Source organism: Rosa chinensis, chromosome 5 (genome assembly GCF_002994745.2).
Source record: "Rosa chinensis cultivar Old Blush chromosome 5, RchiOBHm-V2, whole genome shotgun sequence".
In the NCBI taxonomy this organism is placed as follows: Eukaryota; Viridiplantae; Streptophyta; class Magnoliopsida; order Rosales; family Rosaceae; genus Rosa; species Rosa chinensis.
The window spans coordinates 53,875,814-54,019,992 of record NC_037092.1 but is presented as its reverse complement, the minus strand read 5'-3'; the positions used below and the strand labels follow the sequence as shown (position 1 = coordinate 54,019,992).

The 144,179-nt window shown below is 39.3% G+C and overlaps 6 protein-coding genes, 4 long non-coding RNA genes and 1 other non-coding gene across 12 annotated transcripts; 5 read left to right on the top strand and 6 right to left on the bottom strand.

Annotated features, from left to right (window-relative positions):
* The first annotated feature begins 38,847 nt into the window (after positions 1–38,847).
* On the top strand, positions 38,848–45,262 carry LOC112166615. Its single transcript, XM_024303491.2, has 5 exons — positions 38,848–39,008; positions 40,281–40,595; positions 42,551–42,752; positions 44,305–44,533; positions 44,851–45,262. Exons 1-5 carry the CDS (start codon positions 38,910–38,912, stop codon positions 45,110–45,112), a joined length of 1,107 nt encoding a protein of 368 aa, XP_024159259.1. The 5' UTR covers positions 38,848–38,909; the 3' UTR covers positions 45,113–45,262.
* A 7,547-nt stretch (positions 45,263–52,809) lies between these two features.
* Positions 52,810–54,078, top strand: LOC112204013. Its single transcript, XM_024344901.1, has one exon. The coding sequence runs from the start codon at positions 52,810–52,812 to the stop codon at positions 54,076–54,078; it is 1,269 nt and encodes a 422-aa protein (XP_024200669.1).
* Positions 54,079–57,004: 2,926 nt separating this feature from the next.
* Positions 57,005–62,153, bottom strand: LOC112166471. 2 transcript variants are annotated; one of them, XM_040506921.1, is made up of 6 exons: positions 62,023–62,153; positions 61,265–61,914; positions 60,469–60,530; positions 58,380–60,371; positions 58,167–58,263; positions 57,005–57,908 (listed from the first exon to the last, which is right to left on the bottom strand). In XM_040506921.1, exons 2-6 carry the CDS (start codon positions 61,374–61,376, stop codon positions 57,256–57,258), a joined length of 2,916 nt encoding a protein of 971 aa, XP_040362855.1. In that variant the 5' UTR covers positions 61,377–61,914; positions 62,023–62,153; the 3' UTR covers positions 57,005–57,255. The 2 variants fall into 2 exon arrangements, with proteins under 2 accessions (XP_040362855.1, XP_024159093.1); XM_024303325.2 differs by having other exon boundaries at positions 57,005–57,902.
* On the top strand, positions 62,053–63,169 carry LOC112166472. Its single transcript, XR_002923284.2, has 3 exons — positions 62,053–62,194; positions 62,415–62,719; positions 62,818–63,169. It is a non-coding gene; the product is annotated as an uncharacterized LOC112166472 (long non-coding RNA).
* A 16,305-nt stretch (positions 63,170–79,474) lies between these two features.
* Positions 79,475–79,768, top strand: LOC121053166. The gene is made up of 2 exons (XR_005810944.1): positions 79,475–79,629; positions 79,700–79,768. It is a non-coding gene; the product is annotated as an uncharacterized LOC121053166 (long non-coding RNA).
* A 2,701-nt stretch (positions 79,769–82,469) lies between these two features.
* On the bottom strand, positions 82,470–83,021 carry LOC112204012 (uncharacterized protein Mb2253c-like). The gene has a single exon (XM_024344899.1). It carries the CDS (start codon positions 83,019–83,021, stop codon positions 82,470–82,472), a length of 552 nt encoding a protein of 183 aa, XP_024200667.1.
* Positions 83,022–91,270: 8,249 nt separating this feature from the next.
* LOC121048987 lies at positions 91,271–92,550 on the bottom strand. The gene is made up of 3 exons (XR_005799083.1): positions 92,119–92,550; positions 91,756–91,976; positions 91,271–91,640 (listed from the first exon to the last, which is right to left on the bottom strand). It is a non-coding gene; the product is annotated as an uncharacterized LOC121048987 (long non-coding RNA).
* Positions 92,551–93,751: 1,201 nt separating this feature from the next.
* LOC121049318 lies at positions 93,752–95,542 on the bottom strand. The gene is made up of 3 exons (XR_005799536.1): positions 95,401–95,542; positions 95,007–95,085; positions 93,752–94,037 (listed from the first exon to the last, which is right to left on the bottom strand). It is a non-coding gene; the product is annotated as an uncharacterized LOC121049318 (long non-coding RNA).
* A 10,240-nt stretch (positions 95,543–105,782) lies between these two features.
* On the bottom strand, positions 105,783–111,107 carry LOC112202792 (nuclear transcription factor Y subunit A-1). Its single transcript, XM_024343802.1, has 6 exons — positions 110,950–111,107; positions 109,690–109,979; positions 109,507–109,613; positions 109,296–109,367; positions 107,590–107,754; positions 105,783–106,559 (listed from the first exon to the last, which is right to left on the bottom strand). Exons 2-6 carry the CDS (start codon positions 109,958–109,960, stop codon positions 106,134–106,136), a joined length of 1,041 nt encoding a protein of 346 aa, XP_024199570.1. The 5' UTR covers positions 109,961–109,979; positions 110,950–111,107; the 3' UTR covers positions 105,783–106,133.
* A 12,650-nt stretch (positions 111,108–123,757) lies between these two features.
* On the top strand, positions 123,758–126,436 carry LOC112204011 (cytochrome c oxidase subunit 5b-1, mitochondrial-like). Its single transcript, XM_024344898.1, has 5 exons — positions 123,758–123,814; positions 123,910–123,939; positions 125,470–125,550; positions 126,017–126,083; positions 126,369–126,436. Exons 1-5 carry the CDS (start codon positions 123,758–123,760, stop codon positions 126,434–126,436), a joined length of 303 nt encoding a protein of 100 aa, XP_024200666.1.
* A 13,915-nt stretch (positions 126,437–140,351) lies between these two features.
* On the bottom strand, positions 140,352–140,425 carry TRNAE-CUC. Its single transcript has one exon. It is a non-coding gene; the product is annotated as a tRNA-Glu (tRNA).
* Between the last annotated feature and the right edge of the window lie 3,754 nt (positions 140,426–144,179).

Genomic DNA, 144,179 nt, shown 5'->3' with positions numbered 1-144,179 from the left:
GCCATTGATCGTTGAAACTGACTGCAAGGATTTGGCATTGGCGATTAATGGATCCTCCTTAGATAATTCTGAATTGGGTTTTTTGCTTCATGATTTAAGAGACTTGCTGCACAAAGCTTTGGCAGCTAGAGTGGTTTTTGGTGGACGGACAGCTAATCAGGTGGCTCATATTCTAGCTCAGGAAGCCAAGTTAGACCAGTTTGTGTTAGACTTCTTTACCTCTATTCCTCCAAACGTGGAGGCCCATATAATCTCTAATTGTAATGATTCTCAATCAATGAATTAGTCCTTCATTCCCCTAAAAAAAAAAACATCTAATAGTTTATTTGCAGAAATGTGATTAAAAAGTAGATCTCACAATTATTGATTAGAAAGTCCTCATAAAATCCTCATTTTTTTTTTTGAATATGAAATTGATATAATAATATCAAGCAAGAAAGGGCAATTACATATCCTCCCTCTACCGACATGGGGCAGAAAAAGAGTTTGTGGTAGTAGCACAGTGATACATAGATTAGATCCAATTATTTGATGGTTCCATGCTCATAAAGGGAGCCTATAGACTATTAACAACTACATAATAAATAGGCAGAGTAAACTAGACTCGATGACGCTTACTAAAATCTAGAATCATAGCTCCCTAACAAAGTAGGGAATTATTGTAATCAAAATGACTAAACTAAAATACTAAGGTCCAGGGAAACAACATCCCAGCCCCAAAGAGCAGCCCAAAGAGAAAAAATGCCCAACTATAGGCCTGACCTAAACCCAGGCTCCATCTCTTTCATCCGCTAGACGCCTGTATAGCTCTGGTGTGCCGCCGACCACGCCGCCACAACCCATGATGCCATAGCCTCCCCAACCCGTACCACCTCTACCCAAGCAGACCTGGCCCGGGCTGTTATGAAGTCAGCGCTGCCCCGATGCAGCGCATTTCAGTCCGTCCCACTATCCAAGCCTCACTCCAATCCTGGAAGCAGATGAAGTGTGCCGACCACTATACAAGATGACCATCGTGATCTAACAAACGTCGCCCAGATCCCGCTGAACCACCCTGCCAATACCTCTAGCAAAACACAGTCCTCCCATGAACTCTCTCGAGCAACAGCATCAGTCACCCATCCGGCAGCAGACCGCAAAAGTTGGCGAGGCCAGAAGCCAACCAAGACTTCACGGTGCCCCTGGACAGGACAGATCTCATAAGAACAGAAAAGCTTCGACCTTAGGGTTTCTCCTCCTCAAACATCTTTATAAAATCCTCATTTTAATAGTCCTCATTGCGAGGTAACTTTAAAAAAAAAATATATATATATATATATATATATATATATTAGAAGAGGACATCCGCAGTGCCGCAAAAGTGCGGAAGTTCCATGCTTCTACAGCGAATAGGCTTTGACGACGGCGCAGCTCTTGCCGAACGGAGACCAGATGTCGATCTTGAGCTTCTTCTTACCGGTGGACTCACCGGTTACCAGTTTGCGTCCACCTTGATCGGGTTTGAAGTTTCAAATAAGGTCGCTGCCTATAACCTTCTACCTCGATCTCCTTGGCCTTCATCTTCATGGTGACGCCATCCGGGATACCCATGGTCTCTGTCCTGCAAGAGTCCAGCCTCCGTCGACCCCTAATTGCTGCAGAAGCATGAACATCCACACTTTAGCTGCACTGCGGATGTCTGCTTCAAAACGAACCTATATATATATATATATGGATTAATTTCAGTTTACCCCCCTGAGGTTTGGGGGTGTCATCATTTCACCCCCTGTACTTTCAATTTTGAATTTTTACCCCCTAAACTTTCCAATTTCAATCAACCGTGTCTAATTTCTACTATTCCGTCCAAATTGGACGTTAAGTTTGACTTTTGAGGGCTAAAATGGTCATTTCAACATAAAAAATTTAAAAAAATTTAAAAATTTAAAAAATAATTTATTTATTTATTTCTGTTTTTTTTTTCCTTCTGTTTCTTCATTTTTTTTAAAAATTTTTAATTAATTTATTTATTTTGTCTTCAACCTATACACCACAAGTTTTATAAATTATAAACAAAAAAAATATTCTACGTGGTTGAAAGCCGCTCACTGGTCTATGATATTTGTGATATATCTCTGATAAAGTGAAGAATTTTAGGATATATCCCCAATAAAGTGAAGAAATATTTGTAAAAAATAATTTTACACTTTATCTGTAAATAAATATCTGTATATCCCAAATAAAGTGAAGAAATATCTGTGTAAAATCATTTTTGGTCTACGATATTTGTGATATATCTCCAATAAATTGAAGAATTTTATGATATATCCCCAATAAAGTGAAGAAATATCTGTAAAAAATGATTTTACACTTTATCTATAAATATCTGTATATCCCCAATAAAGTGAAGAAATATCTGTGTAAAAACATTTTTTACGGATATTTATTTACAGATAAAGTGTAAAATTATTTTTTACAGATATTTCTTCACTTTATTGGGGATATATCCTAAATTCTTCACTTTATCGGAGATATGTCACAAATATCGTAGACCAGCGAGCGGCTTTCAACTACCTAGAGTATTTTTTTGTTTTCATAAACCTATTATAACTTGTGGTGTATAGGTTGAAGACAAAATAAAATAAATAAATAATAAATAAATAAAAAAAAGAAGAAACAGAAAAAAAAAAAAAAAAAAAAAAAAAAAAAAAAAGCGAAGAAACCGAAAAAAAAAACTAAAAAACAGAAAAAAATAAAAAATTTATTTTTTTATGTTGAAATGACCATTTTAGCCCTCAAAAGTCAAACTTAACGTCCAATTTGGACGGAATAGTAGAAATTGGACACGGTTGATTGAAATTGGAAAGTTTAGGGGGTAAAAATTCAAAATTGAAAGTACAGGGGGTGAAATGATGACACCCCCAAACCTCAGGGGGGTAAACTGAAATTAATCCTATATATATATATATATATATATATATATATATATATATATATATATAGTGTGTGTGTGTGTGTGTGTGTGTGACACACATACACACATATGGGTAGTGTGGTGTTATTAACACACCTTAAATATCTATTCACACACCCTTCCTATTTTTTATTCTTTAAATTCACATTTATATTGGTAAAATGTCTTGACTAACCTTCTTTTCATTTTCCTTTCCATTCTAATACAAATTCAACTGATCTTCACACCAAAATTCCTCAAATCCAGAAAACGTGCAATATTATATACCCCAAGTTTGTTCTTACAAATAGAGATTAAAAGTATAGAAAGGCACGTAAAAGAATAGAAGAGAAATAGTGGTTGTCCAGTTATGGGCTTAGATTTAGAAAATAATTGATCAAATTTTGTTGAACCAAAAGGATTAGGGTAAAATAAAAAATGAACGAGTGATTGACCAAAACTAAAGATGAACAAGTGCGATAGCATTGCATGTCTTCTGGATTTGGGAGATTTTAGTGTGAGAACAATTGAATTTGTATTAGAGAATGAGAAAGAAAATTGCAAAAGAAGGTTAGCTAAGACATTTTAACAAAATAGATGTGAATTTAAAGAATAAAAAATGAGAAGGGTGTGTGAATAAAGATTTAAGGGCATCTCCAACAATGGAGTCAAAAGCCAAAATGACTAAGACCATCTCTAATGGAGAGGTCAAAAATTTTGAGGTAAGTTTGAAATTTGACAACTACAAGGAATTGTCAATTTTGACAATTTTTCACTCCAACCCATAGGTTAAAATAAATAAAGATTTTAATATTATTATAATGTATTTATTAAAACACAATTGCACTATTTCTTTCTTTCTCTCCATCTTCTTCTCTTCTGTTTCCCTTCGTGTTCTTCTAGCTTTTCTAGGCAATTAGAAAAGCCACCATATTAACAAATTTGAACAGATCCAAGCAACCACAAGTAGCCCAGATTCCAACATCGCAAACACAATCGCAACCTCAACACTGTGATCGACCATGGCGACGCTCAGATGTGATCGGGGCTGCTTGAACCCAATTCTTCAGTTTTTCTTTCTAACTCCAAACTCTAACTCTCTTCCTCTCTTTTTCCCCAAATCTGAATGAAAATTTAATTTTTGGTTTGATATCAATGATATTTGAAGGTTTGGGTATTGTAGGAAGAAATAGAAAGATGAGAAAGATCATGAATGACTTAGGTAGCATGAAATTGAGGAGAACGATAGAGGAGAAGGGGAGAAACAATAAAAAATAAAATGACAGATGACCTGAGTCTGTCAAATTTGAAAGATGAAACCAAGAATTGTCATCCACGATGGATTTGAAGGATGGGTTGAAGAGGAAGAGATCTGCCTTTTGTATCGGTTGGAGCTCCACGGTAGATTTTGACACCACCGTTAGAGATGCTCTAAGGGGCTTTTTTTTTACCATCTCCAATCCAAATCAAAAGGGTGTCAAAATGGCTTTTGAGCCATACCTGGAGTCAAAATGACTAAGGAATGAAGGTAGAAAGACAAAATGGCTTAGGAGAAGAAGGCTGGGCCCCACCTTTCACTATTCAAAATGAGCGGCTCTAATTCACTCCTCATGAATTCGATTTAAAATGGAAGACCAAGATTAATTGATACCAAAAATTAAAAAATAAACATATAATTACTTAATTTCTAATCTGACAATCAGAAAAATGCGATGAATTAAATTCAACGGCTAACAATAGAGTAATGTAGTTTTAAACGAGAAAAACTTGAAAAAAATAAAATAAAAATTTCTAAAAAAAAATTTAAACGACGATATATTATATAAGATTATTATGTATATATATAAATTCATATTATAGTTAAATAATTATCTAAAATAATTAAAATTATGAAATGGCTACGACTTTATACTAAAGGGGGTTAGAGAAATGAATGAATAGTAATGACACTAGAGTGTCAAATTTTCCAAATGACTTTAGTTTTTTACTAAAGGGTTGGAGATGCCCTAAGGTGTGTTAATAACAACATCCTGCATACATATATATATATATATATATATATATATATATGCAGATCCTATCTAGAGAGACGCTTCACTTTGAAATTAAAGTGCGCATTTAGAGTTTATGGTCACTTTTCAGTCATAGATTCACATCTCGACCGTTTAGTTTTTAAGTACTAATGTATAAATTATCTCTGCAAATTTTCAGTCAAGTTGATGATTGTTAAGGCATTGATAACTGCCTTAAAGTTAGTACGGTTCAAGTTGGACAGATTCAGTTCGTCCATTGGTTTAAGCGAGTTAGATACTTTAAAGATCATCAATTTGGCTGAAATTTTGCAGAAATGATCTATACATTAGTACCTAAAAACTTAACCATCGAGATGTGGATATGGGACCAAAAAGTAATCCTAAACTCTAACCTCGCACTTTAATTTCAGAGTGAGGCCTCGCTCTGGATAAATATTATATATATATATATATATATATATATTAAAGGAAAAACACATTATGTGTCTTCGTCAAAGTGCTTGACGGAGAGGGAATCAAGTAATTAGCAATCACCATTAATCAGCAAGGACTAATCAGTAGTTAATGTCATCATTGTAATTGATATTTCCGTTGTAATTCTCTTCCTATATAAAGGGGCTATGGAATGAAATGTGTAGACCAATTCCAATTGTCATTTTACTTTTATACGTTATCAGCACGCTCAGAGCAAATAGCCAAAGAAAAAAAAAATCAAAACCCTATAAGGAAAAAAAAACTTTTTCTTGTTTTGTGCCGCCACAATCTCAAAAAAAAAAAAAATTCTCTTCTTCCCCGGCCTCACCTCACCGGCCAAGACCGGCCCCATCCCCGCACAGCCACGCCTAGCCCACCCGCCTCCACCCATCGCTGCTGCCTCCCACTTGCAGATCCGAGACTTGCAGCAGAACCGATCCCAACCCAGCATCGATCCCTGCAACCCAACACCGATCGCAGTGCTACCCCCGCATCCACCTGCTGCTGCACCAAGCACCGACACACAACATCCCATCCCCGCGAGCCACCATCCTCCAGCCCAGCTCCTTTGCCCAGACCGGCCTCGTCCCTTTGCCAAGACTGTCGTCGAAGGACTCCTACCTGCAGCACCAGATTTCGGCAATCCGACCGGCCTTCGCGTTTCGAACAGTCCAGTGATGCTGGAAACTCCCTGTTCCTTCAGAGGAGCCCAGCTTGTCTGCCTCACCGATCGGCCTCGTCCCTCGTCCCAGATCAGCCACCCATCTGCAAAAGGAAGAAGAGCAAGAAAAAAAAAAACAAAAGAGAAGGAAAAAAAAAGAGGTGTTACCCAGTCCAAAGAAAAGGACCCGGCCCAAAAAAAAAAGTGACCTGGGTCCAAGTAAAGACCTGGCCCAGAATAAAAAAAAAATTAAAAAAGAGGAAAAAAAAGGCCCTACAGCCCAAAAAAAAAAAAACCAGGCCAAGAAAAAGAAAGGGCAAAAAAGGCCGCGTGGCCTATTGCCAAAAAGAAAGAGGAAGCGGCCCAATTTTTCTCAAGCCCAAAAAACATCGCTACGCACGCCTGAATCAACACGCACGTGTGCTATAATTGTTTTATTTTCTCGACAACAAGTATGTTCTCTTTTATTTATTTTATTTCATACTATGATATATTTAATTATTTATAATTAGAAATTTTTTTTTTTTGAGCATGCTATTTTATTGCTTGTTATATATGTGACATATATTCGTGGAATTTAAAGCATGTGATTTTCATTTATGTTTACTATATTTTATTGTTTATGTTTTTATCATGAAATTTTGAGTATGTTTTATTTTATTTACGCTTACATAATTATTTCTAAGCATGTCTTTATCTTATGCTATTGTTTATATTTTATTTTATTTTATTTTTACACATGATACATGTAGCATACATTTTGTTGTATATTTGTTCAATTTGAGCATGCCATGCAATTTCTTTTTATACATGCTATGTTTTATTCTTTATTACGTGCTATGATTATTCCTTATTAAGAATGCTATACCAAAATTCGGTTTTGCCATGATAATGAAAATTCATGCGCATTATAAATACATAGGTACCGTGATAAAGTATTTTCACATAGCATCGAAAAAATGTGACCATTATGAATCTTGGTCTTGAAATCTAATTCATAATTCTGGAAAATAATTCACGTGGATGTCTTTATGACTGCGTAATTTATTTCTTCTCTCTTGTTATTTATGTAGATGGTTGATCCAACTTGGCCTGAATTTGACATTTTGGACTCAGACGGACTTGAGTACCACCGTTGGGTTTCCGATGTAGAAACTGCCTTTGTGGCAAAAGACTACACTGCCACCATTACCAACCCAAAAAATGATGAACTATCTAATAAGGTGAAACCAAATGCCTTAATGTTTTTGAGGCGACAAATTGATCCTAGCCTACGCTGGGAGTACCTTCAATTGAAGACACCCAAAGAACTGTGGGATGCCCGTAAGGGATGTTTTGGGAACATTCATAACACCTTGCTCCAAGAACTAACCGTTCAGTGGAATGAAATCCGCTTGCTTGACTATAAAAGGGTCAATGACTTCAACAAGGATATGTTGCGCCTCAAGGCACGTCTAAATTTCTGTGGAAAGGAACTCACAAAAGATGATATGATCTAGAAGACTATTTCTACTTTTCCTACTTCAACAATTATACTAGCAAACCAGTATAGGCTGGAGTATGACAACAAAAGAATCACAACATTCAATAAGCTGATCAACCTACTGCAAGTGGCTGAAAGGCATAATGAGGTTCTTTTGAACAACAATGTCAGGCCTGTTGGGACAAAGAAAATTCCCAAGGCTAATTATGGTAATGTGAAAGGTAGAAAGAACTCCAATGCAAAGGGGGTTGGACGTGCTGATCCCTACCCTCGTGGCAACAATGCACCACGTGGTAAGGGACGTAGGGGTCGTGATATGAGCCGTGGAGGCCCTCCCAATGTATGGCGCCGAGATGGTGGTGCTGGCCCTAGTGGTCATGGCAACAAGGTGCAAAGGGCACCTAAGAACCCTTCAATCAAACAGGATAGAGTTGGCAATGAACCATGCTATAGGTGTGGAGTCATTGGGCATTGGTACAAGAACTGCCAAGCAAATAACATAGTTGCAGCCACTTACAAGAGGTATAGGGAGTCTAAAGAACAAGAGGCTCACTATATGGAAGAAGAAGGTCATGACCCAGATATCAACCTCACTATTGCAGACTTCACTGGCAACAAGGAACTTGCTCCGTTAATGGATGCATCAGACTTTGACTAATCTGCTTTATTTATTTTCCAAAGACAGATATGAAGGCATAATGCCTCACTTTTAATTAGACTATTGTTTGGTCTTAAAGTTTATTTCAATAATGGTTTGATGAATTAGAACAAGACCTTGATTTGATTATCGTTGGCTTATTAATCAATTTCGAATTTTATTCTGAAGCACTGAATTTATTCAAATTTATTTACTACACATATTTACATGGTTCGAAATAGCACTATAAAGATGTAAAGCAATACATCTAGAGAAAAATTATTAGAATGAAAAGATTATCATTCTACTAAAATAGAATACTCTAAAGAATATGAGACATATTTAAAGTCAAAAACGCTCTGTATGCACCAAGAGCTAATCGAACCTTGTTAAGTTTCAAAGATATTCGTGCCAATGGTTATCATGTAAAAATACACTGTGAGAATGGAACTGAATACCTTTATATTACCTCTAATAAATGTGAAAGGAAACGCATTTTAGAAGAACTTATGAGTCAATCTAGTGGACTGTACCTCATTACGATTTGGATCATTGAATCCTATACTGTCACCAACAATGAAATGTAGGATAATGACTCATACAGGCTTTGGCATGACTGCCTAAGGCATCCCAGTCATGACATGATGATTTGTATTTTAAAGAACTCATATGGACATCCCTTCTTTTGAGTGAAAAATAACATGGGAGAAAAATCCGCCACACTGCAAGGTGTCGCTCCTAGTACTGCTCAAATGCAGTCATTGCTTTCTGAAGTACCAGCAACACTACCTCCCATTATGCCTCATTGACTAATTCAAAGGCACATCACTTGTTTTGCAAAGCCTGCTCTTTAGCAAAAACAGGATCGAGACCTTCCTATGCTACAGACACAAAACAAAACATTCCATTCTTACAAAGGATACAAGGAGATATCTGTGGACCTATCCATCTAGAATGCGGACCATTCAAGTACTTTATGGTTCTGGTGGATGCTTCGACACGCTGGTCACATTTCGTTTTATTGTCCATGAGAAATGCTGCATTTGCAAAACTCCTAGCACAGATTATACGGGCTCACCACCCTGATCACCCTATCAAGTCTATAAGGCTTGATAACGCTGGAGAGTTTACATAAAAAACATTTGATGATTATTGCATGTCTATCGGGATCGATGTAGAGCATCTTGTACCCCATGTGCATACACAAAATGGTCTCGCAGAAGCCACCATCAAAAAGATACAGATGATGGCTAGGGCATTGGTTATGCGTACCAACCTGCCTATATCTGCTTGGGGTTATGCAATATTGCACGCAGCTTTACTTATTTGTTTCAGACCCACTGCTAGCCAACCATTTTCTGCGTACCAGTTGGTAACTGGATATGAGCCTGACATTTCACACTTACGCATATTTGGTTGCACAGTATATGTGCCTATTGCGCCCCCACAGCGCACCAAAATGGGTTCTCAGAGACGATTAAGTATTTATGTTGGATACGAATCCCCAACAATTATCCGCTACTTAGAACCCTTGACAGGCGATCTCTTTACCGCTAGATTTGCGGATTGTCACTTTGATGAGACAGTATTCCCGTCATTAGGGGGAGATAGGAAAAAGGATTTTCCAATGGAACGACAGGAATTGTCATGGTTTGTCCCCACTCTGTCACATTTTGATCCCCACACTTCACAATGTGAAAGTGAAGTGAAAAGGATAATCGATCTTCAGAACGTAGCAGATTCGATGCCTGATGCGTTTACTGATATCGCAAAAGTGACGAGATCACATATAGCAGCTGCAAATGTGCCTGCAAGGTTAGAAGTCCCCAACAAGGGGCACGGTGCTGCAGATAGAGGCACTACAACCACACTTAGTGGAGGTGTGGTTGAGGCCGTGGCTCCCCAAAGGAAGAGGGGGAGGCCACTTGGTTAGAATGACACTCACCCAAGGAAGAAGAGGGTGAGTAAGGCACAAACCGATCCATTAATCATCAATGTAGAGAATCCCTCTCATGAGATTGTCTCTGATTACAGTTATGTCTATGAATCAATACTGGAGGATGCTTCGATGTTTGAAATGATTCCAGAGAACAAAGAAATCTCAATGGATTATGAGAGTGAGTATGAGTTGATAGAAAGATCTTCCATACACATTGATGATGAATTTGCATACACTGTTGCTCAAGAAATCATAGAGCACGATGATATCGAACCATGCTCTGTTGCAGAATGTCAACAAAGAGAAGATCGGCCTAAACGGAAAGAAGCAATCCAGGCAGAATTAGATTCTCTGACAAAGAGATAGGTATTTGGTCAGGTAGTGCTAACCCCACCAAGTGTAAAGCCTATAGGATATAAATGAGTTTTTGTCAAAAAGCGTAATGAGAAGAATGAAGTCCTCAGGTACAAGGCTCGCCTTGTGGCGCAAGGTTTCTCACAACGCCCTGGAATTGATTACGAGAAGACATACTCTCCCGTAATGGACGTTATAACGTTCCGCTACTTAGTTAGCTTAGTAGTTTCCGAAGGACTGGAAATGCAACTCATGGATGTGGTTACTGCATATCTCTATGGAGATCTAGATTCAGAGATATAATGAAAGTGCTTGATGGCCTTACATTACCCAGGTCAAGTGACTCTAAACCACGGAGTGCGTTTGCAATTAGGTTGAAACACTCACTTTACAAATTGAAACAATCCGGGCGGATGTGGTATACCCGTCTAAGTGACTACTTGATTGGGAAGAGATAAAAGAACGATGAATTATGCCCTTGCGTATTCATAAAGAAAACAAGTTCCGGATTTGCTGTAGCGGTATATGTCGATGATATGAACATAATAGGTACTCTTGATGAAATAAGAGAAACCGCGAGCTATTTGAAATCCGAATTTGAAATAAAGGATCTTGGGAAAACTCGATTCTGTCTAGGCCTTGAACTAGAACACTGAGTTTGTGGAATATTAATCCACCAGTCTGCGTATGTCCAAAAGTCAGGCAATTTTACATGGACAAAGCGCATCTTGCTAGCACTCCCATGATCGGTCGAAGCTTGGATGCAAAGAAAGATTCATTTCATCCAAAGGAAGATGACGAAGAGGTGTTGGGAGCTGAAATTCCCTATCTAAGTACAATAGGCGCATTATTGTACTTAGCCCAATGTACTCGACCTGACATTGCATTCTCAGTGAACTTGTTAGCTAGATGTAGCTCAGCGCCAACACAGCGTCACTGGAATGGTATCAAGAACAATTTCCAATACCTAAAAGGAACCATTGACTTGGGACTGTTCTTTCCCTACAGAGAGACAAGAGGGACCGCAAATGGAACTGCAATCCCTAAAGGAAATGTTGATGGCAAAACTGCCACTCACTACACTAAAACGCCAAATGACGTTTTGGTCGGTTTTGCTGATGTTGGATACATCTCTGACCCACATAAAGATCGTTCCCAACCTGGTTATGTATTTACCAATGGGAACACGGCGATATCTTGGAGATCAACCAAGACCCTTGTGGCTACCTCATCGAACCACTCAGAGATCATTGCTCTGCATTTATGAAAATAATGCAGCTTGCATCTATGAAGATAATGCAGCTTGCATCGAACAGATGAAGCTAGGACATATCAAGGGTGATAATACAAAACACATATCCCAAAGTTTTTCTAAAATCAGCAACAACAGGCCCTCCTCAAGATTCAAGTGAATCAAGTAAGGTCTGAGGAGAATGTGGCAGATTTGTTCACCAAATCATTGCCTAAGGCCATATTTGAGAAACATGTGAAAAGCATAGTGTTTCTGTTATAGAATACGGAACGGGAACTAAGTATGAGATGCAAGGTAGAGCGGACGACACAAGCATGTATAGTGGTTCACCTTGCTCTTGAGGTAAGGCTACGTCCACTTAGATATTTTACTATGAGTGAGGTCAAGTGACCTTTGTAGTGATACAAGTTGGGGATCCTGGATCCCTCTCTAAGAAGGGAGGACTTCCCTTTATAGCTAAAGGAAGCCCCACTCTATTCTATATTTCCAATGTGGGATACAACATACATATTGCTTCTCTTGAAGCCTCTTGGAGAGAATGGGAGAGTGGCCTCCCTACGAAGTATTGGCCGACCTCCACCATAACGAGGTAGCTCGGGTGTCAGACTACCAGATGCATGTCGTAGGCGGGACTAGCCATGTCGCGGGGCCCACCTAAGAGGTAGTTTCTTATGCTTGGCGGTATGTGATATATGTGGTATGTACAAGTCCCCGAGTAAGAGGCGCTTCTTGGTTGGGGAGTTTAAATGTGATGCCGCCAAGTATGAGTGATGACCTCGTTGAACGCCATACCCATACTAGTCCCTTAACTCCGTAAGTAAGAAGGGACTCTACGGGTATGTTGGTGCCCCGGGGCCTTCATCAAGCTAGTACCTGCAAAGAAGATGAGAGTGCACAAAAACATATTGATTGCGCTAGGGCAATCGAAGTGACATTTTAGTGAAATGCATCAAGGTGCATGAACGTGTATGAGATGCATGATGCAAAGATGTGTGATGAACACGATAAGACATAAAATATGTAAATGTTGTATGCACGTGATGCACATGTGTTAGGATTGGAAGTGTTATTACTCGCCGAGTCCCCCAAGTCACGTAGTTAGTAAAACGGGAATTCGGACTTAGATATCGTTCGACGATGTCGGTGAGGCTAAGAATGGAGCTCCGGTATCGAAGTTACGTGTCATATTAGCGAGATTATGGCAAGACCATGATAGTCCCCCGAGTATGAGCGTGTAAAAATTGCGCTCGCTTGAATTGAGCGAGCAGTAGGTTGTGTGAGTTTTGTCCTAAGGTTTTATTAATGGGATGAAAAAGAAATTTAATTGTTGCGATCAACAATAGGTGAAAAATTTCAATATTTCCATTAATAGACCATAGCACTAAAAGTATGAGCGTGAAGCCCGATGATAGTCCCAGTCGGGTACTATCTCCACTTGTGATAAGTGGTATGAATAAGTCCCCCAAGTGTACAGAATGCTCGGGAGGTGAGATGACTCAAAAGCAAGGGACTGGACCTTGGCTTACCCCGCCTTCGGTACCAAGTGGGGTTTTCTGAGGGCTTGAGCCTATGGTACCCAATGGGGTAGAATGAGGATTTGGGTCCCTGATACTCGGAAGAGTAAATGAGGACTTGAGCCTCTGATACCCGGAAGGGTAGATTAAGGACTTGGGGTACCTCGCCCGGGGTAAGGATTTGGATGCAAGGGACTGGACCTTGGCTTTTGTAAGGGAGCTATACCCTTTAGTGATCCTGTTGGGATACATCACTCGAGTAGAGGATTTATGAGGGCCTGTAGGCCTCATGTGCTCGGTGGGGTAGATAGGCTTGAGCCTTAGCACCTTGTGGAGTAGATAGGCTTCGAGCCTCGTGTACCCGGTGGAGTGAATGAGGGTTTGAACCTCGTGACCCGGTGGGGTCATGTGAGGGCATGAGCCTTCTTAACCCAATGGGGTTGAATGAGGGCTGGTAGGCCCCCTTTACCCGGTGCCATGGCCCCAGGTAGAATGATGTAACCTCGTTGGGGTAACCGATGGCTTTGGCGTCCGGTACTCGGTGGCGTGGCCCCAGGTAGAATGAGGACTTGTGCCTCTTAACCCCGTTGGGGTATCTCGCCGATTGGAGAGGATTTATGTAAGGATATGACCTTAGCTTACCCCTTGGGAGTACCGCGCTCGGAGCGAGGATTTCAAGTGCTGCACATTGTTTAGTGTTACATGCACACATGTAGTAAGTTTAATTGACGGGCAATTAAATAAAGCATGACATAAGTATGTAGGCATAACGAATATGCTAGTTAAATTATCCAATGTCGTAGGCATGCTTAGATTTATAGAAATCATTTTTTTTTTTTTGAAGCATGTAAATTAGGACATGAGTTTTAATTGAAAAAGAGTAAATGAGAACTTATCTGGAGCCGTTCACAAGTGGCAAAGATATTGTAGAAAGATTGGAGTTACTGATATATAAGACATGTCGCCTAGCGAGTACAGATAGTACGTTTGCTTGAGCTGTCTCATAGAAGAAGTTGTCCGATTGGGTGAGTATACCTCTGAAAAATACATAAGCAAGTGAGTAGTAGCTTTGTCAAAATAATTGACTATTTTAGATATGAGATGCTCATATAGCTTTTGCTACCGTGTTTGAATAATTATTGTGTGCACCAATCAAAAGCATGGAAGCATAAGTGGTATTATCAGCATATAATGTACATTGGTGGCCATGACTTTGTGGTATGACGAGTTTATATGAGCAATTTTAATTATCAAAGAGCAATAGAGCAAACTCATAAATATCAATGTATGTGTAGGCATTAGAGCCTATATGGATGATTTTACGGGATAGGCATTGTGACTGCCCCATCATGAATTGTCCATTTTTGATGGAAAACTTGGGCGTATATTTAATTGTCATCAGTACCGCATGCATGGTAAGATGCAGCCAAAGATTAATATAGTAGAAATAATTGTGAGTATGTATGACAAGGCTGTAGCATTAAATATGATGCAGAAATAAACTTTGGCCCCAAAAGAATATCATATGCTCATGCTTGTACGTGTGAGTAAGCAAGGTATGCATGTGTCAATTAAATATTAATCAATGGAGTCGTGCTTGTGTGTCGAAATTGTGTTGAGTATGTCAGAACACAATTTACTCTTCATCACATCAAGTACAGCTTAGCACGATGCAGTTTTTTGAGTTTCCCACTTTCCCATAGCAGGAGCAAATCAGTGGAGGTTCTGGACCTCATATATATGTATATATATATATATATATATATAATTTGTAAAATTAGAATTATAGACCACCTTGCTACCTAATATGATGTGTGTGAAGATGGAGTGGGTACAGATAAGATTTAAGAGAAGGCCGAAGCAGCCAAATTAGATGGGCCCGAGCATGGCTGTGTGTCACGAGCCGCACTTAGGAGTAGTGCTACCGTGACACTTTGTAAGGGAGATGTCGAGAGGGACGAACCTTGAGGCGAGGAGATGCCGAGAGGGGCGAACCTTGAGGTCAGGAAATGCCGAGAGGGGCGAGCCTTGGGACAAGGAGAAGCCAAGAGGGTCGAGCCTTGGAAGCCCAAGGGCGAGCTTGAAGCTAAAGTGAGGACGAGTGGCATTGTCGTAATTAAGTGGAAGTTCGGGTTCGAGGTACTTCGGCTTGGAATTTGGGAAAACTCAAAACACGAGAAATGTCCGGGACGTCGAAACGAGTTCAACGCACTTGACGGCATGTCATTTGGATTTTCTGTGAATTAGTTATGGACAATTAGTCTCCTCGGCTATTTTGATGTTTCCTCCTGCCAAGTTCATGTAAGCAAGATATGCTGTATAGGGGGAGACATGGTGTCAAGCTCTCCACCACCCCCGGTGCTGGCCTTCATGGGGCACTAAGTGAGCTTCTCCCGGGCACCTGTGGGGGCCTAGGGGACCGGGCATGTGTCGTCAGAAAGGGGCGGCATGTGTTTCCACGAGTCAGGAAGTCTCGTGGATGGTATTGGCCGAAAGGCCGATATTGCGGGTCGACGTCGGGGACGAGGTTCGGATGAGGGCGATCCTTATGCCATCAGTGTTAGACAAACATGTGGGCTTACGGAAGATATGTCGGGACCTCGTGGTGCTCATTGGCCACGGAGCAAGCGACATGGGCATGTGTTAGGATTCGACCTTGCCCAAAGCAAAGTGATGCCAGCAAGCACGGGAAGGGCGACCTCGTGCTAGACTGAAGGAAGCTTAAGAGGGGCATCAATGATGAGATGCTCACTCAAGCGTCGTGCCAACAAGCAAGACGGTATGCCTTCTTGAGGATTGGCCTGCGGGCTAGGATATGCCGTGGAGCCATGTCAGTCATCAAGAAGAGAACATGGTAGCCTTGTTAGATGGGAAAGGCCACAAGGCCTCGATGGCTTGTCTGGTTGGTACTGAAGGCTTGAGTAGACGGGCAAGTGTTACCCATGAGCCGAGTGGGCTGTCTAGGTGATGTCCATGAGGCGAAGTATGAAGGCATGTGTTGCCCAATAGCCAAGTGGGTTGTACAAGAGATGCTCATGAGGCAAGATACAACGACAGGTGGTGTCCGCGAGCCGAGTGAGTTGCACAAGTGGCGCTCATGAGGTGCAGGATGAAAACAAGTGTTGCCTATGAGTTCAAAGGGTTGCGCCAGTGATGCACTAGACGAAGTATGCGGGCACGTGCTGTCAAGCAAGGTGCGTAGGTGACGCGCACAAGGTTAAAGTACGCAGGCATGGGTTGTCCATGAGCTGAAGATCGAGTAGGGCGCATAAGTGATGCCCATGAGGTGAAAAATGCAAGACATGTGTTGTCTTGGAGCTGTGTGGGTGGTGCGAGGGATGCCCACGAAGTGATGAAGGTGTGCAAGCTACTAACGAGGGACTAATGGAAGAAATGTGAATGCCAACTTAGTCTCGGTACACGGTCATGATACTTGCTATCGGCGTGCGGGATGCACGTGGGCCAGTAATGGGCTGACGTAAGCTGAGATGACATGAAAGCCTATCGGTTGGGCGAGTGTCTTGGAAGACAACCATGACACAAGGAAGTGATCGATTAGTCACAAGATGTGAGACTCGTGTGGGAGTAGCTTTCGTTGGTAAACCTCAACAAGTAAGAGGACGATGTCAAAAGGGTCAAGTTGACAAGAGAAGCACACAGAAAGAAAAAGAAAAATGGAGTATCAAGGAAGTAAGGAAGTAGGCTGGCCTCAGTTCAAGAGGAACCTTGGCGCCTCACGGGCTAATTCCGCTGCGTATAAAGTCGGCCCGTGACAGTGTGCAAGTCTCGGCAGATATATATTTATATATATATATATATATATATATATATATATATATATATATAAGTGGTGCTTATGTTCAACAAGGTAAGAGTAGGAAACACGTATCTTTTGAAGTGGCTATTTGCGGTATCGAGACATGCACCCTTGCCCACCTTTTCAGATTGATCACTTGAGACACCGCTGATTTATTCGAGGTTGGCGGGTTGTTTTTTCATCAGAGATGTGATTCTGCTGTCGGATTTTCCTTTTTCCAGTTCCTGTGTTTTCTGCTCTCTTTGTTTCCATGTTGTTTGGTGTCTTGGTCTTTTGCTTTAATTAGCTCTGACCGTGTGAGCCGTGTTGTTGGGGCCTGTCCTTTAGGCTGTGTTATTTCTTAGGCCTTGCGCCTCTTAATCGATGTTTCATTTGACCAAAAAAAAAGACATGCACAGATTGCTCAGTACTTCAGTAGGTCCATATGAGACATAGATGGAACAAGTGGGGTGTCTTGTTGAAGACACCTTGCATGCATGTGTTATAAAGTTGTAGGGCACCTCTGCATGCAAGGAGCCGTAGTTTAAAGACCAGACTTGCTGTAAGGGATTTGCAGGTACCCGGAGAGGACGAGACCAGTTGGCAGCAACTGAGGCAACCATATACGCTGATTTCATGAAGAGTTGTAGGTGCCCGGAGAGGACGAGACCAGGGAAATCTAGCAGTTGCTGCGGTGGGGTGTACAGAGAAGATCGATGGGTGTACAGGAATGATGTTCCCGGGACTTTAGCCAAAGAGGTCCCGGACGGTGATGATCCCGGTAGGGAAGAAGTCAAAGTACTCGAAGTATTGGAAAGGTGGCCCATACAGGTCGGGGTCGTATTCGAAACTGATCTGCAAACTGCTCGTTCAGTGTAGGATTGGCCTGCGAACGGATCTCCTACCGGAGTAGGATGAGCATCGGGCCTCCGTGCTGCTGGATTGGCCCACCTACGGGATTTAGGATGGTGCTCGTGAGGCATGGGTGATGCGTCACCGGCAGGTGCTGCTGTGATGGGCCTCTGATAGTTGTCACGTTAAGGGTGAGTCACCGAGGTGGGTTGGGTGTCCAGAGCAGATCCATGCCTTTTTTTTTTTTTTTTGAATCCCGGGGGAGTGTGATACATTCCCGGAGAGTAAGAGTTAGAGAGGGTCAGCAGGTTCTGGAAGCAAGTTCCGGGTTGGGTTACCGAGGGGTGAAGGCTACTGGGTTCCGGGTTTGTCACCGAGATATGATGAAGAGATTACCGGTGAGGTCACCAAGATGAGCTTCCGTGGAGCGAAGTTGCTGCTGTGGGAGCTGTCGGTGAAGATGATCTGGGATTCCTGGGTGCCCAGAGAAGTTCGTTTCTTTTTTGTGACGGTACTTGGCAGAATTGAATTTTGGCCTTGACCCTGGAAGGCCCAGTGAGTACCAGAGAGTGCTGAATTGTTGGGTTCTCAGAGATCATCCTGCTTTGTTTTTTTGTTTTTTGTTTTTTTTTTTTTGCACGGGAGGTTCTGGGTACCGAGATGGGTTAGGGATCAGGGCTGATTGAGCATGATCCTGGTGAGGCCCCGGGATGTGTCACCCAATGTTTTAAAACGCTGAGGCGTACCCGAGGCGTTTTCGGGAGAGCCTCACCAAGGCGTAAGCCTTACGATATAAAAGGTTTATACATATATTTATATATATAGCACACTAATAACAGAGAAAATACTTATTCATTATCATTAAAAATACTTATTCATTATCATTAATGAAAGGTTTGTGATGATTAATTGGTTATTATTGATTGAGAATGGTGTATATAATTATATGATTAGTTATATTTATGAGATATATAGTTGTATACGAGTAGAAGATAAAAACTAGAATATATAGCTGTATAAGATAAAGATGAAAACTAAAACTTTTAAACTGTGGATTCAATTTGAAGAATAGTCCTTATCATCAGAAGATAAAGATAAGGACTTTGGTTTAACAGAACTCATAATAATTCATAATAAACCAGGATTCATTTTGTGAAGGAGAGACCTATGCTCCATCTTGCTTCTTGCTGCTTCTCATTATGTTCCCATCCCTGTACGTTAGTTTCAAGACCCGAGCTTTCCTCTCCCATCTGTTCATCACCACAGTATATACTCCAAGTCGTGAACCCCACCAGAAGTTGTTTTCTTAGAACAACTCAAGACCATGAGTTTTGAAGTCATGGAACAGAAGTTTGACAAAGAGAAGCTTGACAAACAGAAGTATAATAGCAGCTATGGGCCATTTTCATGAAACATCAGAGTTTAAGGTAACAGTTCTTGGGAATTCTAACAAAGAGAAGCTATAAATCACAGTTGATTACTTGGAGATCCCTAAACAATATTCACAACAAAAGCATTTCGCATCTGGTCTAGACTCGGTTGAGAAATTAGGAGAATTTGAAGATACAACAAGTCTATGAGAAATTGAAAAAAAAAAGTTTTCTAGGCGTTCGCTTTTCACGCCTTCCGCCACTCCTTTTGCGCCTTCTACGCCTTGAGCACGCTTTTGGCGCCTCGTCGCCTCAGCAGCGAAACACACTCATTTTAATGGACGCCTCACGCCTTTCACGCCTCAAGGCTTGCCTGAGGCGCGCCTTTTAAAACATTGGTGTCACCTATTCTTTAGTTGTCGGGTAGATCACCGGGATGCTGGAAGCTGCCGGTTGTTATGAGTCAAGTCTTGATCAGCCTTGAAGGAATAGTTAAAACGCACCGCATGCTTGAGGTTGGGTTGCTCGTCAGCATGGGACGCACGTGGCCATCATTAATTAGGCAGACTTATATTTTATTACAGCACTTTGTTTAATTAATTGAACTTGTATTAGGGTCTTTTCTGATTTGCTTGTCGGGGGAGACGTGGCTCCATCATAGCCGTTTAGTATAGTATGGGTGCGTTGGGGGGGGCTTTTTAGCTCCCCTGCTTATAAGCAACGTAAAGAGAAGTGTTTGGTAAATCAGCTTCACGCCTGCTTCTTCTAGAAGCCATGGCTTTTAAGCTGGAAAAACAGAAGTCAGGGCACCCTTGCTTTTAGAAGCGGCTGCTGCTTCTCTACTATAGCGCGAGATACTGTAGATTAATGAAACTTTCATAATACCAGCGAATGCCCTCTCTTCCTTAAAGAACTCAATCCATTTTTCTACTTGCGTCAAAGCTATGGCCTTCTCCTATATGCGAAATCTGGCTCAATCCATTTTTCTGCTTGCGAAAGCTATGGCCTTCTCCTACTGAGAGCTTGTATCAACTTTTCAATCTAAACCCAGTGAGCTCTTTTCTTGTTCCTCAACTTTATGTGTTGCTGGGTCATCATTTTCTTGATTATAGTATCAATGTTCATTTCTGTATAGAATTTCATACTTAGGTTCCTTCTCAGGTTTCTCTGTATTGGGGTTTTTGCTTCTTCTGCTTTACTGTATCTTTTACTTTTCTAAGTTGGTGTTTCAATGAAATGGGTACTCAATTATGATTAAATTAGTAGCCATAAAAAACAAAAATGGATTAAAGCAGCTTCAAAACTATGGTAGAGTTAACTGCAATCCAGGTGTATGATTACTTTGAATGAAGAAATGTTTGGGTGTATGGGGCTTATTGTTATGCACTACTGCATGCTTGTAATATGAATTCTCTGATTACTTGGAATGTTTTTGTGGACAATTGGAATATTATGATTTTCAAATTCTATGGTAATATCAATTGGTCCAGGATCTCTTGGAGTATAGTTATTACATGAGAGATTTTAGGGTAGGGCTGGCCTGGAGAACCGTAAAACCGAAGGAACCGCACCGAACCGCACCGAAAAACCCGGTTCGGTTCGGTTTTGAAGCATATGTATTTACAGTTTTTACGGTTCGGTTCCAGATGAAGTATGTTCGGTTCGATTCCGGTTCTTATTTTTGAAACTCCCTTGGAACCGAAATACAGATGTCAGTGTATAAGTGGATATTAGGGCTGAGCTTATTTCTGTAAAATAGACCCCTTCCCATGTGATCAGACGCCAAACCCGATCAGAATAACTCCTATCCATTCGATCAAAACCCTAAAAATATCGCGTTAGTCTTCCGACTCTTCTCCAGTTCTCTCTAACGCAGAAACGCTCACTCTCTGTGCCTCCATTCTCCAACCCCAATTCTTATGATCAAAACCCAGACGAGCAAGACGATCGCCCTCAAAGTTTGGAACCCAGAAACATCGCATCCTTCGATTTGTGTTGGGCTGTTAGCCATCTATGATTTGGTTGATGCAGCCCCATCTTCGACCTCCATCAATGTAAGCTTTATGCGGTTTGGTTAGCCATCTGCGATTTGGTTGCTTAATTTCAACTGATTGATTGCAAAATTCAGTTTTGGAGATCCAACATATTTCTTTCGGTACTGTAATGCAATATATTGATCTATTGCGGTTTGGTTAGCCATCTGCTGAAATATATTGATCTATTGCACCTTGTAATCTATTGTGTCCTCAAATCCTTTGTCTTTTTTGGTGTTTTTCAGAAATGGACCGATGTGAAATTGACCTCTCCTCAGCTCTCTAGAGAAAGCATCTACAAATTGTCACTCAAAGATTTAACTCTTGAAAACGTTTCTTCAGGGTAAATTCTTTGCTGTTAAATTTTTGATCTTGATTAAAGGGTAATCATTGGTTTTTGAACTATTTTATGGGTGTTCTGTTTTTGCTTTCCTATTAATTGAGTGAGTGCAAGTAATGATGTTGCTAAATGAGTCATTAAGGTGTTGTTGCTTACCGTTTTGAGTGGTTTCGAGTTTCAGTGACTCGAGGAACCCTTTTGTGGAGCAAGCAGTGCAGTACTGTGTGGCTGCTGCTCGAGCAACACTTGACAAAGACAAGAAGGATTCGTTAGAGAAATTACTATTGCAAGGAAACGCAACACCCTGTAACAAAATAAAGGTAGTCGATCTGCAGATTATATAACCTTTTCTTCCTTTTATCTGTCCAGTTCTCCTTTCATGTTAGCATGGCTAGGTTAACTTGCATTGATATATCTTCAAATTAATGTAAAGCAACTTTGGGGTTAATTGGTCTGAGAATGTGCATTACAGATGGATGACATAGAGACACATCATTGGAAAATATAAAACGTCAAAAGGAGGGAAGAATAGGTTATATATGAACGCATTAGTTCCATTTGACTTCAGTTTTTCATTACTTGTCTTCCTTTTTATTTCATAAAGTAAATATGAGAAATGCCAATTTTAACAACAGGTAAGCATATACAAGTAATTATTTCTTTAACTGAAAAATTTAACTTCTTCCTTGCCATTTTTCTTAGGATCCTGCATATTATCTGCTTAAAGAAGATGATTCCCCTTGCATCTTTGGGTCTATTGAGAAGCAGAGATGGTCATATGCATGTGCAAAGCAATTGATCGAGAGGCTGATATATGGTTAGTCATCCCTTTGTTTTCTTTTACCTCTATTTCTAATTTTCTATGAGGTCTCTGTTATATAGGGTTGTTATAGAAGAACCTAATCTTTTTTTTTTAGATTCTGTGCAGCCAAAACTCTGAGACACTTGACTTTCATTCTTCCGCCATGGCTTCAACAAGGAGAAGCCTGTACCTAGAGCAGTAAACCCATGTGTTTTTTAAAGGTAGTTTTCTGATTTTCTCTCTATTGAAGTCAGCTGGTTGTGTTTCATCACTGCTTTCTTCCTAAATGCTCTGATTTTGTTCAGTGCATCTCAAATTTGCAATATCATTCTATTCTTCTTTATGTACTATATTGCTGTAGTGCAAATTTACATTTTATTTACCACAATAGAATTTGATATTCATTTTGTGTGGGATTGATTGGACTGTGTGGGAATGATGGTTTGAGAATTAGGAACTAGCCATTTTTGTATTTATTATGCATTTGAGGTGAACTGGTAAATGGGTTTTCTTTTGCTGTGTCTGTTTTGCTCAGTTTTGTTGTTTGTTAACTGTTAATGAAAAAAAGATATTGCATCTGTTTTGAGGCCAGGAAATATTGCTTAACAAAATTGCTTGGTGTCTTCATTTCAGGCCAGAAAGTATTGAGGTTGTACAGACGCTTGCAGCTTGCTGCCTTTGAGATCTACTTCCATGTTTGAAACATCTGCTAGGCTAGTATTGAATCTGCATATTTGTTATTTTGTATTGAATCTGCATATTTGTTATTTTGTATTGAATCTGCATATATTTTTTTTTGTATGGAAGGCTGGTATTGAATCTGCATATTTGTTATTTTGTATTGAATCTGCATATATTTTTTTTTGTATGGAAGGCTGGTATTGAATCTGCATATTTGTTATTTTGTATTGAATCTGCATATTTTTTTTTTTGTATGGAAGGCTGGTATTGAATCTGCATATTTGTTATTTTGTATGCAGATTTGGTATTGAATCTATTGATGGCTGGAAGCCTTACTGCATTGATGAAGAGGAACTGAGGAAGCCATGCTGGAAATGTTTGATTGTTTGCAGTAATGCACTTTGATGAAATATTGATCATTCATGAACTAATTCAATTTTAGTTGGTTTGTTTCAGTTTGAGACTTTGAAAGTTTGAATTGCTCAGTTTCAGACTTTGAAAGTTTGAATTGCTGCAGTTTCAATATTTTGTGTGTTTGATGGTTTAATGCTTACATCAGTTTCATGCTTTGAGAGTTTGGGAGTTTGCTGGAAATTTCTAATTTGTTATGTTGATGTTGATTGTTGAATATGTAGATTGTAGATAATGTTGAGTTTTATGAGTGAATGGTATTTACAATATTGAATCATTGAATGTATGTATGGAAATCAGGAAAACTAGAAGCTGGAGACTAGAAAAGGCTGAAAAACAGTTTGTCCATATGGAAAAACTGAGGAACTAATAGTGGAACCGAACTGATCTTGGAACTGAAAAACCGAAAAATCGAGTGTGAAACCGAACTGAGGTTGGAACCGAAAAACCGAGGAACCGACCCGAGAATGGTCGGTTCGGTTCTATATCGGTTCTTGATTCAAAAATCAACATACCAGAACCGATTATCTCTTCTCGGTTCCGGTTCCGGGTTCTGGATTTAAAACCGTAGAACCGACTCAGGCCAGCCCTATTTTAGGGTGATTTGGAAGAGTATCAGAAACTTTTGTAGGGGAAACTACCTTTCTAGTTTCAAGTAAGAAGGTATAATTCAAGCCACGTTTAGCTCAGTGGGATTTCTTTTTGTCATCCAAATATGATGCCATATGGTGATGCTAAGCGAGTTATACGATCTTTGGTTCAAATTTGGAAACATGTGATTAGGATAGCAAGTTCAGGTTTTAAACTGGAGGTTTGGTAGCTTCATTGTGCTATAGCAGGTGGTCAATTGATTTATTGATATGGAGTTATGATGTGTGGCAGGCTGGTAGCTCAATTATGCTTTACGGTTGACAATTGATATGTTTATGAGTTACAATTGACAATTGATTTATTGCTTGCTGCTGAAAATATACTCTCTTGAAAGTCTATAATTAATTTTTTTGGTGAAGTGAATATCTAATACACCCTTCACCAGCTAGACACTATTGCTAGACTCTTTTTCATCTGCTCATGCCTTCAAAGAACTGCTGATGCTTCTTAGCTGCATTAGTGTTGATTTATGTCAAACAAGAGAGCTTCATTGGTAGACGTTTTTTGCGAATCCCCAGATTTTGAGTAGCATTGTTAGTGGGTGCGGAGGTCTTAGTAGCCTCACCCTCAATTGCCTACACCTAAACGACTCATCATTGGCGGTTTTTCTGGGCAAGCATCTCCAAGAACTGAACGTGCTGTGCTACTCCTTGATGTCGTATCATGTCCTTGCTTCCATTGGAGAGATTTGCCCCAATCTCAGGTGCTCTGATTTTTTTCCTTTGTTTTTCATAACCAAAGATTGATACTTTGGGTTTTTGTGTAATGGGGGTTTGTACTTTTTCAGGGTGCTTGTGCTAGAATTGTAGACCAGGAATCACCTGAAGCTTTTAAGATCAACCTGGACAGAATGCTTAATGGTTGTTTATGCTTGGAGGTATCGAAGAGAGGCTCAAATTATAATTCTGATTCTGTGTTTTAGGGTCTAATTATTATGAATAATGTTGTTGATTAAGATTTCATGTCCATTAATTTGATGGAAAATCTTGGTTTGGTCTTGGTTAAGAACTTGTACCCTCCTCCTTAAGCAAGGTTTTTCTTCCATGCTCAAACCTTGAGGCTGTGAGCAGACAAATGGAATTTGGAATTATGGATAGACTGGAGGAAGCATTTGATTCTGCCATCAAAAGATACAAACCGAGAGTGATCCGAGCTCTTCAAAATTAGGAGAATACTTTGTGTATAAAAATCAATTCAGTTGATTGGGTTGGATTCCTCAATTTAATTAAAGTCATCATAGTCAAATTGATTGAAAGATTTTCTTCCCATTGTAATTTACAAGTTCAGTTGATTATATTGAATAGTTTTACCTTCTAGAAATCTATATTATGCTAACATATTAAAACTGTCTAATATTAATCATATGGTTACCACAATCTATAAGAATGGATAGTTAAAGAATAATTTACATGGACATAATGAAAAATAAACTCATCATAAAAAGAGCACTAGATCATTTGTGTGAATTAGGTAAAGAAATAATCAAGCCGTTGGAGAATGAATTTAATAGTGTTGCACCGGAGATAATGAGGGATAACATATATATGCCTCACATGGTTACCATGATTTATAACAATTGAAAGTTAACAAAAATTAATAAGGACATAATAAAGATTAAAATTTAAAAATAATAAGAAAAGCATTTGAACAACATTATATTACCAAACAATTAAGGCAAAATAATCTCTCATGTCTAATTTGGTCATTTCACAAACAAAAAGCACAAGCCAGTTTGAGTTTACCAAACACTTTGTCACTGCTTTTGCCACTGACAACACTTATAAAAAGCCAGTTTACCAAACACTCAGCTGCTTTACTTTTCAGCCACTTATTCTCAGAAATAAGCAGAAGCCAGCTTTTCTGAAAAGCACAGCCATACCAAACATTGCCTATATATGGCTGTACTAGGGTTCTGCGCAACCACTTTTGAAGAAATATAATTTTCCTTTGCTTGTTTCTGTTTTCCTTTCCTCTCTGCACTTGATATCAGGGTAGATCCCTATCAACAGGTATCAGAGCTCTCAATCTTGGGGAGCAATGGTTAAACACAAGGGGGTGGGAGGAGCTCTTCCTCAAGCCTCGGGAGAGCTCACCAGTGTTGAGTTTGATCTCCAGGTACACAAGGATGAGACTACGGCCAGGATTCATGAACTCCAGTCTACTCTAAATGTGTACCAAGAATCCTTCAACTCATTCCGGACTGAGATGATGAATGAGCTCAGATCTATGAAGGACACTTCAGCTGCAGCTGTAGCTCAACTTGACTCCTTTTTACTGAAATTTGGATCTATACCCCCTACGATTGGCTCACCAGACTTGGCGTCTTCCACAAGGCCCAACACAACAACCACTGGAATTCCCACTGCTGGTAGCGTCTCTCAACCTCATACTTCATCCTTAAACCCACCAAACAATGAGGTAGCTCTAGTTAATTCGAGCGAAATTGCTACTGGAAATGTTAATGCGTATGTGGAATTTGGACCCAATAATGTGTTGGTTACAAATGCTTCTTGAGCCTTGGTGCCTAACCCCATTAACATTGACAGTCGTAACAAGGAGGATGTGAGCTTAAATCGTTCACAAGTGCAAAGTGAGCAACTTCAAACTTGTTACTATCAGCATTCCAATTTTGTCGCAACCTTTCAATCATTTCACTGGTCCATCTGGACCTTATGCTATTCCTAGCAGCCAGCATCTTAATTCCTACCGCGGCCCCATGGGAAGCAACTCTGATCCCTTCACTATGACCTACTCGGGCCCCTTTTCCTACACACCCATGAGTTTTGTGGATATGCCTGAACACCTACCGCCAACTATGACAAGCTACTGTTACTCACAGTCATTTATGCCCCACTCCATGGCAACAACTTACCCTACCTTTGCCACCACTACAACCCCTATGCCACAAAATTACATCCCAAATTCCCTATTAGGGTCCAACTTTCATCAGCAACAGTCTTGTGGATATCAACATCAACTATTTCAACCACCCAATCACCATCACTTTGACCCGAGCTTACCAACTATGAAACAAATGAAGTTGGAGCTTAATGTTTTTAGTGGAGAGGACCCTGTGGAGTGGTTGATAAGGCAGAACAGTACTTTGAATTTTATCAAGTACCAGAAGATAGAAAATTAACCCTTGCCACTATGCACTTAACTGAGAAAGCCTCTGATAGATGGTTTATGTTTAAACATGAGTTCCCAAACACTTGGCTGGGCTTGGCTGATTTACTCAGGAGAGAATTGAGTGGCCATAATGTCGTTGATTACCAAGCCACACTAGCCAGAATGTCACAGGTTGGGAGTGTGGAACAGTATATTGAGCAGTTCACTAAGTTGTCCAGGAGAGCTCTAGGATTCTCTCAACAACTTTTGCTTTCTTGTTTCTTGGGGGGCCTTAAAGATAACATCAGAGTAGATGTGAAGGTTCAGAAGCCTAGGACTCTATATGAAGCATGTGAGATGGCCAAAATATTCGAAGAGAGAGAGTTGAACCTCAGGCATAGCTCTAAGGGAAATTTTGTGACAGGACCCGCCCCCAATTTCACTTTGAAATCAGAGGTGGCCCTGTGGGGCCCACCTTAGGGATAACTCTATCAAAAATTCGGCAGAATCACCTCTAAAAATCTAAAATGGACTACCCAAAACCCTGTAAAACACACAAAAACACTTCAAGCAAACCAACCTTATACTCCTGGAGCCACCCTGCTCCCCATTACCAACAACTCTACTTTCACATAACACAAAACACAAAACTCAACAATACTAATCCCAAAGGTTATCAGAGCAATACTACTATACACAGGGATATAAAAAGAAGAGTAAAGGATCAAGGGATCCTACACTGCGGAAGTAGTGACAACTATGCCTCACATGTCATGTACGCCCAACCTCCACTAATTCGCCTGCAAACTGGGCATTAGAAACCGAAAGGCCCAGGGGAAAGTAGACGAAAAACGTTAGCGTGAGTGGACAAAAAGAAACAATTTAAAAGAAAAAGGATTTCATACTTTCCCCACATTTATTTCATTAAAAACCGATGCATGCAACAATTAGAAAAACACATTTAGCTTTAAATCCAAGAATTTCAAAACGATAAATCGACTAGCCTCGCTAGTCACCACATTCGAAAACTATATCGTAAAACCGAAATCTCGTTTCTCAAGAAGATAAGACCAGCCCCGCTGGCTACAGTGAAAATTGGACTAGCCCCGCTAGTCAAGCAACGATAAAATATGGGGAAGAAGTTTCACCATACGAAAGAAGGGAGCCTCCCAGGCTCGGGTCGGAGTGTCCCACACTCTGGAGCATCCCATGCTCTGCTCTTACTCACCCACGAACACATAGTAAGCAGGGAGGAGTACTAATAGGCTAGCTAGCAATAAATATGACGACCCAGGTATGGTGGGTTAAAATCATACGAAAATCGAAAATTAGTAAGGCTTCCCCATAAGTCCCGCGAATAAAACAAAAACACGGGTACGATTCCCAACCGTACCCGAAAATTCTCGTAGAAAGTCACATAAATCGACAGCGTGTCCCACACGCTAAAAGAATAATTAGATCATCATCAAGGCATTCCCAATGCCAAAACCGAAAGTCGATAGATAAATAAGAAATAACTTCATCGAAATCCCATTTCGAAAACCTTTCCAGAAATCTCAAAACATCGAATAGAAATGTAATTAATTCCGGAAATCACCTCGGAAAAATAATTCGTCGAAATTCAACATCAATTATAAATTCGAATCCGAGCATAACAAATTAATATCCGAAATTCACAACCGGTATAAATCATAAATACTTCATGAAAATCAATATTGAAAGCAAATTCACGAGATAAATCGAAATCAAATTCCAAAATCAATTCATATGCTCGGAAAGTAATATGTTAATTAAATAAAGCATTAATTCAAGAAAATAAACGCATGCATCATTATTTAAAACAAAAGTCCACTCACAGTACTATTGGGCGACCACGCAAACGAGTTCCTTCATTTAACCGTAGCTCGCGGCATTGCCCTGTACACAATTATATTTCCGTAAATGGCAATCCGATAAAATAATTACGAACCTAAATGAAACCTGAAAATCCCTATCTCCATTACTTCTCAAATTCAACCCAAATCTCTCCCACAACACCAATTCCTCAATTAACATATTCCACAACGAAAACGAGGGATATCCGACGGCCGGATTTCCAACAATTCAATCACAAACTTCAAACTTCGAAAATTCACAAATAATTCCAAACTCCTCCAAAATTCACCAAACTTCACATACAAGCACTACAACATTTATACAATTTATTGGGCTAAAAACTGGAATTAAAACACTGCCCTACACACCTCCACGCGCCACCAACAGTGGTAGCGCGTGGGCCCTACGCGTCGGCGGCCACCACCTCCGATGGCCACCAAATTTTGGCAGCACCACCTACACAACAGACCCAACATTTTTCACAACTACAACAAGTTCCAATTTTACCTTGAAGGGCTCCAATTTGGCCGGTGAAATTTTTCCAGAAAAACCAAGAACCCTAGAAATTGCAAATCGTTAATTCGACCTCCACACTGCAAATTGAAATGAAAGACCTTAGGGGAAATGATCATTGACAAAAACCGAACCTTCGACGCCGGTTTGGTGGCCGGAGACGGCCGGAAATAGATGAAAACTCCAAACTGCTACAGTAACCTTCACAGCTCAAAATCGAGTTCTTCCGGCCAAATCGCTGCAAAACACCACCACAGACGTGACCAGGGTGAAGAGGCGAGCCAGCTGATGTCCGGATTCCATCGTGGGGTGGCCGGAGGAGGAAGAAATTGGAGGAAGAAGCAATCGGCCAAAGAGGAGAAAGGATCGGGGGAGAGGAGAGAGAAAGCCCGGTAGGTTTCCAAAAATGAAAACTTACCACAGTAACTTGGCTATTTATAGAAACTTACCACATGAACAGTAACTTTATTATTTCGCTTATAACTTTCGCATACAAACTCCGATTTTTACGTACCACATATCCACGCGCTCGGTTTAATGTCCTCTACAACTTCCATGAAGAACATTTTCTCAAATTTTGACCCGAACAAAAAGTCAACTTTTAGGGTCACTAAAAGTGCTAAAATGACAATAAAAATGAAAGTAAATGTCGTTTACCGTCCTAATGATTAGTAAATCAGTAAATTCTGGTTCGGGACGTTACATTTTGTTAACAGAAACAGCCATATTGTTCAACCTAGACCTGCCACTGTAACAAATGCAGGTGGCTATTACAGAGGAGCACCACCCACCAATCTTGCTAGGATATAAGCTGCTCAACCAGTGGGGGTTCATAACCAGGGTGGTGGGAACTAGAGGCTAACTCAAGCTGAGTACCAGGAAAGAAGAGCACGAAATCAGTGCTTCTTTTGTGATGAGATTTTCCGGCCTGGCCACAATTGTAGAAGGGGCCAAGCTATGATAATTGAGGTCATGCAGGAAGAAAGAGAGATGCCAGGCCCGGATCTAAATGCTGAGGTGGGAAAGGTACAACACCATGAGGAAGAAGTTAAAAATTAGGAAGTGGAATTGCAGGTTATGGGGGATGGAAGTCACACATCAACTATGCAACTTAAGGGGGAGGTTTATAACAGAAAGGAACATGTGTTGATCGATTCGGGAGCTTCCCACAACTTCATTCATCCTGCACTTATTAAGCAGTCTAAGGCCAAGATTCAATCTATCCACCCCATCAGAGTTCGGCTTGCTAGTGGGGCAATTATGCACTCTTGGGGACAGGTTACACTTGAGCTATGTCTACAACAATTTCATTTTTCTGCTAATTTCTATATATTACCTATTTCAGGGTGTGAAATCGTTCATGGGGCTACTTGGTTGAGGACTTTAGGAGACATAACATGGAATTTTGAGATCATGAGGATGAGGTTTCACTACAAGAAAAAGGAATATGTATTGCAAGGTGAAACTAAAACTCAAGCTGTCGTGGTAGGTTGCAAGGTAATGTCTAGGTTACTCAAGAAGGAGAGGGAAGCTATACTAGTCCAACTCAACACTGCGATAAATCCCCTGACCAAGGAAACAACTCACCCTAATATTTTGAAGCTGATCCACAAGTATTCTGCTTTGTTCGAGACTCCTAGTTCTCTACCACCAGCAAGGCCACAAGATCACAAGATTGAGCTAGTACCTAACACAGCAGCCATAAATGTTCGAACCTACAGGTATCCCCACTTTCAAAAGGCAGAAATTGAAAAAATTGTGCAAGAATTGTTGGATGCAGGAATCATCAGACCAAGTGTAAGTCCATTTTCATCACCTGTATTGTTGGTTAAAAAGAAAGATGGAACTTGGAGGATGTGTGTGGATTATAGGTCACTCCATGCAGCTACGATGAAAGACAAATACCCTATAATGGTTGTGGATGAATTGATCGATGAAGTACATGGGGCCATTGTGTTTACCAAACTGGATTTACGATCCAGCTATCATTAAATTAGAATGGCCGAGCAAGATATTAGCAAAACGGCATTTCGAACTCATTCGGGTCATTATGAATTCCTAGTGATGCCTTTTGGGTTGACAAATGCGCCGTCCACCTTTCAATCAGTAATGAATGAAGTGTTACGGGATTACCTGAGGAGATTTGTGTTAGTCTTCTTTGATGATATCTTAATCTACAGCCCTACCCTTGAGACACATCTTCAACACTTGGAGCTAGTCTTCCAACGACTACTACAACACTCACTTACTGTGAAAGAGAGCAAATGCAGCTTTGGCACTTCAAAGGTGGAGTACCTCGGGCATGTCATTAGTGCGGCAGGAGTAGCTGTGGATCCTCCAAGATTGAGTGTAGGATTAAATTCTGCTTATTACCTTGTACTTTCAAGGGTTCATCAGTTCAGTCCCTATACTTCTAATTTAATCAGAAAAGTCCTTACACTCTCCAATTTCATCAAAACGATCCAATCTATCAATTTTCGCTCTTAAAATTCTCACGTGGGACCTTCTCACAGGGAATATTTCCAAACTACCCATCGCTAGGCAACCCGCCGATGTGTCAGTGTTGTGAATGCAGATGGGTAGTTTGGAAATTTTACCCGAAAATTGACGGAGTGGTGACTGATTGGATCGATTTGATGAAATTGGTGATTGTAAGGACTTTTCTGATTAAATTAGAAGTGCAGGGACTGAACTGATAAACCCTTGAAAGTACAGGGTAGTAAGCAGAATTTAGTCCTTGAGTGTATTAGGAAATGGCCAAAACCAAAGAATCTTAAGCAATTAAGGGGATTCCTAGGGTTAGCCGGATATTACAGAAAGTATGTGAGGGGGTTTGGAATTATCGCTAAGCCTCTAACCAACATGCTTAAGAAGGAGGGATTTCATTGGACCACGGAAGCTTTGAAGGCATTTGAGACTCTAAAGGAAGCTCTAATATCCACTCCAGTTTTGGCCATTCCAGACTTCTCCAAGGAGTTTGTAATTGAGTGTGATACGTCTGATTTAGGTTTAGGTGTAGTATTATCTCAGGAATGGCATCCTATTGCTTACATGAGCAAGGCATTGACTCAAAGACACCTAGCCCTCTCGGTCTATGACAAAGAAATGTTGGTTGTTGTCTCAGCAGTGCAGCATTGACGGCCTCACCTACTAGGGCATCACTTCAAGATATATACAAATCACAAGACCATCGAGCATTTCTTGAACCAAAGAATCACCACCCTAGCTCAACAGAAATGGCTACTGAAGTTAATGGGATACGACTACTCCATACAATATAAGGCTGGGAAGAGTAAAGCTGCTCCTGATGCCTTATCTCGCACCGTAGATCTTGCAGCGATTAGTGGAGCTTCACAGCCAATTCACAAGTATGTTTTAGAAATACAACAAGCCTGCAAGCAAGACCCCGAGGCTTCTCAAATCATGCAATCCCTGCAACTGGACCCCCATAGTAAGAAGCACTACTCACTCGTCAACTCCCAACTTTTTTACAAATGAAGAGTTTATGTCCCTACTACTAACAATTGGAGACAGAAAGTCATGGTGGAGTTTCATGAAGGCTTACTTGGAGGTCATGCAGGGAGGACAAGGACCTACAAACGCATACACAGAAACTTTGCATGGTCTGGTATGCAAAAAGATGTCAAAATCTTTGTGGCTAACTGTGACATTTGTCAACGGAATCACTATGAAACAATCCTGCCTCCCGGATTGCTACAACCACACACTATTTCTGAGAAAGCTTGGAGTGTAATATCAATGGATTTCATTGAAGGGCTGCCAAAGTCCGAAGGGAAATCAGTGATATGGGTTGTGATTGACAAACTCACCAAGTATGCTCACTTTGTTCCATTGTCTCATCCATATACAGCCGTGTATGTTGCCAAGGCTTTCATCAATGAAATATTCAAGCTACATGGGTTGCCTGAGGATATTATCTCAGATAGGGACCCTATATTTCTCAGCCTATTTTGGGAATCCTTTTTCAAATTGCAGGGCACTAAACTCAATCGATCTACAGCTTACCACCCTCAAACAGATGGACAAACTGAAAATTAAATCAAACATTGGAGCAGTACCTACGATGTGTTGTGGGAGATAAACCTCACACTTGGATGCAAGCCTTGCCGTGGGCTGAATGGTGGTATAACACTGCATACCACTCAGCCTTGAGGATGACTCCATTCCAAGCACTATATGGCTATGCACCACCTCCCATAATTCCCTACCTACCAGGCTCCACAGCAGTAGCTTCAGTGGATGAACAATTGAAGAATAGAGATGAGCTACTAGCAGTGATCAAAAGAAACTTGCAGAGGGCACAGTCCAGAATGAAAGGGCTGTATGATAAGAAATACACAGAACGAGAGTTTCAAGTGGGAGATTGGGTCTATTTGAAGCTACAATCCTATAAACAGCATTCTATGCCTGCAAGTGTGCTTCACAAGCTCTCTGCCAAGTTCTATGGACCATTCCAAGTGGTTGAGAAAGTTAGTCAAGTAGCCTACAAGTTACAACTGCCCCCCACTGCCAAAATACATAACGTGTTTCATGTGTCACTATTGAAGAAAAAAGTTGGTGACCATGTGGAAGTGGAAACCCAGCTACCTAACATGAGTGATACATCAACTTCGAGGTGGGCACCTGAATCAGTTTTGCAGACCAGAATGGTAAAGAGACATGGTGCAGCTGCTACACAGTGGCTTATACAGTGGTTCGGTACTTCTCTGGCATAGGCAACGTGGGAATTTGCTCAAGAAATCATGCAAAGGTACCCTCAGTTTAAGTTCTAATTGAAAAACTTGAGGACAAGTTTGATGTGATGGGGGGAGCACTGTTACGAGTCAAGTCTTGATCAGCCTTGAAGGAATAGTTAAAACGCACCGCATGCTTGAGGTTGGGTTGCTCGTCAGCATGGGACGCACGTGGCTATCATTAATTAGGCAGACTTATATTTTATTACAGCACTTCGTTTAATTAATTGAACTTGTATTAGGGTCTTTTCTGATTTGCTTGTCGGGGGAGACGTGGCTCCATCATAGCCGTTTAGTATAGTATATATGGCTGTACTAGGGTTCTGCGCAACCACTTTTGAAGAAATATAATTTTCCTTTGCTTGTTTCTGTTTTCCTTTCCTCTCTGCACTTGATACCAGGGTAGATCCCTATCAACGTTGTTGTCAGATCATACGGGACCAAGTGATCGCTAGGCCACTACAAGCGAGCTTGGGGCGGGGCTGTGTGGAAGCTTGTCCTGATCGCTTATGATGGGTGGTACCGGATGAAGTCACTGGGAAGAGCTGAGATGATTAACGTGTTAATGCAGCGGGACCAAACTCCTGGTGGTATCCAAAAGAGATCCTAGTAGCTTATCTCCTCCCTTCAAGCCTGGATGAGTGTATATGTTCCCGGAGAGTAGAGTTGGTGAAGGACTAGCAGGTGTCAGAACTTGTGGGTTCGCTAGTTGGTACTGATGATGGCTGTCATGGCAGAGTACCGATGGAGGTAGGGGGTACAGGTTGGAAGCATGCTTTGGGTATGCAGAGCTAAGAACTTCTTAAGCGTTGGTGAGCCACCAAGATGTCGGGCTGAGATGAGTACCGGCCGGGATGAGCCTCCACTGGCCCAAAGCCGGACTTGGAGTGGTGACCTGAGGTCAGCGGTACTGAGCAAGTGTCCAAAGCAAATTTCCCCCCCTTTTTTTTGAACCCGGACGAGTTTCTCTGAGCCTCCTGACGACTTGATCTCCTAGTCGATACCCGGATAGAGATTGTTGGGTGGGCTGAGATGCGGAGATTGCCGGATAGTAGCTGCTCATGTGCTAGAGAGACAAAGTGACCTCGATCTCGGTGAGATTACCGGGTGCCCAAATCGATTTGTTGCTGTGAAGCTCCAGATTTTGAGGAAAGATCACAGGGATATCACATTGATGCCGAGTTGTGAGCAAGTGATAGTGACTGGTGGTAATCACCTGGAGGTGAGGATACCATGGGAGAGGCTTAGTCCCTAGATCAATTTTTGAAGTACCGGGCGGGTTGTGCAATGGTACCTGTAGGTGATTTTTGTTAAAAGATCCAAGGTAAATGCCACCGAGACTAGCGTTGCCAAGAAGCTACTGACTCATGAGGGTCCCGAAGAGGAGTGGAGCTTGGGAGTGGGGTTGAGTGTACGGGGATGCGCGTACCCGCTGATTCATGTACCTGCTAGCTCATGAAAGTACCGGATGACTCATAGTACCCGATGACTCATGAAAGTCCCGGATGACTCAAGTACCCGGAAGCTTATAGCACCCGTTGGCTCAAAGGCTTGGGTGAGGTTGAGGGTGGGTGTCCTGCATGTACCCATGTACCCGGAAGCTTATGTACCCGTACATGACCCTTACTGAAGGTCAGAGGTTCACACCTAAACCTAGGGGCCCTCTTCTAGAGCCAATGTTTCTGTTATAGAATACGGAACGGGAACTAAGTATGAGATGCAAGGTAGAGAGGACGACACAAGCATGTATAATGGTTCACCTTGCTCTTGAGGCAAGGCTACGTCCACTTAGATATTTTACTATGAGTGAGGTCAAGTGACCTTTGTAGTGATACAAGTTGGGGATCCTGGATCCCTCTCTAAGAAGGGGAGGACTTCCCTTTATAGCTAAAGGAAGCCCCACTCTATTCTATATTTCCAATGTGGGATACAACATACATATTGCTTCTCTTGAAGCCTCTTGAAGAGAATGGGAGGGTGGCCTCCCTACGAAGTATCGGCCGCCCTCCACCATAACGAGGTAGGTCGGGTGTCGGACTACCGGATGCATGTCGTAGGCGGGACTAACCATGTCGCGGGGCCCACCTACGAGGTCGTTGCTTATGCTTGGCGGTATGTGATATAGGTGATATGTACACATAAGAATGTGAAGACTTTCCAAGCTCCCTTGATTAATGTAAGGATCAGGGGGAGGTGTAGACATTAGGGGGAGTCTAACACACACATGTCATCCTCAAATGTAAAAGGTGCGTTGTGCTCTTTTCCTTTGACCAAGGTGTATTTTTTGTCCCACAGGGTTTTTATTGACGAAGAGGGAATCAAGTAATTAGCAATCACCATCAATCAGCATGGATCAAGGAACAATCAGTAGTTAATGTCATCATTGTAATTGAAATTTCTGTTGTAATTGTCTCCCTATATAAAGGGGTTATGAAATGAAATGAGTAGACCAATTCCAATTGTCATTTTACTTTTACAATACACACACACACACACACACACGGCCCTTCTAGTGAGGGATCCCTTTTTTTGGTCTTTTATAGAGATAGGGCATTAGACTAACTTTTCGATCACATTTTGACATCTCAACCGTTTAGTTTTTAGGTTTTAATGTATAGATCATTTCTGAAAATTATCAAACAAATTGTATGTCGTTGAGACATTCAAAACTGCTATTTAAAATTATAAGTATCAACAGTTTAGGTTTGACAAATTTGGTTCATTCATTATTTTGGGGGGGTGAAATTTGCACACCCCTCTTTACATTTGGCACACCCTTTCTAATTTTTAAATATTTTCTGATCTCCTCTTGTATTTGTTTCCCATATTACCCTTTTTCTCCAACCAACTCAAAGCTACATCTCATCCTCTCAATCAGAGAGAGAAGAGACCAGTTGTAGAGCAAAAGCTTCTGCAGCAATCAAAGAGGGGGCCAAAGCATTCGAAGCACAGTGACACAGATTGATCGCCAAGCACAGTGAACTCCGACGACGGCTGAAACAATCAAAACACCCATCCATCAAAACTAAAAACCAATTATACCAGTGTGTAGAGTACAATGAGTAGAAGAAGGTTTATACCTCGAACAGTCCAGAAGATCGCTGGAAAACTTGCCTGCGTCGAAGACAGCGACCGAGCCAAAGCAACCTCAAAACCAAAATCAGTCAAAATCGATCGAATTGAAAAGCTAAGTAGACTAACGTGAGAGCATGATGAGGGGATCGATTTTCATACCACATGCAAATCATCAGTGGCAGGAATTCAATGATGACCGCCGGAGCTCCAAAAACTTCGCGTCGTCGATTCTTCCTCCACAGTCAACGATTGAACGAACTACCACAAGAAGTGTGACGGTGACGTCGAGACGAAGAGAACGGCACCAGTGCGCAGTCGTGGGGTGGCCAGACGCCGGAGTTGCCTGAACTTGCCCAGAAACCGTCAGAGGATCATGAACTTCGGGCCTTCAATTCTCTTTCTACAGCCAATGCCTGGATGATCCAAGACCACCAAGAGGTCGACGATGAAGAGATGCTTTGATTGATGGTGGTGTGCCGTCGTGTTGTGGCCGGACGGCGAAGATGGAATCGGGTCGCCGGTAGGAGCATGAGAGAGAGAGAGAGAGACTGAAGAAAAATTTTGGAGAAAAAGGGTAATATGGGAAATAAATATAAGAGGAGATTAGAAAATATTAAAAAATTATGAAGGGTGCGCAGAATGTAAAGAGGGGTGTGCAAATTTCACCCATTGTTTTAATATAGTTTGATACCTTAACGATAACTGATTTGGTTGAAAATTTGCAGAAATGATCTACACATTAGGACCTAAAAACTGAACAGTTGAGATGCCAAGATGTGATCGAAAAGTTTGTCTAATACCCTATCCCTAGAAAAGACAAAAAAAAAAAATCCCTTAGTGGGAGGGCTATATATATATATACATATCCTATCCAGAGTGAGGCCACCCTATGAAATTAACGTATGATGTTGGAGTTTAGGGTCACTTTTCGGTCTCATATCCACATCTCGACCGTTCAGTTTTTAGATACTAATATATAGATCATCTCTACATAGTTTCAATCAAATTGATATTCTTTAATGTATCTAACTCACTTAAATCATTGGACGAATTGAATCTGTCCACTACCTAGCTTTAAGACAGTTATCAATGCCTTAATGACTATCAATTTGGCTGAAATTTTGCAGAGATGATTTATACATTGGTACTTAAAAACTGAACGATCGAGATGTGGATATGAGACCGAAAAGTGTCCATAAACTCGAACCTCACACGTTAATTTCAGAGTGATTATTATTATTAGGTAAATGTAAATGTAAATGTAATCATTATTAGGTAAATGTAAATGTAAAAGTGATTTTTTGGTCGTGTATTCATTCCTTTTGATTCAGAGAAAGTCGCAGAGAAACAAAAATCCGAGAGAAGCAACGAAATGAAGAAAACTGGAGGTGCAGAAAAGAAACGGGTCCGAAGGTCCTCTGCAGCTCTTCAGAACGGCGGCCGGGATTCCAACTCCGACACCCCTCCTAGGGTTTTGTCTCTCATCCCTGATCTATTATTTCCCAATTCAAATTTTGTTTCTCTATCCATGTATCTCTGCATTGTATGATTTCTACTGCCCTCCAATTCCCAATCTTCTGTTGGGTAATTTTTTTTGATTATTTGGGAAATCTATCGTCCTTGGTGTTGGGTTCTTCAATTTACTGCAGGTTGTGAGGTTTTGCATGTAAAGTTTCTCACTTTTTGGCTGTGAAAGCTGGACTGCGATCCCCCCTTTCTGTTTTATTGCCCACAAACATGGGCAACCTATTTTAGCAAAAAAAAATTGTGTACCCAGAAGAGGGGGACAGAATGGTGTGTATATAACCCTCTGCAAGATGCATCAGATTCCTCCCTTACGTGTTAGAACTAATATCGAACAATGACCGATTGTAAGAATTAGTGTTGGCAGTTAAAAAAGGACAGATGGGAGTACTCCTAACAGCTGTTTTTGATTGATCAATCCCCATACCTGTACTATAAAATGTAGCAATATTTAGAGGACAGCAATCTGTATTTAATATCTGCTTTTTCTATCAAGCATGAAAAAGACTCTAGGTTATGAAGCCTTATCATTAGAGAGCATAGCAATCAGAAGATTCAATCTTTTAACAATTTGACTACTTATATTTCACTGACACAGTAAAGTACTATATATTGTAATAAAAGTGATTTCCTTTTAATCGAATAGCAAACTTATGTTTCTATTGGATTTCTTTGGCCAAGCATGCAAACTAGTTTACAGTGTCGTTGGAAACCATCTAGAGTGCAAATAACGTGTAATATAAATGTCGGATGATACGTGACTATAATGCTAAATGATGCTGTTATGAACCTTGATTATTATATGTTTATTTCTCTTTGATTTTTCTTGGATGACTCTAGATGGCATGCAAAACTGAGTTTCTAAGTTGAAAAGAAGTTGAAACATAGCTCAGATGATCAGATCTCTAGGTATTTTGCATTGCAGAATAGGAGCGTTACCTACATAGTCAGACTGCAATTGCATTTTAGTTTTGTTATTGTGGATGAGTGTCTATGCTTCATGATGCTTCCTCTCTGATGCTCGATTATCTCAACTTTAGGCAATTAGTGGTGGCCAAGCTTCTGTTTTCGTTTGATTTTTTTTTTCCAGGTTTGATGCAATGTCTGTGTGCAATGATGTTGATTTTAGTTGGAAAGCTGTGTTCTGCAAACTGGTTTTCATTTTCAGAGCCTGCTTATATTTTCTTTGTTTTCTGATTGCCACATGATTTTCTTTCAGAAACAAGCAGCCAAGCAGGATGAGTTCCAGTTGTTTGCAGAGAAGGTGAGAGACCACAAGGATTTGGTGTCTAGGTGGGCTGTTCTACAGGAGACACGGGTAGAATATTTCAGAGGGAAGGATTTTGTAAGCTTTTTGAGAAATCATCCAGAGCTCAAAGACATTCTAGAATCAGATAGGAATTTAGAAGCTGAAGATATTGCCAATATCTTACTGAGAAAAAATCTTCTAGTGCGGTGCGATCGTGTTGTGAAAACTGTTCGTCCTGGGAAGAAGAAATTGTCTACATGGCCTGCACATTTGGAGATCTTTTCAGTAAGTCAACCTTATAATTGCTAATAAACAAATAACTTTGTGGCCTTGGAATTAGAAGCTTAAGCTTCTTGTTTCTCGCTTCATTTTAGTTGTAACCTCCTACTATTATATTCTTCATTCTGGAATTCTACAGTTATCATGACAGTGGTAATATGAACCCATGTATAATATACTATTAGATTGATACGGCTTTCTTTTTGCAACCAGTTAAGGTGACCAGTTGGGGTTTTTCCATTTCAGTATATCTACATTGTCTATCAACTCATACTTATTTAGTCCATGTTTACAACATGAACATTTACTTTGTAATTGTGTTCATGCTGTGATATTCAATTACCTCTCTTGTTTGCTGTGACACTCTTAAAGTTCATTGTAATGTGGTCATGCTGTGATATTCAACTACCTCTTGGTTGCTGCGATACTCTTAAAGGTCATGTTTACAACAGGCACATTTACTTTGTAATTCTGCTCATCCTGTGATATTCAATTACCTCTTTTTTGGTGCAATATAAAGTTAATGGGGGATGCAAGAGTCTTCTTCTTCAAAAAAAAAAAGAAAAGAGAGAGGGTGGAGGGGATGTGAGAGAATGGGTGACTTCCAAAGTGCTGTTAAAGTAGCTGCTGTCTATGGCAAGATATATCTGAAGGGAATTTTTGCTTCATTTTGCTGTTTTAGGGTGGGTAATGGGGAGAAGGTGAGGTATTGGGAAGAGTGTTGGGTGGGAATCATTTTGAGTGACAGCTTTTTGTCCTCGTTGTTATCAATCATCCCAGTAATTTTTATTGCAACATTCGCTACCACTCCTCTCTTATCATTTGAGTTGGGGTTTTGGGTTTCAGAGAAATTAAGTGACCTGGAGGTGGAGGAGTTTACATGATCAATGTTATAAACCATCTAAATTGTTCCCTACAGATCAGACAGAAAAATTGTGTTGGTATTCTTTTAAATCTTGTATAGGCATTTAGGACAACTGATTTCTTTCTTTGTTAACTCCTGCAATTTGGAAAGCCAAAATACCTTCTGATACATGGATGCATGGTTGGATAATTGCTGATGGGAGGGTTAATGGCAGGGTCAACACTGTAACCATGGTTTAAAGAGGCAACTTCCTATCCCGCTCATTGATGAATGACATGCAGGAATAATGCTTAGAGAATGGACCATTGGTAAATGATGTGCAGGAATAATGCTTAAAGAATGGACCATTTGTTGCTTCACTGCCCGTTTATCATCTCTATGGTTGCGGCTGGTTAAAGAGGCAAATTCTGTGAGCCCTGCCACGCTGAGTGCGTGTTGTGTGAGAAGCCTAAATTTTTTGGAGTAAAGAAGAGGGGGTATGGCTTCTGGGGGATGTGCCTGGAGAGGAACAGCAGGCCTCTGATAATGTGAAGGAGCGGGGATGTATCATCTTTAGGAGCGAATTCTTTTCTGAGTTTCTTAATGGGTTTCTACATAGGATTTATTGTTTTTCTGTATTGGTGCTGCATTAGTCTAGATTTTAGTTGTGGTTTTCTTAGCGTTTTGTTGTTTTTGTTTTGGTACTGAGTTGTGTTTTATTTGGTTTTGTTTAGTTTTCTTTTTGTTTGTCACTTGCCTTCTATCCCTTCTCCCTGTTGTTGTAATCTTTCCTTTTCAATGAAAGTCATGTTCCTTAGAGAAGAAAGACTTTGTTTTGCCGTTTTTACTTTCTCCTTGGATCGATATATTTGATTATTGTGTTCTTATGCTGTATCTATAATTTCTTTTATGAACCTGAAAAGTGTGTACTTTTTATGCATTTGTGAAATTAAATTTTTTTGTCCTTTTGTAAAACTTTGGAACTATGAACGGATGAAACCACTTGGTGTGCCATCCAAAGTTTAGTACTATATTGATCCTGCATTTGTGTGGCTAGTAGCTCTTGTTCATGTATTTTTATGCACCATGCATATTAATTCTTTGACTGCTTTTGCAGGAGCAAGGATTTTCTGAGAATGACGCCTTCTTTGCATGGACTTTTGTTAAACGGCGGCCTCTCTGGCAGACGCTTCTTTCATTTTTCTGGCCTGTTGTGACATTGGCAATTTGCTTGTTTCCTGTATACCCCCATCGGTGCAAGCTACTAATACTCTACTCGTGTCTCGGGGTCCTGCTGCTTTTCCTTTCTCTACTTGTTTGTAAGTACCAAACAACTGGTTAAATACTCTTATTTGTTCAAACATCTTCTTCATGAACCTCAAAACCTTTGCCACATCTTATTGTTTTATCATCATCTGGTGATTAGATTAAAAAGTAGGTTCTTTCATATTCATCCCCATTGAAAAAGTTGCACTTATCTATTACGCTTGGTGAAGTGTTGTGTTTAGCAACCATACTGCACATTATGATCTGAGACATCGATTGCATTAGAATTATTGATTTGAGGTTGCTTTACTTATCTGCGAAAGCCAGGCGGTATTAGAGTTAGTGGCATGTTTGTAACATGGCTTTGCATTTAATAAAATACCTAGGTGTCGGTAGGTTCAATACTTTCTTGGCTAATATTATTCAGTCACTGTATTCAGTTCCTCATTTTAAAAATGACTATGCTATCATTTTGTTGTTGCCTTTAAGTCGCTATTGCCTTTAAGGGAGTCAGTCTTAGGTCAGTCTTAGGTATTACCAAGGCTGGACATAACTTTCTGGTACCTTTCTTAGGTTTCTATTTTTGAAGTTAGTAGATTGGCCTAGAAATGTGTTGTAGCTAACTAGGGATATAGAAGGTATTGCCACTTTTTTTTTGGGTTAATTAGCAATATTGGGGGAGTGGGATTGGAAAGTGGGATAGGTGAATGCTCTTAGCCTCTAGAGCTCCAAGCCTGCATTTGAAGGCATTTTTATTTTAATGACATTGTTAGCAACTTAGCTACTTCCTTTTTAAGGTCTCATGTTAGGTAATTTAAGGGCCCACCTATAAGCCCAAGTCCATCAGAGTGCATTAAGAGCAGGGTTGAAACTGATAAGACATGCCACCTCTGCTTGCACGTTTTGTTGTCTCTTTCACTATTGTTTAGGTGTTACCTGTTGATTAGGATGAAGTTATGTGAGACTTCTTTTAGATGATGGGATAGGAACTAGTGTGGTCGTTTAATCTACAACAAGCACGCTTACATAGTAGTTCGCTTGTGACATCTTTACTCCCATCTCAAGAATCATGCATCTTACAACATGTTCTGTACTAGCTATCGAACTTGGAAAAGAATATCAAGATTTGAACCTTGTGATTTGTAAAAAAAAAAAAGGAAAAACAAAAAAACAAAAAAAAAAGGAGACAAATATATACCTATAAGAGTGCAGTCATTGCCATTGGAATTTTGTTCCATGATTTAACCATGCTGTCATTGATAGTGAATAATCCATACCTCAATTCTAGTTTGGTTTTATTGTTAGGTTTCTTCGTCATCCTTAGCTATAGTGAGATTGAAAATTCCTCCGACTCTTTCAATTATTCATTATTTGTGCACCAGAAATTTTTGTAATTTCTGATATGTAAGTTGACTGGCTTCTTCTTGGCTGTTTCTCTGATCTTGAAATTCTCTATTTTGTTCTGTCAAGAGTCCAGATTTACTTATATAAATGATTGTTCTTGTAGTGATCTTTTCTTTGTCATATTCAACATAAAACATTTAATTTCTATTTAAACAATATTTTGCTTGTATGGAGTAATCAAGATTTCTTCTGAATTTCCAGTGAGGGGTGCAATGTTTGGTGCTCTATACATTGTTTTGGGGAAGCGAGTTTGGTTTTTCCCAAACATTCTCGCCGAGGAAGCCACTTTGAGGGAACTGTTCCGTTTCTGCCCCCAGAAAGATGAGGAGGAGCGACCAAAGTGGACAACAAGGATCTTCTATGCGGTACTTGCAGTGCTGGTCATATTGCTGATGAGGCACCATGCCCCTGATGAAGCTGCCAGAGCCAGGTCAGTTTTACACCTACTTGTAAACTCTGATTGGTAGTGTCAGGCCAATCTTGTTTCATTGCTGTTCAATGATGTTGAATACCATGTCACAATATTGGGCTTCAAGCGAGCAAGTGGCAAAAAAAAAAAAAAAAAAGTCGAGATTTAGAAAACAGCTAATAATTTGAAAGCCTTTACCCTTTATATCATCTAGTCTTTTTCTAGGGTTCTTATTGGAAATCCCACTTCCCTTTTGGTTGCGACACTCTACTCTACTGGATGACTCGCATTTTGGTATTGCCAAACATACTAATTTGTGAGTGTGTTATTCTTTGCAGGTATCAGAAACGTGTATCAAATATAATCGATGATGTTCTTGAGTGGGATCCAAGATTGGCCCTCTCTGGGATGATGGAGAAGCAATCTTTGTTTAATGAGACAGAGCCAAGTAATGCTACTGATGAAGAGGTGACACCACCGGCGGATGGGGTGGGTGCAAAAACTATCATAGAGCAGGACGAGGAAGATGTTAGTGAAATCCTAGACGTTAGTGATGAAAAGCTAGACAACAGTGATGAACAAACACATGATCATATATGATTATAAAGTATGCAATACCTAAAGAACACATTGCACCTCTTTACCCTTTTGCCTTTAAATTGGAGTGTAAAACAATATGTAACAGACAATAAAGCAGTTAGTTATAAAGTGTGGTCTTTTTGTTGGATTCATAAATATCCGTTACAAACATATTTTGAAATTTTTTTATTAGTTGACTCTTTCTTTCTAGATCACTACTTGAGTAAATGATCAACAGTATTATGCAGTACAAGAAAAATACACCAACCTTAGCGGATGTTTTGAGAGATCAAGGGAATATAACATCTTGGTTTTTGAAACTGTCACATTTTTCAGTTGTATGCAGTTTTTGCAGGGTGTTCAGATATCACAGGAACTTGTGCAATTCCTGTCTACTCTATATGCAGACAGCCTCCTCACCAGTTTCGACTTTTGGTAGAAACTTGATTAACATGACAGAAAGCATTTTGTTAACTGACAGCTCGTAGGCCGTAAAGCCTGGGTGGATTAGGCTGCATTCTTAAACACGAAGGTGGCTATAGCAAGGTGGAAGTTGATGCTGAATAATCAAGGTTTGTCATTTCCTTCGTCTGATGACATGCGAGGGTGGACTCTGATTTCATTTTCTTAGTGAAAATGGTCCTAGTGTGGTAGTTGCTTGTGGTGCAAAGCTAAAGATTTTTCTTTGATCAGCTGTGTATGATAAGTTCCTCACACATGTTCAGAGAAGTAAAAGACATTTCTACTGGAAAGGGTATGCCTGATACTTTGGATCAATTCTTCCGTGGTTGCCATGCGCTGGAAATCTGGAATGATATCGATAGATGTCTGATATCACTCACTTATTTTCTCTAAGCTATAAATCATGGCTGACCGTTTCAAAAAAAATAAATAAATCATGGCTGATGCCCAATCTCAAGTCTTTTGATCAAACTCTCAAAGGACTACCTTTAGATGGCCTGTAAACATTTTCACACCCATCTTGGCCGAAGTGCTCTTTTTCTTCTTTTCTTATTATTATTTTTCTTTTTCCTAAGAAACTGAGTTACACAGTCAAACTGAATATTAAGCTAGTATCCCACGGAATTTCTGTTGGCGTGAGTCATACTTACCTTATTTATGTAGATATTCTGTAATATTCCGTGATATGTAATATTATGTAATATCTGTAGTATTATTAGGTTTACTACTTACCTTAGGAGTAATACTTGTCTTATCAGAATTTGTATATAATTCCTTCTTGTAAGGTGAATGAGATATCTAAGTTATTCAGCCAAAATTATCTCTTGTTTTTCGTTATATTTGACTTGGTATCAAAGCAGAGATCCAATCCTGGACTCTAACTCATTGTTCTTTGATCCTTGACTCTTGTTCTTTGTGCTTGGATTTGTTCCTTGTCCTTTGATCCTTTCATCACCGTTGCCTTCTTATATTTCCAAGTACTTTGTTGTTTTTCCTTCCGCTGCATATTCACCATGGTGAAAGCTCCTTCTTCTATGCGTCCCTCTCCTCAAGGTTCTTCCCCCTTGTTCTCCTCAAGTCTGACTTGTAACTACTGCAAGAATGCAGGCCATATCAAAGCAAATTGTTACAGGTTGGTTGGTTTTCCAGCAGGCTACTTTGATAGGCCCCGACCTCAGGACAACAAACCCAAGGGAAAGGCTGCAGTGACAAAACCAGATCACACCAACTTTGCTGGTAAGGATACCGCATCCGTAAGTTGCGGTGGTAATGGTAAGATTGGAGTTGCTTTAAAAATTTCTGGCTTTACTGGTGGCAATACTTGGATAATTGATTCTGGAGCATCTGACCATATGACCTATGATCGTAGTTTCTTTCTTTTTCTCAAGCCACCCTCTATTTCCTCTGTTGTCAATGCCAATGGTGATTCTTTTCCTGTTTTAGGAATAGGGTCTGTTCGTCTCACCCCTTCTTTGACACTACATGATGTTCTTTATGTCCCTGATCTCTCTCATCATCTTATATCTGTGCCTCAGCTTAATACTCAATCTCGGTGTTCTGTAACATTTTTTCCGTTGTATGTGATTTTTCAGGACCTCCTCACCAGGGAAATAATCGGCAGGGGTTATCTGAGGGGTCGACTATTTCATCTGGATTGCATGTTCGTCGGAATGACGCCGGAGAAGGCAGTCCAAGCAGCTTTGATTTCGACTGGGGTTACTAATCAAGTTGAAGAATTATGGCTATGGCATCGGAGATTGGGACATCCTTCCTTTAGTGTCATGAAGAAATCTATGCCATCCTTGTTTCTGGGCATTGATGAGTCTAAGTTGCATTGTGAGTCATGTATCTTAGCTAAAAGTCATCGTACTAGTTATCCTTTGAGTACTACTAGGAGTTCTTCTCCTTTTGAGCTTATTCATTCTGATGTCTGGGGACCTTTCCATGAGTCAACCTTGTCTGGAAAACATTGGTTTGTTTTGTGTATTGATGATTATACCCGTCTTACTTGGGTCGCTTTATTGAAACACAAATATGAAGTCTTCTCTGCTTTCCAAGAATTTTTTGCTCTTGTTCAAAATCAATTTGGAGCCAATATTAGAGTCTTTCGTTCTGATAATGGGGGGGAGTTTGTCAATTCTCAGTTTCACCAATTCTTTCATTCTCATGGGATTATTCATCAAACTACTTGCCCTCAGACCCCTGAACAAAATGGGGTGTCAGAAAGAAAGAATCGTCATGTTCTTGACATAGCCCGGTCTCTTCTATTTAGTGCTCATATGCCTAAGTATCTTTGGGGAGATGCAATTCTCACTGCTTGTCATCTCATTAATAGGCTACCTTCCTCTGTTCTCAATGGTCAAACCCCCTATGCTGCCCTTTCAAATCATGTGTCTGTCCCTTCGTTTTCTAATCTCCCTGCTCGTGTCTTTGGGTGTGTTGTGTTCGTCCATGTTCCTAAGAATCAAAGGTCCAAACTCGATGCCAGGGCATTAAAATGTGTTTTTTGTGGGCTATGGTGTTAATCAGAAGGGCTACAAGTGTTTCCATCCCCCTACACAGAAAGTTTTTGTTACCATGGATGTCACCTTTTATGAGGATGCATGTTACTTTTCTCCCATCAATCCTTCACTTCAGGGGGAGAAACACACTTTTTTGGAAGAGAAGTCTTGTGGGATTGAAATTCAGCCCATTGAAGCCAACGTCACCCTGCCGAAACGGAAAAGTCAATTGCCGAACAGAGCATTGCGAGTTCTGAAACAGAAACGGCAATTGCTGAATCGTCTACCCTTCGCCATACAACTGCCGAACAGAGCATTGCGAGTTCCGAAACGGAAACGGCGATTGCTGAATCGTCTACCCTTCGCCATACAACTGCCGAACAGAGCATTGCGAGTTTCGAAACGGAAACGGCGATTGCTGAATCGTCTACCCTTCGCCATGCAACTGCCGAACAGAGCATTGCGAGTTTCGAAATGGAAACGGCGATTGCTGAATCGTCTACCCTTCGCCATGCAACTGCCGAACAGAGCATTGCGAGTTCCGAAACAGAAACGGCGATTGCTGAATCGTCTACCCTTCGCCATGCAACTGCTGAACAGAGCATTGCGAGTTCCGAAATAGAAAAGACAATTGCCGAATCATCTACCCTCCGAGAAGGCCAAGCTCCTCCACCCCTCTTAGATACAGATAACCCTTGTCAACCAATCCCTGAGGAGCGTCCCAATCTTGAGGTTAGTGGTGTTTCTTCAAACTCTGATATTGGTGATAGTGTGCATGTTTTTCCTCCTAAGTCCACCCGTGGTAAACCACCTTGTCAATATGAACCAAGTTTAGATGTTAAGTCTAAGTATGCCATAGCTAACTTTGTATCCACCCACCGGTTATCCAAATCCCATGCTTCTTTTGTGAATCAAATATCCTCTGTATGTGTTCCCAGTAAAGTGCAGGATGCTCTCAAGGATCCCAAATGGTCTCAAGCAATGAATGAAGAGATGGAGGCATTGGAGAAGAATAATACTTGGAAGTTGGTGCCACCTCCACAAGGAAAGAGAGTTGTTGGATGTAGATGGGTGTACACTATCAAACATAATGCAGATGGTTCAGTGAACAGGTATAAAGCAAGACTTGTTGCAAAGGGATATACTCAAACATATGGCGTGGATTATGAGGAGACCTTTGCTTCAGTAGCAAAGATTAATACTGTTCGAGTGTTGATGTCTCTAGCAGCTAATCTAGATTGGCCCTTGCAACAGTTTGATGTGAAGAATGCCTTTTTACATGGAGAGCTATCTGAAGAAGTCTATATGGATCTACCACCAGGATATGAGGCAAGCACAGGAGGTAGATTTGTGTGTAAGTTAAATAAGTCCTTGTATGGACTCAAACAATCACCACGAGCTTGGTTTGGAAGATTCTCTCAAGCTATGCGTCGTTTTGGGTACAAGCAGAGCAACTCTGACCATACATTGTTTCTGAAACGCTGTGAAGGTAAATTAACTGCCTTGATTATTTATGTTGATGATATGATAATTACTGGTGATAATTCAGAGGAGGTTGAAAGATTAAAAGATCTGCTTGCATCAGAGTTTGAGATGAAAGATCTTGGTTCTCTTAAATATTTTTTGGGGATTGAGGTCGCCAGGGGGAGTTCGGGAATTTTCTTGTGCCAGAGAAAATATGTGCTTGATTTGTTGACAGAGACAGGAATGCTAGGGTGTAGACCTGCTGATACTCCTATTGAGCAGAATCATAAACTGGCTGAGTACCCTAATCAAACTCTTACAGAGAAGGCTCGCTATCAGAGGTTAGTTGGTAGATTAATCTATCTCTCACATACTCGGCCAGACATTGCATATGCAGTCAGTGTTGTGAGTCAATTCATGCATAATCCAAGTGAAACTCATATGGAAGCTGTGATCCGTATTCTGAGGTATTTAATGTCTGCACCTGGAAAAGGCTTGATGTTTTCAAAGCATAGTCATCTGGATATTAGTGGTTATACAGATGCAGACTGGGCAGGTTGTGTTACGGATAGAAAATCCACTTCTGGTTACTTCACTTTTGTAGGTGGTAATCTTGTTACTTGGAGAAGTAAGAAACAAAAGGTTGTGGCCAGGTCAAGTGCTAAAGCAGAGTATAGAGGTATGGCTCATGGAGTTTGTGAATTATTTTGTTTGAGAAATTTACTTCGTGATTTGGGATTTAAACCCAAACGAGCCATGAATTTGTATTGTGATAACAAGGCAGCGGTGGATATTGCTCACAACCCAGTTCAACATGACAGAACTAAGCATGTTGAGGTTGACAGACATTTCATTAAAGAGAAGCTCGATGCTAAGCTTATCTCTTTTCCTTTTGTCCACTCAGAAGAACAGTTAGCTGATGTTCTCACAAAAGCAGTATCGAGTAAGGCATTTCATGACTCACTTGACAAGTTGGGCATTCGTGATCTGTATGCGCCAACTTGAGGGGGAGTGTTGGCGTGAGTCATACTTACCTTATTTATGTAGATATTCTGTAATATTCCGTGATATGTAATATTATGTAATATCTGTAGTATTATTAGGTTTACTACTTACCTTAGGAGTAGTACTTGTCTTATCAGAATTTGTATATAATTCCTTCTTGTAAGGTGAATGAGATATCTAAGTTATTCAGCCAAAATTATCTCTTGTTTTTCGTTATATTTGACTATTTCAACTTTCAAACAATAAGATTTATATGATAAACAATGGGATACAGAAGTAAAGTTTCCACACAATTACATCTTGTTTAAAGAAAGGAACAGTAGGCCAAAAGAAGCTTCGGTCATTGGCAGATGCATCACCTGCCAGGAGATGTGCTGCTTTGTTAGCCTCCCTCGGCCTCTTAGCATAAACAAACCAAGAGTTGGGCAGATTTTCCAAATCTGCACTCGTCATCGTAGAGTCTACCAAGTGCAGACAAATTCTGCCCTCTTTCCTGACAAAGCTGCTGCTTTAAAATCAAACAATCGGTCTCAAAAATGACCGGATGAAGAAGATGAGTAATAACATTGTCTACTGCCACTCTGCAGGCCATCAACTCTGCATGTTCTGCAGAATGAACATAAGAGAATACCTTCCCCACTGCACCCAAACATACTCCAGTTTCATCACGTACCACCACTCCCACTGCTGCCTTGCCAGTTCCACCATTAAAGGCCCCATTGAAATTATTCTTCAACCAACCTTTTGGAGGAGCTTTCCATTTGAAAACTCTTCCCATACTCTGCACCCTTTGGACCTTAGAGCACTACTAGAAATATGGCTACTGGCCACCCCCCTTTTGGATACACTTTATTAGCCGTGTCATTTGATATAACAAATGACACCCTTTTGTATTTGTGGTATTATTTGTTTTATGAGTACTGATAACTGTGACAAATCAAAAAAACATAATCAACAAAATGCTTTATAAAAAATACAAATTTGGATAAACACAAACATCCGTATTCATTGCTAAATAAAAGGCTAAATTAATGTATTATTATTTAATATTCAGATAAACATCTTATATACATACGGTTAAGGGTGTGAAGTAATGCTAGAAAACCACTCTTTTACATTTAATTTATTCAAATTTACAAATTAATCATCTCTTGTTTGCAACAGTATTGGAAATACGCCAAAATATATTATTTTTGACATTTTTTCTATTCATTAGAGCTTTTCCTATTAATAATTAATTTATCCAAATTTACAAGTTAATCAATATTCCTTGTTTGCAGCAGTATTGGTAATACGCCAACAGTTATATTTTTGACTTTTTTCTATTTAAAATTTTATTAGAGCTTTTCCTATTATTAATTTAATACACATACTTGGAAATTAACTACGCATATATATAGGTACTCAATGCACTACCATTTTTTGCACACTAGTATCCGTATTCATAGTTCATTAGCCATGGATTTATGTAAGACAATAAATTCACATTTATATATGTTCCATAAAAAAAAAAAAAAAAAAAAAGGTGTTTAATTCTAATTAACCACGGGAAACCGTAGTGGATGTTGATTAACACATAAAACAGTATCCAATATGATTTCTATTTACGTATGAAAAGGATTTCAATATCCAATGTATTAAGGAGTTCTTTTATCATTCTTCTATTTGCAGAACTAATATTTAAGCAAATAAAAAGAAGTATTTTCATGACTATTCAGAATACAATTGAGTTGAAAAGAAGAACTCCCATCAGCAGGTATTTTTTTCTAGTACTAATCGTCTTCAAGTTTTTACTATTCTATATATATATATATATATATATATATATATATATATATACGACCGCGTTCTGAAGAGGACGTCCGCACTTTCGTTAAAGTGCGGACGGCGCTGCTGCAGCTCGGCTCGGGGTGCGACGGAGCGGCGGAGCTTGCCGGACGGACACCACAGGTCAGACGGACGGGTCTGCAGTCGGTGGAGTCGCCGGCGACGTGGTTGCAGCCTTGCCCAGAAACCTGCAGTTGCAGGTGAGCTCGCTGCCCAGAAACCTGCAACTCCGACCTCCTCCGACCTCGAACGCTGCCCAGAACCGTCCGCCAAGCCTCCGGCCTCCGTCCGCCAAGCCCCGAGCCGCCGGCCAAGCCTGGAACGCCGCCGCTGCGTTGCCGTCCGCACTTTAGCCAAGTGCGGACGTCCGCTTCAGAACCCGCCCGTATATATATATATATATATATATATATATATATATATATATCCCCTGACACTTAATTTTTTTTGTTGAACAGTATGGACAAGGAATGGATATTTTCAGATAAAAACAGTGAGGAATACAATACTGGGTTGCGTGCATTCATCAATCATGCCTTACAACATGCTTCTTTTAAGGGTCAAATCAAGTGTCCGTGTAGTAAATGTCATAATACCTATTACAAATCTCCAGCAGTTATTGAGGAGCAGCATCTCTTTATGGATGGCATGGATCCGAAATATGTTAACAATCCTTGGACCGAGCACGGTGAACGTTTACCAGTTGCAGTTGATCCTAATTTGCCAGGATCTTCTGAACCTCAACCAGATTTTAATCCATCAGGACCATCATCATCTCAGCCAAATTTTGATGTGCAAGATATGTTGCATGATATATTTGGCGTGTATGAAGAAGAAGATAATTGGGAAGCACCAGGACCTACTGAAGGTCCATCCATGCCCCATGGCCCTAGCCCAGATGTAGAAAGATTCTACCGACTTATAGATGATGCTGATACTGAATTATACCCGGGTGCAGGGAAGAAGATGTTTGATTTCTTGATAAAGTTGTATCAGTTAAAAGCATTGCATAGTTGGAGTGATGTGTCGTTCACAAAGTTGCTTGAATTGTTAAAAGCCTATTTGCCTCCAGGGGAAACTCTTCCTGCTACGTTTTATTTGACAAAAAAATTTATTAAAGATCTCGGGCTGACATACCAAAAGATCGATGCATGTCCTAATGATTGTATGTTATATCGAAAAGATCATGCTTCAGACACAGTTTGTCATGTATGTGGAACTAGTCGGTACAAAAAGGACACATCTACTGACGCGACATCCAATAAGAAGACAGCTGCTAAGATTCTGCGTTACTTTCCATTAGGGCCAAGACTTCAAAGGCTGTACATGTCTCGCCACACCTCAGAATTTATGGTTTGGCATTCCGAAAAGAGACCACGAGATGGGGTTCTGCGCCATCCAGCTGATTCTCTTGCTTGGGCAGAATTAGACAAAATTGATTATGATTTTGGCTCAGAGGGTCGAAATGTTCGTTTGGGTCTAGCCAGTGATGGATTCAACCCTTTTGGTATGATGAGCTTGTCCCATAGTACCTGGCCTGTTATAGTTACTGTTTACAATCTCCCTCCTTGGTTATGCATGAAAAGACCGTACATGATGTTATCTCTGCTTATACCAGGCCCTAAAAGTCCTGGAGTTGACATAGATGTGTACCTGCAACCGTTGGTAGACGAATTGAAAGAGTTATGGACAGAAGGAATTCCTACATATGACGCATATAAGAAATAGATTTTTCAGATGAGAGCTGCATTATTGTGGACTATAAATGATTTTCCTGCATATGCCATGTTGTCTGGATATAGCACAAAGGGGTCAAAAGCTTGCCCGACTTGTGGTGAGGAGACTGATTATTTGAGGTTGCATCATGGAAAGAAAGAAATCTACATGGGGCATCGAAAGTGGCTTCCAAATGACCATATTTTTCGTACATGGCGCAGTAACTTCAATGGATCAACTGAATATCGTAGACCACCCAAACCAATGACGGGGTTAGATTGCTTGGAGGCAACTAATACATTGACGTTCCAACTTGGAAAGGGAAAGGAAAAAGGGTCCACTCGTAAAAGAAAACGAGTTCAAAATAATGATAACACAGAGTACACAGGGCCGTGGAGGAAGCAAAGTGTTTTCTTTCAGCTGCCTTATTGGAAGAACTTATTACTGCGTCATAATATAGATGTCATGCATGTTGAGAAGAATGTTACAGATAGTGTCATTGGGACTTTATTAGGAATTGATGGGAAAAACAAAGACAGCTTCAAAGGAAGTGCAACTCTTGCGAGAGCGATTAGAAGCACAAACCAAAGAGGCACAAGAGAGGGAAGCACGTCTGATGGATGAATTACAAAGGAAAATGGCTGAACAAACAAAAAAAATGGAAGAAATGTTTGAAGTAAGGTGTGTAGGCATGGCGGTCCAAAAAATGGGAGAGTTGTTTAAACAATGTGGAATATCGGTGGATACACAAGAAGATATGGAGCAAACAATGTCTCAATTTGCTCAGAACATTTCTCAAAGGCCGTCAAATGTGATTTTTTCCCCAAATGATGATGTTTACCGCCCCACATTGCCATTTGAATGTTCTGATTTGCAGACGGATTGAAGACTTTGCTTGAAGATGGTGGTCGCTCGTTCAACTCTATCGAAATTAGTTTGATATTACAATAAAGATTTTCATTTTAGTATTTCCATTTTCTAGTCATTTGAGATTTCGGACTAATTTTAATTCTTGTCTTTTGTTGGTTTAAAGTTTAAACTTTGTAGATTTTATTATAAATATATATTTTTTAGAATATTAATGGTTATGCCTCATTGTTATTATTATTTTTTAATTCCATGAAAATTAGAATTATTTGGATATAATTTATTTATATTAAAATTACTGATTTTCAAAATATTTTTTTTAAATATAAAATTTAAACGATACCGATGTCGTAGTGTACCCATTGTTTAATACACATGGATAATTATCCGTAATTATGGATAAATTAATATTATACAAAAAATATAATATTAAATAAAATATAACGTATTTTGTATACGTATAAAAGTATTTATGTATTTTGGTAAATATGAAAATAGAAAATAAAAGAAAATGAGGAGAGAGAAAGAAAATAAAAATTAATGCAGTAAAAAAGAAAAGAAAAATGGGAGATACTGAAGTCTTAAGCGTGGCTTTTGGTTAGTGGAACCTGCGATAGAGAATACCCTTTTTCATTCCGTGGCTGCACCGTACCTAATGAGTTTTAGATACCCTTATTTGTATCATTTGAAGCAAAAGATACAGAAAAAAATCTGTATTCTATGAGCCTTTTGCTAGTAGTGGAGTTATGGAAAATATAATTGCTAAGCCTTGTTGAGTTAATATAGAGTCAAATGCTCACCTATTATGTAATTTAAAAAATATCAAGTACAAATAGGAAAGTACAACTTTTAACATCATAAACTGCCACACATCCATGTCTGCTCTTTCAAACACTGGGATCCATTCAATTTGAACCATTTCTCCCGCTTCGGGAATACCAGTTGAATTCTCTACATAAGTAATATGATGGGGATTTGCCATCCCTATTTGTTGTAGTGCGACAAACGGAACAACGGGTGGACACGGCTAATGACCGGCGGAGGCATACATCGTGAAATATGTGTTGACAGTTATATAGTATAGCACACTGGTCGTCTTCCTTGTACTCCTCCAAGCAAATAGCACACTCGGGGGCCGTTCGATGTTTAAAAGTCATGTACTCTTGTGGCCTCATGTCACTCGAAGTCGTGTAGTCTCGAGGCCAAAATCCTAATAACACAGGCAAATCCAAACCTCCATATAGTTATCCTGTGACTCGCAAAATAAACCTATATTTATTGCAAAATCACTGAATAAGCTGATTTACATATAAAACAGAAAAGAACATTCCAGAAGACAGTAAATGTGTAATCTGACAGTTCTCAGAGTTCATTCTATAATTGGCTCCTTTGAAATAACACAAGTAGGACAACTTGCAATGGACAAGATTTATGTCAAATATCATTCCACTACCCCAAAAAGAAATCCTCAGGTAACTCGACTTTCAGCAGAACCTACTCTCTCTCTCAATTTAGGCATAAGCTATTTTGTTATAGATTTGACTAACATTATAAAGCATCTAAAAACATTTTTACAAGAGCAACTTCTAGGCCATTATTTTATTTTCAGGCCTGGCAGATTACTGGTCTGGTTTGTATTTCATGATTTATCGATCATAACCATTATCAACTTTCCGATAAAGTACGAGTTTGGTAGCTAACTAAATCTCTGTATAGCCATAATTAAGTAATTATTTTGGACTAATTGATATATTATTCAGTAATTATTTCTGATCACGACCATTGTCAACTTTCCTATCAAGTAAGAATTTGGTCACTAGCTAAATTTCTATTGTGAGTGTCTGATCACTAATGCCTCTTCTGGAAGCATAGTTCATAAAAAAGGACAAAGAAGAAGAAGCATAATTTGGCATTTCTGGTGCATCTGATCCATCCACAGAGTGCCTTTCTTTAACATTGAGAACAAAATGGGCTAATGAATTTGGTCACTAGAGCTATTGTGAGTGTCTGATCACTAATGCCTCTTCTGGAAGCATAGTTCATAAAAAAGGAAAAAGAAGAAGAAGTATAATTTGTGCTCTAACCAACTGAGCTACGAGAGCCTTTGATTTTAAGTTGTCAAAGTAGTGGTACATTACAAAATCCCAGTGTACATGAACCCAAAAGCAGAGTTACAAAATCAATGTATATGAACCAGAATTCCAGCAAACTGAGGATTTTGAAATCCTTACTGCTATTGACAATTACAAAATCAATGTATCCGTTCCAAAACCAAATACACCAAATGCATTGCTGCTGCTCATTTTGCAGTAATGGAAATTCTCACATATGAAAGAGGTCTCTGGTAAGCTCATCAACAAGTCCACTGAGCACACCCCTCTCCAAATCCCTAACAACTTCATCCACTTCAACAAACCCAAACATGGTCACATCCCAACCCAAATCCCACATACAATTCAGCTCAGGCTCCCTGTTATTCACGTCGAATTCAAGCATTCTAGGCACATACTCTTCAACCCCACATTCCAGTTTTCCATTCTTCCCATACAGTTTCAGCTTATCAATGTCTTTACTCAACTGCTTAACCAGCTCATCCAGAGACTGGACCTGAGTGAAGCTTATGGATACCTTCACAAACTTGGGATGCACAGCGAGCTCTTGCCTTTTACCTTTTCTTTTCATTATCTCGTAGCTGCAGTCTAATGTGAGCTTAATGTCTTCGGGATGAGTGATGTACTTGTACTCATGATCGTAGTCGCTACTACTAGCGTGGAGAATTCCGAAAGGGATTTCGAGTCTGAAAAGTGCCTCTGCTGTGTTGAGGAACAGTTGGCTCTGGATCACTATCTGCTTGAGAAGGATTTCAGTTTCTGTAAGTGGCTCTTGTTTTCTCCATTTGAAAGGCTTCTGTTGCTCCAATTGCAATGTGGATGAAATATCCAAGGTGTCTTCATGGGTTGATTGGGTTCCTGCAACTTTAATTATTAACTTACTGAACCATTTGTTGCCACTTGCATTGATTTATAGGTTCGTATGTAGAAATGTAGTAACTTTTTTGATGAACTGCATGGATTGACACTTGGGGTTTTGAAATAGATATAGAAAAATCTGTAATCTCTCTATGGAGGTATAACTGTTCTTGAAAAAAAAATTGGTTTTTTTGAAAGGGAAAAAGAAATTGTTTTTGTTTATGTGAGATGGGGAATTCAGTTGAAAGCAGAGGTTCTACTTACCATTAAGTGCATTTGGTGATGTAATGCACTCATCAGCTCCAAAGATTGGTACTTGATCATGTTGATCGTTAGGTACTACTGAGATTGAATTTTGACGCTGCATAACAATCAACAAAATTTTGAGGTAGTTCCCACCAAGGTTGAATTGATGAACAGAATCTTGCTCAACTCTAATAGTTAGAACCTTTCGGGTTTTATGGAAGATGAACTTACACTGTCATGTGGGACTAGAGTTTTTGGTTCTCGGAGGCTTCGGAATTCGTCTTCATTGTGACCATAGAAAGTAGGAGCCTCAGCTTCTTTCTGTAGGTTCTGTACCAAATGTAGTGGTCGAGTGCTTTCTGTTGATTTGTTGGACTTGACTATGCGTGGCTCTGCTTGTTTCAACCTACTGGCTCTACCCTTTTCTGCTCCACTGTGGCCACTGACTTTATCATGGGTTCTATGTGTCACTTGGTCCAAAATAGATTGTTTTGGTGGCCTTGTCAACTTATTCAGCGTTCCATTTCTTCTGGTCACTACTTCATCCACTCTTCGAGGAATTTCACTTTTATTCACTCTTCTAGTTTTTGCCTTCTGTAAGGGTGCTACATGATGAACAGCTTTTTCCTTCCTAGCTGGTGGAATGCCTAAATTTTCTTGATCTGAGTCCTTTTGAGGAAAATCATTCATATGCATGTTCAATTCAGCTGCACTTTTTCTTCTCACTAGATTCTCGTGGTAAGTGCCATTTGGAACTCCTCTGGGTTGCACGGCATTAACAACTTCTACCATACTGTTTCTATTTACCCTGGCTTGGCTTGTGTGAGGCTGCTTTGCTGCCTTGTTGGATGTACTCTTGGATACCATCTCAGTATCTTGTTGTTTTCTTACCTGCAACTTTTGTTCCCCATACCTCATAGTATCCTGCTTTCTTTCTCTTTCGTGATTATCCTTACTGCTGTTCTGTCTGAATTGGGCACTTTGCTGCTTATCTGTTTTCATGGTGGTTGTCTTTCCTGATCTTGTCACAGGTTTTATTCCCATCAAGTCTTTTGAGGATTGTTTTCCATCATGAATAACCATCTCAAGGCCAACATTGTTGTTGGCAGGCAGGACCTTTTCTGCTTGCAGAAGAAAAGCAGTGTTTTTCTGCATCAAGGGATTCTTATTGCCTTCTACCACTTTCTGTCTACTTGTGGATACCAGATTCTCACCATCTTTGGTCTTAACACCAGCAATCTTACTGCTTTCCTGCATTGTATGCCCTATTGCAGCTCCCCTTTCTCTTGGTTTCTTGGGGATGTTGTCTTTCTGTCTGGTACTGGATTTTGCGTTTTCATTTTTGGGAAGCTCATCCAGGCCCATCAGCTTTGCAATAACATTTGGAATCCTATCTTTTTCTGGTTTAGACACTTTCTGGTCTGACTGTTTTGATGGATTTTTGACATCAGGGATATAGCTGACTGAATGCCTGCGAGAAACTGAGGTTGCTGTCTCTCTGCCTTGCTTCTCATCCGTACTACCTCCTGTGGGGTAAGTCAGAGCTGCCATCTTAGGCTTGAGGACCATCCTTCCTACTTCTTGGATTTTACGAGCATGTCTTGTTGATTTGTCAAAGGAAAACCTTGGCAGAGCCAGTTGCTTTTGTTCTTCTATTTGGTCTTCACCATCTTCATCTTCGTCTAGCAATGTGATTCGACTTTTCCTCTGGGAGGTGTTCATATGTTCTGAAGCTTCCTGCAGGTTCACAAGCATTCTCAAGGACTCTTCCAAATCCATGGCCCCTTTAAACAGTTCCTTCCCGATCTCTATTGAAAACTTATCAACATTAACACCATTGGAGCAAGCTCTAAGGATCTGGTTTAGTTTCTGTGCCCCTCTGGATATTTCTTCTATATGGAAATTTGAAAGGTTAGGGAACTGACTACTTGAACCCCAGTACATGTTGACATTTCCCTTTCTTTCCATATTTTTGAAGTCCATGGATCCCCTACCAATTTGATTCAGAAACCCCATCACTGAACTTTTGCTTGATGAACTTGTTCTGGTGAGTTTTGTGGCTCCATTCTCAAGTGCAAAAGCCAAGGCCATGGAAAGATCTACTATTTGTCCTGAGTTCCCACCTCTCCCATAAGCAACCATCTGGTTTGAAGCTTCTTGACGAATAGGTGTTCTACTACTTCCAGTTGACCTGCTCTGGGGGTTCCCAGTTCTGGAACTAGTCTACAAGAGTGGAAAAAACATTTTGAGACAAAATTAATTTCATTCCATCTGCTTTAATAATAATCAGATTGCAGCAATTTCAGGTATGATCACTTACTATTCCATGGGTTTTTGTATCCCTTGATCCTCTATAAGTTTGCTTGGAATAAGCATATGCATCTGTATGAAGACATCATAGAGTGCGATAGGAATCAATTTAGGTATATATATATTCTCTAGCTATAAATCATACATAACCGTTTGACCTCCGCATATGTCAGTTCAAGTGTACTGTTTTGCGCCTTCATCGGTCCTAAAGTGGAAATATATCTCATTTGATCAAAACAAAACAGAACATTTTTTGTCTATCCATATTTAGTTTGTGAGTAAAACAGGAGAAGCAATGGTCTACCACTATGTTCTGTCTAATCAGTTTAGATCAAACTTACCATCTGACACCCATTTTCCTAATCGTCTTGAAGAAATTTCATTTTTCAAGTATGAAAGTTAAACAAATAATATGAGGGTCTTAGTTAGTGTAGTTTTAAATTTAATTTGCTGCAGGGACAAATAACAACAAATATGTCATAGTTTTCAGAACAACAATACAATTTCTACAAGTGAAGGTACTTTTGCAGTGCTTTCACATGCAGTTGAATAAAAGGACAAAGAACTAGATTCTTTTCTTAAATATTGTGTTTGTTCTTTCAAGTGATCCTTATACACTTCTTGCTGCTTTTTTAACTATTGCTTGCACTCAGTGCACAAGAATCATAGTTCTCATTTGATTTCAGTCTTTAGGTGCAGCCCTAATTCACGCTCTTTGAATTGGTAATGGGGAAATTCTAAACGCTCATATCTTCTTCATTTCATAATGACCAGGACAAGTTTCAGGAGGTTAAATATATACTTACCTATAGCCATTGTGTTTGAACGGTTTGAGCTCTGCGCTGGTGCAGCCATTCGTTCCTTCCTAACCCGAAGATCATCCAGCAGCTTTTGCGCAAAATCTGATCTCTTCGCCATGTTGTGTGTGCAGCAGTGCAGGCCTGCAGCTGCAACTCTGTTTCAGTATTGTCTCAACAATACTTGAGCAACAAATTTGTACATTGTGTTTTTAGTAATAAATTCTTTTGCATATAGGGAGAGAGATGAGAGGTAATGCTCTATTACTTGAAATTGTGGTTGAGGTGATTCTTTCAAAGTTGGTTGAGGTGGGAAGTCCATTCCAAAACTAAAGTAAACAGTGTTGGAAGATACTTTTATCATATCATAGAAAGATTGAAGTGAACGTTTAGTTCTCATTCTCTCTATGTTTGTGATCGTGTGCCTGACTTACATTTCAATCTAAGCAAGGGCAGGGTTTTCAAAGTGCTTCTCTTCTAAGCTTGTCTATGCGCAACTTTTGCTTAGTTTTCAATGAGTCTCGAAATGTTGCACGGCTACGCCAAATTGCCTTCGTATCCCGTACCGATACGGGATACGGGTGCGATACGCCTCGGATAAGTCCGGATACGCGTATCCAACGCATCCAGGTTTTGATACGCCACGGATACGGTCGTTTCTGTATTGGATACGTAAATTAGTAAATAAATAGGATACGCGAGGTTAGATCGGGCATTTTCCCCAAAAAAAAAAAAAAAAAAGGAAACAAAACAGATCGAATCGAGACCTAATTGAGCTGCACATCTTCAGTCTTCGCGTTTTCTTCTCTTCTGCTGTTCGCGGCTTCTCTCCAGATGCAATAAAAGCTGAAGCTACTTCTTCGTATCACGTCTTCTTCTACTACAGACTTCTCCGGTTCTCTCAAAGGAAACCAGCTGGAGCTTCTTCTTTCGCTTCGGGTATGTTCTCTTCTTCAGTTCTTCTTGATTGAATTATGGCTTGTGATGGTTTGTGGGTTTATGGGTCTGTGCATCTGATGGTTTGTGGGTTTATGGGTCTGTGCATCTGATGGTTTATGGGTCTGTGAATTGTGATGGTTTGTGGGTCGTTGTGAAGTTCTGATGGTTTATGAATTTGTAGGTTCTCTTATTAAACTGATAATGCTTTATGAATTTGCAGGACCATGAGTGGAGATAGAACACCTCCTATTAGTTCAAGTGCTGGGTCTGTTAATGCTGAAACTAATAGTGGAGCCGCTGATGCTGAAAATATAGTGCACATATGTTTTTTTTCTTCTTAATTTATATATAGATGCACATATATATTTATATATTTATTAAAATATATTTTAATTGACGTATCATTCCCGTACCCGTATCTTATTACATTTAAGATTTGCAGTATCCACGTATCGCACCGTATTGTATAGAATACTCGTAGCCGTATCGGTGCAACTTCACTCTCATCATCTGTCAATGTAATCGGTAGGTAAACTGCTAGTTTATTGACTTTATTCTATTTGGAACGGCATCCTGATTTTCATATTGATCTATACTAAGTTTTGCCGCATTGGACTTGTCAGCCTGCAATTGCTCTGTTATTGAGATATATTACGGAAGTATGTGCTACAATTGCACTGGTGCAAGTGACCCTTATAGTTGGTTTTGAGCAAACATTTTGGGGAAGGTTCAGGGCGAGAAAATCTTTTCTATATCTTCTGAAGTCGTTTCAGTCTGCAATGTGGTCTCTGGGGGAGATTGCTTAGAGTTTTTGAGTTCTCAATGTAAATGGTAATAAGTTGTAGCTGTACTCATGTGTACTCATGTGGCTTGTCACTTTATCCATCTGAAGGTTTTCTCATGCTTCATATAAGGTGCTTGCAGTATCAGAATAATAATCACCAAGTAATTAGAGTACTATTTAGTTAGTTTGAATGACTTGTCCCATTTCGCTACCATTTTCCTTTTGTATATATGCAGCTTGTTCCTCCTCTTCTTGTTCCACCACTGGGTCCTTGCGATGACCTTTTCCTTTTTCAAACATTAAAATGGGTTTTTGTTTCCATTTCCTGTAAAATTGCAACTGCCTTCGAATTTGAAAGAGTATATATTGCTAGTAAATACTTAATCAAACACATTAAAAATTAAAGATGTGACATTTTGCATCCACTCATTTATAGAGAACAATTTAGTATGAACTTGATATGTACCAGGTTTGAACAAAAAGTTATCAAACAATTAGTAAATACTAAATAGAGATAGATCAAATTCATCTCTTGAAATTTTTACAATAGTTAAGGCAGGCTGCTCAACTGCTTATTAATTTGAAGATGAATAAACAGCTTCTTAGAGAGACCAAGTACTCTTCTTTTTATTAGTGTTCGACAGATCAATTTCATTCTCATAATCCAACATTGGAAAATTTGCAAAAGTTGATGTTCCCCACTACTTGAGTGCTGCCAACTCGTATGCTTTTGCTGTGGATTCTTCTACGTAATAAGCCCCTGCATATACATTTTGTGTTAGATGATTCAAGATATGTTTATCTGACAATTAAGTGGTTTTGAGCAGTCAACGAATGGGATATATGTGATATCGGCCTGAATAAGACTCGACCGTGACATTGCTAAAAAGGTTTAAGATATTCCTCAATTTCATATTATTTGGTAGTCGAAATCAGCGAAAGGAAATGTACACAGATTTGGGACATACAAATAGTTTGTAGACTGTTAATCTCCCATCTAGAGGAAGAAAAATTACTAATTTTTTGAATTTTTGCATCTGCAGTTCACCAAACTGTTGTAGGAGAATGGAATTGTGTTTATTATTGATAATAAGAGCCCTTTAAATAGGGAGTTACAAGGTACCCAAAAGGTAATAGAATCTGATTACAATTGAATACCTAGAACACATTCTTATTACAACTCTAAACCCTAGTTTGTAGAGGCACACATTATGTCGATATCCTTCAACACTCCCCCTGTGCCGCTCAAACTTGGTGATGACGCTTTGATTGTTGCCTCGTTAAAAACCTTGCCAGGTAACAAAAACCCTGTGGGACAAAAATAACCCTAGTCGAAGGACAAAAAGAGCACAACAGGTCCTTCACTTTTCGAGATCGAACATGTAGACATCATGCCTCCCCCTGATGTCAATATCTCCCCCTGATTGCTACAATCATGGGAGTTCGGATAACTTTCTCAATCCGATGCTCTTCACATGTTTCTCGAAGGTGGATTTTGGTAACGACTTAGTAAATAAGTCCGCTACATTATCCTCTGATCAGATTTGGTTCACTTCAATATTTAGAAATGCTTGTTGTCATTTTGATGGAGGGGAGGAGGAGCACGGAAGGTGGCATTTTGCCTTGTGGGGTCCGATCCCACACTTCTGTCATCTCTTTTCTCTGCAGGGATAGAACAAGCCCATATCAATTGTATCTCTCAAATATCGAAAGATTGCCTTTATACCAATCTAATGGCGTTGCGTTGGCGCGGGGCTATGTCTAGCCAACAAGTTCATAATAATTGAGGTGTCCGGTCTTGTATTGTGCTAAGTACAATAATGCGCCTATTGTACATAAGTAAGCACTTCCGCTATTAACACGTCTTCGTCATCATCCCTGGGACGAAACGGATCCCTTTTAGGGTCAAGACTACGGATGACCCTGGGAGTGCATCTTTGACTTTATCAAAATGCAAAGCATTTATTGACACGGTATACAAGTTCTAAATCTAGACAATACCGTGTTCTCCCAAGGTCCTTCATCTCAAACTCGGATTTCAGGTGTTCAGCGGTTTCCCTTAACTCTCAAGGGTTCCAATTATGTTTATCAACATGAACCGCGACAATTGCAAATCCAGAACTTGTCATGAAAACGCAGGTGCATAGTTCATCATATCCCTTCCCAATCAAGTAGTCATTTTAGTGAGCATTTCAACCTCGTTGCAAATACGCTCCGTGGTCTAGAGCCACTTGACTTGGGTAAATGAAGCCCACAAGAACCTTCATTATATTCCGTATCTAGATCCCCATAGAGATACGTAGTGACCACATCTGTAAGCTGCATGTTCAGTTATTTGAAAACTACCAAACTGACAAGGTAGTGGAGTACAATGACATCCATTACGAGAGAATATGTCTTCTCGTAGTCGATTCCAGGGCGTTGTGAGAAACCTTGCGCCATAAGGCGAGATTACCATCTCTTTTTCTCATCACGCTATCTAACGAAGACCTATTAATGTCAATAGGTTTTATGTTAGGAGGTGTTGGCATCTCAGGCCCGAAATCCTTCCTCTTCGTTAGTGAATCCAATTCAACCTGGATCGCATCTTTCCATTTAGGCCAATTTTCTCTATGTTGGCATTCTTCAACGGAGTAAGGTTCGATGTCATTGGTCTCAACAATTCCACGTCCTCATGTACACTAGTGTAGTTCGTAGAGATCTCTATATTCTTAGGAATTGGTTCTAACATTGAGGCGTCCCCTAACGATGTCTCTTAGACATAACCACAATCCAAAATATTCTCATGAGACGGATTTTGAGTATCAATGATCAATGGATCAAGTTGTGCCAAACTCGCTCTCTTCTTAGGGCGAGAATCCATCGAACCTATGAGTCTCCTACTCTCTCTAGCGGAACCCATGGCCTATGACTCCATTATGCCATCTTTGTGGCGTCACCATACCATCATCCATGGTGTGTTGCCGTACCCATCTTCTCTGGGTGGCACCATGTCCTCTTGTGGGGATATCAATCCTTGCAGGCATGTTTGCAGCAGGTATATGTGATCTCGTCACTTTTGGGGGATCAAGATGAGACATAGTGGGGACAGACCACGACAATTCCTATCGTTCCTGTTGAACATTGACGTTCAATAGGAACGACGAGAAGACTGTCTCCCCCTAACGACCGGAAGACTATCTCATCAAAGTGACAATTCGCAAATCCAGCGAAATAGAGATCGCCTGTCAAGGGTTCTACATGGTGGACTTAGAGTTGGACACTCATGTCCAATAAATATATATATGCATTCGTTGCAATGACTCATGTTGATGCGCTGTGGCGGCGCAATTGGCACATGAACCGCACACTCAAATATGCATAAGTACGAGATATTAGACTCGAACCAGTCACTAGTTGTAACGCAAATAAAGGTTGAGTGGCTGCTATGAGTCGTAGACGAATTAGTATAGCTGCATGCGATATTGCATAACCCAAACGGAAAAATTGGTGCGCATTACCAATGTCTGGGCTACCATCGTAGTCATTTAACGGTGGCTTTTCCGTGAGACCAATTGGGTGTGTACATGGGAATATGATACTTGATATCAATACCCAATGATATGCAATAGTCATCAAAAATTTTCGATGTAAACTCTCTAGCATTATCAAGTCAAATTGACTGAATGAGATGATCTGGATAGTGAACCCGTAGCCATATGTTATGTGCTAGGAGTGTAGTATAAGCAGCATTATGAGTGGATAATGGCACAACACGTGATCAGTGTGTTTGCGTATCAACCAACACCATAAAACATCTATACGGTCCGCAAGTTGGTTGATCAAATCCACATAATTCCCTTAGATTCTTTGTAAGAATGGAATTATTTCCTCAATCTCCTTTGCATAGGATGGTCTCAATCCTAAATAACAGGCTTTACAGAACAAAACATGGGCCTTATAATCAACCAATGAAGGTTTTGGTTAAGCCACAATGTCACAATGGACTTCAGAAGTAGGGAGAGGAGATGAATAAGGGTTTATGGCATCAATGCCATATATTTTCCGCAGGGGGTAGGCGGCGCCTGCCATGTGTGGCCGGTCTTTGCACAATCATGGCGCCATGAGGCGCATGTGCAGCTCCTCGAACCAATTCTTGGTTCTTACTTCTCTTCGTTCTGAAAATGGATGTTTGTGTAAAGTCTTTAATACACGGATCATCATGCCAAAGCCTATATGTGTCAGAATCCCATAAGTCGTCTCTCATGACATGGTTGGATTCAATAACTCAAATAGTGGTTGCATACAACCCACTAGAGCGACACATAAGTTTCTCTAATACTCGTTTATGTTCGTAGTCATTAGAGGTGATGCAAAGGAACTCTGTCCATTCTCATAATGTGTTTCCACTTGAAAACCATTGGCTCTTATATAATAAAGTCCGAATTAAGGTATGTCCAAGACATTAAGTAAAAGAATTGACACTTTATTAATAGCCAATGATTACATCAAAGTTTCCAAAATCTAATCCAAAATAAAATCAAACTAAGACACATTGTAGTCACTCTATCCGTTTGGTAACTCCAATCAAATATGACCAGGAAAGTAGAGAGAGATGTTGGTGGAGCAAGGCTCTCTTAAGTATCAATAATCTCAATAACTTTCCTAGACATCACATTTTATTGGGTCCGCCACATAAGAAAGAGTTAATACAATTGTCATTTATTGACCAAGGCATATTGCCATTACAAAAGTTCTTGGAAAAAATAAAAGGACTAATCTAATCAAAGTCTGTTGCATCCTTGTGCACTTTATCTTCAGCTTTGAAGTCCTCTATGGTGAGATTGACATCTCCACCGTCTTCTTCTTCTTCTGCAAGGTACACTTCTTGCTCTCTCAGGTCCCTGTATGCCCTGTATCTTTCAGCTAGTTCCTCGCTTGCCTTGCATTGCTTGAACCAATGCTCAATTGATCCACATCGATGACACACATCATTGTGGTTGCCTCCCTTTAATTGAGGTGCACGTTGTGCAAGTTGCGGGCGTTCCCTAGGAGGGTTGGTGCCACCATTACGGCTAGGGATACCACGACCCCCTCTCCCACGTGTGGCATTACCACCACGTGTATCCACACCAAACTTGCTATTTCCTTCCTGGTTAGGGCAGTTATATGGGCCCATACGTCCCTCATATCCCCCATTTTTAGGGTACCGCTCCTTGCGTCCTCCTTTGGGTGCATTATAATTCGCCTCATGAACGCTCTGAGTTCCAATGGGCCTTGAATTATAATTCCTCACGAGTATGTTATCATGTTTCTCAGCTACAGATATAACATTGATAAGCTGATGAAACCTCGTGATCCGTCCAGCATTGACTTCAGTACGGTATTGCTTTGATACCACAATGGCTGAAATGAGGAAGGTGGAGAGAGTTTTCTCAATTAGCTCTTGCTTTGTGACAGGTTGTCCACAAAACCTGAACATGGACTGTATGCGAAGAGCTTCTGAATTATATTCAGCAACAGACTTGAAATCAGCAAAGCGCAGATTGTTCCATTGAACCTTCAAGTCAGGGAGGAGGGAATCTTGGACATTGCCAAATCACTCTTGCACTACCCATAGCTCTCTTGCATTCTTGATCGACATATACTCCAATCTGAGTGCCTTGTCCATATGGCGTCGCATCAAGATAACTGCTTGAGCATGCTTTGTAGGTGTTTGCACAAACACAAGATCCGGGTTAGGTGCCTGGATTATGGGTAATATTCCCTTTGAAGTGAGATGGTTCTCAACATCGGTTACCCAACTGTGGTAATCCGAGCCTGTTGAGTCAACATGGGAAAGTCGAGTCTAGGTTCATTCGACATCCTGAAAATAAGAAGAGAAGATATATTAGTTTCGGAGTTAAACTTCCACGAAAACTAAAACAATAAGATTTCCGAGCTATGCTACCAAGAAATCAATTTCCAAGAATCTCTTTTGGATTAGACCAAACAATAATATTTTAATATGGTCACAATTTAATGCTTACGGACGCTCTTAGTCCAAGCATTGTGAACACTCTTAGTTCACACGAATGCTCTTAGTTCGTTTAATTATGGACACTCTTAATCCATACAAACACTTTTAGTTCGTTAAGCGTGAATCCCCACAATTTCGCTTTGTTAAATATTCAAAACCATTTGACAACATATATTCCAATAATCTGCAGAAAATAAAGGGAATTTAAATACAAGAAAGTAGCAACCTTAATTATAAAAACTTACGTGATTGTTCTTGGCTTGAAGACACGCGCGTGTTGGAGCAGGCGTGTTTTTTCCTGGGTCGTCTGTTCTTTGGGCTTTCCTCTCTTTTTTTCTTTTCTTTCTCTGTTTTTCTGGGCCGGCCGGGTCCCTTCTTTTTTTTCTTTTTTTTTTTCTCTTGGGCTGGGTCCCTTATCTTTTTTTCTTCTTTCTTTTCCTTCGCATCTTCTTCTTCTTTCTTTCCTCTGTTCTTCCTCCTCCTAATCTGCAGGTGGCGAGGCAGAAACTGCAAGGCAGGCAGCAGCTTCGCGGGGGGGACACTGGGCTGCGTGCTGGAGCGCAGAGCTGTAGGTGGGCTGGTGCGCAGGGCTGCAGGAGCGGTGTGCAGCGCGGGCTGGTGCGGAGGTGGCTGGACGCTGCAGGGCAGTGTATTGTGGCAGGGGCGTGCTGGGCTGAGGGCTGGTGTGCAGCGCGGGCTGTAGGGAGGTGGCTGGAGGCTGCAGGATGCCGTGGGGATTGCAGGAAGCGTGCAGGGGCGTGCTGGCCGAGCTAGGGTTTAGGGAGGAGAGGACTTGCGGCAGATTTTGTGAGAGATAGTTTTAGGTTTTTTTTTTCTTTTTTCTTTTGGGCTAGGGTTAGAATACGTGCTGATAACGTGTTGTAGGAGAATGGAATTGTGTTTATTATTGATAATATGAGCCCTTTAAATAGGGAGTTACAAGGTACCCAAAAGGTAATAGAATCTGATTACAATTGAATACCTAGAACACATTCCTATTACAACTCTAAACCCTAGTTTGTAGAGGCACACATTATGTCGATATCCTTCAACACAAAAAAATTTCTTACAGCATCATCAAATGCATATTTCATGCTTTCCATATGACAAATTCGTAAGACTTGATTCAAAGACACATTTCTACCTTTCAGAAAAAGAATGTGATGGATGGTCAATTACATTATAGTGTCGTAATTGAAAGGTATAAATCATATTTCGTTTACTGTCATCTTAGCAACAGTTACTTTTGTTCATAAAAAGACTGGAAGCTAAATAGTACCACAGCATCTTAAATTCTCAAGGTCTTTGAAAGACCAATCACATATAAACTTGTACCTCACATATCACATCACATAAACAGATCGCAGAAACAACATTAGGAATTAGAAATCCAACCTGTTTTGGCTGAGATTCTGCTACTGTTTGGACCTGAATTTAGCAACTTCTATCTTAAGCTATTTGGAGAGTCGGCCGAACAAACGATAGGTCATTCGTTCGAATCGAACGTGTCGTTTGGCCAAGGTAACAGTTTGCGAATCATATAACTGAGATGAGTGCGTCGTTCGGCCGCTTGGCCGAAATTTGATACTTTGGTTAGAAAATGGGCCACTCCGCCAAGCTATTAGACGTTCCAAATGAGAAATGGGTGAATGTACAAACAGGCCTAGAAGAGGACTAGGAGAGCTCGGCCAAACCCAAGCGATAAGTTTGGCCGAGAAGTCATTCAAGGAAGGAATCCTCAAAAGGAAAAAGTTCGAATCAATTATGGATTTCGATTGTGAAGATTTCATATATCAGCCAGGCCAGAATTTTATGAGACAAATCAATCCTAGAAGGAAGGAGAATCCTACTTTATTTCCACGTCTTGGAGGACAAGCTAGTTAGGGTTTCTGACTTGTATATATAGCACATTGTAACTCATTGTAAAAGGTCCTGCACCACACAAACAAATCAATATACAACTTTTACTTTCAAACTTTTCTCTTGCTATCTCATAGGTACTTTACCTTCGATTCAACTTTCATAACTTGTTTTCATTTCTAGTTTTCTTTTTTCTATTTCGATTCAGTACTTTACATTCAAGCACCTTACTTTCTTGTTTCATTTACTTTATATGCACTTTATTTTTCGCACTTAGGAGTAGTTCATAACGTAGAATTATCATCCATTGATCTCTTTCGGCCAGTCGGAATTGGATCGATGTGATTTGCTATTCACACACATATCATCTCACAAAGTTTTGACAATCGAATCCACTTCACCTTTGTCTTTACCGTGATTTGCGAGTACCTTCACCCGGTAGACCTCTCGCTTGTCACCCGAACCTTTGAGTTTACCCAAGAAGTGAATGTGATAGAAGATCCCGGTCAGGATTGACGCCTAACCAAAGTCCTTGCAACAGAGGCATCCGAACTCAACGGCTGAGAGGGTTCCTTCCTCAGTCAACAATGATTTGATAAGAAGTCAGATACAAGCGCAAATCAGATCTGAACCTCACTCAGCCATTCGGCCGTGAGTTGGCACGCCCGCACAATTTCAGAAGGACGATTCAATCGCAAGTCCCTCGGCCCTCATTTCGGCCAAGAAGATTTTGAGGCAAACATCTTTTGGCACGCCCGGTGGGATACTAATGTATTAGGTGTTTTCACAAATGAGTTTCTTCGAGCTGAATCTAAACGGCTCAAGTTCAATATATGGTGTTAATGGGAGATACAGCTATGCTGCGTACAAAGTTTTCTTGACTTCAATAGCCACGCCGCATGGAATTTACAAACATCCAAAACACAACCCCAATATGGTTGCAGTTTTGACAAGGAGGTTGATTTTTCTCTAGATGGTAAGCCCAAATTTGATCTCGACATTGAGCCTATTGATGATATATATGAAGAAGACGAGCCAATTCATGGCTTTGTTCTACTCAGAGGGCTAAAACACCATCAAGAGGTTGATTATTTAAGTGAGGAGGTTGTACACTTTGACATGGTTGTCAATAATAAAGCCAACTTCGAAAAATCACAATCGGCTAAATTTGAAGTAGAAGCCGAAGTTGGTAATTCAAGTACATATGCAGAGCTTGAAAATTCGGCCTACATAATAGCCAGAGAACAAGAACCTACTACATGGGGTTTAAGTTTAATGCTTCACAGCCTCCAGAGGCTTGAACCAAAGGCCGAAAACAAAGAAGTTTCCAAATTTGCGATAAAGCATCGTTGGCCGCCTCCATAACAGCCATAATTTTTTTTCTTCTTTAGAATCTGCAAAAAAAAAAAAAAGGAAAAAAAAAAGAAGACGACACAGGAAAGAGGCAAGAAAGTGTGCTTGGAAAGAATGCTTGTGTTTTAACCCATAATATTCGTTATCGGCTTCATTTTGGCTGAGTGCCTAATTGTTTAAGGAGCTTCATTAAAGTTGCTAAGTATTTACTGGTGGTCATGAGATGTAAGTTTGGGTGGATTATGTGGTCTAGTAATTAAAGGGCCATTTAATTTAAATGACCAGAAAAGATGCATTTTCAGATTCTAATTATACCAATTTCCTCACCATATCATCAGTGAAGGTTTAAGCCATGAAGACCAAATTTATATTTTTGGTTAGAAGCTTTAAATGGGCTGGGACTTATATAGATGCTACAAACGATGCTCTTTCTATCATAATTCATTATGCATGACATCGGTTGAGAAGATTTTCAAGTTTAATTTGCATACATTTCCTTAACCACTCGGCGACTTTTGCCGAGGCTCAAGGAAATGGGGGGAGCTATGTTTGTACCCAATTTTGGTAAATCGGCCCATAAAATATTTGGCCGATAGATGAGGAAAATATGGTGCTTTTACAGATTATATCTCAATAAATTTCATATTTATGAGATTTTATTAGATATTAACTTTTGGAGAAGAAATGAGAAGGGAAGGAAATAAAGGCGATAATTATTCTTTGGAATAATTAATGCCGAGACTTTATTGAGTTTGAAGGCGTTAGAGAGAATATTGCATGTTTAAGAACAAATCAATATAATGGCGCTGCAACAAGAATGCAATTATGGTGCGATTAAGAAATTTATTACGCCTAATTGTATTTTCTTTCCTAAATGTTATGTTTGTAATAGTATAAATAGGAGGCATTTAGCTCATTGTAAGAGGTCCCCGACCAACACAACTCAAAATCAATACATCAAATTCTCTACAATATCAATCTTTTCATTCTTTCTCTAGCCTACTTTAATTTTTATCGCTTTCTTTACCTTCCGCACTTTATGTTTACTGCAATTTACTCTTCAGTCTCTTTAAATTTCATGCAATTTAATTAATTCGCATTTAGATTCTTGCTCTTTCACTTTTCGCACTTTACTTTCTGCAACCTATATCAAAAAATAAAAAAGAGAAGCAGCATCGGTGAAGACGCCGAAAGTCCTTGCAACAAAGGCAAGAGAACCCAATGGCTGAGACGGTTCCTTCCTCGGCCCACAGTCACTTGAAAGAAGTCAGATCAAGCGCAAATCTTATCAAAACCTCGCTTGGCCAATTGGCCGCGAGTTGGCACGCCTGCGTATCAAGAAGGACAATTGGACTTCAAATCCCTCAGCTACTAATTTGAGCCGAGACGATTTTGAGGCAAACATCTTTTGGAAAGATGTTTGCCTCAAAATCATTCGGCAGAAATGAGGGCCGTGGGACTTGCGGTTGAATCGTCCTTCTGAAATTGCACAGCGTGCCAACTCGCGGCCGAATGGCTGAGCGAGGTTCATATCTGATTTGCGCTTGTATCTGACTTCTTATCAAATGATTGTTGACCGAGGAAGGAACCCTCTCGGCCGTTGAGTTCTAATGCCTCTGTTGCAAGGACTTCAGTTAGGCATCAATCCTGATCGGGATCTTCTATCACATTCACTTCTTGGGTAAACTCAAAGGTTCGGGTGACAAGCGAGAGGTATACCGGGTGAAGGTACTCGCAAATCACGGTAAAGACAAAGGTGAAGTGGATTCGATTGTCAAAATTTTGTGAGATGATATGTGTGTGAATAGCAAATCACATCGATCCAATCCCGACTGGCCGAAAGAGATCAATGGATGATAATTCTACGTTATGAACTACTCCTAAGTGCGAAAAGTAAAGTGCATATAAAGTAAATGAAACAAGAAAGTAAGGTGCTTGAATGTAAAGTACTGAATCGAAATAGAAAAAAGAAAACTAGAAATGAAAACAAGTTATGAAAGTTGAATAGAAGGTAAAGTACCTATGAGATAGCAAGAGAAAAGTTTGAGAGTAAAACTTGTATATTGATTTGTTTGTGTGGTGCAGGACCTTTTACAATGAGTTACAATGTGCTATATATACAAGTCAGAAACCCTAACTAGCTTGTCCTCCAAGACGTGGAAATAAAGTAGGATTATCCTTCCTTCTAGGATTGATTTGTCTCATAAAATCCTGGCCTGGCTGATATATGAAATCTTCACAATCGAAATCCATAATTGATTCGAACTTTTTCCTTTTGAGGATTCCTTCCTTGAATGATTTCTCGGCTGAACTTATCGCTTGGGTTTGGCCGAGCTCTCTTAGTCCTCTTCTAGGCCTGTTTGTACATTCACCCATTTCTCATTTGGAACGTCTAATAGCTTGGCGGAGTGGCCCATTTTCTAACCAAAGGATCAAATTTCGTCCAGGCGGCCAAACAACGCATTCATCTCAGTTATATGATTCACAAACTGTTACCTTGGCCAAACGACACGTTCGACAAACGAATGACCTGTCGTTTGTTCGGCCGACTCTCCAAATAGCTTAAGATAGAAGTTGCTACATTCTGGTCCAAACATTGCCCCCCCCCCCCCCCCCCCCCCCAGTCTCATGAGTCTCGCCTCTTAAACCGAGTGTTATGAGACTGAATAAGGCCGAAAACGCGGCCAACTTGTGCTACTTTTGTTAAAGGCCATCTGGCAAGGCAAGAAAATCCAAACTTTTCAACCGAGTTATGCCAAGCTAGTAAACTTAACCAAACCACCCGTAACTAAAGGACTCGGCCGAGACATCTGGATTTGAAATTTGAGCTGAGATGTCCAAATGGCAATTTCGGCCGAGACACCCAAGTTGCAAATTCGGCCGAAACACCCCAATTGCAAATAAGGCCGAGACCACCATCCTTGGCCAACGTATCTAAACTTCAAAACTTAGTTGAATTGACTAAGTCTTGTTTCGGTGGAGTGTCAGAGTCCTTACAATTGTAGTTAATATATATATATATATATATGTATATGTATGCACACACACACACACATATATATATAAATATAAACATTTTATCATCCCCAGATTATATATTATTCTATTATATACTATATACATATGTATTATATATATATATATATATATATATATATACAGATCCTATCCAGAGCGAGGCATCGCTTTGAAATTTCAGAGCGAGGTTAGGGTTTAGGGTCACTTTTCGGTCGCATATCCACATCTCAACCGTTCAGTTTCTAGGTACTAATGTATAGATCATCTCTGCAAAATTTCAGCCAAATTGATGGTCGTTAAGGCATTGATAACTACCTTAAAGCTAGTACGGTTCAGGTTGGACAGATTCAGTTCGTCCATTGGTTTAAGCGAGTTAGATACCTTAAAGACCATTAATTTCGTTGAAATTTTGCAGAGATGATCTATACATTAGTACCTAAAAACTAAACGGTTGAGATGTGGATATGCGACCGAAAATTGACCCTAAATCCTAACCTCGCTCTGAAATTTCAAAGCGATGCCTCACTCTGGATAAGATCTGTATATATATATATATATATATATATATATATATATATATATATATATGGGGCATGATTGGATAACATAGGCCAGCCGTCCCAGAATAACTTCACTCCTTTCGAGCATACTTCTATCTTTCAAGTTCAGATCTTTCTAAGCACCCTTAAAATTCAAAATTCCCTCACCACACAGAGCAGACAAACAATTCATGTCTCGACTGAAGGATCCATGAACCTGATCTAGGCAATCCAATAAGCCCAGACGAGTTTTCTTCTTGCGGTCCGTCTATTTTATGAACGAACTGTACGCTGGTGGTCTTGGTAGTGGTTCATGGTCTGGTTTCAGGCATGCTACAAGGTGGGTTACGGTCGGGGCAGGGCTCCGGTTTAGCTTCAAATTATTCACAATTCCCCCTTCTCCTGAGGTAAGCGGCTTTTATCACTTCTTGATTTTGCGAATATGCTCACTGGGGACTTGAATTTACGGCAACAAGCTCTTTGCTCCTTTCCCATTTTTCTGCATATTTTCTTACTTTTGAACATCATGTTTACCTGCTATCTAAATTTAAAGATTTGAAGAGTCCAACCTTTAACCAGTGTTGATAGCTACATGTGAACTTCTCCAAATTAAGAATGATGTGTAATACTTGCAATGAATTGTGCTTCTGCTTGCATTTGATGAGTAATTAGCCCTGAGATTCACATATCTTGTCTTGGAATTTTAAACCCCAGATTATGGTTCATTTTGCTGGCGACTTCAAAACTTAGAATACTTTCTATCGTGCTCTTACAGAGGACTGATTGCTGTGTTGCCATATCACTGAAGGTGCAGCCTTTAATTGAATTTACCAATTACCACTTGCCATTGTTGCATTGCTTATGTCCTTTTTGTTGACAATAAACAACGGGTACCCACCAGATTAGCGTTTACTGATGATAGGAAGAGAAGCGTAAATCCTTGAATCCCAACTCAAATTGACTGGCCAATGGTCTTGTGTCCAAAAGAGTAAACTCAATTTGAATTTTGAACAAACTGCAGATTTTGGTCTCTGTGTCAACATAGAGCGAAATTTGTCATGCACTGATTGTGATGATTTTTTTTTTTTTTTTTAGAACAGGTCCGGGGAAGTCTTTTGGTCACAAAACGAAGTGTCCTATGGCTGATGATGCTTCAGAACATGAGGCCGGGTCAGAGGGTAGTGATGCAATAAAAATAAAATCGGCCGAATTTGCAACCAAGTTTATGAAGGCTTTTGATGCTTCCAAAGACACACTTCAGAGACCCGTGGTTTGTCGGTTGACGAAAAATAAAGAGCCGCAAGGAGAATGTATACTAGGGCCGCATTACGGTGCGGGCATGCCATCGGCCGTCAAAGAGGTTCTAGAAAGTTCGTTAGTTGATACATCTTGTCTCACACACGGAGCTAGTTGGTCCACATGGAGTATTGAATTGAAGCTTCCTCAAATTTGGCCTAAACTGACGCCTGAGTGGACGAAATGGGTGCCAAGGATGGAGCATTTCTTTGGCCAAGATTGGAAAAAATATGGAATATATGATAGCATAAAGATGACTGAACAAGAGATTCAAATGGACCGGCCTCTTCTTGCAGCTAGTTTATGCTTCTGGTCATCTGCCACCAACACCATCAACCTGCCTCTTGGCCCAATGACCCCTACCTTGTTAGACATGGCTGCAATATTTGGGTTTCGGCCAAATGGTGTAGCGGTTTGTACCACTGCCAAATTTCTGACTTCCTTCCACACTAGCTTGAAGCCCCAAGCGGTCAAAAATGACAAGAAGGCTACAGATGAGGCAGATGCTAAGGCAAAACAATTACTCAACTATAGCACCTTCTATGCCACACATGCAGTTGATGAAGAGGTGACAGAAAATAGGAGACAACCCCCCAAGCAACATGAGCATGCAGCTTTCCTCCTCTACTGGCTTTGTAAGTTTGTATTTTGCGCCAAATCCAATAAGTGCACTTTAGAGTTTGCTGGTATTGCAGAAGCACTAAGTGCGGGTATGCCCCTAGCTCTTGGACCATTTGTTCTAGCTCGCCTCTATCGTACTCTGCGCAATGTGGTGGTTGATAATATGAATTTGGACATTGGAGGACCATTATGGATGTTCCAGGTGTGGGTACAAATCTATTTCCATTAGCTTTGGCCACCATGCCCTCCATTTGCCCCTACCATGACGCTTGGTCGTCAGATTATCCCCCTTGGCATTCATTCACATTCGGCCGCGGAATGCTTTGGTTTCTTCTCTTCAAAGAAAGGCATGTCCAAGGATGAGTTTGCCATATGTTACAGCCGAGATCACCCTTCTTGTCTTGCGATTGACATATCAACACTATGGGAGAAGAAATTAGACTTGGATGTGATTCTATCTTGGGGAAGTATTCTGATTCCTCAGGACTTGAACTACGGCCTCAAAGGTACAGTGGGTCGGTATGGTGTTGAGGTTTATCTTCCCAATTTCGTTGCACGTCAGCTTGGCTTCATACAGAGTTGTCTGGCCTTATTCTTGATGTCAAGAAACCACTTCTCGTCATGGAGAGATGGGTTCACATGAACTTCTCAGTGTTCGGCTGTTGGTAACTACTATGAGGAGCAATTTGGCAAGTTTGAGAGGTCCGGCCTAAAGCCTCGTTGTCTTGATCATAGAGCCACCCCATACTTCCAAGCTTGGTGGTCGACTTTTATCATGAAAAATCTTGGAAAGGACTTGGCTGGGACCCAACGTGCTGCATTACAAGGACTTCCGAACTTGCTAGGCCCCAAGGAAGGTAAGTTATTTTGGCTTATTGTTCTATCTTGAACCAACTTTTCCTTATATTGATCTCTTACCTCTTTGATCCAGGTAATGGTAAGAAGAAAGCATCTGATGGCAAGTCAAAATCAACCAAAGGATCCTCTAAACAAGGTAATCTTCAAACCAATCTTTCCGATTTCTGTTTACATATTTTCCTTCTAATGTGTTGCAACTCTTCAGGACAAACATCGAAGAAACATGGCTCAACATTGGGGTATACTCGAAACGCCAAGAAAACAAAGAAATCATCCTATGTGGTGGAGAATTCGGTCACAAACCCGACGGACACTATGGTTAGCGAGGACATATTTTTTGAGGCTAATATGGATGATGGCCACGATGCTTTGGCTGAAAACCAAAATACGTCTGAAATTGAGGATATGGCCGAAACTGGTGACGCCTCGATTATAAGCGCGGACTCGGCTGATAGCGAAGGTTTTTCGGAAGAAGCTCAATCAGAAAGCGGCGATCAAGAGGTAAGTTCCTAATCTAGAGTTGTGTGCTTCTCTCTCAACTTGGTTATACGATTCGTGCTTTGGCTAAGAACCTTCCCTTTATTTTGATAAAGAGATGGCCGCATTTATCACTCTTTGCCCCCACTTGAAAACTCCATGATTGAGATTGACATGGACGTAAGCCTCCCCTACTCCTTTCTTGGATTTCATTTCTTGCTTGTCTGAGATTATTGACTTCTTTCATTTCACAGGACTTGGGTGAGAACCAACTTCACAACACATCGAGCATCGGCCAACAGCTTGCCATATCAAACAACTTTTCCAAGGATGTTGAAGACACCGATGCACGTGGTTGAGAAACACTACTTATCCATCAGACATTGGTTTAGGTAAAATATTTCATCCCGCCTTGGTGTTTAATTTTCCAAAATCATATACGAAACAACTTGAAACGTTGTTATCTGTGTAGGTGGGAGAATCTCGAAGCAGTACAACCCTAGAATTGGCTGTTCTCAACCAAACTGAACCACATCCCCCTATGTTCGGAACACTTACCTCTCCTCCTAATGACGGGATGTGTCAAAGTGAGCAAGCTATCATTTGCGCTCCATCTTCGGCCGAGCTTGTGGTGAGTGCCCTGGTAACTTCAAGTCTGGTTTGCCTTTAACTAAATTAATTCAGTTCCAATTTTTTCTTAGGATCATACAGCGGGTGATCTTGGTTTGGACCTACTTTAATTCCTAAATACTCTAGACAACACCACGAGTCCCGAAGAGGAAAAACTTAAAACAGCTGAAACCAAAAAGGCACTTGAGACGGTCAGACAGTTTTTGGGTTGTGATGTGAGAATAGTGACCGAGGCTAGTTTTCTCTCTTTCAAAGAGGCGGTTGAAGTACTTATTTTAGCCAAACATTTCTGTCAGGTAGAGGCTTATGAAGTTCATGCTCATTTGGCTATTGTAAATTTTAGTCTCTCTCCTTGTCTAGAAGCCCAAAAAGAGTTTGAAGCCGGTGAGAAGCTGAAAAGTGAGTACGATGGCATTCGCCAATCCACCGATCTTGGCCAACTCCAGAAGTTGAAGACTTCTTTGGACGAGAGAAGGCAAAAAGTGCTTGATTTGAGGAAGCAGCTGGCCAAAGCTGAAAAGCAAGTCAAAGTCACTTCGGCCGCCATCCGAACCATTGTTCCCTAATAAGATCTCACCAAGTATAGCTTGATTCTGTCATTGGTCAAGTCGTATAACAAGAAGAGGGGCATCTTGAAGCGAAAGGTCGACCAAGGTATGCAAGACTTAGAAGATGTTAAAGAAGCTCTTCGGTCACTCTTGCCCACTGATTAGTTACTCTATGATGTGATATTCATCTCGGCTTATATTTTGTACATGGCCTAGGCTCGTAACTCAGCCAGTTGACACGTTTTTTGTAGAGTTTGGCAGACCTTCTTTGTATGACTCAAACGCTAATTTTGTGTATGTGACCATTGATCACCCGGCCGCTATTTTGTCAATTGACTCGGCCTCTTTTGACTTCATATATTTCGGCCACCTAAGTCTTTTTGCTTGTCATGCACTTTAATTTTGAGCTCGACCAAATCAACATCTTGAACTCAGCTGAAACTCTTGTTCACTTTGGCCGAGATTAGCCTCACTTCGGCCAAGATTACCTCAGTCGTCTCAGCCAACATTACTTGACTTCGGCCAACACAATTATGGTTGGTTCGGCCGATACCTCAACATTTTAACTTTGGCTAACGAAAAACTCAACATTTTAGTCAACCAAATCAACAACTCGAGCTTGGCTGAAACTCTTGTTCACTTCAGCAGAGATTACCTTGCTTCGGCTGAGATTACCTCAGTCGTCTCGGCCAACACTTCTTGTTTAACTCGGCCAAAATAATTACTTGACTTCAGCCAACACAATTATGGTTGGTTCGGCCGATACCTCTTATTTAGCTTTGGCCAACGAAAGTAAAGGTAAATTTCAACAAATATGAGTAAAGGGATGTAAAAAGACACTAAAATGTTGTTCATATAAAAACATCAAAATAACAAAGGCGGCCAATTTTACAAACCCAAATACTCGGCCGATGTTCTATAGATAGTACATTACGATTCTTGCTCCCTTATCTCCCATGTCGTGGGGTAATATTTCTTAAGAAATTGCCTGTTGATAGGCATTGCATGCAGCTCTCCATCTTGATCCCTAAGTTTATATGCACATTTTCCTAGCACTTGATCGATGATAAACGGGCCTTCCCACCTTGGCGACCATTTTCCGAAACGTCTATCATTAGTTCTGATAGGCAAAACGGCTTTCCAAACTAAATCTTCCTCGACAAATGATTTAGATTTAACTCGCTTGTTGTATGCACGAGCCACAACCTTTTTCTGTGCTTCCATTCGGTTGTAAGCGTCCATTCACTCTTGGTCAAGTTCTTCAAGTTCCTGAATCACTGCCTGAGTGTAGTCGTCAGCCACCATTTCATTTTGAGCAGCGAATCTAAGTGATTTCAGTTTCACTTCGACAGGTAACATAGCATTGTGGCCATACGTTAGTGCAAAAGGCGTTGTTCCTGTGGCTGTACGTTTGGACGCCCGAAAAGCCCACAATGTCTCGGATAGCAGATTGTGCCAATCTCTAGGATTCTCTTGAACCATCTTCTTGAGTATATTTATAATGCCTTTATTACTGGCTTCGGCCTGACCATTTGCTTGGGCATAGTAAGGTGTCGAGTGAGTTAACTTGATATCCAGACTATCTGTGAGTTCATGCATTGCCTCGGCTATGAAAACCGAACCCCTTTCGGGTATCCTAAACCTGTGTACAATGTTTTCCTCCACAAACTTGATCACTGTCTGACTTGAAATAGTAATGTATGGTTTGGCCTCTACCCATTTAGTGAAATAATCAGTGGCAACCAAAATCCATACGTGTTGTTTTGATGATGGTGGTCTAATACTCCCTATAATGTCCATGGCCCAACCTCGAAATGGCCATGGCTTAACAATTGGATGGAGGACGTCGGCCGGAACCCTTTGCAGTTTGCACAGGTGCATGAATTTGACATTTCTTGCAGCTCTTTGCGAATTCAATGCAATCCTTTAGAATTGTTGGCCAGTAGAAGCCATGTCTTCGAATTAACCACCTCATTTTGATTCCGGCCTGGTGTGCACCACATATCCCCTCATGGACATCTCTCATGACTTCCAAAGTCTCTTGCCCCCCTATACAAAGGAGTAGATCATCGGAGCTTTTGCGGTATACTGCTTCTTTGTATATAACGAAATGTCCAGCCAAGTACCGAGTCTTCCGATCATGATTACCTTGAGGATTTTTGTGGAACTTGATAATGGGGAGTCTCCAATCATCTGGCTTGACGTCGATAACAAAAACATCATCTGAGACTCATCTCTCTTCTAAAGCTGGGAGGGTACGTTTGGCAATCTTGATCACTCGGGAGTCGTCTCCTTAGGGGATCCATAACCCCGAGGCTAATTGGGCCATCTCATTGGCCTCCATGTTCTGTCCCCTTGGGAGGTGGGTGAAAGAGATCCGGTCGAACGTGTTGGTGAGCTGGTCGGCTAAAGCGTGATAGGGTAAAAGTTCCCAGCTTGTGCATTTGAACTCCTTATTCATTTGGTTAATGACCAGTTGAGAATCCCCGAACACCAGAACTCGCCGTGCTCCCAACTCTTGGAGAACCTCCAAACCAACAATAAGAGCCTCATATTCTGCCTGATTGTTTGTGCATGTAAAGTCTAATTGGAAGGCGAACTGGAACTTTTGTCCTTCAGGCGTTTCAACGACAACACCAGCTCCGGCTGAAAATTCAGTACTAGACCCATCAAAATACATGGTCCAGTGGTTATTGGTCATGGAAGCCAAATATATATTCCCAATATCAACCTCCTCGGCTTCTTCAAACTCATTCGAAGGGTGATGAGCAAGAAAATCGGCCAATGCTTGGCCCTTGACTGACTTTTGAGACACATATTGAAACTTGAACTCAGACAACGCCATGGTCCATTTTCCAATTCGGCCTCGTATGATGGGCTAAGTTAGCATGTATTTAACTAAATCGGTTTTGGATATGACTTGGACGAACGAGGGTAACATGTAGTGTCGAAGCCTGATTGCTGAAAAGAACAATGCAAGACAAAGCCTCTCAATAGGTGTATACCGAGTTTCCACATCAGTGAGGATCCGGCTCAAGTAATGCACAGCACATCCTTGCCATTGTCGTTGTCTTGCACCAATAGGCTTCCTATTGAGTTATCTGATGCCGATATGTATAACTTCAAAGGCCTCCCACGTACTGGGGGTACCAAGATGGGTGGGTTTGATAAGTATCGTTTGAGTTGGTCGAATGTTGCCTGGTGCTCTGTTCTCCAAACAAACTCATCTTCGGCCTTGGTTCTCAAAAGTGAAGAGAATGGTTGAATCTTGCCGGCCGAGTTAGAGATGAAGCGCCTGAGAAAATGTACTTTTCTCAGGAATGATTGTAGTTCCTTCTTCGTGCTAGGAGCAAGTGCATCCATAATTGCCTTGGCTTTATTTTTGTCAATTTCAATTCCCTTTTTATGAACTACGAAACCAAGGAACATACCAGTTGATACTCCAAAAAGCCAAAAAGACATTTGTCAGGATTCATTTTTAGTTTGTGAGCTCGCATCCGTACGAACGTCTGCCGAAGGTCGGCCAAATGATTTTGCACCTTGGCTGACTTTACCACAATGTCATCAATGTATACTTCAACTGTGTGGCCAATTAGGTCATGAAAGATCATATTCATGGCCCTTTGATAGGTTGCTCCGGCGTTTTTGAGTCCAAATGGCATAACGAGTCACTCAAATGTTCCTATTGTGCCTGGACATCTGAACGCCGTTTTGTGAACATCCTCCTCAGCTGTAAAAATTTGGTTGTATCCAGCGTGCCCGTCCATGAAAGAAAGAATTTCATGTTTGGCTACACCATCCACGAGCAAGTCGGCCACGGGTATTGGGTACTCATCCTTGGGTGTGGCCAAGTTTAGATTTTGAAAATCAACACATATGCGCATCTTGCCATTCTTTTTTCTTACTGGCACAATATTAGATAACCATTCAACATACCTGGCCGTTCGAATAAAACCGGCCTTTAATAAATGTTCCATTTCTTCTTTAATTTCAGGCAAAACCTCGGCGGCACATCGCCGAGGAGGTTGCTTGGAAGGCTTACAATTGGATTGTATAGGCAACCTATGTTCTACTATATTTCTATCTGAACCTGGCATTTCATGGTAACTCCATGCAAAACAATCTTGAAACTCAGTCAGCAAAGCCTTCAAATCTTCCTTCATCTTGGGTGGCAGGAGTTTGCTGATCCGGACTATCTGAGGTTCCTTGGTGGTCCCTAAATTCAGGTCTTCTAGTAGGTCTTGAGTTTCACTAAAGTCTTCTTCCAACTCGGCTGGTGCAGGGCCTATGTCTTCTAGCTTCAGTTCATCCTCTGGTGCTCCTTCTGTGATAAATTCTAACAAATTCATGGCCGAATCATTCTGAAGAGAGTTTTCGGCCCAATGAGCCAACAGTTTCCTCATTGTTGATTCAATTGTGGCCGATAGTGTCTCATTCTCTTGGCCACTATCCATGGATTATGGGATCAAACAGGTCAGCCAATGCTGGCCGCTCCAAGTCCTCGTGGACTTTCTCGGCACCTAGGGCCAGTGCTCTTCGCATTGTTATCCTGGTAATTCGGCCAGTACCATCTGCCCTCTGAATTTTTGAGCACCCAATTTCTTCCTTGTAGTATCGGGAGTCAATTACATTGGCCGAAGCTTTCAATGGTTGAGAATCAGCTTCCACTACTTCCACAGTGTCCCCATTCCAGAATACCAAAACTTGATGCATGGATGAAAGGATGCACATACTCTGATGTATCCAATCTCTTCCTATAATAGCATTATAGCAAGGCTTGGAATCTATGACGAAGAAACCGGTCATCATGCTCTTGTTACCTACCGTGACTTCCAAAGGTAGAATTCCCTTGGTTTGCATCTTACCACCGGAGAAATCTCGGATGGCGATCTCGGAGGACAAAATATCTTTGTCAGTCTTTTTCAACTTCTCGGCAACCGAAAGAGGAATAACATTTACGGATGCTCCACCATCTACCAATACTCTTGATATTGGATATCCCTCAAAATGAGCCGTGATATACAATGGCTTGATGTGCTTGGACATAGCTGGTGTTGGCTTTGGAAAGTAGGCTTTGGCCAAGTCTTGGACTGGAGTTGGGCATTCACTTTCTTCTCGGACATCTCCCTCCATCCCGTCCGACTGTCCCGGCTGAACCTGAAACTCAAGCCGGAGCACATACACCATATCAATGGCGGTATCTTCTTTATCTTCAGTTCGAGCCGATCGTACGACCTCGACCTCATTTCCATTCCACAAAACAAGAAATTGATGTACTGAAGATGGGATACAAGTATTTTGGTGGATCCAATCACGACCCAGTATGGCGGTGCATGAGTTGTCGGTGGGGATGACAAAGAAACAAGTTGTTGAGTTTTTCTTTCCTACAGTTACCGTTAACAGCAATGCTCCTCTGACTTCAGCTTCTTCCTCTGTATAGTCGTAAATAGAAATATCAGTTGGAACAAAGCCATACCTGGCAGGGTGGAGTTGACGTATAATAGAGCAAGGAAGGATGTTGACAGCTGATCCTCCATCCACTAAAACCCTTGAAAATCGGTATCCACTTATATAAGCATCTATGAGGATGGGATCTTTGACTTGGGTCATGGACTCGCTCGGCCGAGAAAAATATACTCCGGTCGAATCCCTCTCTTTCTGCACCAGGCCGAAATAATTCTTAATTGTTGACCGTACGCTAATCATATTCACCATAAAGTCACTGATGCCCTGAGATGTTGGGACAGTAGCTTCGTTGGCCTCCCTGGCCGAAGGTTGTACACTTGTCTCATTCAAAGTGTTCATGGTGGTATCAACCTGTGGATTAGAGCTTAGGACATCAGGAACCTGATTAGCATCATCGTAGTCAACCTATTCCTCATAATCCCCTATGTCATCATAATCCCCCATATCCTCATCCAATAGGCCTTCATTGTCCTCCAATATGCCCTTATCACTCTGGCCATCCAAGTCATCCAAATGTTGGTCTTGCTTATCATTTGTATCAATGTCTTCTAACCATTTGGCCAAGTCTTGGTTTGCTTGAGCTTGCTGACAATTTTCTTCTTCTCGGACATGGTGGTCGAAACGTTTCATCAGCTCTCTTTCCTGAGTAGTCATCCGGTACATCTCGACCGCAGATTGGATCTTATGGAACCTCTTCAAATACTTCAGATCTCTATCTGAGATTGGAATTTCCTCATTACCAACTTTAAGCTCTATGCCTTCTTAGACAGCCTGGTAAGCAACCTTTAAACCAAGGCTAGAATCCAAGTCCAACAAAAGGGTTGCTGACTTTGGGCATTCAGCGATCATGTGTAACGTATCCATCTCCTTGTTTGTTGGTCCGTACAATGCAAGAGCAGAACTCTTTTAGTGATACTCCTTCATTCTCCTAAGTTCCTTAACTGAAAAAGGCGGGTTCAAGTCCTTGTACAGTTTTACGAAAGGCTCTTCATCACCATTTGACTCAGAAATTTCTTCTTCCTCTTCACCCGATGCCGGTGTACCTGATGAAGACTTGGGTGAACTTGGGGCGTGAAGAATGTCCCATCTTTCTCTATCCATCTTCTCCATGCGTTCCTCAAATATGAATGCAAGTCTTTGTTCCTCAATTGTTAGGCCGAACAATTCTTCGGCCGAGTGCACACTAAAGTATTCTCTCAAATACTGTAAGTCGTCTTTCAAAATGGGAAGAGAATTATAATCAACCTTTATTTCCTGATCTTCCAAATAAGCTTGATACCTGACTCTCACTCCGCTTCTCACATTAGGCGCCCAGAGTTCTTCGCATCTATTGCAATCCCTACGCACTAAGTTAAAAAGCTTGTTTTCCTCCTTAGTCAAACCATACCAATCGATGGCTGAATGCAAAAGATGATAGTTTCGCATAGTTATGAGTCCTTCGGCCGTAAAGGGTGGATTCCGACTCCTATCCACTACAACCAATGGTTTTGGGCGAAGGGCCTCTTTGAAGTGAACCTTCAATACCCCTTTTCTGCTTGAGTCGATTTGCATGTCTTCAGTATCCCGAGTGGATTTATCCATAGGAGGATCAGTGCTCTTTTTCACGTATGTTCTAAACCTTCTCAGTGCCGTTTCATATCTAGACCTTTTAACGGGTCGCGGAGGTGAAGTTCTGGTTGTCTCGCTCAGTCGGGCTTTCTTAGCCTCGGCTACTTGCCTTTGCTGTCTTCTCAATTGTGTTTTCGTCATGGGGGCAATTGGCTTGTCCCTTGAAACAGGGTCGTACCAACGGTTATCAGAAACCAAAGGAGGCTTGAAAGTCCTTAGTGGCCGGGGGTTTCCATCACGGTCATAGCTATCACGGCTACAACCCTAGTCTCTATGTCCCTCTCGTTTCGGCCGTAATATTCTTCATCATAAAATAGCCGATCAAAGTTTAGGCGCCGCCTAACTGGCTCCCTTTCTGAGAATCTTCCGTCCGGTTTATCAAGACGATGAAACACACCCTTCGAACTTCCCTTTGGACTGTGCGGACCATACTTGTCCGATGCATCTAGGGTCAATGGTCGCTTTGTGGTAACCTGAGACCTGAATCTCTGTTTGTCAGCCTCGGCCTTACCTACTTCGGCCGAGATAATTCCGTTGCCCCGAGGTTCTACTCTGGAATGCACCTTTTCAGGCGTATTCCCTATTTTGGTTCCTGTTGGTGCACTCTCGGCTTTCTGAGCCGAATTAGAAGTTTTAAAACCCCTGTTACCAACCTGCTCTGGCCTCTGGAGTTTTAAAACCCCTTTCAAGCATGACTTTTTCCTGGCACCGAGTGCATAAAATAGCTACTTTTGGTGGCTCAAGCTTGATACTCCCAATAGTAAGTCCTTCGGCCGTTGGCTGGACCGATGATTGGAGCTTACCAGTAATCTTGCTATCATCTACCATTTTTCTTGGAGCATCCCTATCCTTGGGGACTTTGACATACACCATGTTCACTTGAGCTTCAGGAAATGGGTTGGTGTCAACCTTCATTGCTGGCTTACTTTCAGGGAACTTGAGAGTTCCTGCGTCAATGAGATCCTGTATCATATCACGAAAAATAACACAATTGTTAGTTGCATGCTTCCATGAATTATGATACTTGCAAAAAGTCTTCCCCTTGATTTCTTCGGCCTTGGGGAGTATATGGCCGAAAGAAAGTTGAATCATCTTCTCGGCCAAGAGTTGATCAAAGATCAAATCGGCCTTACCTATATTGAAAGTGTAAGTGCGTGCATTAGTTTTTGTTGTGCTTGTGCTTTGGGCTGGTGGTGGTTTGGTTTGTTTTGGGTCAACCCGTTCCAAAGCTTTGCACACACGGGGTTGCTTAATCACCATTTCGGCCAAATCCACTTCAATCGAGTCCTCGTTTAAATCCACTCCAAACTTGTCGACCGCATTAACGGCCTGATTCTTGTAATACGTACCCTTTGATGCTGCCCCCTTTTGAGCTTCTTCCCTCAAGATGGCATCATACCGATCGATTCTTGTCTCGAGGTCGAATAGATCATTGAAGGTAACACCCTCAAAATGTTCTCTGAATTTGAAGCTCAAACCAGCTACAGCCATATCTACGAACTCTGATTCAGGCAATCTTACTCAGCATCATGCTCTAGCTAGTTTGAAGTGGCTTAAGTATTCTTGTGCAGTCTCATGACTCATCTGCGACGTCTTGGCCAGGTCAGCCAACCTAATCTCTTGTTGCGCTCGATAATATTGGTCATGAAAAGCTCGTTCCATTTCCCTCCAATTATTCCTGAGTTGGGCGGGAGATTGATGAACCAAGTGAAGGTTGGTCCCATGAGGGAGTGGACGAATAGGCTTAGCTTGTTGTCGTCAGAGCTAGCCTCTCCGCACTGGGCTGTGAATCGGCCAATGTGTTCTACAGTGGATTGATATGCATCTCCAGAGAACAATGTGAATGAGGGAATGTGATATCCTGCTGGGTATGGGATGGTATCAATATATGCAGGATACAGTTTAGCATAACTTGGTCTCTCCACCCGTCTTGGTAAGACTCCCATAAGATCTTCAACTAAATTTTGAAACTCATTGAGCCGAACCGGTCAGTCTTGACCTCCTCCTTGATGATTGTTCTGCTGATGGTTTTGAGCCACATTATTGTTTACTTGGTTCAGCTGAGGGATGAATCCTTGGCTGAATTCCATTTCAGGTGGCATGCCATAAAGCGGATACGGCATCCTTGGTTGTTGTTGCAAACCTTGGCTGCTGTTGCAATCCTTGGCTGCTGTTGCATATTCATCTGGTTTGGAGCAGCTATGTTGACTTGGTTGGGTTGGATTTGAGCTTGCATGTTATGTTGATGTCCCACGATTTTGTGCGCTCCATTATTCCCGTTAGCCAACAATTGTTGGTAGATGAGGATCAGGGTGTTATTGAGATTTCCCATTTGGGTACTAGTGTTATTGTTGATGCTTGCTGCCAAGTCTCGACCCAAACCATCTACTGAGAGCCTCAACTCATGGACAGTCCTCCTAGACTTGTCAATCATCATTCGAGCTATCTGCTCGGCCGAATGGTTGAAATTTGGATAAATCCCCCATTGGTTTTGTCTAGACTGTGATAAGTTTTGATGCGAAAGAACCATTTGTCCGGAAGACATTCCAAATGGTGTCACAGACGTAGATTCGGTCTGAATGCTTGGTACGATCATGGCCATACTTGGCATTCCCATGGTTGAGGTATTGGTAGCCCCTAGGACGGCCTGGGTTGCGGCCGTAGTTCCATGAACAGTCGTGACCATAGACGTGACCGGGGTTGAGGTACGTGGTGGTGTCACACTACCTAACGTCCCTGATCCACTACTCATAGCTGAAGTTGTTCTTATATACTTTCGCTTCGGACACTCGGCCGAGGTATGGCTGACTTCATTGCACTTAAGACAAATATTTCTCCGGTATACTGAGTATGGATTAGAGTGCATCCAAAAATGACGCCTTAGTGTTTTGTGTGGGCGTGCCAAAAGATGTTTGCCTCAAAATCGTCTCGGCTCAAATTAGTAGCTGAGGGATTTGAAGTCCAATTGTCCTTCTTGATACGTAGGCGTGCCAACTCGCGGCCAATTGGCCAAGCGAGGTTTTGATAAGATTTGCGCTTGAACTAACTTCTTTAAAGTGACTGTGGGCCGAGGAAGGAACCATCTCAGCCGCTGGGTTCTCTTGCCTTTGTTGCAAGGACTTTCAGCGTCTTCACCGATGCTGCTTCTCTTTTTATTTTTTGATATAGGTTACAGAAAGTAAAGTGCGAAAAGTGAAAGAGCAAGAATCTAAATGCGAATTAATTAAATTGCATGAAATTTAAAGAGATTGAAGAGTAAATGCAGTAAAGATAAAGTGTGGAAGGTAAAGAAAGCGATAAAAATTAAAGTAGGCTAGAGAAAGAATGAAAAGATTGATATTGTAGAGAATTTGATGTGTTGATTTTGAGTTGTGTTGCTCATTGTAAGAGGCATTTACCTCTTACAATGAGCTAAATGCCTCCTATTTATACTATTACAAACATAACATTTAAGAAAGAAAATACAATTAGGCGTAATAAATTTCTTAATCGCACCATAATTGCATTCTTCTTTCTTGAACATGTAATATTCTCTCTAACGCCTTCAAACTCAATAAAGTCTCGGCATTAATTATTCCAAAGAATAATTATCGCCGTTATTTCATTCCCTTCTCATTCTTCTCCAAAAGTCAATATCTAATAAAATCTCATAAATATGAAATTTATTGAGATATAATCTGTAAAAGCACCATATTTTCCTCATCTATTGGCCAAATATTTTATGGGCCGATTTACCAAAATTGGGTACAAACAGCTGCAAAACTCTTCTCATCCCAAAAAATAAAAAAATGAAAACCCCTTCAATGACCTATCCAAATCAATAAAATCTCAATCTCAATCAAAACCAATTCCCTACTTTATATCCCAATAATCCTAAACCAAAGAATCCAATTCTTCACCTAACATAATTTCTCAAAATCAATTCCAGATCCCACTCAAATCCAACTCCAAAACTCCAGAACGAAGAACCATGCAGGAATGAAAAGAAACAAAAATCAAAAGGAAGAAAATAAAACAATAGATTTTCCAACTTATACATATACTTCTTGATAGCTAACCAATCAATTATTCTCACATCGAAAATCATACAATTGACAGGATTCAATGTGAAAATCGTACCTTGAAATTTCAATCAGATCATATCTAATTGCTGAAGGCTCTCCCTCTTCATCTTCTTTTCCTTCCTCTCTGCATCTTTGTTCGTCCCGTCAGCAAAACCCAGATCAAAACCTCCTCAATATCTCTGTCTCCTCTCGTTTCCTCTTTCCCTTCTTCCCTCTTCTGCAGTATTGAGAGTTCAGATATGAGAGAGAGTACTTCAGTAGCTGCCACATGAAGCGGACAATTGGAGGGACAATTCCGACCAAGCTATTCTTTGTGTCTGCAACTACTGTTGAAATGTTGTAAATGAATTCAGTTAATTTACAACTTCCTAGAAAAACAATGTATACTATAGTAATCAAAATGCTTCCATATAAAACAAACATGAACAATTTGAGTTTTACCTCCCAGTATGCATTACATTTTGCTTTATGGGTTTTTAGGTTTTAAATGGAAACCGGTGGCCTAGGCTCCGCATAGAGACCCAGCGCTGCCTCACCTTCTGCATAACCATCTGCTGTATTGCTTTTGTAATGTCGAAGATTAATAAAATCACAGACCTCATCTATAGGAGATGGAAGAGAAAGCACTTGGTTTTCGAACATGGCTTATCAGGTATAGATATCTCCATATCAGAATGAATTGGGGCCGCAAGTGAACCAAGTAAAGGAAATCAATAAATTTGCCACATAAGAATTACAATCATATCAGTCAATTACATTCCAAACTACAGATATCATCATTTCTCTGATCGCATATATACTCACCATAGTGGCTGCAGATCATCTTTCTTTAACTATATTTGCAGCATCAGATATTGATACAGCACACTAAGTGGGGGGAACAGATTGTGATCTTTGTTTTTCAAATCGTTGAAGAAGCTACTCAAGAGGGAGAACGAAGCGGTAGAGAGAGCAAGGAGAAAGGGGAAAATTGAGGCTGAACCTGATAATGGGTTTATATATCTAGGTGGAATGTAAACCTGAGATCTAAAGATTCCTTCTTTTAAGATTTGGTATATATCGAAGAGGGCTATTTGTGTTCCAAAGCTTGAAACCTTTAATGAACCTTTAATCCAAAAGGAAGCCACTTTCCATTACCAAGTTACCAACATTCAAACCCACATCAGGGCAGATATAATAAGTACCAAAATTAAGGAAAACAATCATCAACACCCAACTTAGACCTCCAATTGAAAACATCAAACTGGCTCAAAGACATCAAAGAATTTAGCTTTAAGAAATTAAACGAAAGAAATGATGCTCAACTTCTAACAAAAAAGAAATTGTATCATAACAAAAAAGCAATTCAAAAAAGTATGTAACTTTACCAGCAAAAGATTCTATAACAAAATTCTTCTCTAACTTCTTCCAAGCATTACTAAGTTTAACACCTGAAATGTAATCAAATGTGTTGGTCATTGAATTTCTATTTAAATTATAATAGGAATATTCAGAACCTTGCATTAGAGGTTTAAATGATTATTGAATTTCCAAGCATTCCTCTTCACCCATCCACAAACACAGCAGATAAAAATATTCAAAACTCCAAAACAAAAGCAGCACTTGGTCAATTCCCAATTGAATTGGGCATTTTATTTGTTCATATGATGGTCCATAACTCCATATTCCAGCTAAAGATGTCAATTCAAACATTAAATAACAAAGATATCTATTACACATATGAATTACTAAATATCAATCGCAAAATTAAAAGACAGAAAGAGACACGCTTAATAAAGTGGGCACTAATCAATTTAGAACAACGACATATGAAATATAAGAATACTTTCACCCAAAAAAAAAAAAAAAACCAAAAACAAAACAGAAGCAGTGAGAACATATAAACATGACACATATCAACCAACCAAATTCAATACCTTTCAATTGATAGAGTTCTGTCAACAAAGAAACTCTGGTCTGCAAATTGACTGCAACACGAATGTCGACCTATTTGCAAAGTTTGGAAACAGTTAGTTTGGAACCATGGTGATGCCGATTAAGCCCGAAATAAAGCAGAAGTAGACATGAAATAGAAAACTGAGACATAAGAATAATGCAAAACATGATTAGCATATTGCTATTCAATGTGAAGTCTTCAACAAGTCCATATTAAAGGACTTGTTAAACATTTATAAAATCTATACCATCAATACAAACCCTATTTCGAAAACCAAAAACAGACTGAGCTGGAGTACAAAATCAAAATTCAGCTCTAGTAAAGATAAACAAACATGGGTTGCTTCCCCTGAATGAAAATTTTCACAAAACATGGGTATTCATTACCAAAAGCTTAAATCTTCTCCTCCCTTTCCTCTTTTTTTCCCTTTACAAAAAAAAGAAGAAAGAATTTAGAAACTGTATTTATATTACAGATTGGAAATGTAGCAACGAACAAACATATAAGCCAATGAATAAAACAAACATTGCAAAGAGAAAGATAAATCAAACCAAGTCCAAAGTCAAAAGATTGAGAAGTAATTAAAGGAAAATGTAGTAACCATCAACCGTCACAGCCCCATAGATAGAAAAATTAACTGCTGGAAAATTTTACATGCCGTGAACAGTGAATTTGATTCAATATCTGCAGAATCTGGAATCTTCACCTCAGTCTTCCTAATACCACCATAATATACTTCAGGCTAGAAAAACAATTTTTCTTGACAATTCGATTTCCTACAGCAGACCTGCACAAATAGACAAATAAGAACAGCATCATCAAGACCATAAAGAGATGTTATAACAATTATCATTTGTTTATTGGCTCCAATCAAGATTGTTGAAATAAACATTGTGTTCTTAGGTAAGGACTACTGAAAACATATTCCTACACTTATTTCTACATTATGGGAGTTTTGTGTAGAAGTGGAATTGTTGAGTTAGAAAGCTGATATTTTAAATAACAAAATGCCCAAAATTTTGATGGTTCCAACTTCTAAATCAAAAAATACCACTTTTAGCTTCCCACTCTCAAAATAATATTGATTCTTCGGCTGAATGTCAAATAAGAAATCAGCGAAGTTTATGAACAAATTGAAAGATCTTCAAATGTTAAGTTCTAGACCAACATACAGCAAGGAACAACTTTCTAGAGTTAAAAAGACCTTAAGCATTTTTAGGGATTAATAATGATTATCAAAAGCTACTTAAGGTCTGATTGTATACCATTAGCTAATTCTAACATGACCAAATCAAAACCTTCATGTAGAGTACTGGTTTTGGTAAGAGCACAACAAGCCAACAATGTCAATAACATAGCAACAGTTCTCTTATCAACCTTAAACTCAAAAATATGAGAAAGATCAACATGACAAACAGATACTAAAGACCCTTTTGGCATTTGTATAAGAATTCAACTCTGATAGACTAATGCATCAAACAAATATTAAACCACTTGCACAACCCAATAACGCAGCCCTCGATCTTCCAACCAAAAAAAAGCCATTCCAAAACCGACTACCCCAACAGCCAATAATCAAATTCTTCTTTCTCTTCTCACATCAAAACTAAGATCAATATCATATATTTACTTTTATCCAAATAAGCCTAACTTTCAGTCCAACCAGATCATCAACGATAAAACAACAAAATACAAAATTAGTAATCAATCATTCAAACACCAGATTAAGAAGCAAGAAGAACTCAGCGACGATTACCTTTTATGGGTAGATGAATGATAACGCCCATCTCCTTTCCTCTACTCTTTACTCTTTCGCTCCCCTTTTCACCCTTCCTCTGCAAACACATACAAATACAGTTAAAAGTTAAAATATAGTTTGTTTTTCATTTTAGTAGCAACAATTAAAATTGGAAAAGACCTCTATCTTCATATCTGGAATTAATACATAAATCGGTCGTTTTTCAGTTCAAAAACACATAGAGTTCTTCCCTAGAGATCCCCAAGAAACAAAAGCTCAAAGCTACTAAAAGGCAAGCTACAAACACATTACTATACTCTCTGGAGAGTGAAATGTTTTGTATTGTAACAGATGCTCCTTATTCTCAAATGCTAGAACTTTACTTGCAAAAAACAAAAAAACTCAAACTTACCAGTCAGATTCTTCCTCACCTTCAATGATATTAATCACATTCCCTTTTTTTTTTCAGAGAAGAATTGGGAAAGACAGCAATCAACTTTGGTTGGAAAATTTTTCGAGATAGGAGACACATAGAGTAATTAAAATTGAGAAAAATGATGAAGATAAAGGAATCACTGGGTGTGAAGTAAAAGATTCATCACAGAATTTTATCCAAAGATGTCAACTTTATAAGAATTCTAGAAGAGTTGAACACTATCTGGAGGCTTCTCATTGAAACTAAATGCCATAATTTGTGGTGAAGAAAATAGTTAAAGCAAAGTTTAAAACAAATCAATTTTAGGCTTCTCCAAAAGTGTGAAACTGTCTTTGGAAAACTAAATATTAAAAAACTTGGAAAGCATATTACTTTTTCATTCAGCTTGTTTGGAGCTTTCTTGGTTTGTCACTATCAAGTAGTCATAATTTTGAATTGAGACACAGCATTGAATTGTCATAAATAGAGATTAGAAATTGAGAATTAGACCCTTTACAGAGGAAAAGCTCATTCTTTGAGAGAAAAATTCAATGCCAGCAAATAGTAATCACTCTCCAATCCATGAGAATTACAGGAGTTCTACATAAATAAAGCAAATGAGATGGATGATAGAGGTTGATTTAATTTGGAAATTCCTAATAAGTTGAACCTTTCACATTCAAAAAGTTGTATTTATGCATACTCATTATCAGTTATTTCTACCTTCCTTTCAACAAATTTTAAATTTGCCTTCATCCTAAAACCATATCTTTTCTTTTGAAGAGACCATTGTAAAAAGATGCAGAGAAATGAATTCATGGGAAACACAGATATGCGGACCATATAGCGCTTATTAAAGAGAACAAACAATTTAACAGAATGAGTATTTCTCAATCAATTTAAGATACAGAAAAGCTGATAGCACACCTCTGATGGCTCTCTGCATTTTGCTACTCCAACAACTTGTCACCCTTTGCTGCATTACACAAAATAACAAATTAGAACACTGAAAGCAAATTATTCCCATGAATATTTAACCAGCAACCTCAAACTCGTAAACATTAAGTGTTTTTCAAATCATAGACCTGGGAAAGATCATGTCATGTTTTCAGCATCCCAAAGATGCGTATTATGGCATTCAAGTCTTGAACCTTCAAACTTCCACCTAATCTGAGACTGTAAAATTAATTTGAGTTAGTCATATCTCTATATTCAGTTTCCAGACACAATTATGTTCTCCTCCCAAGTTTTCTTACACATAAAAACCAATAAACAAAACAAAAAGTCCACCTTTACTTCATTTTCAGTAATCAAATTTCAAATGAACCCAACCCAATATATAGTTCATTTTCATGCTTAATACCAGTTGTGCAGTGTGTGAATATATAGTTCCAAATGATACCAAATCCTATCAACATGCAATGTATATTCGTTCTCTTTGTCCCATTTTGGCCCTTGAAATTAGGCATGCTATCATGTGATCGGGTTTTTCAACCAAAAGCAAGTAAAATTACCTCATTCTCATTGCCTTAGACTGAAGTACAAACCGATCCTGGATAAATTGAGACCAGAAAGTTGAGAATCTTAGAGAATCGCAGCAATTGAGAAAATACAGTGAGTGTTATACTCCTAGTTCCCGGTTTCCATTGATAGATGTCATCTGATACAGGATTCATAAGATTGATATAAGTTGAAATCAAATGTAAATTAATACATAGGAAAATACTCCTCAGCTCCATTGTCTACTTCAGCCTATTGTGCACAATTAAACAATAACTAACATAAATAGACTTCAAAAATTAGACCAGTTAGAAATATTTGGCTTTTTGTCAATGCCTGCCACTTTTCAAGTTTCTTAGACAAATCTTTGATTATTTTTATACCATTGCTGTATGTCTTTCCCTCAGTATCTTTTTCTAAGTCCTTACTAATGCAAGAAAAAGTGAATAGCAATCTTTACTGCTGCTGTTGTTATGAATGTTGACAGTTTGTTACTGAAGCGAGTAGACACTGAACCCGAAACAAACACCAAAATTTACACGAAAATAAAGTTTAGATTCAGCTTAAAAAATAATAATGTTCATAAATATCAAAAAAATATTTCAAAACAAAAGGAAACACACTTTTTCAACGGTTTCACAACCATTTCCGCTCTCCCGACAAAATGCAATTTAGAACAATGACGTAGGCCAAAAAAAAAAATGATTTCTTTTATAATTTGTAACGCCATATCCATGTAAGGGACAGACAATACCATAGCATGAACTCAGGCGCATAATCCAAAAAAAAAGGAAAAAAAAAAAGGGGGGGGGGGGGGGGGGAAACTAAACCATCAAATAACAACATATATTTCACACAAACGACAGAACAGGATAAAAAAAAATGAAATAAGTAACAGACACAATCTAGAGATTAAAAACAACATTACAAAAACATAAAAGAGGAAAGAGAAAATGTCACCTAATAAAGAAATGCCAAAAGTGAGACTCAACTTCTATCAATAGTCCACACCTATAACAGCAGTAAATTAAAAACTTTATATATAGGTAGACAAACCTAATCAAAATCAAATGGAGAAAAATACCGAACAAAGCCATTTAAAAAGGGCACTACCTTCATTTCAAGGACTAATCAATTGCCTATTTCTATACGTTGGTTCAATCAATCAACAAACTTGCTGATAGTTTTCCTTAAGTTTGCTAAATTCAAATCCTCTCAGCACAACAGGAGCATTATTAAGCTCGGAAAGTAAAATAGATATTAATATCATGAAATGACTAACAATAGTTTAAAAATCCAATATATAAATTATTCACTTTGCAGCAGAAATTGAAAAACTTTACCCAATAACAGACATGAAGTCAAACCCGACGGTTATCGGCGAGATCTTCCCCTCTCTTCGATTCTTCTTTTCCTTCTTTTCTCTTCTTTTGCTTCTTTTCTTTTCTTTTGCCTTTTTTTTTATCTTGATCTGAGTGGCTGAATTCCAAACTCAACAACGACCCCTATCCAACTCAGACCAAGGACAGAAACGACTTTTCCACCTTCTTGATATTCTCCTTGAACAGTGAGGATAGAAATGCCTTTTCCAGCTCTTAGGAACAGTGTAACAGTAACATTCACGCTTTATATATAGAATAAAATAATGACCAACTCTCATTTCCATCAACACATTCTGGAAAGACAAAGTAGATTGCTGAAATTTGCACACCCCTTTTTATATTCTACACACCATTTGCCTTTTTTTAATATTTCTTATCAATTCACAATATTTTTCTTCCGAAACTACCCTTCTCTCTCTCTCTCTCTCTCTCTCTCTCTCTCTCTCTCTCTCTCTCTCTCTCTCTCTCTCTCTCTCTCTCTCTCTCTCTCTCTCTCTCTCTCTCTCTCTCTCTCTCTCCACAAAACCCCATTTGTGCAATCAAAGATGGGTCAAGTACTCCGCAACCAGAAATGGGTCACCAAAGCCCGACTCCGGTGCCACGTAAACACCACTCACTAGACTCGAGTTCATCAGACAGCGCCACCGCAATCAGCAGAGCGAAGAAGAGACGCTACCTAGTAGACTACGGCGCCAACGATGATTGGGTCGAGTGCTCCGGCAAGTACTGCCGGTCATGCAGTGCCTGCATGATCGCAGATTGCGTGGCGCTGTGATGCTGCCCTTGCGCTCTGGTCAACCTGTTGACTCTGGCCTTCGTGAAACTATCGTGGATGGTTGGGAGGAAGTGCTTGGGGTTAGGCAAGAACAAGAAGAAGGAAAACCAGAGCCAGGGGCAGAATCGGAAATCCAAAAAAAGTGTTGGAGCAAGAAGAAGCAGGTTAGTAGTAGTCATCGGCATCAACGTTGTGCGGTAGAGGAGGAATTGTCAGCGCAGATATCGTGCTACGTGTATGGTGTTGATGATCAGGAGGAGGAAGAAGAGGAGGATTGTGGGTTGCGGATTAGTGCCTTCACCATTCTTTTTTATGATGAAAATTCAAGTACAAAGCTTGAAGTGTAGGTTGCCCAAGTGGAAACTGGGAGGGAGGGAGGGAGGGGGAGGGAGGGAGTCTGAGATTTGGATCAAGGGAGAGAGAGAGAGAGAGAGAGTGTGTGTGTGTGTGTGTGTGTGTGTGTTTTAGATGTAGGCTGTGTAAGGGTGATTTGGTAAAAGCAGCACAATGGGTGTGTAGAATGTAAAAAGGGTGTGCAAATTTTAGCCCCCTTTTAATACTTGGAAACTTCATTTTCGTCGTGAAAGTTACTCAAAAGAAAAAAAAATCAACCGGTTTTATATCTTAGAGCAAGTTCACCCGTTGGGTCACCAGGTCACCTACTATTCACTGCTTTTTAGTGTTTATTTCCACTCTCTTGGTCACCGGCACAATTTCCAATAAGACCTGGGTCACCAGGTCAGCTTGCAGGTCACCAGGGTGACCTAGAAAGTGACACATGGCGACCCAGGGCACGAAATACATTGTGCTCGTGACCCAGAAAGTGAAAATACACATAAAAAGCAGTGAATAGCGTTTGGCTCCAAAACCAGTCTGGTTGCAAACAGTCTCTTTTGAGCGTGCGCAGGCGTGCCGGCATAGTGGGGTGCAGTCGTTGGGGAGTCCTTTGACCTGACTTCTTGATCAAACGATGTCGACGAGAAGAGCACCAACCTCGTCACAAAGCTCTTTTCTCTACCTTTCGGAAAAGGACTTCTTGCCTTACGGATAAGGGCTTATGATGTGATCTCTTGCGTCACCGAGTTGATACTTAGTGTTGTAAACTAAGCAGAACAATCACTGGGAAGTTGGAGAAAGCACAGGTTTGCTAAAGCGTGACTTTAGCTTCGCTGGGTTGCAAGGGCATTATCCTTGCTTCGCTGGTTTTCAACTGGGTTGAAGGTAGGTTTGCTCCGAAGAGGCTTTGATAATCTGAGAGATTAGTTGATTGAAAAGTTGTGTATTGTTTTTGTTCTTCTGTTTAGCCTCTATATATAGGCTGCTCGTAGATTCTCCTTTCTAATAGGAATACAATACTATATTTTAGGCCACAGTTATTGGCCTTGAATCAAATCAAAACTCTTAATAGTTTTGATAACTATCGTAGGACTTCTGTGACGTAGCTAGAATATATTGGAGAATAACTTCTAGATATGCACGGATTGCATTTATATTCTTTGTTAAATGCAATTAAAGGTAATTGCGACTTACTCAAACTGCTCCACTTCCATGAAACCTTAATTGCATGGAACCTTGATTGTTTGCATATCATTGGCAGCGAAGGATGTCAACCATGCAAAGGAGTATGTCCATCTATGTGATGTGTATTATTAATTGACATGTTTAATTGCGTGGGCAACCATGATTCCTTCCTCACTTGGTCCACCGTAGGACTTAATTGCAATCTTGATAATTAACCGGTATAGCCCATGTCATTGAGCCATGCAGATTCAAATTTGCTCACCATCAATATTTTTGTGGTGATGCCACCACTCAATATAAAACTGTCATGTGTTATAAAACATAATTATAGTTAATCATGATGTTTTATTTAAAAAATATAATTTAAGTATTTAATTAATTTTAAATGACGTGGTAAGTTTTAATAGGATAGTGATATCACCACAAAATAAAAGTGGTGAGCAAATTTAAATCTAAGCCATGCATGCAATATCCTCTCATATTGTACAAACTTGATAACCAAGCAAACCACCGTATCAAATCTCTTGACATTCACAAGTAAATCAATAAGATCAAGATTTGCCTTAAGATTACTTGGTCTTCAAGTAGGTTTTACTTAGCCTCTAAACAATATATTATGAACTTATCACAAATAAATAGCTTGGGCCACCAATATTGGCCCGGTTCTCTTCGAGTCCTCTTTGTCCGGAAAAAATATTAATTTTGAGTTCAAACAAATAGTAGGTGACTTGGTGACCCACGGGTAAACTTGCTCTTACTATAATACACAAGAAAACCAATGTGAATATATTGGCACGGTGCAACATAGTATTTGGCCAGAAAAAGTATATAAAACCTAATTTGTTCTAAAATTTAATTAAAAAGGAAAAAAAAAAAAAAAAAAAAAAAAAAAAAAAAGGAGAGATCTCCAAAAGATTGTTCAATGTCCTACTCACAATCCGCCACGTAGGTTGGGCAAAACCAAGATTGCATTACTGAGCAAGTTCGCCCGTAGTCAAGAAATATCAAGGTCAAAAAGTCAAGAATTCGACCAGTCAAGATACTGTTCACTGCCACTGGACATGGGTTTCCACCTGTTTTTTTTCTTGACCAGTCAAGACTGTTCATTTTAACTGTTCATCGATTTTCTCTGTTTATTTGTACTGTTCATTTTTAAATCTTTTTTTTTTCTTTTAAAATTAAAATATATTTGATGATAATAATGGAGATTTATGGATAATTAATGTTATAATTATGCAATTTGGCTAATGTCTATGTTTTTTATGTCAGTGTGATTTTAATTTGGTTTGTATTATGTTTATTATGTGCTATGATTTTGAATATAAGGTGTGTGCTTTAATAAGAGGAATTTGCAAATACAACTTGCTTATTTCATTAAATTGTCGCTTACATAAATGAAAAACTAGGAATAAGTACAATACAATTACACAACATGCCTAATCACCTAATTATTCAAATCATGATCCTCATCCTCTCTAGGAATCCAATTTGTGTTTGAAGGTTCATCATTAGGGTTAGGGTTGGCGGAATCACCCGTAGAGAAAGGCGAAAATTGTGGTTGTGTAGGATATCCCCTGGAGTAAGGTGGTTGCGGATAGTATCCACCAAGGTAAGGGGGTTGTGGGAATCCACCGGTGAAGGGAGATTGTGGGAATCCATCGGGGCAAGGTGATTATGGGACCGGGGTAAGGTGGTTGTGGGTATGCACCGGGGTAAGAAGGTTGTGGGTATGCACCACCAAAATTTGGTTGTGGAAATGCACCACAAAAATTGGGTTGCGGATAGTATCCACCCATAGAAGGTGGCGTCTGCTCGCCAAGTTCTTCTTTCTCCGCTATCTTCTTTTGCTTTCTTGACCAATAACGCTTTTTATTTGGCATCATTTGACTTGTATCAATCTCCATAATACGCTCTTCCCTCTTTTTATTTCGCTCTTCCCTCTCTTTAATTCGCTTTTCCCTCTCTTGTAATAGGAGTTGCTCTTTTCGCATTTCGATTTGCAAGAGGATACATGCTCGTTGATTTTCCTCTTGGAGACTTCGAGCGAATTCCTTATCGAGTTTTTTCTTGCCCGCGGTTGCCTCTATTTGGTTGTTCGCTATACTCTCGAGTGTGCTTGATAAAGGACTTTGATCTTTCGCTGCCTTCTTTCCTTTCTGAATTGCTTCTTTTGCAGCCTTCCTTCCTTGAGGCCTCACATTAGGATCTGCAGTTTCACCTGCAATTACCTCATCAACATCCATGTCCAAGTTGATGGGGGAATTTTCAGCAATTAGTTGTGTGTGCATATGTTGACTTCCTACATTTGATGTTCCTCTAGATATATGGCTAGGGATGTCTTTAAATTGTGCAAAGCCCTCCACAACAGCGTAACTATCAAAACTCTGAAACAAGTGTCTTTTAGTCCTCCCTTTTTTCTTCATCCCGTTATGCCACAATTTATGTGCTTCATCTTGCTACGTAATTAAAAAAATTAATAAAAAATACAATTAGTACAAATATAAACGCTATTATGAAGGGCCATCTATTGTAAAGGTCATAATTTTAATAAGAAAGTATCTCACCGTTTTACAATAAAAATCAATAAGTACAAATGTAAACATCATTGTAATTACATCATTATTTATCAACTAATTATTTTAATTATAAAGAAAAACAATTACTACAATTAAAACGATATTATAATTACTACATTATTTATTAAGACATATTTTACTATAATGTATGAACAAATTAAATGATTTATCAAAAAATATAAAGGTCATAATTTTAATGAGAATGTATCTCACCGTTTTACAATAAAAATCAATAAGTACAAATATAAACATCGCTATAATTACATCATTATTTATCAACTAATTATCTTAATTGTAAATAATTACTACATTATTTATCATGTAATATTTTACTATAATGTATAAACAAATTAAATGATTTATCAACAAATACATACCTCATCAACGGCATTCGAACCACTCTTGTACAAATTTTTCGCTTGCCTTAATGCACAATGCCACTCAAAGAGTTCAACCTTCAAAATTTTCCACCTTCCCTACAAAGATTGGGTTGATCGGCTCTTGGGCCAATTTGCGTCAAAGTGTCACTTCATGCGCAACCATAAGTCGTTTTTTTTTTTTTTGATTTGTGCCCATAGCCGGACATTGGTTTACAGCTTTCCAAGACTTGCACAATTGAACATCTTCCTCATTCGTCCATCTCATTTTCTCTTCGGTATTATCATCTTCACTTTGATCTCCCACGTGTCCGGCCACTGGACGTGTGATTCCCCTTTGTTCAGCCATATTGGATAATGAAAAATTTGGATGATGAGAGTTATATGAAGAGGAGGAAAGTGTAACTATGAAATCTAACTTTTTGGGTGTGAGATATTAGAAAAAATTGTAGGTATTTATAGAGAAATTTTTGTATGATTTTTACAATTTTTTTTCTTCCCGTTTCTTACCGTTAACTATATTAGACTCATATTAATTCCCTAGCCGTCAGATCTGCACCACACTATTCAATCCACGGTCCAGATGTGTTGACCGTTAGGTTCAAATTCCCAAACCAGCCACGCGCGCCCACAATGAGGCTTTAATTGTCGCTACGCGACAAACACGGCTACAGCACACCATCAACTTTTCGGCGCTAGAAGACGAGAATCTCGCCAGCACGCGCGCCTGCAGAACGTCCGTGATCCCACTGAAGCCTGATGACGTCAGCCACGATAGCTTAGGGCTGAGCTGGCAGCCGGCCTTGCTTGGGCAAGAAAAATGTCATGGGCTTGCCCATTTTTTTGACTTGGGCAGGGAAAGGCAAACCTTGCCCAGCTATATTTGGGCCGGTGGATGCTGCTTTTTCTCCATGCCTGGTCAGAACGTAAGTAATCCCACCTGGCAGCCGGTCAAGAGAGGACCGCTGGACTTTCTCTACTGATTCTCTCGGAGACTCCGACACACACAACACACGAGCTAGCTCGAGGAGACAAACATACTTACCCCGCGGTTTCCATTTAGACGTGATGCTTTTCACATAAACATGTGGAGGTCTCTCAGGCCGCCTGTCGTTTCTTAAAACAAGAACAGGCGGTGGTGCTAGCAATGCCGCCAGCAAAGCATAGTCTCTCTCTCTCTCTCCGCCATGGTTGTAGCCTCACCCATAGACTACTTTTCGAGCTCGGGAAAAATGGAACACCCACTGTTTTTTGACTAGGAAGGAATGGGATGCATTTATTATATTTAGTAGAGACAAACAGAGGCTTCCATTTTCCGGGGGCCCATGCCATCACGACACAGTGTGGAAATGCTCACAAGTCAAGAGTCAAGCTTGTTCATTTATTTGTGTTGTCCAATGTAATGTCATTTCTTTCTTGGAATTCAGGGTTAGTTGAATCACGCTTACCTTCCGCTAGTTTTATGGAGGCGACGTGATTTGCGTGATTGATCTTTCTTTTATCTATTGTGTCTTTTTTTTTCCTGCAACTCTGGAGTTGGTGGATCGATCTGATGAGAGTCGATCTACTCTTGGTTTGTGCAGTGGTGGTGAATCTACGATATGTATATAAATTTTGAAAAATATATCGCTTTGGTCTCTCAACTTTCACGTGATTGACACTTACATCCTTACCACTTTAGTCCTTAATAGCTAATGATATATAATGCTACTTTTAGTAATAAAGTTACTCCTCTAGGCCATCTAATATTTTAACAATATGCTTGGGAGATTCACACCTAATGAGATAGGTGATAAAGGAATATGAAACGACCATATGAATTATTAGCTAACAACAATCATGGGAAATATACGGCGCAATTGCCGCATATACCATGATGAACAGAAGATCGATTTACATTGCAACATCTCCGAAGTGATGCAATATTCTAAAAAGAAGCCAAATGGTTAAAAACATGATCCATTGTCCACTTGGTCCCTATTCTTCTTATTTAGCTAGTTTGATGGTGCATTTATGATTTATTTAAGTCTAGTAACAGAAATGGATTAAAAATCAGTCTTCCTCATGGTACAATTTTTTGATTTAGGCAGCTGCAGTTGTCAATATCATGTCATCAGTGCAACTTGGAATCCAATGATTTTCAAAAGTTACGAGAGAATACGAGGGGCAGCAAATTTACCAAGGCATAGATTCCGCTTTTCAGATCACTAGTAGCTACCTCACCTTTTCAATACCAGTAAGCCACAGATGAACAAGGAACATTGAAAATTCAATTTCAGACCTTCGTCCTATCAGAAAATAATTGTGGCAAACATAATACACAAGATGGTTTGACCATTAGCCTGAGATACTATTACTTTAGACTTTTCGTCTTTGGTATGTACTTGAATTACTGAAAACTAATCTGTACACTAGGCAAAAATGGGAAGGACGTAGTGAAGCATCATACAACTTCACAGAACCATCTCTTCTTTCATTTTTATCCACGCCACAAGAAAAAAGCCAAGAATGAATTGCCTTGTGTGACAAGATAACCAGGGGCATCACCCCACTCTGGCAGGGGTCAAATCCTCGATCCCAGCATCCACCTCCCAGGGTTTCACTGGATGGCAAGACGCCTCTGTGAACCCTGATTTGAAGACATACTTCCCCGTTCCTGGCCTGTACAGTCTCCTTCGTCCCCTCTTTTTCCCGAGTACGAACGATACAATGAAGCCTGCAAGCCACCATGAGTCTGGTAGCAGCCACTACCATTTACATAATTGTTAGTGGCATATGCATCATGTACGGGTCGACTAGCTTCCAGTTGACTAGTGGAAGAATTCCATGTTTCTGCAGAATCTGAGGGTAAGGGTTCTGAGCCTGATGAACTGGCAGACTGTGATGAATGGGCTGGACCAGAACTTGATGCCTTTTCTTGGCCAGTGGTCTTTGAAGTATCACCAATTGTTTTCCTTGCAAAACGTCCTCCAGTACCTCTTGCCCTTCTCATAGCATGTTGATGTCGTGATTCATGAAGATATGGCTGTAGAAAGTAAGACTTCACATATCAACAAAACCAGCAAGTTTACCTTATCAACAAATACACTCGCTCATATTTCACACCCGTATTAACACCAACAAGTTTACCTTATCAACAAATACACTCGCTCATATTTCACACCCGTATTAACACCAACAGATTGCCCAATAATAAAATAACCATACCAGTATACACAGTAGAGTCTCAATCTTTTATATCAATTTCAAGGTGAGTGACTGCATAACATATTTATATACACACGTATAGACACTACAGATGAGTAATAACACACCCAAATCCAAACCTCCATATAGTTATCCTGTGACTCGCAAAATAAACCTATATTTATTGCAAAATCACTGAATAAGCTGATTTACATATAAAACAGAAAAGAACATTCCATAAGATAAATGTCTAATCTGACATTTCTCAGAGTTCATTCTATAATTGGCTCTTTTGAAATAACACAAGTAGGACAACTGGCAATGGACAAGACTTATGTCAAATATCATTCCACTACCCCAAAAAGAAATCCTCAGGTAACTCAACTTTCAGCAGAACCTACTCTCTCTCAATTTAGGCATAAGATATTTTGTTATAGATTTGACCAACATTCTACAGCATCTAAAAACATTTTTACAAGAGCAACTTCTAGGCCATTATTTTAATTTCAGGCCTGGCAGATTACTGGTCTGGTTTGTATTTCATGATTTCTCTTCATGCTGCGCTGACCTAGGGCTGATGATGGATAAAAAATTGGTGCCAAGTCAGTGAATTGAATAGAAAAGTGAGGGTTTTACCAGGTTTGGATTTAGTCTTGTTTGAAAATGATTAGGAAGGAAAAAAAAGGACTGAAACGCAGGGTTTTAGCATAAATTTAAATTACCTCATTGAGAAAGAAACTACAAATTTTGTTTACCTAATTAGAACAGTCATGTAGCAGTTTATTTTAAGGTCTCATAACATATGTCAAAACTTGTGTTAGTGGAATTCATGACAGAGAACAGGTATGTCAGTGCAATCACATTTTTACCTTTCTGACTTTAATTAGCTTCTTTTCAAGTTCTGCTTTTGCACGTGCCTGTCTTCGCCGTAGAATCCCTTGGTATTGTTTTGCATTGACATATACAGGCTCCTGTGCCATCTCAAGAGGCAAAGGCATTCTAGCATGTGGCACTCCAACAAAAGGAGGATAACCCTGAGCAATTGAGATAGCATTAGATATTAAGAGATTTAGAATGTGCAGCTTTCAAATCCACCCTGTTAAACTCATAGCAAAACTAATTACTAATTACTGTTATTATCACTCACCACCAAAATGCTGTGGGACAGCACAAGGGAAAAACATTGCCTAAGGCAGCAATAGACCTTATATGGTAAAACTTTTCGTACTTAAAAGAGGAACAGAAAATGAAAAAGGGAAACAAAAAAATTAGGTTGTAGAAAATAACGGGGACACAACATAAAACAGGAAAAGTAGCAACTACAAACATGTTGCATTATTATCAAATATAATCATTATATTTCAACTCTGCCATCATTATCATTAATGAGATGTAACAACTACAAATATGTAAATATGTTGCATTATTAGCAAATATAATGGAATTTCAACTCTGAGAAGTAATGAGAAGACATCTAGGAAGAAAAACTGTGGCCACTAACTCACATACCATCTGGACTTCCTGGATTAATAGTTACCTCTTATAGGGTAGAAGTGTGTGGAAAAACAACGAAATCCTACAGAGCTGTCAATGCAGATTTCCCCTTTTCTCCTTTTAAATATTAAAATTATGCAAGTATAAATACAAAGAGTGATCCTCCTGCAAGATAATCAAATCCTTTACAGCAATATTGCTGACTAGACAATTTTACTCCAAAAAAAAGAACAATACTTGCTACCCTACAATTAATCTATAATACCATTTCGCCATTGACATTCCAACCAAAAGAACATTCCCACAAATTCCTAACTGTCTCACTTAATATGGGATATTCCAAAGGGTGGAGAACTCTTCGTATGCAGAGAATGCACAAAGACCAAAACAAAAAGACTTCGAATTATATTACAATAATAAAGCTACAAACTTATCATTGATGGGCACCAAACACATATACAAAAAAAATAAAGAAAAAAAAATGATAAAATTGAAAAATAAGAGAAAGAAAAGTATTTGAGATAAATGGATCTAAAACATGTAAAGAAAAAATTCTGAGGGAAAGCATCTGTGTACTGAATGCTCAGTTTTTTTCTTTTTGGTTGTATGCAGAAATTACAATCACTCCATACATACAGGCTCTCTATTGGGTATACATCATTAGATGAGCAAACCACAACTTGGCCTTCATCTATCATGGTTCTAAATAAACCTTTTCTCTCATCTACCCATTCAGAAAGTATCCTTCCAAAAAAAACAATGACAGAATTTCTATTAACCTCAGTTCGAAATCCAGATAAAGCTCTATTGTCATCCTACCCATTCCCTACCATAAGTCAACTGTGTGATACAGCAATGCAACTAATTCAACTCCTACCAATAAGCAACATTGGATCTTTCTGTTCCATTACATGCTGAAAAGACTGATATACATATATACAATACAAATTGTTATGTGTGTGGGCGTGGGCGTGCGTGTGTCTACCATTTTCAAAAACTGGTTCATTAATTGTAGATAACATATAATCTCAAATTGCAAATAAGATGCTACCATAGATAAGGATAGCATTTATTCACATACCAAAGGCTGATGTCCATAAGCCGCCATCATTCCTGCATAATATGGATCCTGGTAAGGATTTGAGGCACAAGCCTGAAAAAGAATTGCAGGAACATTAGAAATGCAGGAATATGTTCTCAACTTTTAAACACTACACTATCATGCCATATTCATGAGCCATCAGTACACTAGCTAGGAGGCAAATCAGTGTTAATAAATATAGGAGACTTACAATAGAGTGACCAATCAGTTCAAGCTGTGGTGGCTGAGCAACGTCTTCATCATGCACTGTAGGAACAGTGGACGAAACAAGCTGCAAATCCTGGTTTTTATTTCCAACTGGAATTGAAAACAAGATTGTCGTAACTGAATCCTTCAAAAAGCAAGGTGAATTAACAATCGATGAAAGTGCTACCTGACTGAGGAGATGTCATTTGTGACTTTTTGGTGGCATTATCATCATCCTCATTTGATCCATCATCAGAAACAGATTTGTCATCACTGGATTCTGAACGACTCTTTGGGCGTTCAAAAGAAGATGAATTGGATGCATTTATCCCTGCCACGGCTGGGGAGGTGGGGTTATACCCAACAGTACGCCACCAAGGTTCTGAAGAAACAGTGGATGGTGGAATGGTATGACGATCAGCAGGTATTCGGTTTTCAGTATCAGACTTTGGCTGCATGCCTCAAATATCCGAAGTTCTATACACAAGAAACAGTATTCCAAAGTCAGTAATCACAAATAGGAGAAAGATAAAATTGCTTAATTCTATTTACAAGTACATACGAAACGGTAGTCCAAGTCAGTAATTAAAAATAGGAGAAACTACATATGCAACATAAAGACATTCAGCCATAGACAAAACCATAAAGGGTAACCGGAAACCTAAAATACCATAAACTGGAGAAACTTTTGTGCTTGATTATTCAGTTATAAATAGTCTTATTCTGCCCAGGAAAAGGCAACCCTACAAACTAGCCAAAAGAAAAAGCTTATCATACAGGTTTCCAATAAAAGAAGACAACTCAACAATCAACAAGAATATGATCCCAGAATGTAGCAAAACCCTGTATTTAACTTTGTTTTCACTTCAAGATGCCAAAAACTTAAATAAACTAAGATAAAAAAAAGAAGCTGTACAAAGCTGAACTGGGCACGAAATTCTCCTTGATAGCGTCCCCACTACTTCAAACAAAACAGATCAAATTTTAATAGATCCCTGAAAATGCTATATCCCATTTAGGTTAATAATTTAAGCTAAACCAATCGCATTAAGTTAAACCAAGATATACCCTTTAACACCATCCTCTCCAAATATGGTTAATTTCCCAGTAGTGATCAATTATAGAATTCAAGATCAAAGAATCACAATATCTACCATAGAGCTCAATTAGGTGAAGGGTTCTCAAAGCTAAACGAAATTCAACCCATGAACCAAAACAAGCACAAAGAACAATCTTTAATTCCACAACGCCCAAACATACCCTTATTCACAACATGCAACAACCAATTAGGCTGGATAGAACCAAATCAAAATCCCAGAAAGAACAAAAAAAAAAAAAAAATCCCCAATTCTCGAAAACCCTAAAAATTAACCAACCAAAATAAATCGAATTTTATAATCCCAAAATTAAATTTTAAAAATTCGAGGATGGGGGGAGAGGGACTTACTTGCCGGGAGAGAGAGAAGCCAATTAAACCCTAGATTTTGGGCGTCACGGAATCTCACAATCTCTCTGCAATTCCATACAATCTCACTGTGTAGGTAACTGTACTGGAAGACCTCTCCTCCTCCTTCTCCTCCTCAAACTCCTATATAAATTCCATATCCAAAGGTTACGATTTCGTCACCCACCGCGGGGCCCACGCTAATTGTTCTGGAGAATTTGTTATTCGACACGTGGGCGGCCGTGAACCGGGAACCGGTTGGACCGGGCTGTGGATTCGTTCGGGGGGGGACAGGTGGAACTTGTGAGAGCAGGTTCCCGGTTTTAAAGTGACAGAAGAGAAGAGGTAGGGGTCCCACATGGGTGCGAAAATAAAAGGTATTAGTATATTATTAGAGCGCACCTGACACGCACACTTGATGGGCAAAGTCCCGGGAAACGCGTGGCCTGATAGTGGGGCCCCAGGTTGCAGGTGCAGTGCAGCAACAATAGCCACGTGTCCATATAAAATTGACGCTTTCTCAAGGAGTATAAAATAAGGGGGGAGTGCAATTACTGTATTTATAGAATCTACTCTTGAGATGATTCGCTTGATTATTCCTACTCCGATGTCGATTTCATATGCACTTCTACAAGGCCTTCTCAAATTTGCGCACTTCACTATTAATCAAGCTATTCTTGAAGCTTTCGCCACTAAAACCATAGTACACATCATCCATTTCGTACTCAAGCAAGGGATACAACGGTCCAAGCAGTCGCATTGAGGCCTGGTGGGTCGCTGGCATTGAGGCTTAGAGGTATTGAGCCGCCGCAACAGGACAAACACAGACTCCTTGCAGCAAGTGGGTTGGAAATTGACCCAATTGGCGGAAACCATTGACGTCGAGTTCGAGTTTCGCGGTTTTGTTGCAAATAGTTTAGTTGTCCCACTACCCACCCTTTCAAGCCTTCGCTACGCGAGAGTATCTATCCTATTCGACCTTACTTCTCCAAAGCACTTCAACTATAAACAATCCCCATAAAGCAAGAAGTTGATGATGAGAGAAATCGAAAATTTGTTGAGAGGCAAATCGAAAATTTGAGACCAAGGGAGCCAGGGATAGAGGGATTGCCAAAGAAGTTGATGATGAGAGAAAACTTTCCTTGATCATAATTCACAAATCGGGAAAAAAATCTTTCGGTCATTTTCATACAACAAATTTGAGAACTTTCATATCTTGGTATTCTGAAGTTAAAGAAGCTAATGAGCCAACGAGGAGAAACGAGATTGAGAGGATGAGATGCAGCTTTTTTAAGTTTGTTGGAGAAGAAGGGTAATATAGGAAACAAATATCAGAGGACATCAGAAAATATTAAAAAATTAGGAAGGCAGTGTAGAATGTAAATTGGCGAGTGCAAATTTCACCCTCCTAAAATAAACCAGGTAGGTGTTTGTCAAATAGTGAGGACTAAAGCCAATAAACAATGAAACTTGTAAGAGCAAGTTCACCCGTTGGATTACCAGGTCAGGGTCACTAGGTCAGGAAACTATTCACTGACACGTTACATATGTTTCTACCAGTTTAGGTCAGGGTCACCAGTCACCTACTCTTTATTGAATATTTTAGTAATTTTTTTTTTAGTGTAAATGAGAAATGTATGATGTGAATAAATAGTTTTGGTGAACATTTTGGAAATGCAACCAATAATATTTTTTTGGGTAGACAAATTATATCTCCATTGACACTTTCTTTTTTTTTTACACATTCCACCGACACTTTTATCACATGTACACCACTGACAATTTATTTGAAAAGAGTGAAAAACCCACCGACAAGTTTGGATGAACCAGATCAGTTGCATACTATTCAATCTAACAGTTATTGTGAATGTAATTTTATCTAAATTTTTGGATAAGATTATGACGAATGAAATTAATGATGACATGTGTCCTTATCAAGTTATCATATTTGTTTGAAAAATATCAGTAAATAAACCAATCTTTGCACTCCATACACACATAATCCGACCTTAACATACCTTCACCTTTTTCTTATCTCTAGCATTACACATTTCCTCAATTTCCCTTATTTCAATGAATAAGTTCTGGGGAAAAATGCGACCGTCTAGGGATGAAGATGATGAAGAGATGATGGCCACCAGCGCTATTGTGATCGCAACAGTTGCAGAAGAATCTACAAATCAAACTCGAAGGCGTGGTTCTCATTCGGGTCGTGCACCAAAATGAAGAGAGACTTAGAGAAGAAAGGGGCAAAATTTGATGGCCGACTACTTTGTCGAACGACCAGTGTTCAAAGATTGGGAGTTCTGAACACGTTAATGGATGAGCCTCAATGTCTTCAAGCGTATATCTACTGACCTTTGCTAGTATGATCGTTACTTTGTTCAAAAGTCAGATGCTATCGGGAAAGTCGGACTACTTCCAGAGCAAAATATGACATCTTCCTTGCGAATGCTTGCTTATAGTGTTGGGGCAAAACAATGTGCTGGGTATTGTCGGATGGTGAATCCACCTCCATCGCAGCCCTTAGCAATTTATACAAGGAATTGCTAATCTGTACTCAGCAGAATATCTCTGCGCTCCTAATACGGTCGACCTCAGACGACTTCTTGCCAAAGCTGAGATGAGAGGTTTTCTGGGAATGATTGAGAGCATCGACTATATACATTGACAATTGAAGAATTGTCCTTCTGGTTGGGCTGGAGAATATAGTGGTAGAAAACATATCCCCACTATCATTCTAAAAGCAGTCGCATCGTACGACACCTGGATTTAGCAAGCATTCTTTGGAATGCCCAAGGCATGCAACGACCTCAACGTCCTAGCAAAGTCCCCATTGTATGACGAGCTTACCGCCGGTAGAATACCTCAGATCCAATTACAAGTAAATAATGTTACGCCCCGTCTTTGATTTATCCTTGATCTATGTCGAAGTGAATTTCTTTATGTTTTACCGTCCTCAGTTTCAGTTTTTATCTTTTAGGGGAGGGGTGCTAGAAGTTGACTTTTTATGGGTTAACAATTTGAGAAAATTTCCTTCATGAAAGTTGTAGAGGACGTTAAACCGAGCCTGTGTATATGTGGTACGTAAAAATTGGAGTTCGTATGTGAAAGTTATAGCTTAAAATGTGGAAGTTACTGTTTATGATAATAAAAATATATATATGGAAAGTTACCACTGTAGGTTTCCATTTTCGGAAACCCACGGTAACTCTCCTTCTCCTCTTCCCCGACCCTTCCTCCCTTTCGGCCCGATTTTTCTCCCTTCGATTTCTTCCCTCTCCGGCCGACCCACGACAAAATCCGGCCATCCCCAAGCTCGTCTCCTCCCCCTTGACGCATCTGTGGTGGTATTTTGGGGAGATTTGGCCGGAGGAGCTCGATTTCGAGCTGGGAAGGTTACTGTAGCAACTTGTGGTTTTTGCCGATTTCCGACGATTCCGGCCATCTCCGGTCACCAAACCGGCATCGAAAGTCGGGTTTTTGCTGGAGATCATTTCGCCCCTAGCCTCGAGCCAAGATTTGCTGTGTAGAGGCCGAATCGACAACCTAGGGTTCTTGAATTTCTGGGTTATCTTCACCGGCCGGATTCGACTGTTTAAAGGTAAAATTGGAACTTGTTGTAGTTGAGAAAGAGGTTGGGTCTGTTGAGTAGGTGGTGCTGCCAAAATTTGGTGGCCATTGGTGGTGGTTGCTGGTGGCGCATGGGCCCCACGCGCGGCCACTGTGGGTGGTGCGTGGTGGCGCGTAGAGCTGAGTATTAATTACTGTTTTGGCTCCAAAAATCCTATAATTATTGTAGAATTTGATACATGAAGTTTGGTGGAAATTGGAGGAATTATGAATTGAGTATAAATGGTTAATTATCGATTTACGTGAATTCGATCGCCGAATTTCTTTCGAATTCACTTTAGAACTTATACATCGATGAATGAATAATGTTGGAGTATTATGGATGGATTCGATGTGAATTAAGGAGTTGGATTTTGAAGGGGGACGTTATGAATTTCAATTTCTAATTATCGTAAAGTTAATTTCCGTCCTGTAAATATATTTATGAGTGCTATTCGTACAGGACGAGAGGAGCCTCCATACGAGGAAAGTCACGAGCGACGTCAGGATTGACCGCATACTGTGAGTGGACTTTTATTTTCAAAGAATGATGCATGCATTTATTTAATTGCTTCCGAATGATAAATTGCTTATCGTATTACGTTTTTGAATTTATGATTAATTTCGGATATTATTTTTGCTATGCGCGGATTCAGAATTTATACTCTACTTTATTTTCAAAATATCCGCCAAAGTGAAATATTGGTTTATTATGGATTTTCTCACTTACTTATTCTGAGATTGAGAGAAATCTTGGCGTGCGGGGTCACGTCTTTGCACACTTGGATTCTTATCTCGTGAGAAATGTGGGGAAGCTATACGGATTTATTGGTTTTCGACGATTTTCTTCCTCACCATACGCGGGTCATGTGATTAGGTCTCCTCCTCACTTACTTTGTGTTTGTGAGTGGCAGTTGAGGTAGCTTTTCTCCTCCTCACGTGGGTGGCAGTCGAGGTAATGTTCTCCTCCTCGCACAATCTATGTGTGAGTGGAAGTAGAGGTTATTAGTTCTCCTCCTCACACAGTCTATGTGTGAGTGGCAGTCGAGGGTAGGTTGAGCCTAAGGGGCTCCTTTACCTGTATGGTGACATTCCTTCCCCATATCCTTTTATTTGTTACTTGACTAGCGGAGCTAGTCCGATTCTTTTAGCCAGCAGGGACTGGTATGTTTTCACGAGATTCTGAGTTTTAAAGATATGCGTTTTTCTTTTAAACGTTGCATGCATCAAAGTTTTACGAATTTAAATTCGTGGGAAAGTAATACAACTTCTTTTCTTTTAAATTATGTATTTAGTCATTTATTTTGTCCACTCACTCTAACGCGTTTTTCAATTACTTTCCCTTGGGCCCTTCGGTTTCAATTGCCCAGTTCTCAGAGTTGCTGCTTGGCGTACTAGGAGCGAGCCATATTGACCGCACCAGTTTCCCGCTATCTCACATTGTAGGTTACCTGTTTAACCTACTGAACTTTATATTAATTTCAGTGTTAGTTTGCTCTGATTACTATGGGATTTGTGACCCGGACTTGTAATGAGTTGTATTTGAGGTCTACGACCTAACTTTTGTGAATTGTTGTATTTTAAGTGATGAAGCTTTGCTGGACTTGGGCTTTTGAATTATTATTTCCATCGTTAAGTTTGAGTTGGTTGGATTATGGGAGCAGGGTGGCTCCAGAAGTACATGGTTGGGTTATTAGAAGTGAAATTTGTTTTCCATAGGTTTTGGGTTGCCCAGTTTTAAGGGAGGTTATGCCGAAATTTTTGGTAAACCTTCTTTAAAGGTGGGTCCCGCAGGGCCACTCCGGATTCCAGGGATCCTACACTGCGGAAGTAGTGACAACTATGCCTCAAATGCCATGTACGCCCGACCTCCACTAATTCGCCTGCAAGCTGGGCATTTGAAACCGAAGGGCTCAGGGGAAAGTAATGTAAAACACGTTAGAGTGAGTGGACAAAAATAAATAAATAAGATAATTCAAACGAACGAAAAAGCTTTAATACTTTCCCACATTTATTCCTTTAAAAACTTGATGCATGCAACGTGGATAAAACATATTTCTCGCAACACGAAAATTCGTGAAAACATTCCAGCCCCGCTGGTCAAAAGAAATCGAGCTAGCCCCGCTAGCTGAAGGTATCAATCGAATGTGGGGAAGAAGTTCTCACCATACAAATAAGGGAGCCTCCCAGGCTCGGGTCGGAGTGTCCCACACTCTGGAGCATCCCATGCTCTGCTCTACTCACCCATGAACACATAGTAAGCAGGAAGGAGTATTAATAGGCTAGCTAGCAATAAAAATGACGACCCAGGTATGGTGGTTTAAAACCACACGAAAACTCGAAAATCAGTAAGGCTTCCCCAACATCTCACGAGAAAGTACATAATCCAACGACGTGACCCCGCACCCCAAAATATTCTTGAAATCATAAACCATTAGGCAAGAAATAATCGATAAATATAATTCCATCGAAAATCCCATTTTCGAAAAATATTCCAGAAATCTCAATATCGACGAACAAAAATGTATTATAAATTTCCGAAAATCACCTCGGAAAATAATCTGTCGAAAATCACTTAAATCATGATTTCAAATCAAAGTCATATATTGGAGATACTTATCGAAGGCTCAAAATCCATTTCCGAATCATAATTGAACATAATTCATAATTAATCTCCGAAAATTAAATCATAAATCCAAGCCAAAATATTATGCTCGATAATAAAATGATAAATAAATTATTATTTCAGGAAAAATAAATGCATGCATCATTCTTTAAAAATAAAAGTCCACTCACAGTACTATTGGGCGACCACGCAAACGAATTCCTTCATTTAACCGTAGCTCGCGACATTGTCCTGTACACAATTATATTTCCGTAAACGGCAATCCGATAAAATAAATACTGTGAACAGTAACTTTTACATTTTCTCTTATAACTTTCGCATACGAACTCTGATTTTTACGTACCACATATGCACGCGCTCGGTTTAATGTCCTCTACAACTTTCATGAAGAACATTTTCTCAAATTTTGACCCGAACGAAAAGTCAACTTTTTAGGGCCACTAAAAGTATCGAAACAAAGTAAAAAGTGAAAGTAATTGTCGTTTACCGTCCAAATGACTAGTAAACCGATAAATTTAGGTTCGGGATGTAACATTAATCCCGACACAACAAAGTACAATATAAAACAATGTTGTTACCCTTTCCGGAAACATGCCTTTTCTATTCTAACTCCTGTTTTTGTCGCATTTGATAGATTTAGCTTCTACTTTTTGTCTCATACTTATTCAATCGCAATAATTATGAAGAATAGCCTGCAATTGTATAGCACTAATGGATATTAAAGTATGAATTGTTGTATGTTTGTGAAGAATTGGCCCTTAAAGTAGGAGATTAAAATATACAGGTGCATGTGCTAGTTGTTGGGGATAATGAATGAGAGTTTTAATATTGTTGTTGTTATGGTTTTGATGTATTTGTTGTTGAATGGGGCCTTTGTTTCTTACTGCCCACTTAGCAGTGCTGTTATAAGTGGTCCTACTGTTGTGTAATAACTAACAGGCTATATATTTTTTTTCCATGCAGATAATCCCGATTACTTCACAATAAAGATATATCATGGGGGTAACATACTTGGAAACAAGTACGTAGATGGGAAGATATCCTTCTATGATCATGTTGACAATGATAGGATGTCGTTGGTTGAGTTAGATAACATGGCCCAAGGGTTGAACCCAGATTATGTAGGTAGTAGGATTGATTATTGGTGGAGTATAGGAAGTGAAGATGATGCTTTGTCAAAAATAGATTCAGATGCGGATGTGATTACTATGTTATGTTGTGTACTAGAGGTGAGATTGGTTATTGTCTACTTAGATCACATTCATGAAGGTGATGAGAGCTTGGCTGAATATGAAATCTATAAGTATCCAGCTGGTTTTGATATGTTTAGTCAGTTCGGACCTACTGGAGTTGTGATTGAAGAGCTCCCTGATGAGCCGAGAAAGAAGCCTACATGTGTGATTGAGGAGATTATTGAGGAACCAAAGCAGCCTATTTGTGAGACAAGGAAACCAAGGCAGCAAGGTATAGTCATCAGAGAGTTTGTGGATAACATCCCAACTCAAGGTAGCAAGGTGGCTGATCGAAGTAGATTCAAAAGATAAAGGTAAGGGAAAGATGTACTCTAATATGTCCTATAGAGAAGAGTGTCGATGGTGTAAGTAGTATAGATGAAAAGATGCTTTAAGATATAGATAAACTTAACTATATGCAGTCTTTTGGGTTCAACCCTAGACAAGAAGATGAAATGGTTCTTGATGGCAGTGAGAAGGTGATGAATATGATCAGTATGGTGTCTATGACGATGATTGGCTGGAGGAAGGTTTGAGGTTAATGCCAATGGTGAATGGGTAGGACAAAGTAAAGAAGCTGTTAAGATTGTGGAGATGGAAAGTAGAAAAGAGTTTGAGGATCATGAAGATATGCTTCGACCAGCAGAGTCCGATGAAGAGAGATTGAAGCCTACTTTGAATTCTAATGGTGAAGAGGAAATACTATTCCCTGAGTTTAATCCCAAAACAGATATGAAGGATCCAGTCTTCAAGAAAGGTATTTGGGAGCTCTACCATTTTGAGAGAGGCTATAAGGGAGAGGGCTATTAGAGATGATTGGGAGGTACTTTTTTATTTATTTTTTTATAAAAAATGACAGGAAAAGGATGAGGGCTATATGCAAGTCCCAAGACTATCCATTCGAGCTCTATGCATCTAGGATGCAACATGAGGAATCTCTTATGATCAAGACTTATGAGCCTGAACACCAAAACACCAGAGTCTTTGATAACAGCATGCTCAGTGTTTAGTATTTAACCAAGTGCTTCATGGAAAGGATCAAGCTAAACATTGGCTGGAAGACAGGTATCCATTTCTAATCTCTTCATGTTTTTGCTTAGTTTGGTTGAGATGTTAAAACCTGTTTTTTTAGTGTTGTTTGTGTACTTTTATAATATTTGCATTTTTTTTTTTTTGACAAATTTGGTTGGTGACTGAAGGGTTATTGTTTGTACAGTTTTCTTTCTGATATTTTCATATTTTTACAAAGTATGGTTGGATGCAGCAAGTTGTAGTGCAATTTTTAGAATTTTTTTTTTTTTTTAGGTTTTTGCAAAGTCTCTTTGCTTGCAGCAAGTTGGCAAGTTTTAGTGCAGTTTTCAGAATGTTTTTTTTTTTAGGTTTTTGTAAAGTTTCGTTGCTTGCAGCAAGTTGCTTGTGTTATATGACCCTAATTTTTGCATATTCTTAGATTAATCTATGCATGAACTCTTGGATGGTTTTTAGGTTTTTATTTGTTTTGATGGTTGCTGATCCTTGTTTTGTTGGTACCTTTTTTTTTCTTTTTTTTTTTTGCAAAATCTTTACCTCAAACTGTGTCTTCAGAAGTTAGAGTAAGGGTCTAAAAGCAGATGGCTTATCAAGTAAAGAAAGCAGCCCTTTTGGTGTTGGAGGGAACCATCATGGAGCAGTATGCAAGACTCCAAGATTATGGGAATGAGCAGAAACGGGTGGACCTTTCTACAATCGTTGATATAAAATGTGATCAACTCTTGAAAATTGTTGGAATTAATGCCAACAACACTTTATGGGTGATTGCCTATGCAATGGTGGAGATGGAAAGCAAAGACTCCTGGATTTGGTTTCTAAAGCTTATGTGCAAAGACCCCTAAGTATAAGTGACGATGGAGCAGGTTGGATTTTCATCAACGATAAGCAAAAGGGTTTAATCTCTGCCTTTGAAGAAGTGGTTCCATATATCAAGATTAGATTCTGTGTGCGCCATATGTAGACAAATTTTATGAAGCTCTTTCTAGGAAAAGTACTGAAGGATCAAATGTGGAGATGTGCAGAGTCAACTACACTTCCTTACTTTGCAAAGGCAATGGAGGAGATGAAGGCTTTGGATAATGAAGCATACAAGTGGATGACACGTAAGTTTTTGAGATTACGAAGTTTCAGATTTTTTTTTTTAAGTTGACATATATATGACTAATGGCTTCTGATGCTTGTTTTGTAGATAAGGATATGCCTGCACAACATTGGTGTAGAGCACACTTCAACACTTGTTTGAATTGTTGTTGGGTGCATCACAAGTGTGAAAATATGTGCAAATTTGTGTATGATGTTACTTACTCCAAAGTATAGGAGGTCAAGTTTTAGTAAAGGAAAAGTGAGAGTATCGTACCCAAGGGATTGAGTAACTCTACCCTAACTAGATCACCATGAAAAGAAACGTAGAAAAATCATGTAAAGTCTACATTTTTACAAATTCACAACCTTAGCCCTTTGGAAGCTAAAGATCATGAGGATGGTATTAATAATTGTAGTAGTGAATGACTTGGTTGATTTTAATTAAAATAAACTAAGTTGCACAAAAATAAACTAAGCTAATAAACATAGAATAAAATAAAGACTTTGATCAATGAGATAAATAGGATCATAGATTTTTGCACCTAGCCTCCTTCATGCATATAATATAACCCATTTTCTAATAACATGCTTTAATAAATTCCTCCTCAGTTTTTGCTAGAGAAACTGAGATACCAACTAATCATGTAACCTAACCATGTCGCTAAAGCAAAGCTAGATTACACAACCTTAGTCCCATTTACATTTGCTAAAACATGAAAGGGCTTTGATGCTTCAAGCTTAAGGCCTCTCGACTCTTAAACTCATGGCACCAAGCATTAATTTTAAGGTAAGGAACCCAAGCAATCTAGTTCTTCTTGTAAGAATAAGCTAGACCACCATCCTATTAGCTACACATGCTTCTCGGTTACAAAAGATTGTCAAGCTTAAGTTTTCGATTTCATTAATTCCTACAACATGCTTCTAGATGACAAATCCAAAAACACATGTAAGAAAACATTAAAGTAAAGTAGCTAAAGGATTCAAAACATGGCATCACACTATTTTGTACATGAGTTTGGCTAGGGCTAAGGCCTAGCCCCAAATTTATTCTACTCACAACCCATAGTTACATACATCAAACCCATAAACATAATAACATCAAGCAAAAGAGAGGAAGAGTGAAGAAAGTGGTTGGTTACCAAACTACCTCCTCTTGATGCGAAACTAGAGAGAGATATTTCAAAGTATGGAAATTTCGGTTCTTTCTAACCCAAATTGCCTTACAAATCCACAAAACTCTAAGAAACTATGAAGAACAAAGGCTTGAGATGACGAAATTAAGGTGTGATTGATCAAAGATGTATAAACTCTTCGGTTTAAAACAAAACTTAAGAAGCTGTACACTTCTCTACACAAAAGCTAAAAACTATGAACTACATGATGAAGAATTATGAAAAATATAGAGGAAATCGAGAGAGAAAGGAGATGAAATGGATGAAGGAAGACATTCAAAATGTCCAAAGTGAGGGGAGGGTGTTTTTATAGGCCAAAAGTGACAAATGGAGGGTGGAGATCAAAGGAAATGAAGGGCCAGATGTAAAGAACACATATGTCACTACTACAAAAAGTTAATCACACAACACGAATCACACAACGGAACGGAAATCATCTGTTGTGTGTTTAAGTAAACTCTATTGTACAACGGTATTAGTGATGTTCTGTTGTGTGAATGTCAACAAAGTGATAACTTTTTTATTAGAACTACATTACACAACGGAATTAAGTATTGTCCGTTGTCTGAGTCTTAAAAAATTTAGCGGCAGATTTCCCTCCCTTTGGAGTCTTGGTTGCCTCTTGAAACACTGAAATTTAGGCTACTAGGTACAACGGTACAGCTATTTCTGTTGTGTGATTGAAAATTGGGCGCAAAATTTTGAGCAAGCTTGCTTGAATGTCTTCCACTTGGTACACCTAGTGCAAGCTGTAGAAATTGCACAACAGATTTAAGCTATTCTGTTGTGTGAACTAAAAACATCAGCAGCAAGATTTTGAGCCCAAAGTAGTAGGCGGCATTGTTTCCCTCCATGTTTTAGCATTTTTTTTTATGCAATACACTCCTACAACAGTTTGTTATAGAAACGTTGTAGGAGTGACTTGGAAAATTTATTGAGGGTTAATTATGTCCAATAGATCGAGCCACATCTCGACCTAATTGCAAAGTGAAAAACAAAACCTCTCGACCTTCTCAGTCATATTCTTCGCCACTTTCTCTTCCCTTTCTCATCCAAAAGAGCTAGAACCACTCAACCCACTGAGCCTAAGCCTCGGACTGAGCTAACTATTTCCTCTCTCTCTCTCTCTCAAAATGTTGAGCTTGAGCCTCTCTCTCAGTCCAGCTCCGAGCTTTAATTCTTTCTTCCCTGATATACTTTTGCTCCGATTTACTTTTCTCCTTAAAACCTTAATTCACCGGTTGTTCTTAGTCTCTAGCAAGAAATTAGGGTTCGAATTGGGGCTTGCTCTTCACTTCTCCAAACCCGCCTCCAACTCCATCTACCTAATCGATAATCAAAGCTCCACTTTGCGTTACCCTTATTCTCTCTCTTTCACTCTCTATGGCTAAAGATCTAAATCAATTCAAGGCTTGTCAATCCGGTAAGGTCCTTATCTCTAACGAATTCCATCTCTCACAAACCCTAAAGAGGCCAACAAAGGTTTGTTTACGGAAATTGAAAGGTTCTGGGTTCTGGTACAAAGGGTTTTGAGTTTGTCATTGGGTTCTCAGAAATTGGGGGTTGGGGGTTGTCTCATCCTTCTGCATCTGCTTAGATTGGGGGTTGGGAGTTGTCTCGACTTGAGATTTATAGTCCAAACAAGCTATTAAAGGAAGGAAAGCTCCAACGCTCTCTCTGACCCAACAACCGAAACCCTAAGAAGTCGAGGATGGTGCTTCGGCGGTGACTTCGAGCAACTCCAAGCGATGATCCTGATCCACTCGGCATTGGTCGACGAAACCCGCACGGTGGTGAAGTCAATGGAATCGAAGCTCATCAAATCCGTTGGAGCCAAGTTGTTACCCAACCCGGTCACTCTTCGCAAGTCATCTCATCTTCTCGGCCCCAAAGTCCTTCAGGCAAATACACCTTCATCTGAATATTTTGCTTAGAAATTTATGATTTTTTGTTAATTTTGATCAGATAACTTGGGTTACAGACATTTCGGGTAGCAATTTTGACGATTAATTTTGCGAGAAATTCTAGTCGACGGCTTTTGAAACTTGGTCTTAGTGATGGACATGGTCATATCCCGCCGTTCGTTCTCCGACGACATCGTTCCGGGCACTAAGGTGTGTGTGTGAATTCATGCTTGGGCGTGATTTTTAAGTATGGGCAAAACACTCAAAGCAGTGTTTGATTCAATTCATATGGATTTCGCTTGTAGCATGATGATGCAATAAGATTGCATCCACAGGTTTGATTCAATGTTCCAGTCTTGGCGTCAATTCCAATTCCAAAAGTTGGCCGCGATATACCCGCAGGTACCTAACCCTCATACATGCCATTCTTTCTTCTTTTTATCTTTTGATTACTTTGGCTTGTGATGCCTACTCAATCACTCATGCTCTTTGCAAATCCTTGTGCATTTTCTTTTGGTAATAGAGGGGGGAAAGGCATTAAAAGGCGAATCCTTGTGCAATGTTTCATATATATATATATATATATATATATATATTTCAACATTTGCTTCAGTTTTGATGATTTTCTAAAAAGTTTTGTGACCGTAGTTGTTTTTGTGTGAAGTAGTAAATTAGGGGAAAAGAGCTTTTTCTTTTGGTGTATTTGTATATGAATATGAGTAGAGTGTCTGAACTTGTGGAGTTGCAAGGTTAAAGAATCAGCTGGGTGCAACAATTTTTACACTGAGCCAAAGTAACCGAGATGTCACTAAAGAATTGATATACTCTCAATTGGTAGACTTACTGAGAAAACAATAGTTGTTGGACAATCACTGGTCCCCAGAACTTAAGGTATTCAATGGCTAGTGATCTTTCAGTTGAATTGTTAGAGAAAGTTGGAAAGTGCCTTAACTTGACCAACGATATTTCTCGATTCTGTGCTGTTTGTCAATCGTTGCGGTCCTTTGTTCCTCCCTTTACAAAAAAATAAGCAGCAGCTCCTTTCTCCCATCAGAGGCTCCATACAACTCCCCAAGTATCCTGAAAGCCGCCTACTTCTTTACTTTCAGTGGATTCATACTGATGCTAAAATGAATTTCAAAAGTTTTGAATCAACTAAGCTTTAGGAAGTTCTTTTTTTTTTTCTTTCAATTTCTATAATATTGTGTGCTAACTTCTAAATCCCTAGCCTTCTCTTAATTGGATTGTAATTTTTTGGTATAGTCTTAGTATAAGTTTTTGTAGTAGTATAAATTGCTCACCATAGTTCTTGCTTTATATCTGGTTCTCTTTGTGTTCTTGTTTCTCATTGGGTTCTTGGGTTTCTTGAGGCTATTCAGATTCTTTTATATGCTGGGAGTTGTTATCTAGGTGAGTTGTGATTGGATATGGATTCCCTTATGTCAATTATGGTGTTCTAGTTTAGCTAAGGCACATTGTTTGGTTTTGTTGACAATCTTTTTTAGTTTGGTTGTAGCTGGAAGATTTTTCATTTATTTACTTAAGTTGAAAGATCAAAGTATTGATTGGTTTTTTAGTATATCAGCTTTGTTTGAGATGCAAGCACTATGTCTGCTTAGGTTCCAACATTTCAATTAATTAGAAGTTTGGAACTGAACTTTTCAATGCGGTTTTCAATTATTTTGGTAAATAATGTCTACAAACTGAAGGATGACACAAAGACTTTATGTTTCAAGAAGTACACAAATAATTAGGGTGTACTATATTAAGTTGGTTAGAAATCTGGAAAAAAGGTTTAACTATTTCAAGTATAGGCAAAAGTTTGATATTGTATGCTTATATTTTATCTGTTTCTGACTGAATAGGATATGCAGAAATCAGATTCTGGGTCATCAGATTCCCTTGATAGCTTATTTGGTGACAAAGATGCAATCAGTGCTCTGGAGGTTTCTAGTATTATTCAACCTAACTGGTAATCAGTAAGATTGTTTGTTATGGCCCTAACTAGTTTACTATGCCTTTTTTTTTTTTTAGGTACCGTTGCCATTTTCTGCCTTCATTCATCTATGTAAACATTGCATGCATCATACACATGATGATTCTGGTTCTTATTTTGAATCAGAACGGACTGAGATGCTAGGGACTCCTCTTACCTGTTAGTAAATTCTTCCTCTCATCTTCCTATGTGAACTTTAGTCATAGTCAACATGGTTAAGTGCTCTTAACATCTTTAGTGCAAGAATAGAAAACAGAAAATGCTTATTACACACCTCTTAGTACACTACCTGTCGTTTCCCATGTGAATTTCAGTTGTGGTGAAGTTGAAGTTTGTTTACATGATTAAGAATGTGTATAAATGTCTTCGACTCACATTATCATGTAACTATGGCTATTATGTTTTATGTGCTGTAGGAAGCACCTGCTATAGTCAAGTCCTACTATGACAAAAGAATAGTTGGATGCCTTGGTGATGAAGGAGGTAAACTCCTCCAGCTGCATCTTTTTCTTCCATCCTGAACTTACAACATTCCGCACTTGCAGCTAACTATAATTTCTAGATATATATATATATATATATATATGTCTGCTGAGGATGAGCACGATGTTATGTGGTTTTGGCTGGACAAAGACAAGTCACATGAATGCCCTATCTATATTATCATTTGAGTATCTCTTTTATTTTTTACTTTGTATTATGGGGGTTCAGTTTCTGCTGGCAATGCTTCTATCATAATGATATCTATGTGTGTGTGTCTGTGCTTAGGTACTTCTCATATTGGTCTCATATTTTTAACAGTGCATAAGGGGTTCTGTTGTTCTCTTGGACAGTGATGGTGCAGCTACATTAGTGCCAACGAGTGGGGAGAAGGCACTTGAATGCAATAGTGCCAGCATGTGTATATTTTTGGGACAATGATATTGTATCAGCTTTTGCTATCTTTCAATGTAATTAGCTAGAATGTAGCAACCATCAAGCTAGCTAGAATGTCTTTTTTTTGGTTTTATGGTATGGATGGATACATGAATGCTATCTCTTTTGGTACATTAGATGGTTGAATTAGAGTATTTCAATGCCTAAATCTTATATTGTGCATTATTTTTGTGCAAATATTTCAGGTAAAGAACCAAAAATAATCAAATAACAATCAATTATATTACATAGTATGAATACGTATATATCGTATCACACAACAAATCAATTTTAATCACACAACGGTACCTGTAAAATTTTGTCGTCTCATTAATACTCACACAACAGAACAAATAGATATCAGTTGTCCAATGTTAAATCACACAATGGTCCCTATAAAATTTTGTTGTCTCATTAGTACTTACACAACAGAACAAATAGGTATCAGTTGCCCAATGCTAAATCACACAACGGTCCCCATAAAATTTTGCTGTCTCATTAGTACTCACACAACATGTTCCATATTTTTCTGTTGTATGATAAGTTAACCAACAACAGTATAGTATTACTTTCGTTGTCTGAGTGTCATTTTTCTGTTGTGTGAGAAGTTAACCAACAACTGTCCCTACTTACTTCTGTTGTCTGACCACATCGACACAACAATTGAATGCACCGCATCCAATTTCTGGAATTGGCATGCACAGAATTGGTGCAATGGTTTTAAGCAGTGCGTTGTGTCTATGATATTCACACAATGGTGTTTCACCGTTGTGTGAGTGTGCTCATCACACAACATCGAGATAGACAACAGACATGGTCCACATCACACAACAGATTTCCACCGTTGTGTGATGCAGTTTTTGTAGTAGTGTGTAAGCATAAAATGTGGATCTAGTCTTTAACTTCACATGAAAATGACTTAGAAAGCCCATGGATATTTTAGTGGAGAAGATAAAGTAAGGGTAAAAGGGTCATTGTGTAAGGAAACAAGGTAATAAATGGGAGATACATGTGTAAGATGTAAGAGATGACCACTTGTCATATTTCAAATTTTGAATTTCAAAATAACCTACTCCACATCTTCCCACCTAAAGTCTCTAATACTAGTCAACAACTCTTCCTAGCTTGCCCTCCACACATGTTTTTGGCCGGCCAACTTGGTCGGAATCTGTCGTTGATCGGCGTTGACCTCCTTTTCATCATTTTGCGCACTTTCTTCTCCTTTCTTCCTTCAATTCAATCTCCACCAAGACATCGGAATTGGTCTTTGCTCTCTTCACACCAAATTTTTCTCCATAAGTATAGATCATCTTAGTAAACTTTTTGAGCTTAGTTCACCGTGGTGTGGCTGAAAATGCTGCCGGAATCTGTACATGTCCCATTTTTCAGTTTTCATCTTCTAGTGCAGAAACTTGCACCGATCTTTTGAAGTTCTTCCACACCAAACCAGCTCTTGTACTCTTCATAAGAAATGATTCTCAGGATGTCTAGAATCTAATTACAAAATTTTAACTCATTTGGACTTTATTTGGTCAGGCTGCCACTCCTCCTTCCTTGTCTAGCTCGCTTTCTCCTAGCCGGAGTAGGAAAATATGCTAAGGTTGAATTTTTAATGCATTTCCAAGCTTCTCCATCATCTCATAACATGATAAGGAAAACATAATAAATATATATATATATATATATAAACATAAAGATTAAGCAAAAAATGCAAGATTAGGGGAATAATTATTAGGTAATTATGGACCTAACAAGTGTGACATTATGATCAACAACTTATGTGAAAGCTTCAACTCGTTCATTTTTGTTGCTAGAGCAAAACCACCTGTAAGTATGTTTGAAGAAATCAGAGTGAAGCTTATGAAGATAAACCAAATTAGAAAGGATAAGATGCAAGCAGTGGTGGGCAATCTGTGCCCCAAGCCTAGAGAAGTACTAGAAAAGAACAAAATGAAAGATGCTTCAGATTGCATTTCTACCGGGAATAGTGGTGACCAAGTGGAGGTGGAGAATTTTGAAGGAACAAAGAATGTGGTTAACCTTAGTGCAAGGACTTGCACATGCCGAATGTTAAGTGGTGATCCACGCAAGCACACTATCTCAGCAATATACAACAACATGGTAGATCCAGAAGACTATGTTGTAGATTGCTACTTAAAAAAGACATACATGAACATTTAGAGCAATTTGATCATAGCCTATTAATGGAATGGAGATGCGGACTAGGAGTGAAGAACAACCAATTATGCCTCCACAATATTCAAGACAGGCCGAAAGGCTAAGAACAAAGAAGATTAGAGATTTATATGAGAAGTTGGTTGCAAAGGGAACAAAGCTTGGAAGAGTTTAGCGTCCTTGAAGTATAGTAGTTGTGGAAGAGTTGGCCACAACTTGAAGACATGTCATACACCATTTGGGTGTGTACATGAGAATATGATGTCCAACATCAGTCCAAGTGATATGCAATAACCATCAAAAGTCTTCGATGTAAACTCTTTAGCAATGTCAAATCCAATTGACTGAATATGATGATATAGGGAGTGAGCCCATTGTCATATGATATTTGCTAAGAGTGTAGTATAAGAAGCATTTAAGGGTGGACAATGGCACAACAAGTGACCAGCGTGTTTGCGTGTTAGCCAACATCATGAGATATTTAAATTTCTGCAAGTTGGTTGAACTAGTCCACAGAATCCCTACAGACTCTATGTAAGAACAGAATATGTATTTTCATATCCTTTGCATAAGACGGTCTCAGTCCTAATTCCCTAAGGAACGGCCTTTGTAAAATGAGCGAGAGGCCTTAGAAGCAACCGATGAGGATTTTGGTTGGGCCTAAGCGTCTGAGATGTTATTTAAAGCAAAGTCGGTGATTGCAACATCACCTAGGGCACCATCACCATGATGGACGTTATCCATGGTGTTATGGGTAGGGACTGTGCCAGCCTTAGGCTGGTGGTGGACGGTAGTGGTGCCCTGGGTAGCGACGATGATCATACTTAGTCCAGGAATCAATCTTTGATCTTCGTTTCGCTCCAAAGAATGGATGTCCATGTGAAGTCTTTAGTAGACGAATCATCATATCATGACTAGGATGACCTATCTTGTCTTGACAAAGCCAATATGTGTCTAAATCCAAGAGATCTTCTCTCATAACTTTATTGAATTTAGTAGCTCGAATTGTGGTGACATAAAATCCACTAGAGAGACACAGAAACTTCTCTAAGATGTGCATTTTTTCGCAATCATTAGAGGTATTGCAAAGGAACTCATTTCCGTTCTCTACATGCGTTTCTGCATGGAATCCATTGGCTATTCATAGGTTCGATTTGCCCTAGGAGTGTATAGAGTTTCTGTGACAGTAATCAAGGTGTCATTTGGCAAGGGGAACTTGGGCTATTCCATGTCCTTGAATTAATACTGATGGTCCAGCCATCATAGTCACAAAGTCATATCCTCATAATCAAAATGAAGTCATGAAAAGAACTCAAAATTTTATTCATAAGGCAACGGAGTATATCATTGTCTCTTAACCATTAAGAGAATCTAATCCAAATGCTAGCTAATGCAAAACAAAGGTAGTCGTTTGACTTCTTTCGATAACTCCAAAATAAATATGACCAGGTGAGTAGAGAGATGTCGGTGGAGCAAAGCTCGCTTAAATACCACTTATCTCAAAACCTTCTTATACATCATACTTATTTGGATGAGCCTACTATGAAGAGAAACTAAACCAATGGCATTTAGTATTGTAGCACCCCAGAAATTTGTTATTATTTTTCAAGGATTTTTCGGAATCTAATTAGTGGTTATTGGACGGTTTCGTGGCTCGTAGATAGAGCGGAAGTGTTTCGGGCGAATAATTATTCAGGAAGCTTCATTTTAGGGGGCCGCGAAGGTTGACTTTTTATTCGTTGGGTTTCTCCAAAAACTTCATTCAGGAAAGTCGTAGATCGCGTCGTTAAGAGTTTGTTGACATATGGAACGCAGAAATCGGAGTTCGTATGAAGAAGTTATGACTATTGGAAAAAGTTTCCATTTTGGTTAAATAGGACAATTTTCGGAAAAATATTAGAAAAATCAGAATTTCCGTTTTTGGAAAGTTCTTCGCTCTCCTCTCTCCCGTGCCGCAGTCGAGACCGATTTTCGTTTGCCGATTTCTTTCACGTCCGGCCACTAATCGACGAGCCATTTGACCTATTCCCTTCGCCTCGGTCCCATCTCCAAGTCTAGGAAGTTTCACGTCGTGGGTTGGCCTGTGCATGGTGCAGTAACGCCGAGAAGTGGTGGCGGCGCTGCCATATTTCTCCTTCGTCGGAACTGGAGATTCCAGCCACCATAGCCAGTGATTCTTGAGGGCTTTTGGAGCCCAGAGGGTGTAGAAGCTTTCTCCTAGGGTGACTTGCAACGATTCAACTTGTGGAGATCGAGTTTTGGAGTTTGGGATTCTAGGGTTCATCGGAATCAAAGCTTTCGAGGTAAATTCCAGCCAAATGGCTTTGATTCAGACTTTGTGCTAGTTATGAATGTTGTTATACATGTTGAGATGAAGATCTTTTGTTTAGGAAGTTTGGCCAAATTCTGACTTTGGGCCAGCAGCGGTGCCTCCAATATGGTGGTGTTTTCTGGCTATTTCCGGCCACCTTAAGGATAGTTTCTGTCCTTGATTTTGATCTACTTGTCGATACGAGCATTTCGATATACAACACTTAATTTTTGGAGATCTTATGAGCATGTTAGGGTTTTTGTGATTTCGAACTGGGTTTCGATCCATGTGGATCCGACTATTTGATCGACTTGTAGTTTTGTCATATATCGTAGAAGCATTCCGGAGACTTTGGGTGGTCTCAGATGAGGGTTTGCCTCGATTGGCGTTACTTTCAAGGTTGTTGCTCTATTAGGAGTTTCGAACTTCAATCACTTTGTGATTCTTGCACTGAATTGAGACCCTATGTGTTTAGGTGCTTTTCGGACTTGTGTTGAATGGATCACGACGATTTGTGCTTGTTTTGGTTAGTGTGTGAAGACGCAGCAGGATTCAGAGGTGAGTAAATCTCACAATATTCGTTATGAGCTTAATTACCATATTGTCTTGGAGTTATTAGGTTAACTATGACTATAATTGGTATTAGTGGCATTCCTGAGTGGATGACTACGTATATATATGTATTGGTGCAATTGTTGTGATATGGGTAGCATAGGACGTAATGAGTTCATTATCGTTGGAAAGAGTGAAATTGAGTATTGAGTTGTGATAATAGAATTTCATTTGTTGATATACTATGGGTCTAGTATGACCATCTTAGTTGGTGATTTAAGATATGGCAGCTTGTGTAGGAATATCTGTGTAATGAATCGTTAAAATCAGTGTGATGAATATTGTGATGTTTGTCATGTAAAGCTTGTGTAGGAATATCTGTGTAATGAATCGTTGAAATCAGTGTGATGAATATTGTGATGATTTTCATGTAAAGCTTATGTAGGAATATCTGTGTAATTAATCGCTGACATCAGTGTGATGTATCTTTGTGATGATTGCTATATGTGTGATGACCGGTGAAATCTGTGTGATGTTGAGTTGGATGACCCGTGGAATCTGTGTGATGACCCGCATAATCTGTGTGATGATCAGTATGATGATGGCTATCTGTGTGATGATTGATGGAATCTGTGCGATGATCAGTGTGATGACTGCTCGATAGCGGAGTTGAATTGTTATTAAGTTAACAATGATCGAGAGGACTGCTGTGATGGTCAGAGCTACATACTAATGTTAGAGTGTGGGGTTACGATGACTACTATGACTTGAATTGATTGACTTAATGTGACTCCTAAAATAAACTATATGCAGGGGTTACCATGAATTGTTTTACTTGTTTGGATTGTGATTGCCTTGTTTTCTTCTTGATTTTATCTGTTGATGGTTTGATTTATTTTAAGGGCCATAGTGGTGACGATTGTACTCTGTGGTGAGGATAGGAAGGTAATTCATTGATTTCCACCTTTGATGTCATGTTGATGACAAAGGCTTCCAGTGGAGAGGAAATGAGTGTGATTTTGGAATTCGCAGTAGGGCATTAGAATGGTATCAAACATTGCTTGAGGAAGTCTTGTTTGACTGGAATTTGTGTAATTGGATGCTAGGTTGAGAATTAGAGCAAGAGGTTTTAGTCACGAATTGACTTATGTGAGCATGATACGGAAGGTTATGAAATTAATGGTTGTAGGTGTGAATTATGTGTGTATCGTCGTTTAGGTTGAGGTGACTTAAGATTATATTTCTGCTTTGTGGTTTTAAGTTTATTCATACAAGCTTTCATAAGCTTACCGGGTTTGGTTGTGTGGCAACCCGGTGTACTATTCAATGGTGTAGGGGTTAATCCTACAGGTCAGGGTAATCATGGCTGAAACTAAGGTAGCGTGCTAGCAGCTTTATGGTAGGAAGCCAATTTTGTGACTTTACCATTATTAAGACTTCCGCTTGTAGTAAGCTCTGAGGAGCATTTACTTATTATTTTGTTGTGGCAATTTAATTTGTAAACTTGTGTAATATTTGACTCTGCGGAGCAAGTCTATAGTGACATAGTGGGTTCAGGCATCAGTATGTACTTGGTTTAAAAAGGAAAAAGTTTTTCAGGTATTTTGTATTGATGACTGAACCATCACGCATGTATAATTATGAGATTATATATTAATTTTTAATTCTGTTTAAAAATTGGGGCGTGACAAGTACAATATATGGCAATTGCCTATTATATCTCTTGGAAAAATAAAGACTTAATAACAGAATTGGCGATCTATTGATCCCAGCCAGATTTGAAGTCTTCAACCCTTCACTCTAGATCATCTTCTTATTCCATATAGTGAGCTTCTCTTGCTTCATAATATGCTTTGTAGGCGGTGACAATTTCTTCACGAGCTTTACAAATGCTTGCCTAATGATCGGATACTCCACATCTAGAACATACATCTCTTTGCTCAGACTCCATTGATTAAGGTGCTTTGAAAATGTCATAAGGATGGCTCTTAGTGTTGGTGGCGCCACCAACATGGCCAGAGGCGTTGCCTCCCTTTCTCTTTCCACGTTGACCTCTTCGGTTCCGTGTTCACCTATTTTGGCGGTTACCTTCCTTAGTTGAGCGATTATATGGACCAGAACGTCCAGAAGTATCCCTAAGATTAGGGTTTCGCTCTTGGCATCCTCTCTTAGGGGTGCGACTATAATTGGACTCCGGAATATACTCTGTTTCCACGGATTTCAAATTATAGTTCTTCACAAGGATGTTGTCATGTTTTTCAATGACATTCATAGCTCCAATGACCTCATGAAACCTTGTGATCCGTCCTGCAGTAGCAACCATCAATGCAGAGATGGGGAAGGTAGAGAGAGTCTTCTCAACCAACATCGCATCAGTGATCTCTTTACCACATAATTCCATTAAGGTCTTAATACGAAGTGCTTCCGAGTTGTAGTTAAGAACTGACTTGAAATCATAGAAGAGGAGGCTATGCCATCTCACTTCTAGGTCAAGAAGCAAGGAGTCACGAACGTTGCCAAATCTTTCTTCGAGTGAGACCTACAGCCTTCTGGGGTCTTCTTCATTCATATACTCGTACTGGAGCGAATCATCCATATGAAGAGTCATTAAGATGATGCCTTTCGCCTTATTTGCCTCCAAGGCTACTCTATTTGCTTCCAAAGCTTGCGCTTGCTCAACATTTAGCACGTCCTGGCTAGGCTCGAGAATCGTATCTAGCAATCCATCGGTCTTGAGATGCTTGCGAACATCACGAACCCACTTGTGATATCCAAAGCCAGTTGTTCCCAATGGAATGAAGTCTAGTTTGTTTAGGTTACTCATCCTCCAATTAGGGTTTCTGGTGTGGCAGGGGTGTGGCACGGTGTGGCATGTTGTAGGGTGCTGTGGCTCGTTGTGGCGCGCTGTGGCAAGGTGTGGCGTGTTATGGCTCGCTGTGGCAGTACCGTGGCAAGGGTTCTAGGGTTTTAGGATTTTTGGTTTTTGGGATTTCAGAGTTAGGGCTTCGTGTTGATAACGTGTTTAAGGAAAACTGAATTGGGAGAGAATTGAGTCGTACTTTCATTGATAATAGGGATCTCTTTATATAGAGAATTACAAGACATAGAATCAGAGTTGTACAAGGAAAGATAATCGTACAATTAATCGAATATCTATTAATATCTCAGAGAATATCTCTAATTCAAAACCCTATTACAACTAGGTCAAGTAACCTAGAGTTTGGGTCAGACATACATTCTTGATTTACTTAAACAATTTATTGATTTTGCTATTTATTACTGTGGTCACTAATATATTAAAATTTATATTGTGTAATATAAGATAAAAGGGAAATTCGTAGATACTTGGTGTGATATTAAGGAGTTTGCTCTGATGTGTTATGTAGCTGAACCCATTGTGACTTTCATATTTAGTCTTGTTGGTTGATTATTGGTGTTTATACTCTAGAGTTGTTGATTATTGGTGTTTTAAATCACTTTGTCGAAATTAAAATATTCTTACCTTTAAAATGAAAATTGTACATTCAATTTGAATGATCGAGTATCAATCTAAATAATAAAATAGAGTACACGAAATTTTTTATCCAAATGATGTCGATACTAAAGTTGTAAGCAAAAAGATATTGTTTTGGTAGCAGGAAAATCAACCTTAAAAATGGTTGGTGGCCAACAGAAAGATTTTGTTTTGGATAAGACATCCATTAATTTTGTTTTTGGCCAAAAAGATATAACATTGTTTTGAGAGGAACAAAAGCAACCTTGGAATTCCATACCATCACAATATTTATTGTGTGCACCTTTAGAGTACTAGAATGGTTTAAATAAGCATCGGCCCACTTCATATCCTTTGCTTTCTCTAAGTCCTAACCAAAGCTAGACAAAATCAGACCCAAATACCAAAGTTAGACAAAAAAATGGCACAAATTTTAGTAAATGATCTTTAGGGTACATTTCTGTGTGTTTTAATTTTTTTCTTTTTATTTCCACCATGCAAAGGGTTCACGCCATGTTTTACAGAGTGTTACGCATCGACTCACTTTGTAGTCAATTTCAGCCTCTCTTTAAAGTTCAGTATTGAAAGAAACTTCATTTCAATAAACTGTAATTATAATCTGATTGCAATTACAGTATCCATATAAGAATTATGACCCACTTTAAATATTATTAATAAACTAAATTGTCAGCATGCACTTTCAATGACCATCACTAGAATTTGTAAAGAGCCTAGAATTTGTTCTATATCACCGCCATTGTCTTCAAGAGAAGACAACCGACAAACTGCTCCACCAGCTGCAATATAAGAGCACCAAAGAGAACTAGCTAGGATCATTTCGCCTTCAAAACCACTAAGACTAGCACACCACAGTTTAGGTAAGTCCAATAGAGCCACCAATTCGATCCGTTTCATTAGTATGCTCTCACTAATATGATCCAAAATAAAAACAATAAAACGATCCACCACCAAACAACTGATTCTCCCATCAGTGGCAACTTTCCAAATCCAACGAAACAACACTAACCAATTCCCCATCTGGATGAGAAACCAAACGACCAATCCTCCCATATGTAGCAACCACCAAAGCCACCAACACCAAGGAATCCAACCAAATAGGATGATGAAACCAAAAATAAAGAAAAGACTCAACAGAGACAAAATGTGAACCCAAAACGGATCCTAAGCAATTAAGAAATACAATTCTTAAGAAGTACAAACTTCGAGTGAAGAAAGATGGTAGGCTGGCCCTACTCATGAAACGCTAAGAATCCAGGTGAACAGCCCACCGAATCAAGAGACAAAGAGAGGTGTTTTTATTTATTTTATTTATTTTTTAGGGAGAATTTCACAAATGGTCACTCAATTATGACTCATTCGACACTTTAGTCACTTAATTTTCAAATATATCAATTTGGTCACTCAACTATTACTTTGTCAATCATTTTAATCATTGAAGGGGCATTTTGTCTCACTTTAATCACTTCTCTCAATCATTCCAATTCAGTTTTCCATTTCTTGGTGGGGTGGTAAGGCTTTGGTCTCATATATAAGAGGTCAAGAGTTCGAGCCCCATTAAGGGTGGGAATGGGGTGGGGTTTTTTTTTAAAAAAAAAAAAAAAAAAAAAAATTATTTAGTTATTTAATAATTCACTTTAGCTTATATTTATAATAAATGATCTTTTAATTAAAATAAAATAAAATTGTTCAAAATAACATCCCGAACAATTTTGGGAGCGGACAAAATATCACAGGTGACTTGAAACTAGAGCTAAGGTAGGACAATCAAGCATGTGTACTACCCCACAATTTGTTTGTATTACAGGATAACCTAAGCCCAGGTTTGAGCAACTAAGTCATTAGAGCAGGAGCAAAAGACTTCCTACGGTATTATGAAGATAACCACCATCATAATTATCGAAAGCCGCCACAACCACCATCATCCACTTTAGCCAAGAATCGATCAGACCATTAGTCGCCAAGTGGCCACATCATCCGTCTAATTCCAAACCCAATCAACACCGGTCAAAAAAAAAAAAAAAGCACAAAATCAAACATTAGCACACACGACCATGAGGAGCTTGTTGCTTGAATCCCGGCTAGGTCCACCAACCACATTAAACCAGATCTCGATCACTGCCTCCATACTCAATCGTTAAAGGACCTGCAAATCGAGGAGGTCTCGTCAGACACTGAATTTGACACCAACACCCAAAGATATAGCTAGCCACGGTGGCTAGGGTTTGAGGGTGGCAGAGCTCTCGCTCTTACTTTCCTGACTTTTTTTTATTTATTTTTTAAGTATGAATTAAGTTTCTATTTCATTAGATTAAACTGTTGTCATTTTTCAGAAGTGATACAAAAAAATCAATCTCTATATCATAGATGGCACTTGAATTGTTTTAATAATCATGCATTAAGAAATTTGTCATTGCCTTAAAGCCCCAGGAATGGCTATTCGTCCCTGCAATGATTTGTAGCCTTTTAATATGCATCGGTCTAAACTCTAAAGCATAGGATCCTCTTTAATCAATAGAACAAACAAGAAATTTTAACAGACAAAGTTGTAATCAGTGAGCTCCATCAAAAGAAAATCATGTCTACTTCTTTTACGTTTTGCCAAAAAAAAAAAAAAAAAAAAAAAAAAATCTGTAGCTGCATGTATATATAAAGTTAAAAGAAGTTAACTCAAAAAACAGAAGCTAAAAGAAGCATTGCATACATATATGTATATCTTCTTTGTGAAACAAGAATGGCAACCTCGGATTCTAGAAAAGTTGGGCAAGAACAAATTCACTTTTATAATCAAACCAAAAGCCTTAAGTCAGTGTGTGATTGGATTTGATTTGAAAAAGAATCTCTTCAATCACTTTAACTTGGTCTAGGAGAGAAGAGAGAGTACATCAATCCATATGCTGCAGTTTCCTTAAAATAATATGCACTAATCACTCTTTGGGGCCATATATACAATTTTGGTTCCTCATTCCAATGTCCCTCCTTTCTCTCTTTCTCCAATTATCTCTGTCACACCCACACGTACGACAATATTATTCCATTTTTTAACTGTTAAGATATCAAGTAAAATACAAACATACATTAGTTAATTTGATTTACACCAGAGGGCCTCGTGATCACTACCTCTAACAGATCACGTATAAAATAACCAAACGTATCACATTATTTTAGTTTCGCTTAGGATATCTATACAAAAACGGTTCACGGATAATTAACTTCAAACTTACCTCCAAATTGGCTTACAAAGTAACAAAACTATGACGTGTATTTTGGGTTAGTCAAATGGTTAGGGAGTGTAGAAGGTCATGTTAGGATTAAATTTGGTCAAGAATTCGATCTCCTCTAATATAACTAAAAAGAAAAACTATAGCTTATAATAGAGCTCATAAATTGAAACTACCACAAGTGGTCGAGTTGGTAAGAGCCTCCAAGTGTGGACCTCTCACACCCGGGTTCGAATACCGCCGATGCTGATTGGAGTTGAATCTCAATCTATTCTTGCTGGTCGGGGGGAAGAAAGCGTTATGACATGATCCCCCAATACGGATTAGTTTATGAGCCTAAGAAGTTTTTGAGGAGCCGTGTGATCTCGATAAAAATAAAAAAAAGAGCTCACAAATTGAAAATTGTCCCCAATTGCGCTTCTAGAGAAAATCAAGCTTTAAGCTTTGATTTTTTAATATTTTTTTTTTCAACAAATGAGTTTGTTATATGAAAAATTATTAGCTATAACAAGACATTTGACTAAGAGGATAAAACCTTTTCAGCCATTTTGTTTCTTAATTTGTGATATTTAGATCGAGAACTAACCTTCTAGTTATCCAATATCTTAGTATCTTATATATATATATATATATATATATATATATATATATGTTATAAATATTATATAAATGTGGTTGTCCACTATAAATATTCATTAGTTATGTCCTTATGATGTAAACATTACTCCTATATAAAGGGGTCTAATGAGAATGAAATACACACTTCTACCTCCTCCTACACTTTGTTTCTCTATTCTATCTCTCTCATATTCTCTAGTTTATAACACGTTATCAGCACGAATTTGCTCTTATTTTTCTTCTTCTTCTTCTTTGAACTCCATGATGATCCGCTAGCTTTATGGTGCAACATAGTTGCTTATGACCAAGGCTAAGGTTCTATGAGTTTTTCTTCTTTCTCTCCTAGATGAATATCAATTTTCTTTATGCGATCATTTACATATATTTGTATGTCTATTTTATATAATATAATTATTAAAAATTTATATTTCATATATGACAATAAGAACTACATGTTCCATTGCTCAAGACTTGAGTCCTCTAACCGAGTAGTCTTAGAACCTATGGTTTTATAGACATCACACGAATATTTTTCTCGTGTGTTCCCTATGGGATCCATTGTTCATATTTATGAACTATTCGAAACCTTTGTTTCGTATATGATTTTTCTATCATTTTTAATAGAACATACAGTTCTAATAATTATGGATCTTGATATATCTCATCTTTTCTCTTTGTAGAAAGATGACGCATCTAACAAAATTGGACTTTGATCCTCTTAAAATTTCTGGCAAGAACTATTTGATGTTGAAATTCACCTTATGGCTAAAAAACCTAGGAAATGTCATCAAAGTTGACAATAAGTCATCTGTGCAAGATCCCGCCAAGCCTATGATTTTCTTGTGTTATCATATTGATAAGATCCTAAAAGATGATTACCTTACGATGAAAGATCCACTTGAGATTTGGCGAGCCAATGTTGATCGATTTACTCACCAGAAAACCATTGTTCTATTTAGAGCACAATATGAATGGACGCATTTTGAGCATTCAGAACTTTAAATCTGTCACTGATTTTCAATTCCGCTATACATATGATTACCTCACAACTAAAATTATGTGGAGAATTTGTCAGTGAAGATAACAAGCTCAAAGTCTCTTATTTTTTCTGTGGACAATGGAAAACATATTGATTACATGATTAGCGACGGTTTTCTTGACACCGATAAATTTTAAGCCTATATTTAGGCGTTTTTTTGGTCTCTATTTATTTTATTTAGTCATTTTAAGCCTATGTTTTGCCACCGATTAAACATAATTACGTCATTATCTATTATCAATTTTATTACCATTCTCCAGTAATTATTGTTATAAGTAACTCATTCTATTACCATTATTTGATACTTATCATAGTTATTTATTTTATCTGATCATGATGTCTTATGATTATTTTTGTCATATCTACCTCATATGATTATGTCGTTTGTGAAAAAATAACAAAATTATTTTTCCATCGCTGGGACTTGAACCCAGGTCTTTTTGGGTGAGAACCAAATATCCTAACCAACTACACTACAACGGATTTTTGATTATTTTGTTATAATGTTATATTAATGCATGTATCAATTATTGACTCTAAATGAGTAGCCCTCTATTTTTGGCATATGGTACTCACTTATTGGTATCAATAATGTTAATTATGTTTCCAACAGAATCGAGGTATGCATTTTCATAAGTTCGACGACTTCATTTTGATTTCCTATTATTGTATTATTTGATAATTTAATATAAAATTGTCACTTTATAATGAGATCGAAACTACATGTTTCTTGATCCAATTACATGTGGACTTAAAATTCCTCCACTGATTGTTACCCAATCAAATAGATCGAAACCTCTTGTTTCTTGATCTCCAAATATGTCAGGACCTTTGTCACTTCTCTTTATGAGTACATGTGAACCTCTGTTCACTCCACTTTTAGAACATGCTTCTAATTGTGAAGACTCAAACTAAATGGTTTGAGTATGAGGGCTATGATCCCTAAATCTATTATTTATTAGAGTATATGCTTATACCCATATGGACTACTGTCCCAGACTCAAATTGGAGTATATAATTTTGACATTTGTTTTCAGTGTCAAACAATAATATGAACCACGTGTTCATTAATAAATTCAATTTGAAACATGAATGTTCGTGATAAATATAATGACAAACATAGTTGTCTTGCATGTATACAATGAAAATATGGACATGATCCATTGCAATTATTGATAGTGTTTCACAATTGATGCTTCCAAAAGCTAAGATAACAATCATCTCAAGAGCTGCAGACCTTGATTGACGGCCGACTCCAACTGAGCTCATATTATGTTATATATATGGAATACCATTGCATATATTGGTGATGAAATTTCCACCGACTTTATGTTGTATTAATCAACTATGAGTATACTACTGTATACTATATCATGAATTAAAAATCTCATTAAGCCAAATAAAAATATTTTGGCGTGACCAATGCGTCATTATTTTATCTACTATGTCATGTAGACTCATCTACATACATACATTGTTGTATAGTATAACAACAGTTGCATACCTTCCTAATAAGGGCATTATAATTTATCGCATAGTTGCGAGTTGTCACTATAATGGGACAATCCTCCCGCCATTAGGAGGAGAAATATCGTTCATAAAAAATGTGAATTGGTGTGAGATTTTATCTACCATATCTCATTTTAATTTTGAGAAAAAATCTCGATTCGTTAACTTTTTGACCTAAAATTTAGTTTGGGCTCGCTATCCCCAGTGGATATCATAAATCCAATTTTTTGCACGCATATTTTGCGAATGGTCAAACTAGATGGTCTTCCCGCCATTAGGGGGAGGAAACGCTATTGTAACGGCGTGAATTTAAGTGAAATATAGCCACCAAGTCCAATGTTTTAAGCTCCCTATAAAGGAAGATTATACAAGCCTTATAACACTCTTCATGAGGTTATACAAAGATCCACATTCTTTAATTAATTTGTCTTTGAGAGACAACAAATGCCCTAAAAGAGGCAAGGGTACCTGATATCAACAAAGCTTATTATAGCTAATGCATGCATATATTTTGAATGTGTGATAGATCTCTAATTGATGATCATTGATGATATCTCATCTGTTGTAGCTGCTAAATATCATCAAGGGTTGTATACTATCACGTTTCATTGTGTCGATAAATTATACTATTGGCCAAATTGGAAAGAGGCAATTCCAATGAATTTGAATATTGTAAACGTGATGATATATTTGGACTTTATAACCCCTAAAATACAAGAGGGTGTTCATTCTGGTGAATTAAAATCACTATGACACAGGTCTCTTTATAGAGACATGGGCTTATCATTCTTCTCTAAGCGACAACTTTTCTATAAGTACAGTGTTATATTGACGAGAGACTTATGGCATGTTGTCTTGGCTAATATGAAGATCTTAAAGGAAAATTGCTAAAAGCAAATCCCCAAATCCTATGTGTCATTATAAGCAAATTGCTTAATCAAATCCTTGACCGATTCATATTGCCAAAGGCAAGTCCATGAATGAATGAGCTTAAAGCTCACTCATGGAATCAAAAGTCTAAACCTCATACATACTCATTCAATTATGATCAAAGTGACTTATTACCTCAATGAGTACTATCACAAGACTAAGAAAATCGAATTCGAATCATACTCATAATGTTGCAACATATTCTAACTTTCGAGAAGTTATGAATTTATCTAGAGTTTATATTGTACCTATATGAAATTATCAATTACACAAATTGATATTTATAGCTAAGTATGTCATACTTAAATTTCAATGCTCGGATAAAGGTAAATGTGTCAATTGTTGTTCATTTATATTGTTATTCTTTAACTAATATCTTTATCTATAATTTGAGCATATGAAATTGGTTTTACTCTTATCATGTCAGGTAAGATTCATTAAGAACATCATAGTTTTATTGGTAATGCCCTAACTTTTGCAGGAATTGCAATTCATGATGAGTCCTCTTTATGCAAAGCACACATGGTCTCACCTATGTGATCAACACACCATATCTAATATACATGGTGCATGTATTTTATTACATACATGATTAAAGCTTGCAACAATCAGGGGGAGATTCTCATCAGGGGGAGCATTCAAAATTATGCTACCTAAGACATATGCGTATTGCACTCTTTTTCTCCTTCGACCAGGGTTATTTTTATCTCACTGGGTTTTTGTTACCTGGCAAGGTTTTTGATGAGACAACATTAAGCGCATCCAACACTATATCATTTAGTGGTGGATATCCAAGGGGGAGTGTTATAAATATTATATAAATGTGGTTGTCCACTGTAAATATTCATTAGTTATGTCCTTATGATGTAAACATTATTCCTATATAAAGGGATCTAATGAGAATGAAATACACACTTCTACCTCCTCCTACACTTTGTTTCTCTATTCTATCTCTCTCATATTCTCTAGTTTATAACAATATATATATATATATATATATATATATACATATATATATATATATATATATATCATGTCCTATAGTAAGACGCATTTTGGAGTGGAATCACAAAATCAAATACAAAATTGAAAATAAATACAACCAAAAAATCTAATTTGGTTAGGGTTTGGATTTTATGTGCTTCCCCATAAACAAAGAAGATTGACGTCGAACTCAAGACCTTCCAAATGGTATTGGGTGACATACGGCCGAAGTTAATGAAAGAAAGAAATTACGAGTTTGGCAAGCATGCAATTGAGTAGTCATGATGAGCAATGTGGAAGAGAGAACAAGTCCTTCCCTATTATTGACCAAATGGATAGTGTACAATCTTATTAAAGCAAAGACTTAAAAGAAAGTGACTAAATGTGAAATGATGAGAAATTTCTTGAGATTCTGTAAATGTGAAAGGAAAAAAAAAAAAAAAAAAAGATCACTAGAACCCGCACGAGTTCCTTCATTGGATTCTCTGTTCTAATGAGGAAAATGCCGGGCTCAGCTCAGACACTCAAACACCCGGCCACATAATATCTGACAACATGATCTTACCCATTATTCAATATATTGTTCTTTGTTCATATCATATAATACAAGAACAATTAATATAAACACTACTGCACCTACTACAGATCCTTTTCTGTTCCTATTAGGCCATTATATATATAAGATGCGGAAGGTTAGTAACTGAGCAAAGGTGAAAAGTAAAAAGTGAAAAGTGAAAAAACTTAACTGTTTCCTTCTATGCAAGCCCAGAATATTGACTGCAAGTATACACTGGTATTCTACCATAGCCATGGC

What these genes read in the sequence shown, in the direction of transcription:
- LOC112166615 (XM_024303491.2), top strand. Translation starts at nt 38,910, where the DNA reads ATGAAGAAAACTGGAGGTGCAGAAAAGAAACGGGTCCGAAGGTCCTCT. An exon ending in CACATTTGGAGATCTTTTCA is followed by an intron (nt 40,596 to 42,550) that starts GTAAGTCAACCT and finishes CTGCTTTTGCAG; the next exon opens with GAGCAAGGATTTTCTGAGAA. An exon ending in GATGAAGCTGCCAGAGCCAG is followed by an intron (nt 44,534 to 44,850) that starts GTCAGTTTTACA and finishes TATTCTTTGCAG; the next exon opens with GTATCAGAAACGTGTATCAA.
- LOC112204013 (XM_024344901.1), top strand. Translation starts at nt 52,810, where the DNA reads ATGGACAAGGAATGGATATTTTCAGATAAAAACAGTGAGGAATACAAT.
- LOC112166471 (XM_040506921.1), bottom strand. Translation starts at nt 61,376, where the DNA reads ATGGCGAAGAGATCAGATTTTGCGCAAAAGCTGCTGGATGATCTTCGG. An exon ending in ATACAAAAACCCATGGAATA is followed by an intron (nt 60,372 to 60,468) that starts GTAAGTGATCAT and finishes CCACTCTTGTAG; the next exon opens with ACTAGTTCCAGAACTGGGAA. An exon ending in ATCACCAAATGCACTTAATG is followed by an intron (nt 57,909 to 58,166) that starts GTAAGTAGAACC and finishes TAATAATTAAAG; the next exon opens with TTGCAGGAACCCAATCAACC.
- LOC112204012 (XM_024344899.1), bottom strand. Translation starts at nt 83,021, where the DNA reads ATGGCGTTGTCTGAGTTCAAGTTTCAATATGTGTCTCAAAAGTCAGTC.
- LOC112202792 (XM_024343802.1), bottom strand. Translation starts at nt 109,960, where the DNA reads ATGCAGCCAAAGTCTGATACTGAAAACCGAATACCTGCTGATCGTCAT. An exon ending in AACTGATTGGTCACTCTATT is followed by an intron (nt 109,368 to 109,506) that starts GTAAGTCTCCTA and finishes ATTCTTTTTCAG; the next exon opens with GCTTGTGCCTCAAATCCTTA. An exon ending in CTTATGGACATCAGCCTTTG is followed by an intron (nt 107,755 to 109,295) that starts GTATGTGAATAA and finishes TCAATTGCTCAG; the next exon opens with GGTTATCCTCCTTTTGTTGG.
- LOC112204011 (XM_024344898.1), top strand. Translation starts at nt 123,758, where the DNA reads ATGGACATGGTCATATCCCGCCGTTCGTTCTCCGACGACATCGTTCCG. An exon ending in ACATCGTTCCGGGCACTAAG is followed by an intron (nt 123,815 to 123,909) that starts GTGTGTGTGTGA and finishes TTTCGCTTGTAG; the next exon opens with CATGATGATGCAATAAGATT. An exon ending in ATGCCTTGGTGATGAAGGAG is followed by an intron (nt 126,084 to 126,368) that starts GTAAACTCCTCC and finishes GTCTGTGCTTAG; the next exon opens with GTACTTCTCATATTGGTCTC.